The following is a 144,179-nucleotide window of genomic DNA, read 5'->3' on the forward strand; positions in this document are numbered from 1 at the left end:
CCTCCTGGAGGAGGTGGCAGCACGGAGAGATATTCTTGTCCCCAGGGATGGGAGGAGGAGGCCCCCCACCTCACCAAAAAGCCTGGGAGGAGGTGGCATCCAGAATGAGCCCCCATGATGTGGTGAGGCGCATATGGGTGTGGTGCCGTAAGCGATTCAATGATCTCCTATCGGGAAGGGTGAGTACCATGTTGGCATAGGTCACTTAGCACAACAGTTAGGAGCGCCCCACCCCTGACGTCAGAGTTCTTAGAGTGTGAGTGGCAAATGTCAATGAGGTAGCATCTGGGCATGGGGGTGAGCCCTTGCTGCTTGGAATGAGTGTCTTGTGGCACCAGGGTCGCGAATTGGTTGAGCCCTGTGAGGTATTCCTCAGGTGGGGTTGGCCAGGCTGCAATGACAATGCAGGTACAGGGTGGACTAATTAATACTCCTCTGTCCTTTCAGGAGAAGACATCCCATAAAAATACAGAGAGGTTGCGGACTAGCAGAGGACCGCCCCACCTTCTAATCCTGAATAGAGATGAACAGGAGGCCCTGGAGAGGCACCATGCGCCTAGGTCAACCTGCCGCAGTGAGGTTGAGGTGCCACAGGGATGCAAGAGTGCACTGAGGTCAGAATGTCTGTCATTGCAACCATTCCACTGTTGTCTCTATGTTGATGTGAGCCTTAACCCTGGAATCCCCATTGATAATGGAAAGACAAGGGCACCCTGATCCGGGTGCCAGGTATGCACAGTAGCTGTGTAATGACTTCAATTAATAACATGTACTTGTTTTTCCTTTCAGGCTGACCAGAAGCCCATTGGGATGAGGAGCCTGAAGGTCTGCCGCTGACCCCAGAGGACAGCAACCATTGAAACGCACCCGTATCACACCCTCTCAGCCAGGCAGGCACTACCGCAGATACCAACACCTCGGTGGGCGTTAGATCAGCGGATAGTATCTTGGTGCACATCGGTGAGGGCACTTCACACTTGCTTGAGGCGCCGATGGAGGCAGAGAGTGCCCAGGGCACCGGCGCTCGCAGGACTGTTGGGGACCAGGAACATGCTCAGTCAGTGGCTGATGATGTGCCTCTGGAGTCGTCCCTGAGGCAGCAGATGCTGGAAGTCCAGCAGAGTGTGCGGGAGGATCTGGCGGAGATACATGAGGGAATACGTGCCATGGTCCCCATTGCGCATTGCAATGATCCTCATGGCCGAGCGCAGTGTGTCCTTCACGGAGTGGCAACTCTCATGGAGAGGCTCCTCCAGGAGCTGAATCAGGGGTTCCTGGGGATGTGTTTGGACCTGCAAACCTTCACACCAGCAATGACCTCAGGTGGTCACTGTCAGTGTGGGAGGTGGACTGGGCACCCAGTATCCCAGCTAGGTGCTCATCCATCAATGATGAGTAGGGAGGTCCAAAGTAACCCGACATTGGCATACAAGCTGCTTGTTGCCCCTGCGGGCTTCTCTCAGGGCGCTCCAGATGACAACAGCAGCTCCTCCGTCCCTCTGGCAGTGGCCATGGCAGCCAATGAGGCTGTGGTGGCTGGGGAGATGCCAGCTGTGGCACTGGGCGCTCCCTCCCAGGCGGGGCCAGCACAGGCTCCACAGGCCAGAGGATGCCAAGGTCATCAAGGCCAACAGGACAGCAGAGTGAGCAGGCTCTCTCCAATACCGGTGCCAGTGATGGGGAGCATCTAGACGTAGCACACAAGTAAACACCTAAAGCACCTTAAGCACAACACGGGCTTATCACTGGTGATATTTTCTCCCCCCACTTTTACTTTAATTATTATTAGGTGTGATGGAGAACACATTTAAATTTAATTTGTATTATGTATGCCAGGTACCACACCATTAAACGTGTTTGTGTTCAACAAGCCTCTGAGTGCTTCATTAGTTCTGCAGGTGCAGGGTAACCCATGATGTTATGAGCAACTTGTTTGTTTGTCATTGAACTTTATTGAAATGGCACATAGTACATGTTGTTCACCAAGCAAATGCTCCTGTCAGGTATCAAGTATGGAGCCTGCAGCCCTGGCATGTGGTGCTGGTTCTTTTTTGGTAGGCTAGTTGAAGGAGCGTTGGATCAAAGCCTCCCGGGTGTCCCGCCTCCCTGGAGGTTGCCCAGGTCAGTGTCTATCCCCTCAGCGTTCTCCTGACCGTGCTCATCCTTGGACTCACTACTGGACTCATCGTCTGCTGCCAGAGCAGCTACATCAACATCATCTTCCTCCACTGCGTCCTCCCTTTCCAGCGCCAGATTGTGGAGAGCACAGCATGCAACCACTATCAGTGACACACGATCTGGGGGGGTATTGCAGTGCACCCCCTGAACAGTCCAGGCATCAGAAGCGCATCTTGAGAAGACCGATGACTCTCTCTACCACAGCCTTTGTGGAGGCATGGCTATTGTACCGCTGCTCAGCTTCTGTTCTTGGATGGCGGAGAGGCGTCATGAGCCACCTTTTGAGGGGATAGCCCTTGTTGCCCAACAGCCATCCAGCTGGGCTGGAGCACTGAAGAGCCTCGGCACCTGGGAGTGTCTCAGAATGTAAGCGTCATGGGAGCTGCCTGGGTACCTTGCAGAATTTGCATCCTATGGTCACACACTATCTGCACGTTCATGGAGTGGAAGACCTTCCTGGTGACGAAGGCATCTGGCTCACCCACTGGTGCCTTGATGGCCACGTGTGCAGTCGATTGCACCCTGGGTGCAGGGAAACCCAGCAATCGCTGCAAAGCCTCTGGCTTGCTCAGCCTGGCTGGCCTCGTCTGTGCGGTAGTGAATGTAAGTCAATGCACGTCTGAACAGTGTGTCTGTCACCAGCTTGACACAACTGTGGACAGCTGATTGGGACACTCCACAAAGATCATCCACTGACCCCTGGAAAGAGCCGGAGGTATAGAAGTTGAGGGCCCCTATGACCTTCAGCGCCACCGGCATGGGGTGTCCACCCACACAGTTGGAGCTGATCTCAGGGCTGATCATCTGACAGATGGAGATCACTGTCTCCCTTGAGGCAGAGCCTCCTTCGGTATTACACCTCAGACATATTGAGGTAGCTGCATCGCCATCTGTAAACCCTGGCAGCAGGATAGTGGCATCTTCTGAGGCCCTTTCTGCCTTGCATTTCATGTTGGCCCTGCACCCCTTGTGCCTGCGCCTGTCCTCCCGCAGATAGCTCCCCTGGAGGCTGAAAAGGGACACCTGGTCTCCTCCCCCTTCTGGCCCTCTCTTTCTCCTCAGAGGAGGTAAATCCAGCGGAGACCACAACCCCCATTCCCAGGGGAAGGGAAGGCTGTCTGATACCTGGAAGGCCCAAATGGCATGACTCCTCCAGCGTCCTGAACTGAAGCCTCATTTCTGTCAAAGCAGCTCTGAAGCGAAATGACGTTGTCCTGTTCACGCAAGCAAGCAGCATAAAGTTATAAGCTAAAGTACAAACACTCGCATTCACGAGCCCACTCACCCCTCTTATCCCACCCGTGGATGAGGTTTTTGAAAATGTGGCCTACCCACCTGCCTACTGCACCCATGCGACGCCTAAAAATCACAAAGGCTGCAAAATAATCACAATCGGTGCCTCAAGGACTTTAACTGGCCCATTAATTAATGACAGCCGTGCCTCCGTCCTCATCGCATGCCCACCTAGCAAAACATCACGATGGTGCGTGGTGACGTCGGAACGAGCGCCTAACGTCACCGCTCGTTATTTTACGTTCTGGTGTCAGGAACACGCCCGCACGCCGAATGTAAAATTCTGGCCATGGGTTCCTGGGCACAGCGGGCAGAGCATTAAGTAAAGAGAAGGATGCCATGGAGGCAGCTAAATTATTGTTCTTTTTCATTCATTCATTCATAGGATGTGGACATTGCTGCCAGCATTTTTTGCAAATTTCTAGTTGTATTGAGAAAGTAGTGGCAGCAAGTCACCTTTTTGAATCACTGGTGTGTTGAAGGTACTCCTACAGTCCTGATAGGGACAGCGATATATTTCACAAACAGGATGGAGTATGACTTGGAGCTGGTTGTGTGCAGCTCCCCTCGTCCTTCTAGGAAGTAGGGGTCAAAAGTTGGGAGGTGCTGTCAAAGGAGCCATAGCAATTTGCTGCAGTCTCCATCTTAATGACAAAGGTCCCTGGAGTAGAAGGGTGGGGGTTTAAAGAGAAATAGTTGGTAGTGGAAAATGCAAACTGGGTACAAGAACATCATCAGAAATAGGAAGAGTAGGCCATTCAGCTCCTTGAGCCTGCTAGGTCATTCAGTAAAATCATGGCTGATCTGATTGTGGCCTTAACTTCATTTTGCTGCCTGCATCACCCTCCCACCACCCCCCATAACCCTACCCTCCCTTGGAGATCAAAAATCTGTCTAATTGAACCTTGAACGTATTCAATAGCCCACTGCTCTCTGTGGTATAGAATTCCAAACAATTAATGACTTTGAGAGAAGTTCCTCAGGTCTGTCTTAAATGGATGACCCCTTATTTTGAAACCGTGAAGCAGGTGTATGGGAACAGCACCACCTGCAAGTTCCTCTCCAAGCCACAGACCTTCCTGATTTTGAACTATATTGCTGTTCTTCACTTGTTGCTAGGTCAAAATCCTTGGACTCCCTCCCTAACAGAACTGTGGGTGTATCTATACCGCATGGATTACAGCAGTTCACGAAGGTGGCTCCCCACCACCTTCAAGGGCTAATTAGGGATGAGCAGCAAATACTGGCCTTGCCAGCGATGTTCACATCCCATGAAATAATTAAAATTCTAGATTCCCCCGAGGGGAACCATCCTCTCAGCATCTACCCTGTCAAGCTCCTTCAGAATCTTGTTTCAATAAGATCACCTCTCATTCTTCCAAACTCCAATGTGTACAAACCCAACCTGCTCATTTCATTCCTCATATGACAACCCCTTCATCCCAGTAATCAATCGAGTGTACTTCTTCTGAACTGATTATCTGAGTTTCGAGGATGATCCTGGAGAGACTGGTTTTGAAAAAGAACAAAGTCCAATAGGATGATCCAGTTGGCTAGTGACTAAACCAGTTACGTACCATATGCACTCAACTTCACACTCTTTGGATGTGATGGGGTAAATAAGTATTTATACTGCGTACAAGGGTATTAAAAAGGTTGAGGAGAGCATGGTTGAGAAGAGCAACAGCTGCAGAAGCATAACGATGGAGGGAGCCAATGATTAGAAAGTGTTTGATAGTGCAATTGCAAGTGATGGGGATAAATATATTTCAGGAGACAGTCACAGAAGGAAGTTGGGGTTAGAGACACAAACTGACATGGGTTGTTTGCAAAGTGTCATTTATGTTCAAGACTTTGGGAATAGAGAGATGAGCATGCAGTATGGCAAGGTCAAAAGCATGGTTTGAATATGGGTAAGCAAACTTACATGGAAGGAGGGGTTAAAAGGAAAGGTGGACAATGAAATCAGAGTAGGGGGGCAAGAAGAGAAGATGGAAAGCACTGGAAGATGATCAGATAGTGTAGAAGCTAAGAATTGTTGAAATGGTGAAATGATGATGGGGAATGGGCAAGATGATGTGAAAATACTTCTATAATAGTGTCAAATAGTATACTTCAGGTGTCTAATCTAAGGAAGTTTATCTGTAATAATTCTTAGTTTGCCAGTTTGTAGTTCAGGACTGGAATGCATAATCTAAGAAGTAATGTAAATGAAGCAATAACATTTAAGACTAGTTTCTAACTCACCAGTTATGGATGTTAAGAGATCCCACAGCACTCTTCAAAACAGGAGGGAGAATTCCTGGCCAATGCTACTTTCTTTAACCACCACCATTTCTCCCCCTCCCCTCTCAACCAAACGGATTAATTTCATTATGGGCTGTAAAATCTTGTTAAATGCCTGCTGTATTTGCATGTACAAGGTACTCATTCGTGGTCCATGAAACATTTGGAAAAGCATTCATATAAAATACAGGTTTTCTTTTCACCTACAGTATTCTACTGCTCCTGGAAGCATTGAGAACAAACAGCAATCTAACACAAACAGGTGAAAAGTGCTTTAAATGCTAGACACATCATGTTTGAGACTTGGTTGTTCTATTTAGAAGAAAGCAACAATTGTTGAAACCAAAGTCTGGCTGTAGTAGCATTGGATGTAAAATCCAAAACCTTCTACAAGATATCAAAGAGTGTAATAAAAGTCAGGCTGTGTGCAATAACTGAAATTATTTCAACACTCAGTAATTCTTTGCTTTTCAATTGGTTAACCTTTTATTAGAGTTTTTCCATTGTTAGGAGAATCGTATTAAATACACTGGAAACAGTATAGTTGTCTACTCAATATATCAAAGCCATAGGGACAAGATTTTTTTTTTAAGAGGAGCTATATCCAGCAGAATTCTGAGGAGTGTTTACTGACCTTCAATATTTCCACAAGACACTCCAGGACCTATGCTACATCAAATGTTAAGCTACACAAGTTATCCCAAAATATTAATAAATTTAACTTTGTTAATGTTAATGCTCATAATCAATAAATGCTGAAAAAAATAAAATTCCATCAATATTGTGCAGTACCATGGCATTAAAAAAATCTGAAGACATATGAAGGGAGTAAATCTTGTTAGAGATATATCTTGAAGGTTTTGAGTAAAGGGGAACGATTTCAAGATACAGATGAATCAATCATTTTGACGTGAGCACATTTTGGAAGCAATGCAGTGTTCTAAAGTTACTATGGTTTTAATTATTAAAAATATTGCAACTGACCTCTTGCAAGCTATACCCCTTTGAATTCTAAACAAATGTGCGTATCTAGAATTTAGACTACAAAATTATGCTGGATCGGTGGGGTCCAACAATAATACAGCTAAACTATTCTATTGTGAAAAGCTATGATTTTTTTTTCCTCCCAAAACATCTGGAGTAACACGATTTCTCCTGGATTCCAATAAATTAGTCCAATGCATGGTGAAAATGGAGATCCAGTGATTCTAAGTAAACAAGCAAAAGATAGGGATTTTGAAAAAAGACAACGAAACATTTGTCAGTATCCTATTCATTAATATGTCCTCCGCATCTAGTAGAGAGTTCTCAATGGAAAACCATTTAGTACTTTGCAAAGAGAATGAAAGCAGTAAAATTAAGTAAACTTCTGGCAGTCACAAGAAGCTAATAAAATTGACGAATTTTGTAAGTCGAAATATTGACCAAATTAAAAAAGATTTTATTGGATAGCTGAAACTACTACCATGCACCTGAGGTGCATACAGTAGTTATTCTCTAATCACTTTAATGCTGAAAAGAGAGGCATGCTACCGAAGTTTTGTCTTGCATTCGAGACAAAATGAAAGAATGCCAAATTTCAAACGGTTGCGACAATTTATATCGCAGGAGAAAGGGATACTGATTGATTGGCAAGTCGACTCTGGGTGAGATGTTGCAATGGAGAAAGCAACAGGAAACTATAGGCTCCCCAAGTTCCCGCATAATTCAAAAAAAGGTGCAAGGTTCGAACATACTTCCTTCTGTTTGCAGAGAACACATTACTGCGTACGAATGCATGTTGCTTCTAGCAAGTGTAAATAAGCCATGTTACGGGCTTGACTGATCATTTTAAATTGGTCGTTAGTGTTGCTATTAGTGCACTCAGGATTGTTTAACAAGCGCTGCCCAATTGCAGAGCCACATCCAACAGTACCAAATTCTCAACTAATCAGCACCCTTTCTTCTTAAAGTATAAATTGTTGCAATAGTTTGAAATTTAGCATTTTTGCGCTCGTCCTCGAGTGCAAAATGAAAAGCTTTGGCAACATGACTTTGTTTTACACCAATATTCAAGTTTAGTACTACCAAGGAGCCTATCATGTGTTAAGCTCCTTAAGGGATGGAAGGAATGTATAATCAGAATGAAGAAAGATTTCACTCTCGTTTTCCAATAGATGCATTGAAAGTTTTTTTGGAGGAATGTGCAAAAAAAGTTAACTCCATTTTCTTATCAAAAGGGATGAAATCAGTAGCGTGAACAGGGCCCTTACCAAATCAGCAGCCCATTTTAAACCTTGTCTAACGGAAAATAATTGTGTGGTGTAAAACAGGTTGCCGACTTGCTATGAACTCCTTTTGCGCTACAGTATGTCCTTGTTTTTGCCTAGCTTAATGTGGTTTCCTTTTTAAAATCCCTTATTCTTTGGAGCCGGTTTTTCCGATTTGTGTTGCCATTTTTGTTTTTACGTTTTTTTTATGCAATGGCAGAGTTGCACTTTAGCATTGTGCGTCTTCCCGTTAACGTCGATCTGACTCGGGTCCCATGACCTTATCAGCACTATTCTGAAGTGAGGTGTTTGTCTGCACTCGAGGGAACTTCAATTTAAAAAAACTGTTGAAGCAAGGTTCTGAAGAAGAAAGAATATCCAAACCAACAGGTTTTTTTTTTTGCAAGGAAGAAATTGAAGTCTGGGCTTCTCATTTCTGTGAAGTAAAGTCTCATTTCTTGACTCTGCAAGCTGATTTCAATTTCAGATTCCCAGGAGTGCCTGCTATGGAGCTTTATATTAGGGGAGGTAGAGGGGCATTTGCTACTGTACACAGGTAAAAAATTGTTTTTCTTGTCTCAGGGCTTGTTTGGGTGAAAAATACAGGGTGCAGTACCCTGTACATTAATTACCCTTCAGGAGGCTGACTCTGCAATTGTCTGATTAAATTTTGAGCCCCAAAAGCTGGCCCTTCAAGTCTGTGGCAGGTGAGACTGAGCAGCTATTTTAAAGTCCTTTCTTTCAGACTTGTGATTTCCCGCTGCAGTCCCTCGGAATCACTCTTAAGCATGAGTCAGAAATGCCCAGTCAGTGGTGGTAGCAAGTCTGCTGCTTAGAAAACAAGAAAAACTCATCAGTCAAGCAGTGAAATTGGATGTTTTAAAATGTCTTGAGGCTGGAGAACGAGCAGGCGATATTGGTAGAGTGCTTGGGATACCCCAACAACAGTGAGAACAATCCATAGTAATGCTGACAAAAATCAGTGTGCAAAATGTTATACCTTTCAAGCATTGGGAATGAGAGTTGGACTAGAAGCAGCAGAATGGAGAATGTGGAAAGACTCTTGGCAGTCTGGATTGAAGCCAAAACCTGCAGCAGCTGCCTCTTAGTTTGATGGTCATCTAAGCAAAAGCGTGTGTGAAGATTTCCAGAATGAGCAAGGTGAGAGTTTCCAAAGTTTCAATGCTATTTGTAGATGTTTCAGGCTTTTCAAGGGGCATTCCTATCTACACGTTACTGACCAGTAGAGCAGCTATTGCTGATACAGAAGTAGCTGATGAATTCCCTGCTTACTTGAAGACAGTTGTTGAAGAACATTAGATACTTGCCAAAACAAGCTTTTAAATGTCAATGAAATAGGGCTTTTTTGAAAGTGTATGCCAAAGAAAATATACATTTCCAAAGAGGAGAAGATGGTGCCAGGATCTGAAACTGCCAAAAGATAGAGACTGTTCCGCTTGGTGGAAATGCTGCAGGAGATTTTATGGTTAAATCCTTAGAGGTGTGCCAGTCCGAGACATCACAGGTATTTTGGCGTTCAAATAAGAAACGCTGGATGACACGGGCATTCTTTCAAAAATGATTCTCTGTATACCATCCCTGCCTGGAGGGCATATTGCACGAGAGAAAATATCGCCTTTTGAGATATTGCTCTTCTTGGATAATTGACCAGGATAACCTGCCAGCCTTGATGAATTGTCTGAAAATGTGAAGGTGATTTTCCTACCACTTAACACTACTTAATTGATACAGCCCATGGATCAGGAAGCAATAGCAACTTCCAAGGCCTACTACTCAAGGCTGTACCTTCTCCCAACTCAAAGCAACAGGATGGTGAGAAGGCACTGGACAGGGAATTTTGGGCTGGCTACAACATCAATGGCACCATCAATAAATCACTGATTCATGGGTTGAAGTTATATCATTGTATCAGAACGGTGTGTGACGGAAATTGTGTCTTGTATGCGTCGTTGACCACAGAGAATCTCACAGCACTGTCCAAGGTTCAGTGTGAAAGCACCATGGTGAGGGGAGCTGGCTTTGATGAAGTGGATGAAGCTGATGCAGTGGAATTGTTTGCATTCCATGGACAGGAACTGTCCAATGAAGACAATGCAGCTAGAGTCAATGAGCTAACGAAGAACATGCTGAAAAACCACATTTCTTCCCCACCCCACTAAAGTTGTCAAGGAAACAGCCGCCAAGAGCTTTCCAACTCATGGGAGACAGTGGAAATCTTCACTGAGGATGATCCAAACAGAACGCAGTGCCAAAGCGAACAGGATAATCAATGATGGCATTAGCTTCTATAGATGTATCTACCAGGAGAAGCAAAAGAAAACCATCCAGCAGTCATTAGATAACATTTTGAGGTTGTTGACAATCCTGGCCCTTCGATCCATTAACTCTACCAGGAGCTGGCTCTGGCACAGTGCCTTCAATTCAAAACCAACTCCCAACTTCAGTTATTGAACTTCTCAGAAGAAGAGCAGGATCTCAAATCCAAGTCCAAGGCCATGGCACCAGGCATCACAAATCCAGTGGCAAGGTAGGCTGTGCAACGGCGATGTCTTCCCCCAAACTAACATGCCTGACATGAAGGTGCGAATCACTCAAAGCCACCACCACTGAAATGCTTTAGGGATGTCCTCAAAGCATCCCTGAAAAGGTCAAACATCTCCAACTCATGGTGACTGACCAAAATGGGAGAAGGCGCATCTGGCAAGGCACCGAAACGACTTGGAGCAGAATCTTATGGTGTGGCTGTGATGGGGGGGCCGGGGCCATAAGATGCAGCAAGCTGTTCAAAACTCAGCTTTGGTGGGACCGTAAAATCCCCCGGCGTAAAATTCCGCCCAAGGTCAGGAACATGCAGATGCTAAGTCAAGGTAGCAGAGAGTGCAAAAACCTCCAAGCAACTCATCTAACTGACCCTCCAAACAACACCTGCCCACACATGGCAGAGTCTGGAGATTGGCTAGCTGGGTTCTGAGATGGCTGGTAAATCCAATGCGCATGTCTTCCCTGACTCCAAGAGACTGCCTAAGAGAGAGGCTGGCAAGTGTTATCCAATTAGAATTTATACAGTACTTCTTCTATATTCAGTGATTTATTTTGCAAGTTATTCCAGCTAGGAATGCTCAGTGCTGCACAAGTACGGTACAGTATTTCAACTTGTACATTGGTTTTTCAGGGCGAGGAATGTCCAAAGGAACCTAACTCCGGCTTTAACATTGATTCCTATAGGAACCCATGATTCACTTAAAGTCATGATTTTCAGGAATGCAGCTACAACTTCAAGTGAGGACTTCTACTAACATATACCCATTTCATCCCTAAAACTCTAATGCTCATGCAACTAAGCATTGCAGCAACTGTACATCTAATCAAAACAGAGGTCAGAAAACATCAGCATTTCCTTCCTTAATAGTTAATTTTAGTATGGTATTTCAGTATCTAGACAAAGATTGGCTATGACAGTAATTAACCCAACCCAGAGATTCAACACTCATGTACAAACCCACCTTTCCTCCATTATTCATTACAGATAGTAAAAGCTTTGTTAGAGTTTTAGATTTGAACTAATGGACTCCACTCCCTTTCTTCCATGTACCATAATTACAGCTGCTAAATTTAAAGGCTTAAAAAGTTTTTTTAAAAAAGAGATCAAGTTATAATACAGCATGTAGATTTTTCTTAGCTTATCCAGCCTGAAGGCATGTACATAGAAGTTACAACATAGATACAGGCTGTTCAGCTCAACCACTCAGTGTCACCACTTACCCTCCATTTGAGAACAATTTACCCAGTGCCTCAGTTACTAACCCTGGAAGTGAATTCCAACTACATAAAGTTTCCCCTGCCCTCAGTTTTAAATCTGTTACATTCAATCATGTATCTATAGATTCTTGTTCTTGATCTCAACTACTGAACAGTTTCTATCTACTCTGTCCCATCCTTTCATAGCTTGTCCTCATATTGTCCACATAATCAGTGTTGTTCCAAAGATAAATAAATTTGTCTGTCAATGCATTTTATTGTAACAAATTTTCAAACTAAAAGTATCCATTATAGCAGCCAAATAGCATGAGTGCCTAACCTATTTCCTTATTGGACTGTACCTTGCCCAAAAACTTGAGCTTCATGAAATCTTACATCATCTTCCACAAAAATGTTATGTAGTTTAGGCAGGATCATAAGTGGGAAGGAAAATAATTCCCCCAACATGGCAACAGAAATGTGGCCAGGAGTCTAATGCAGTTGTATGAAGTTTCTAACACGTTAACTCTGAATACCATCTATAAGCTGGAGAAATCTGCACATTGCTCCTAGTAAGATTTTCAATTTTAAAAGGATTGAGAGAAAAAGAAAAAAAGAGAAAAAAGTCATAAGGGTTTCAATAAGCCCAATAGATCCTTGGCTTAAGAAAAACTTCATGAATTCTTTCAATGCAGTGATCATTTGGAAAATGGCTGTAGTTATTAACTTCAGTGGTAGTGTCTTTTGGGGGACTATATTTGGGTACAAGTTCTCAAAGCTCAAAAAGATGTATTTAAAATGTTGGGAAAGGCACAGTCTAGCTAATATAACCAATAGGTCACCCAACATGTATGGCTGAAATTTATGTTGGAGACTCATTCAAATTCAAATATTGTTTCTGCAATACCAAGCATCATAAACATCGTGCACAGCTTTTGCATTTAATTGGCATTTTAATTAAAAATTCTTTACATTAACTATATTACTTAAAAAAACTTAAAGACTAGTTATTGACCTATGTATAAAGTGATCACAAAGATGTACAGAAGACATTACTTTTAGAACTTCTGATAAACAAATTTAGGTGTTATTCAAATAGATATACAAAGGAGGTAGAAATTTCAGGCTTTAAAAAAAATGGACCACTAATCCACAGAAAATAGGACATTTAAACTAGTTTCAAAAGGCACACCAATGAGAGATTTTCCTAAAAAAAAGTATTCCAATGCTGAACAGGAACACGTTCTGCAATTTTAAACTGTAAGATCCATTTGAAGAAATTTGCAGTTTGAGAGAAAGTAACTGAATATTCCATTGTAGCGGTAATTCTAAAATTTGCAGAAGTACTTGCAGTGGACTGTGGGAGAAGAAGTCAATAATTACAGTGCATTCACTATTTAAAAAGTTATAGTAACAGGAATTTTATAAAGTACTGCACTTATCTACACCTCTAGTTGAATATCACATAAATACAGCTCTAACAGCAAACACAAAATGGCATTGCTGAGTAAAAGTCAAATGTTAAAAACATCATATCTTACTTTGCTCAGTTGGCATTAAAATGTGTGCAAGTCTAACCACTAGAAAAATTATACAAAATGATTGGCATAATACATTTATCTTGTGACTTGTTCAATACACAGGTAAAGTATTAACTGCTTTATCCACGGTGATCATGGACAGCTAAAGCTTCACAGCTATTTGCCAAGAGTGCATCACTCAAACGTAGTCACTGCAAACACTTTCTGAATTGTATGGAGATGTTGACGAGTCAAATGTTGCATGCACTTCTGTGAGGGGTCCCAGCGCTGGATGTAGCAAGCAGTTTTACTTTAGATTTCATTTTTGGCTTCATTGTTGTTCAAAGCCTGTTTTCTCTCAGCAATAAATGGATACATGCACTTATCTGCTCCCAAAAAACGGTACATACAGACGACAGCTTCCCACGGCATAATGCTGAAACAGAAAAAAAAAGTTTTTATGATAGAGAGACAATCTTCAGACTGGGGGGCTATATTTGAATTTGCAGAACTTGGTTGATTTTTAAAAATGTTTTATTTTGAAGCTATTCAGGCATAGAAAACGCAACAGTTGGAATTGAGCTTCTAAAAGACAATGTTTAAGTACCGGAAGAAGATTTTTGATCATCCAGGATGAACATGTACCCAGTGCCAGCTGGGTCAGATTAAAGATGCAAGATCCTAAATGGATTAATGAAGAAAAATCTATAGACAGAAAGGGGATCACTGATGAATGCTGGAACTAGTTGCATTTGCAAGCAGGACAAGAAATTATTTCAGTACTGTAAAGCAGAGAACAGGCAAAGAGATACAAATGGCCCCAAAAGACAGGATATGAATGATTACTTCTTGGTAATATTGGGTAACATTCCCTCTTCAATCAGATAACCAAGGAACATTAACAGTGTAGATATAAAAAGGAGTGGATGTCCTAGACTACAAGGATACAAAATCACCAAATCTCCAAAAACAGATGGTATGTACCCCAAAATGTCAGGGAGATACTAGGCAGAGGTTTGTGACCCATTGGCAATCATTACGAAGGTGTGGATCTTGGAAGCTGGAGACTGGAAAGGTATCAGTGCTTCTGAATTTAGACATGGCGTATATTCAAAATCAACAGACATTGTCCCTCAGTGCAGGTAGTAAACAAACTTAAAATACAGAAGGAAATCACTTGCTTCACCCTCACCTTGGTAGCCATTCCTTTGGAGAATGCAGTTCTGTTACTGCATGACAGAGCGAGACCAATGGGGAGATAAAGGAGCAGCAGCAGTAGAGGCCGCGAGAGTGAAAACCGGGTTAGACGAATAGGGAGGTGTGTAGGTTCAAAGCCCACTAACCGCGTTTCAAAGAAATTTATTGTGATGTCAGGGAGAAGTAGATAAGTGACTGGTTATGAGTATTTTTCTCTTTTCTCTCTCTAAACTAGGGTATTCATTCAATTTAATTGTTTGGAAATTAAAGATATTCAATTAGGGGTAGTATAACAGTAAGTAAATTAGTGAATAAGCACAGAGCAGGTCTAGAGGTAGTCATTAAAATTAATGCCAGTAAAAACAGGGTACCAACTGGGAACAGAGTTTTCGTTTACATCATGTCTGGTCATCTGAGACCATGGCTGGGATTTTCCATGCCCAACAGTGATGGGCGTGTTCAGTGGTGACATCGAAGTATCTTCTGAGAAGGCCCTAGTTGCTTTTCCTGATGACATAAATCCAGGGTGTGATTGTCCACTTCCCCTGTCAATGGCAGGCCGTGTTTCCTGCCGTTGAATGTTGGGAGCTTAATTTTAATAAATTTTCATCTAATTATTGTGGCCACACACTGGAACCACCCTCCACGTCAAATTTAAATCCCATGTCAGTGTGATTTCTGGACGGAATGATTTACAACGATTTAAACAGCGTGAACCTGGCGGCCTCAACTTTGAGGGGAAATTGGAGGTGAGTGCACACAATTTTGCACTGCACTCAATGATCCCTGTGGCTCTGTGGATTCGAGGGTGGGGGAGAGGGGGGCACAGGCAAGTCTCTGCAGTGGCTTCTTCATGGCTGGCTTGTGGTGGCGGGGCAAGGGTGACAGTGCAAAGGGAGAAAGACAATCTCGGGGCAAAGGTGACAGTGCTGGGAGATCATGGCAGCACCAACTGAAGTTTGAGCACAAACATGTGGAGGGGAAGAAAACGGCCAGGCTAACAGCAAAATGCATCAAAGATGAGTACTCCACTGCAGCTGAGAGCGTTTAGCTTGAGATCAATTGACATGCTTGGAGTCAGCCTTATCAAGCAATTGTGCCCACTCAAGCAGCACTAATTCCTCAGTGCCAACGATTGCTTCTCTAATGTTAACCCCTCACACGCACACTTCAAACTTGAATGAGTGCTATGGTGCTGCAGAACCATTGCACGACTGGGCAAGCCTAAGGATCCTGATGGGAAAGGTGGCCATCGAACACTGACGGAGGGGTGTGCTCCTAGTCTCTTGATTTATGTTTCAGTAGACATTGAAAATTACCTCATGGTTCAAACAAACCGAGTCCAGGTTAGGAAAATGCCTGCGCCTAGGATGAGCGTCCAGGATGCAGACAAGTAGCTGAAGCTGCCACCACTCGGTCATGTGGTGCAGGCTGAGCCTTCATGTGCACTAAACACTGGCTATCCATGTGGTGGCCAGGACTCTCTGGCATGTGTTAAAGGACCTCGACAGGCAGCCGCAGATGACGACTTGACCAAGATTGGTCCTTAGGAGACAATTGTTGACCCTTGCGTCTTTGATGCTGCAGTAAGGAGACCATCAGGAACACAGTCTGGTGATCTCGCTGTCTGCCTTGTTGCTTGGAGGCAGGAGAGGAGGAGAAAAATGCGACAGGCGCCTGGATTTGCAAAGGGAGGAGCAGAACCCTGACGACCTGGGGAGGGGGGGTGCGCGCATGGTATTCTCTGCACTCAGAGGATGAACACCACAGAGCCATAATTCGTAGGTGCATCGCTAGACCCAGGGTCTACAGACAGCATATGTGCTACCTGCAGGTGAGCGAGAACCAGTGTCGCTGGCGCCTGCACATGTCAAGAGAACTGGTCACGCATATATACCGCCTTCTGCAGGATTTGGCATCACAGGGACTCAAAGGGCATTTGCTACCAGTAATAAAGTTACCACTGTGCTCAATTTCTATGGCAGTGGCTCCTTCCAGGGCTCCACTGGGGACCTTTGAGATCTCGCAAGCCTCCACCTACGAATGTATCTAGGAGGTGCTGTTTTTACCAAAGCACACAACTTTTGTCAATTTTGACAGGGATCAGGCAAGTGAGGAAGCAAGAACACTGCGATTTGCTCCGATTTATAGATTCCCACAGGTGTATGGTGCCATAGGCTGTGGCTCTTAAATCTCCTTGGCAATAAGCAGTCCAGCATGTGAACCACAAAGGATTCCACTCAATGTTCAGCTCGTCTGTGACCAGAACAAACATTGTGCAGGTGTGTGCAAGATGCCCCAGAATAGTCCACGGCTCGTCCATCCTCAGCAGGTCTCAGATCCCCGACATCTTCCAGGGACCACACAGAATGTAGGGTTGGCTCCTTGGGGACAAGGACTACTCAAAGGACTTGGCTGACGACACCCATTCAGCAGCCTCAGACTCCTGGTCAGAGAAGGTACAATGAGGCTCATGCTACAGCCCAGAGTTTGGTTGAGCGCACTATTGGCATTCTGAAAATGAAATTCTGGTGCCTGGACAGATCTTGTGGAGCACTGCAGTACACTCCCCAGAGGGTGCCGTGCATCATAGTGGCTTGCTGCACACTACAGAACTTGGCGATGCAAAGGGCGGAGGACCTAGATGATTAGGAGATGCAGGGGCTGCATGTCTCCTCCGATGAGGAAGACGACTAAGGGGATGAGGGTGATGAGGTCCTGGAAGGCGAGGGTGCAGGCGATGAGGCCATTGCACTGCCCAGATGAGGCAAGGTGTAGTCATGAGGCCCTCAATGCCGCCAAGATTCCAGGAGGATGATGATGAGGTGCAGTGAGGATACTCCTAATACCTGCACATTGCATCTGGGAACGTCTGATAGCTGTCATGCTGAGGGCAGTGCACATACACTCTGAAGGGTCTTATGTCATCGAGACACTGCTGAGAAACAGCAGCCACATGGACTTTAAGACAGCTTGATTCTTTGGCAGGCTTCATCACCTGTTCCTTTCAGCACAAAATCTTCACCTGTCAGGAATGGTGACGAGGGCAACTCCACTTCAGAGGTACTGAGAGCATCACAGAGAACATCATGGATCGCAGTGACATATGGGTATGAGATTCTTGCAGCAAACCCAGGCCACATGGAGGTGCACGCATGAATAATCGACAGTGACTTTGAAGCCGGCCAATCACTGTGCTCAAAAGGTTACACTCTGCATAGGGGAGGGGCCCTGGATTGTGACAGTAGCCTTCACTTTGTGCAGGAAACAAGGTTTCTCATCTGATTGACACGAACACTGCTCAACATGATAAAGAGCCACAGAAAAGGAGACATTCTTGGGAGTGTATTTACAGTAGTCACCATTAAGTACAAGTGATTAACATCCGTGCCCACGTTGTGCAACTAAATCTTCTTGACCTTTCTAACCCTGCCGCTTCGTCTTGGTGCTCCCCCAACATCCACAGTGGAGGCAGAGGTGGCCTGCTGACTGCTATGCCCAGTCTGTGATGACTTTGGTGGGCATCCTCTGAAAGGCTGAGATTTGGAGGGTCCCGGCCTGCTTCCAGGGTGCAGCTGTGTGGCAGTGGCACCCTCCATGCTTTTGGAGCTGGAGCTGTTGGGTCACAGGAAGAGGGCTTTTGGATGGGCCGGGTGAATCAGAGGCCACTCCGATCAGATGCGAAACCCATGCCTCTGCATTTTTTTCAATAAAGTGCCGCAGGATACGACAAAGAAAGCCGCCAACACCGTCAGCAGGTCAAACACTGCTTTCCCTGCCCGATATCGGACTTGGCCAATGTCTGGGATGATTCTGCCCCAAGTCAGAACTTCAGGACACTTCACATGCCTTGGGTGACCATGTGTGTAGGAAGTGTCTCCAGCTACTCCTCAAGCTCAGAAATCCTGAGGTTGAGCTGAAGTCTCTGTGGAGCATCAGGAAAGATGAGAGTTTCCTGGATTGTGTTTCAGGAGATGGTCACCCCAAAAGGCAGTGAGAGTTCAGGATAGTAGACCATCCAGAAAAGTAGAAAGGCGTAGGTGGTACAGGAGCCTTTGGAGTGTATGCCAATCTCAAACAGATACTCAGTATTAGAAACTGCTGGGAGTAATGATGCCCTGAAGGATTATAGCCCAGACCATGGTACCAGAGGTAAGAGACTGCATAGGAGGGAACAGGAACAGCAAAGTTAAGAAATGCCCTGCAGGGTGCGTTTCCTCCCTAATGCCAGTGCAAAAGGACATCAGAGAGAGGATGCAGAATATTCTGCAGGGGGAAGGGAGTGAGCCAGGAGTTGTGGTGCATTTTGATACCAATGACAGAGAAGACAGGTATCGAGGCCCCAAGGTCAGATTTTAGGGAGTTAAGCAGGAAGTTAAAATGTAGGACCTTAAGGGAAGTAATCTGTGGAATATTCCCAATACCACGCACTAATAGGGAGAGGGGAGATCAATGCATGGCTTGAAGCATGATGCAGGAGGGAGGGCTTCAGATTCTTGCAGCACTAAGACCAGTTCAGTTACAGGGGGAACCTATTCAAAGGGCTGGGTCCTTGAGAGGTCAAGGAAGGGAAGTGTCAGAGATGGACCATCTGAAAATGATGGAGGGGTGGAGATTGGAAGCAAAATTAATAACAGCTATTCCCTCCATGACACCCTGGTCCACTCCTCCATCACCCCCTACTCCTCAACCCCCACCTACGGCACCTCCCCATGCAAACGCAAAATATGCAACACCTGACCCTTCACTTCCTCTCTCCTCACCATCCAAGGGCCCAAACACTCCTTTCAAGTGAAGCAGCATTTCACTTGCATTTCCCCCAACTTAGTCTACTGCATTCGTTGCTCCCAATGCGGTTTCCTCTACATTGGAGACACCAAACGCAGACTGGGTGACCGCTTTGCAGAACATCTTCGGTCTGTCCGCAAGCATGACCCAGACCTCCCTGTCGCTTGCCATTTTAACACTCCACCCTGCTCTCTTACCCACATGTCTGTCCTTGGCTTGCTGCATTGTTCCAGTGAAGCTCAACGCAAACTGGAGGAACAGCACCTCATCTTCCGACTAGGCACTTTACAGCCTTCTGGACTCAATATTGAGTTCAACAACTTTAGATCTTGAACTCCCTCCTCCATCCCCACCCCCTTTCCGTTTCTTCACCCTCCCTTTTGTTTTTTCCAATAATTTATATAAATTTTTCTTTTCCCACCTATTTCCATTATTTTTAAATGTATTCCACCCATGGTTTATTTCACCCCACCCCCACTAGAGCTACCTTGCTTGTCCTGCTCTCCACTCTTAATTAGCACATTCTTTTAGATAATATCACCACCTTCAACACCTCTGTTCTTTTGTCTGTGACATCTTTTGGTTATCTCCTCCTATCACTACTTGCTTGTTCCAACAACCATACCATCCCCCCCCCTTAAACCAGCTTATATTTCACCCCTTTCCTATTTCTACTTAGTTCTGTTGAAGGGTCATGAGGACTTGAAACGTCAGCTTTGCTCTTCTCCACCGATGCTGCCAGACCTGCTGAGTTTTTCCAGGTATTTCTGTTTTTGTTTTGGATTTCCAGCATCCGCAGTTTTTTGTTTTTATCTATAGAAAGGAGGCATTGCTGGAACTGATGCTGAGAAATGAAGTGGGCCAAGTAGGCCAAGGGGAGAATTTTCTCCCCGTCAGGGGGGGGCAGGGGCTGAGCAGGAGGGAGCCAATCGCCACCCATGATCGGCTGCGCACACTGCCATTTTACATGCGTGGGCCAATTAAGGCTCGCCCAGCTAAGCACTCCCTGTGCGGGCAGGGGGAGGCGGCTGAGTCAGGGCCTGCGTTCTTTCACGCATGTGCACAAAAGAGCGCAGAAATCTCCCTGAGGCACAGAGCTGCCTCGGAGTTTTAATTTCATTTTGGAAAAATTTAGAAGAGAAAAAAAAAATCTGACATGTCCCCTCATGTGACTGGCACATGAGCTGGAACATGTCAATGAATTTTAATAAAATTTATTTGATTTATAAATCCTTCATGGAACCTCACCTCACCCGTGGATGAGGTTTCATGATAAATGTGAAGGCCACCTGGGCTTTTTGCCTGCCCGCCACCTTAAGGTTGGATGGGCAGCTCTGTTAATTATTTTAATTAGTTTTTAAATGGCCTTAATAGGCCTTTGACAGCTCAATGGGCATGCAGCCGACTCCTGTGTGCGGCCGCCGAACTGAAGACCGGAATGATGCGCGGTGACATCGGGATGCATGCCCAATGTCACCGCACATCATTTTACATGTCGGTGAGCGGGGCTCACCCCCGCTTGCCAACCAGAAGGTTCAGGCCCAAGTCTGAGGGAATATTTGGGTAAGGATAATCATATCACAAGTTTTAGATTAGTAATGGAGGCAAGCAAGGAACAATCTATTATAGAATTTCTAAAATGGAAGAGGGCTAATTTCAATGTGATGGAACCAAAGACCGATTGAAAAAAACTGTAGCAGGACAATGAGTGGTCTTTAAAGAGATGTTTCAGGTAAAGGCAAGGTACATTCCAACAAAGACAAAAGGTAAGGGCTCCTTAGATGACGAGGGAGAGAGAGATGATAAAACAAAACAGGAGAGTGGATGATGGATGCCAGGTGAATTCTTCAAGTGAGAACCAGGTCAAATACAATAGGTCGAGAGGAGAGGTGAGAAGGAAAATAAGACTAGCAAAGAGAGGATGAGAATAGAAAGGCAGTCAACATAAAAAGGGAACCCAAAAATCTTCTACCAGTATGTAACTAGTAAGCAGACAGTAAGGGATGTGAAGTCAGTGCCTATTAGGGGCAAAGAGGGTGGTATAGACTTAGAGGTGCAGGGCAAGACTTGAATACTTGAGTACACTGTATCAGTATTTACTAAGGAAGAGGAATCTGATAAAATATCAGTAGAAAAACTGATAAGGCTGGCTATGCTTAGGGTAGGTAAATCACCCAGTCTGAATGGATTACATCCCGGATTGCTAAAGGAAGCGGGGATGGAGATAACGGGAGGTTTAATCTTTCAATCTTCCTATAAATGGGGAGGTGACAGAGGATTGGAGAGTGGCAAATGTGACTCTCATATTCAAGAGTGTTAGGACACTTCTAGCAGCTGTAAGCTGGCTATTTTAACTTCAGTGGTGGGTAAGTTTTTGGAATCCATAATCTAGGGGGTGGGAGGCGGTGGCAGAAAGTCAACAGGTAGCTGGAGATATTTGAATTAATTAAGGAAAACCACCAGGGATTTGTACAAGGCAAATGGTGCTCGACTAATCTAGCTGAATTTTTTGATGAAGTAAAAGAGAAGGTTGATGAAGGAAATGCGGTGGATGTTGTCTATGTGGATTTTAAGTGTTTGACAAAGTACCACATAAAAGGCTGGTTAACATAATCGAGGCTTATGGAATAGGAGGGTCAGTATCCAACCGGATAAAAAATTGGCTTAAAATGATCGAAAGCAGATAGATGGTTGTTTCTTTGGACAGGAAGGTGGTAGATAGTGGTGTTCCCCAAGGGTCAGTGTTATAAATGCCTTGGATCTTGGAATATGGAGTAAAATTAAAATTTGCTGATGATACCAAACTTGGAATGGAGTGGCAGACAGTGACAACAATATGAACTGCCTGCAACAGGACATAGATAGGCTAGCAGAATGGGCAGACAAGTGAAATGGACTCTTCCCATTAGCTGATGGTAAATATATGTTCGGATTTTGGGCAAGAAATGCAGGGGAAACGTGAGGAAGAATTTTTTTACTCAGTGAGCAGTAATGACTTGGCACCCACTGTTCATGAGGGTGATGGAAGCAGAATCAATGATTTCAAAAGGAAATTTGATGGGCATTTGAAGGAAATAAACTTGCAGGGCTATGGGATCAAGCAGGTGAGTGGAACTGACTGGATTGCTCTGTGGGGAGCTGGCATGGACTCAATGAGCAGAATGGCCTCCTGTGCCATAAATGGCTAACATCCCTCACATTGTTAACTATTAATGCCCTGGAATCAGCTGTGCTTTATACACATCTGGACAGATCTGTTCACTCAGCCTTACAGTGACCATATCAAAAACCCTTACATGGAGTCAAACTATTTCATGTACAAAGTGTGGCACAGATGGCAGCTCAAAGAACAGAGTCATTAGCATGCATAGCACATTGGAGGACATCCAATTGTATTACAGTCCTGACAGCTCTAGGATTCTGCAGAGACTCCAGTGATCCATGGGCTATTTTTGGTAGCAGGCTAAGCATCCTTGCAGAATGCAGAAAGACTTCTGGTACAATTTGGGAGGGGGTGGTGGTGGTTGAGGGGTCAATTTTGAGAACTTTCATGATCAATTACAGGCAAGTATCAGTACTTGATTATTGGGGCCACTTCTCCACAATTCAGCAGTTATGCAGTGCCAGTACAGGTGCCACACCAGGAAAGTACAAGTGGTTAGTGCTAATTCAGAATTGCAGTTGAGCCCTCCTGACAAATTCCTCCAATGCCAACATGTGAGACAAGAACAGACTGGCAATGCAACAGGACAATCCAGGACATTATCAGGTGGCAATCATCTCAACAGTCTTTTGACATAATAGCCAGCTATCCCACCTTGCTCAGGTATGATGTAGGAGAAACAAACAGCTCAAACATCACACTGGCACAAGTGTGGCAATAAGCTGGTATGCATATAGAAGAGGTTGTAAATAATGCACCTGCCTGCTGCCACCAACTGCGAGAAACGATAATCAAGTCAAGCAGGCGCTATTTCTGTACCAAAGCTGCACAGAAGATGGCAGGAAATCTAGGGTTAGGGCTTCCATTTTGTATAAGGAACTTTTACAATAATAACCATTAGTATTCTAAAATCAATTTGTCATGGCATCACCTCTATGCCAAGTATGCAATTGCTCAAGAATGAGAATCAGTTATGTTTGCCACAACTTTACTCCTAAAAAGGGAAGGAAGGGAATTAAACCTTGAATGAAGTAATGCTACCTGCCTCCAAAGGCATGTACGTTACCTCACCAAGCACTGCCTCCAGGGCCACAATAAAAATTGGTACAAAGTGGAATATTTATTTGAAAAGTGTATAATATTTATATTCCAAGTCTTTAACATCTGCTCTCTGGCAGATAAATAATACTTTTTCTCCTTATCCTACTTACCTTTTCATGAATGTTACAGTATACATTAGCCGAGGTGTACAAATCATTGGTTGGTCTGTGAGGATGGCTCTCATAGCTTCTTTCACACAGTACTCTGGTTTCAAAGGTGGAAGGAAGGGCTCAAATTCTTTCCTGCAAGAGAAGTTTTAGAACAGTCCTTTTGATTTTTATATAAAGATTCTCAAAATTAATTTCTGCCAATAGTTGCACAAGTTTTGTAAAGCACAAAGTATTACTAAACTAGTACAAATTTTGCATGAGGTGGTAGGTGCTCTATAAAATTCAATTAAATAGTTTATACTAATAGGACACCTAGTATCTTTGGAGATGGGGAAAGAAGCCACTTACATATATATTACGATATACACTTTATATATAAATACACGCACATAATTGCTTGCACTGTCAGCAATGTGTGACAACACACAAGTGAACGAACAAGTGCAGAGGTACTGAGCCTGAGAGGAAACCATGCAAGAAATCAACAGGTAAAGGCAGTGACAGAGTCAGCAAAAGCGAAGATGAACCAGGGGTCTTTCATAGGTTAGTTTCTAAGAAAGAATTGCAGAGCCCAGAGGCAAGGGAAATGTGGACCAGAGAATGTTTTGCAGCAGAGCAGCAGGAGAGTTTAAGAAATCCCTGAAAGTTGGCCTCAAAATCAGAGATTCTGGAGGAAAGAAGCCTGAGTAACATTGGGAGAGGTAAGAAAAACACCTGAATTTATGCCAGCTGAAGGGAAGGAGCTGACTGACAAGTAGCCTGTGAGTGTTTTTTCCAGATCAAATCAGGGACAAGTCTTAAGTTTATTTCTGGCAAGTTTAGATAGTAGTCTAACAAAGAGTCATCTATTTCTTTAGGTAACACTGAAAAGGGAAAACTAAAAGATGAAGTGATTAAACCAGGAGAGAGAAATAAGAAACATGCAAGTATAATATTTGAACAGATGAACAATAAGATGCATGGTACAATTAAGTGTTTTTTTTTTATACAAATGCACAGAAACTAGAAGGAACAAGAGACTGGTTAGCTCATGTGTGGTTCAGAACAAAATAGTGTAGGATTCAATCATCATTGTGGCTGAGGTGGACTTGGAGCCTGCCTCCCCGCCTCTGCCCCATAGTAAAATCACAGCATAAGCTGTGGTTTGGTGATTCTTGAACAATCGAGAATGTTACCTGGGAGAAGGAGCAAATGGAATGAATGGACGGTGATAGATGATAGCCATTGCTGAGACATAGGAGGGAACAAAATGTACCAGGTTAGGTCTATGGGAAGGAAAAGGGAAAATGATAGAGAGAAACACTTCAACGATGAAGGGATATAATAAGATGTAAGCAGTCAGTGGAGACTTCATGGTCAGAATTAAGAAAGAGAACAGGTTTCAAGACTGTAGTGGAAACTGCATAGAGCCCCCAGTTGCAGCTGCAAAGTGGTCGGCAGTAAAAATTCAGAGACTAGACAAGCACAGCAGTTTTAATTGGGGATTTTAACTTCCCATATCAGAATAGTAGTGAATTGAGTTTAAGGTTGCTTTCTGCAGCAATATATCTTAGAACCAACAAAGAGACAAATCACAGAATCACAGACTGGTTGCAGCACAGGAGGCCACCATTCAGCTCTCCAAAGGAATGATTTACCTAATGTCACTTCATAACCTTCTCCCCGTAGCCCTGAACATTCTTTTTTTAGATAAAAACGTAATTCTCTCTTAAATGTCTCGATTAAGCCTACTTCCAACACATTCTCAGGCAGTGTATTCCAGATCCCAGCCATTTGCTGCCTGAAAAAGATTTTCCTCATGTCTCCATTGCTTCTTTTGCCAAACTATCTACATAGCTGAAGTTCCTTATCACTGGAACTATTCTCATGAATCTTTCCTGCACACACGCTAATGCCTTCACATCTTTCCTAAAGTGTACTCTATGTCACTTATAATAATGCCTAGGATGCTGTGTGCTTTATTAACTGTGCTCTCAGTCTGTTCTGCTGCCTTCAATGACATGCACATATACACCCAAGTCCCTTTGCTCCGGTACCCTTTTAGAATTATACCCTTTGTTTGTATTGTCTCTCCATGTTCTTCCTACCAAAATGAATCATTTCACACTTATCTGCATTAAATTTCACCTGCCACTGGTTTGCCCATTCCACCAACCTGTATATGTCCTTTTGAAGTTCTACACTATCTGCCTCAAAGTTCACAATACTTCCAAGTATCACATGGCCACCAATGGTGGAGCAATTAAAATTGCAGATGCTCAAAAAGGCCAGAATTTGATGAGCACAGATGAGGGTTGTGGGGTTGGAGAAGATTAGAGATACGGAGGTGGCAAGGCCATGGAAGGATTTGAAAATAAAAATGAAAATTTTGAAAATCAATGTGTTGGTTGGTTGCTCACCGACTTATAGTGGCTTCCAAAGGGATGATGGGTGAACAGGATTTGTGGAAGGACACAGCCAGCGAAGTTTTAGATGACCTCAAGTTTACAGAGGGTAGAATGCAGGAAACCAGCCAGGAGTGTGTTGGAATAGTCAAGTCTAGAGGTAGCAAAAGGCATGAACGAGGACTTCTGTAGCAGCTGAGCTGAGGCAGTGGTGAGTCAGGCAAAGTTAGAGTTGGTAATAGGTGGTCTTATTGATAGATATGTAGTCAAATGAGTCCAAGGTTATGGTCTAGTTCAGCCTCAGGTGGTTTCCAGGATGAGGGATGGAGTTGGTGGCTAGGGAATGCAGTTTTTTGTGGCAGGGACCAATGACTATGACTTTGGTCTTCCAAATATTTAAATGAGGAAATTTCTGTTCATTCAGTATTGATTTTAGTGGGCCAGATGGTTTTTTAAAGACAATCGACAATAGTTGTCATGGTCACCATCACCGAGACTAAGTTTCAATTCCAAATTTATTAATTGAATTTAAATTCCACTAGCTACCGTGGTGGGGTTTGAACCTGTGACCCAGAGCATTAGCCTAGGCCTCTGGATTATTAGTCCAGTGACATTACCACTGTCTCCCCATTGATTTCTGGGAAAGATGGGCACAGATTTGGGAAAACAAGGAATTATAGACCTGTTACCCTAACATTTGTTGGGAAATTGCTAGCCTATAATTAAGGATATGGTGACTGAATACCTTGAAAACTCAGGTGATCAGAGAGAGCCAGCATGGATGTGTAATGGGAAGATCATTTCATGGTCAATCCGATTGAATTTTTTGAAGGGGTCGAATAGGAGAGTGTTTAGTGATGTTATTTGTACATATTTCCAGAAGACTTTAAATGGATTTCCAGAAGGATTTTAAGGAAGCCTCCCATAAGAGACTGTTCGCTAAGTTTAAAGCCCATGGAAATGAAAGCAAATTATTGACCTGGTTAGGAAATCGGCTTAGCAGCGAGCGTGAGAGAGCAAGCATAAATAGTTAGGTCTGTAATTAGTAGAATGTGACCAGTGGCGTCCTGGAAGAATCTGTATTGGGACCTTAACTAGTCACTGTACTCATTAACTACTTAGAGGACGGGGTAGAAAGCCACATGCCTAAATTTGATGAGTTGAAACAGTGTAGATGGAAGCATAGCCTATCACATCTTTGTAATTTAAGTGAATGGGCAAAAAACTATGGCAAATAGAGATTTTAATGTAGGCAAATGTGAGGTCATCCACTGTGGATCTTAAAAAAAAATAGAACATGGTACTTTATAAATAGTGAAATGCTAAAAAATTGAAGGTCCAAAGCAACTTAGCAGTCCAGGTACACAGATCATTAAAATGTCATGAACAGATACAGAAAATAATGAAAAAAGCTACAGGAATGCTTGCCTTTATACCTAGAGGACAAGAATAGATGGGGGTCAAATTCATGCTTCAGCTATACAAAGCTCCAGTTAGATCACACCTCGATTATGGTGAACAATTCTCAGCACTACACCGAAGAAAGATATATTGGCCTTGGAGACAGTACAGTGTAGATTTACCAGAATGATACCTGTATGTAGGGGTCAAACCACAAGAGGGAATCACACAAACTAGGACTGCATTCCCTGGAATTTGGAAGATTAAGGAGTGATGTGATTGAAGGTTAAGATATAAAGGGGAATGGAGAGCGTAGCGGGAATGGAGAGCGTAGCGGGAATGGAGAGCGTAGCGGGAATGGAGAGCGTAGCGGGAATGGAGAGCGTAGCGGGAATGGAGAGCGTAGCGAGAGAGAAATAGAGAGATAGACAGTGTAGATAGATAGAGAGAAGAGAGAGAGAGAAGAGAGAGAGAGGTGTAGATAGATAGAGAGAGAGAAACTATTTCTGTTGGTTGGGGAGTTTAGAACTAGAGAAAATAAACTAAAAATTAGTAATGGTAGTATTTAGAATTTGTTTCCAGAAATGGCAATTGATGTTAGATAATTGTTAATTTTAGCTCCATGATTGATCATATCTTTCTGTTAACAAAAGCCTAAGGGATATGGGGAAAATATTAAGTTGTAAGAGTAATATTAAGAGTTAAGTTGCAGCTTAGAGGGAACATTGCCAGCAGGTGAGCAAAAGATTTAAAAACTTTCTACAAGCACCAACATTTTTATTGTCTTCAACCCATTCTCTACCACGCTCTGTTGGAAGTGAACTAATTTAGCAACTAGCCTACAGGTTTAATAAACCTTTAATTTCAGGAGTGCCCAGAGCTAGTTTTACTTGAACATTATCACCTGCTTGTTCTAATCTGAATCAGGCATCTAGCTGTAGAAGTGAAAAACAATTAGTTGTATTTCAAATAATTCAAACCATTACTACTGAAGGAGCAGAATATACTATGTGTAAACCATAGAAAGTCTGGGAGATCAAAAATACATTTACATTCATATGTGCTGAACAGAGGCTTCCCTGTAGGGAGAATGAAATCAGTGCCGATAAAAACAGCAATATCAGAAGAGACTTCTTGATTTGCAAAAATCTAACTTTGGCTTGGAAGAATGGCTTTTTCTTTGTACAAAGAATGTTTTTAATATTCATCGTCCCACGTCACTTATTTTTTCCTGTTATTCTGAAAGCCTTGGATAGCTAAATTGGTACAAACTTGTATAAAGAGTAGACAATAGTTAGATCAGATGTCAAAAAAGGTTTATGAAATCAAAGGCAAAACATATTTGGAGAAAAATTTCTGTAACAGAATTAATTGATAATCAAATCTGTCCAAAGCAAATATGCAAAAAACCCAGAAAAGATGGTTTTATTTTAATGAAAATGGGGCTAATGCATTTTAAGGTCCTTTTGAACAATTCCCTAGTTTACCAGTAAAAGTCCCTCCTGAAAATCCAATGCAAGCGTAATGCAGTTTTTGTACTTTCAAATGAAACCAAGCCATCACTCAGGTGAACAAAATGGAAGTACTTGGTTACCAGTGCTGTAAATTCCATAAGGTCTTACGACACTATTGTTGCAAGTCCAGTTTATTTATTCTTTTGGATTTAAGTAAATTAGCCAAGAAGAACAGAAGCACTAGGTCTGAAGCTGGTGCACACCTGCACTATAGTACAGTACTCATCTCACTTGAAATTTTTAGTGGTTGCCCCACTACATTTTTGTGGCTTGAAATAACAAATAAATTATTTCATATCGTGAAATGCTGCAGGTGCAGCAAACTTGGGGTTTTATAAAGAGAGAACAACACAAATGCCTTTCAGCTATAAATAATGACACAATTATCAAAACATACATCATGGAAAATTAAACAGTTTTCAGCTACACCTTTATTCAAGAGGCTTACATTCATTAAATATCAATGTGTCAATTTGGTTTGGTTGGTAACACTCACCTCTAAATCAGAAGGTTGCGAGTTCAAGACCTACTTTGGCACCCAAAGATATGAACAATGTAGCATTGAAAGATGCTGTGATGTTTTGTAACAGAGGAATGGTAGGATGGGAAGTGTTAAGCTGAATTATGTCTCAGATGAACCATTAAGCCAATGCCCTATTTGCTTATTTTCAGTGGATGCTTATTCAAAAAGGAATTTTTCTAATTTCTCTGGCAACATTTCCCCCTCAATTATTACTATATAGGTTAGCTGGACATTCATCTTAATGCTGTTTTGTGGGGCCTCACTGTGTAAAAGGGTCTACATTTGTGTCTACATAATAATGACAGCATTTCAAGTAACTTGTTCCATGTGAAATGCTTTGAAATCTGAAGAACTTCAAGCAAGATGCTCAAACTCAAAAGACCACTAAATCTTGTAAAGCAAGTCTTACTACCTTGCTATCAAGTTCTTACATGCAAGTAAATTCTCATAATTGACAGTGCACAATATTTCAGATTCAATAATTGTCACAACTATCCTCAAATGGTCAATACCTATTATCTAGCTTATTCTGCACTCTAGTCCATAGATGGTTTTAATAGAATGCATTAGTCATGAACAAAAATACACGATCTGATGCATAATTGAGAAATACAAGCAAAATCTCCTTGTACAGTGAGTGGCCATGATAATCCTAATGAGAAGGCAACGCTGCATTTATTCGGAGTTCAAAACACCCATAAAAGACTAACGTGCCAAACATTTTAAAACTCAGTTAAGGTAATCAGAAATATATAAATATAGAAAAATTGTTTGCAATGTGATACTTCCAAAAAAAGAGTTAGGCATTTTTATTTCTTTTCAAATTACTGTTTCCCTCCATTTGCCAAACAATTTTGGATGGGAATAAAAGAAATGTGCTCTGCAACATGTTCTAAACAGCTGCATCATGGCTGGATACACATTGGAAACTAGCTCAGTGTCCACTAGCCCAAAGTGATATGGAGAGTGCTATGCTAGGTCATATTTCCTCTGTAGGATGTAAGGATATAATGTTGGAACTGTATAAAACACTGGTGAGGCCACAACTGGAGTATTGTGTGCAGTTCTGGTCACCACATTACAGGAAGGACATAACAGCTTTGGAGAGAGAGTGCAGAGGAGGGTTACAAGAATTTTGCCAGGGTTAGAAAAGTGTAGCTACGAGAAGAGATTGGATAGGGTGGGGTTATTTTCCTTAGAACAAAGAAGGCTGAGAGGTGACTTGATTGAGGTGTACAAAATTATGAGGGGAATAGATAGAGTGGACAGGATAAAATTGTTTCCCTTGGTGGAGAATTCTAGAACCAGGGGACATAGATTCAAGATAAGTGGCAGAAGGTGTAGGGGGGGACATGAGGAAGAACTTTGTTTATGCAGAGGGTAATGGGTGTCTGGAATTTGCTGCCCAAGTTGGTGGTAGAGGCAGAAACTCTAAACTCTTTTTAAAAAGTACCTGGATCTGCACCTTAAGTGCTGTAAGCAGCAGGGCTATGGGCCGGTTGCAGGAAGGTGGGATTAGAAAGGGCACCTGGGTGTCCTCGGGCTGGCATGGACAAGATGGGCCGAATGTCCGCCTTCTGTGCTGTGACTTTTCTATGGTTCTAAGTTAACCCCTTATCATTCCTCTCTGAAGACAAATCATTTTTGACCAGACAATAACATGTGAAATAGGAGGAGTAGGCCATTTGGCCCCTCAAGCCTGCCCCACCATTCAATAAGATCATGGCTGATCTGCCCCAGGCCTCAACTCCTCTTTTGTGCCAGCTCCTCATAGCCCTCAACTCCCCGATATTTCAAAAATCTACCTCCCTCCTCTTTAAATACTTTGTGATCTAGCCTCCAAAACTCTGGAGTAGAGAATTCCAGACATTCACTAACCTCAGAAGAAATTCCTTCGCATCTCAGTTACAGAAGAAGGGGAAACACACTTAAAACTATGTCCCCTAGTTCAAGATTCCCCCACTAGTAGAAACATCTTCTCACCATCTACCTTGTCAAGCCTCCTCAGAAATTTGTACGTTTCAATAAGATCACCCTAGTTCTTCTAAACTCTAATGAATAAAGGTCTAACCTGTTTAGCTGTTCTTGATAAGTCAACCCCTTCATGCCAGGAATCAGCCTAGTGAATCTCTTTTGAACTGCCTCCAATGCCAGTATATCCTTTGTTTAATACGGGGACCAAAACTGTACACAGAGCTCCAGGTGCAGCCTCACCAACATCCTGTACAGTTGTTACAAGACTTCCCTACATTTAAACTCCAACCCCGTAGCAATACAGGCCAAAATTCCATTTGCCTTCTTATTTACTTGCTGCACCTGCATGCTAACTTTGTGTTTCATGGACAAGAACATCCAGATCCCTCTGTGTTGCACTTTTTTGGAGTCTCTCTCCATTTAAATAATAGTTTGCCTTTTGATTTTTCCTCCCAAAGTGCATGACCTCACGCTTTCCTACATTAAACTCCATCTGCCAACTTTTTCCAATCACTCAACCTGTCTGTATCCCCTTGCAGATTGCTTATGGAGGGGGGGGGGGGGGGGGGAGGAGTTGGCACAGGTGTGTGCGCGCAGCTGATCACCACCCATGATTGACTGGACCAATTAGGGCCTGCCCAGCGTGATACGCACCCAGAAGTTCTGAGCGCTTTCTGTGCAGGCGGGCTGGGCGGGGGGGGGCACAGAAATCGCCGAGGCACAGAGCTGCCTTGGAGATTAGTTTAAGTTCCAAAACTTTTCATCAAAAAAAATTTAAGACATGTCCCCTCATGTGACAGTGTCACATGAGCTAGGACATGTCAATGAACTTTAATAAAAAAATGTATTTAATTTATAAACCCTTCATGAAACCTCATCCCGCCCGTGGATGGTTTCATGATAAATGCGAAGGCTGCCTGGGCTCTTGGCCTGCCCGCCGACCTTAAGGTTAGATGGGCAGCTCAATTAATTACTTTGATTAGTTTTTAAATGGTCTTAATAGGCCTTTGACAGTTCGACAGGTGCGCAGCTGACTCCACTGCGTGCCCGCCAAACTGAGGATCAGAATGATGTGTAATGACATCAGGATGCACACCCAACATCACCGTGCGTCATTTTATGCATCGGTGAGTGGGGCCCGCTCCTGCTCGCTGACCCGTAGATTCTGCCCTATGTCCCCATCACAACATGCCCTCCCGCCTATTTTTGTATCATCAGCAAATTTGGATACATTACACTCTGCCCCCTCCTTCAAGTCCTTAATATAGATTGTAAATAATTGAGGCTCTAGGACTGATCCTTGTGGAACTCCACCGGTTACGTCTTTCCAACCTGAAAAAGACCTATTAATCCCAGCTGTCTTGTGTGTTAACCATTCCTCAATCCATGCTAATACATCACCCCCTATACCGTGAGCTCCTATCTTGTGCAATAACCTTTTATGTGGTACCTTATCGAATGCCTTCTGGAAATCCAAATACACTACATCTACCGGTTCCCCTTTATCAACTCTGCTCGGTATATCCTCAAAGAACGCTAGCAAATTTGTCAAACATGATTTCCCTTTCACAAAACCATGTTGACTATTTGATTGCGTTAAGCTTTTCTAAATGTCCTGCTATTTCTTCCTTAATAACGGACTCTAGCATTTTCCCAACAACAGATGTTGGACTGACTAGCCTATAGCTTCCGGCTTTTTGTGTCTCTCCCTTCTTAAACACATTAGCGGTTTTCCAAACCACTTGGACACTCCCAGAATCCAGTGAGTTCTGGAATATTTCGACTAATGCCTCCACTATCTCTGCAGCCACTTCCTTTAAAACCCTTGGATGCAGGCCATCAGGTCCTGAAGACTTGTCTGCTTTTCGTCCCGTTTGTCGAATACTTTGTCCCTCACGATAGAGACTGTTACAAGATCTTTCCTCCCATTAACTTCTTGCTTATCTGATATCTTTGGAATGTTTATAGTGTCGACCACTGTGAAGACCAAAGCAAAACGTTGGTTTAATTTATCTGCCATTTCCTTTTTTCCCCATTATCAATTCTCCAGTCGCACCCTCCAACGGTCCCACGCTCACTTTAGCTACTCTTTCTTTTTATATACCTGTAGAAGCTCTTGCTGTTTGTTTTTATATTTCTTGCCAATTTACTTTCATAATCAATTTTCTACCACTTTTAGCTTTTTAGTCATCCGCTGCTGGTTCCTAAAAATTTCCCAATCCTCTGGCCTACCACTAGTTTGCCGCTTTGTATGCCTTAGTTTTTGATTGGATTTGATTTCCTTGTCTGCTTTTGTTAACCATGCTGGATCATCCTTCTCAGAGTCCTTCTTTTGACCGGGATAAATTTTTGCTGAGCGTTGTGAAATATCTGCCACTGCTCATCCACTGATCTTCCCCTTTGTCTATTTCCCCAGCCTGCTTTAGACAGCTTTCTTCATACCTCTGTAATTGCCCTTATTTAAGTTGCGGACACTGGTTTGGGATCCGAGTTGCTCGCCCTCAAACTAAATTTGAAATTCTACCATGTTGTGATCATTACCCCCTAGTGGATCCTTATCTATGAGATCTTTTATTAATCCTACCTCATTATACATTACTAGATCTAAAATAGCCTGTTTCTGGATAGGTTCTGCAATGTATTACTCTAAGAAACAATCCCTGATGCACTCTACAAATTCGTCTTCCATGTTGGCCCCTGCCAATCTGATTTGTCCAGTCAATATGCAGATTAAAATCACCCATGACAATTGTAGCGCCCTACCTCCATTATTTCCTGATTTATACTTTGTCCTACAGTGAGGCAACTCATCGGGGGCCTATAGACGACTCCCACTGTTGACTTGTTTCTTATTTCCACCCAAACTGATTCCACATCACAATTTACACCTACTCACCTCTGCATTGATACCTTCCTTTATTAACAAAGCAAACCCACCTCCTTTTCCTTTTTGCCTATTTTTGTAGAATGTAAAATACCCTTGAATATTGAGTTCACAGTCTTGATCACCCTGCAACAGCTATCACGTCATATCCATTTATTTCTATTTGTGCCGTCAACTCATCTATCTTGTTAGAAAAGCTGCGAGCATTCAGTTAAAGAGCTTTAAGGTTTGACTTTTTACCATTATTACTCATTCTAGTTCTAATTTCTGCTGCACTCTTCTCATTCACTCTTCACTCTTATATTGTCTGCCTCTTCCTGTCACTTTGATTATCGTTCACCTCTTCACTACTATGCACCTCTGCTCTCATTTATTTGTGATTTTCTAAACTTCCCTTCAATTGAACCCTTCCCCCTACTAATTAGTTTAAAGCCCTATTGACAACCCTGGTTATACGATTCACCAGGACATTGGTCCCAGCATGGTTCAAATGAAGCCCGTCTCAATGGAACAACTCTCTCCTTCCCCAGTACTGGTGCCAGTGCCCCATGAATCGGATCCCATTTCTCCCACACCAATCATTGAGCCAGACATTTACCTCTCTAATCCTATTTACCATATGCCAATTTGCACATGGCTCAGGTAGTAATCTGGAGATTATTACCTTTGTGGTTCTGCTTTTTAATTTAGCCCTGAGCTGCTCATAGTCCCTCAGCAGAGCCTCTTTCTAGACACACTTTAGTTCAGTGATTAAATAGACAATTTAAACATTATGCACTAAATTCCTCATCATCCATCTCACCTTATTCTGCAGCCACGAAACATGCCTGTGTCCACTAAATATGGACAGACAAGTGTCATCTTGATCCCATCTTTGTCAGATGCCTTCAGCTCATGGCTTAAGGATTCATGAAATCCTATTGCTCCAAATTTGCTTGCACAGTAATCCTAAATGACAATAAATTGATAGTTCAGAACATTTTCTACTTCAATTAAGGTGCTCAAAAACATTGATGCAAGTTTGATTCATGGACAACATCTTTGCCAGTAATACATGAACAGTAGTGGTCTTCTGCAGCTAAGACAGTTAATGCACCTATTGGTAATTTATGTAAAAAAAGAAATCTGGTATATTTGCCACTTACCAGATTGGAGAGAAAAACAAGGAGAAATGTACTAATAGAAAAGTAGCTGTTGGAATATGAAGAGTTTGAGCTTGTCACATTTGGAAGCGCCGAGGCAAATCAATTTGACAAATGTCAGTATTTTGGGCTCTTAAGCATTTTCCTCTACATTGGTCACTAGTAGTGAATGGAATTTAGTGAATCCAATTAAAGTATTTTATCAGTATAACTGAATGGGTATTTCTATGTGCTCAACTATTAGAAATCAATATGGACACTAAAGCAAGAAATAAAAAAGACATCTCTACGTATACAAGAAGGATGAGTGTAGCTAAAGCAAGCATTGGTCCCTAGAGGATAAAACTGGGGAATTAATGGTAAACAAGGAAATGGCAGAGACAACTATTTTGGATCTGTCTTCACAGTAGAAAACACAAAGAAGCATCCCAAGAATATTAGAAAACCAAGAAGCAAAAAGGATAGAGGAATGTAAAATAATCACTGTTACTAGAGAAATAAAATGGGCCTGAGCTTCCTCGGAGTGGCAATCAGAGTCGGTTTGCCATTCTGCTCAGTTTTTTTGACCTCAGCTTTTCCCCCCACCGCCCCCCCTCGATCCTATCTCACCCAACCCTCCAACTCAGGCTAGGCGAGATCCGGGCAGTGTATCGCATTCCCGGGGCCTAGTGTCAAGGGAAGCTCTGCTGGATGCAAGGAGGCCACGCTTTCTTTTTTCAATGGCACTAGCGGCCATAAACCAGATAAGTTAACGGTCCAGCCAAGTTTAAAGGTCCTTGACAGGCTAGGGAGAAAGTAAGTGAATGAGGCAAGAGGGTAGGATTTTGGTGGTTGGCTGGGGCGGGGGCAGGCCCAGTTTGGGTCAGGCCTTGGGTGGGGGCATGGTGAGTCAGGCCTGGCTGGGGTCAAGGGGTTCCCCAGCACATCTTTGGGGTAACCCCCCCAATACGATGCCCTGGAGGTCAGAAGTGTTGACTCAATATTGGAGAAACTAATGGGGCTAAAGATTGACAAGTCCTCTGAATCTTATGGCCTGCATCCTAGGGTCTTAAAAGAAGTGGCTGCAGAAATAGCGGATGCATTGGATGTAATCTTCCAAAATCTTCCTAACGGATTGGAAAACCGCAAATATAACACCTCTATTCAAGAATGGAGAGAGACTGAAAGCAGGTAATGTTTGACAAATTTATTATAGTTCTTTGAGGATGTAACAAGCAGGCTGGATGAAGGGGAACACGTAGATGTAGTGTCGTTGGATTTCCAAAAGGCATTGAATAAGGTGTAACAAAAAAGATTACTGTTGTAAGGTTGTTTGGTGTCTCATTAAAGGAGGTCTGGAGGCTTGTGTGATTGAACATTAACAGTTTGTTAACGCACAACTATATACATATCTTTAAAGTATAGCCCTAACTAGCTACTATCATCATGCTGACTTCTCTCAGACAGACACTCTATACACAGCCTATCATGTGACTTTTGACATCATATTGTGGGCAGTACTGTTTCCCCAGTCCCACATTAACCCTTACTAACCTGGCATCCTGATACTACACACAGCCCCCCCAACCAAGTCCTTACCCAGATATATTTACAATAATTTTTCAATTCTCCCCCAAAGTCTCTGACTTTACAAATTCAGACTGTCTGGAGGCTTTGGCTCTTCCAGATCTCGTTCTCTCATTTTGGAGGAGTGGTGATCTCAATTGCTTCGGTGTTGAAACTGTAGTACTTGGTGTTTCAAATACTTGCGTTTCGACATCTGGGTTCACTTCTTGCGCTCTTTAGCGTTATATGATGTTTTTCTTTGTTGATCTTCTGCCTTCTTTGATTGGATGCCATGGGCTTATCCCATTCCTTCCAGAGGGAATGTTCACTGTTCAGTTATAGGGTGGACTTAGGTGTTTTTCCATAGAGTCCGCCATGTTCTTCCTGGAAATTGACGTTTCAAAAAAAAAACAAGGAGCCTTCATTTCCACTTGTTTCTCAATTCTAGCCAAATATTTGTTTACTCTCATTTTCCAGTTCTTTTTCAAGCTGATTAATCTTTTCATTCAGCTCAGCAACTACTCTGGTAAGTTCAATTTTCTTTGTTAGAGTTATCTGCAGAAGCTTTATGCAAGGGAAACAACTTCACCTGGATGTTCAGTTCCTTTCAGAGTCTTTCTTCCATGGTCACTAACTGCTCCTTAGACTTTTCCAGTCGCCTCATAGATCCTCAGTTTTTCATAATTTTCCTTTTCTGCTTTATAGTAGGATTTGCCCTCCCATACTGTGCATCTCATCTTTCATGTTCTTCAGATTGGATCGAAGTTCAAGGATTAATTGCTCTTTTCACTATGAAGTTCCACCACTCAGTTTTGGTTGTTAATTCTGCATTCAATCAACTGTTCTGATTCATCAGTAATTCCTTTTCCTGTTCTTGGAGACTTGTGATACTTGAAGTTCATCAAGTTCTAATTTTTTATTAGGAAACTCATACATGAAAGTTGGCTACACTGAACAGTTTTCCCTTGGCAAAGCCTAATTCCTCTATTGTTCAAGCTCACATTCTGTAATTTTACTTCTGCTAGCTGTTGGAAATTCATGCTCATTTTTGGAGAACTTCTACATTCTCTTGGAACTGTTTTCTTGACATTCTAGGTTTTTGATTTTCATTCTAGTCATGTTAATTTTCAGCAACTCAAAAATGGTTCTCGAAGTTTGAGGCATCTAGTGCTTTTCTTTCTAGTTCTTTGATCTTCAGTGTCGGATTTACATTTCTCGATCTAATTTGTCTTTTCATTCTCCATCTGCAGCAGAGCTGTGTCCTTCATTTTGGTTTCACTGTTGGCCAGGTCAGGCTACAGAGGAGTCTTAACTTGTTTCAGTTCTGTAATCACGCTACTCATGGCTTCAGTATCCGCTCGCAGCTTGGAAAGCTCTACAGCTTTAGCTTTCAATGCCTCTTCTCCATTCAACTGGTTCTTCAGCCTAACAATATCACATTCATCTTCTCTTTCAATTAGGTATGCTGCAAAAGTGGTAGAGAACTCTGACTGTCAAATTGGAGCTTTCTACTTCAAAACGTTTTCAACTTTTTGTTGCTCCTGTACACAAGAATTCTTCATCTTTTCCTCCTACAGTCTTTCATTTTGCATTTGGGCCTCTGCATACTTCATCACTTTTCTGGACTCTTGTACCTCTTAGCTTCCTCCAGAAATACTAAACCATTGCTGAATCTTCTGAGCGAACTGAAGAACCTTTGGCAGAGTGGCATTAAATTCATTTTAATTCTCTTTGTAATTTTCCAGCGCAACAAACCGTGACCTGAAGGATCCTTGGAGCATGTGAAAGGTCCTTCAACAGGTTTTCCTTTTCTTTGCGAGGCTTAATTGCTTCGTCTTGAGCTTTCTTGGAATTCAACAGAGTCTTCAACTTTTTTCTGCTGTTCCTCCATTCCACTGTTCAGGGAAGTCTTCATTAATTCATTCTGCTAAAAGGTTGTGTACCCCTTTAGCATTTGATCTTGAAGCACAGTTAGCTGTTCTTTCAACTGTTTTTCTTCTTGACAACTCATGTTGCGCTTCAGTGCATTGCTTTGTTGTTGCTGATAGTTCCAATGCAGTTTTTCCTGAAGTAGTATTCAACATCTTTTAAGCCCTCATGTTTTTCCAGGGCCACATATTGAGCCATTCAGGGCAGAGACTTTGAGTGCTTTTTCTGCTTGCTGTTGTGCCTGGCTGCATTTCTGGTTGAGCTCCAATCAGTTTTGATATGAACATTTTCCTGTGGAGTAGCTTCATTTTCTTTTTGCAGGTTCTGTTGCTTTTGGTTACATCAGATAACTTTCCTTCATTCACAGCCATCTGCTTGTTCTGCACTGCCACCTGCTGTTACAGTTTTGAGTACAGCATTTTCAAAAAGTTCTGTTCAAGTCTTTCTACTGTTCCTCAGCCTCTTCTTTTCTCTGCACTAAACTCTTTGGCTCGTGCACTTCATTGCGCTGACGTGGTCTGTGACCATCTTGTGCTTTGCTCAAGTATTGTCCCCCTCGCCCTGGGGTCTCTTTGCACTTTTGATGCTTTATTGGGGACATATCAGACTTTTTTTTTTATTAAAGTACTTGCCCTCAAGTTGGAGTTTAAAATACTTGTCAAAGGCTTTTAATACCTCACCAAATGTGGTTGAGGATTCATCTATACTTTGTCTTATGTTTACTTTGTCGACAATTTCACTAAAATGTTAGTTTGCACTTCCTCCAAATTTCCCACATAATCTTGGTGCACTGCTGTAATCTAAACATTTTCTTTTCCGTGGCGCCCAATTTTGCATCTGGTTTAGCCTTTGCACAAGCTCAAACAGATCTGGTAGTTTTAATTTACGATCCACAGATGTTTTTCCAGAACAGGGGTATACAGGTTATTAGATGGCTCCGCAGTAACCTTTTTTTCTTTTCCCACGCTTATACCCCAGTTACAATCTCGGAAGCGTCTCTAAAACTTTGCAATTCTGCAGGAAACCTTTTTAACGAAAAAGTTTTGGCCAGTGATTTGTTTCTTTGAGGTTGGGAAATTGATTTGAAAGCAATTTTTTTGCTCTGCCTTCTGTTTTAAAACGTGGTTTCCATTCATTCGAGCTCGGCCATCTCGTGGTATGGCGCTGACTCCGGACCCGGCTACAGCATTTTTCCAGCTCTCTGCTTAAACAATCGACATGCTCTGACTGATTGGTGCCCTGATTATTTTTTTTTTTTAAAAAAGGTTAGTTCAGCCTTTTAGTGAATTTTGCTCACCATTTTTGTGATCTGGCTAGGTCCTTTGACTCCAAGTGTTCGATTAGATTTGACAATGACCTACTCTGGTGAAATCCTTTTCAGCGGTACAGTGGATTTTTCTTCTGCCCTTCAGCCTCCTCACCTATAATGGCACTTTTTTAAGGCAATCTCCAGCTGTGTGTCTTCAATTTAGGCACACTTTACTCAGGTCAGGCTGTAGCTTCTTTACTTTTTCATTATCTGGGATTTCAGGGTCCTTCATTTGCTGCCGCCATGTTGTAAGGCTGTTGTCTCACTAAGAGGTCTGGAGGCTTTTGTGGTAAACTGTGTATTGTTAACATAACTATATACTTATCTCCAACTTATAGCCCTATGTACTTTCTCAATGCAGACTTCTCGCAGACTCTCTCTACACAGTCTATCATGTGACTCTCTACATCATGTGGACAGTACTGTTTCCCCAGTCCCACTAATTCTTACTAACCCAAACACCCTTATATTAACCAAACATCCTTATATTACAGTTACTACACAAGATGGTGTTGGGGTAATATGTTAGCATGGATAGATTGGCTAACTAACAGGAAACAGAATAAATGGGTCCCTTTAAGGTTGACAGCTGTAAATAGTGGAGTGCCACAAGGATCAGTGCTAGGGCCTGAACCATTTATAATCTAAAAGTTGGATCTAAAACGTGGAGGAAGACAAATTTACGGTTACACCATGTAAAGTATGCTCTGAATAAAGTTGCTACCTTAAGAATTCCTTGTAAGAACTGATAAGACTACATTTCAGACAATATATTATGCTCATCATCTGCAGGAATGACTGGAACAGATGAAAGATAGTCATATAGTGGAGGATGGGCATATGGGTGGGATCTTACATGCTAGTATGTTTATAATAGGTCAATTCGTGTTAACATTCTTACTGCTGATTGGTTGATTGTGTACAATGGAAGTGGTGTGTTTCTTGAGAAAGGTGTAGCCAAATGTCATTGATGAGAAGGCCACTGTCTTGGGGTTCAGTGTAATGTTATTATGTATCCATAGCCTCCCTGACACATCTTGTAAGCCAGTGTGTGATGGAGAAGTTTGGAATTGGACCATTGGGATGTGGCGGTTATTAAATTGAGCATGTTTGAGAACAGCTGACTCAGCCCATTCACGGTGTGTGAAGGAGGTGTGATATTACTTGAGTCTAGTAGGTAGGGTCTGTTTCCCCAATGTAGACAAGGTCACACTCATATGGTATGCTGTAAATTCCTGGTTTATTGCAAAAATGGTTACTGGTCATTGTGGATATGACAAATACGCTCTTTTCAAAGCAATATTTTGCATAGTAGAACCATAAATTTAGCTTCCTCAATATTATTTATGATCTATATTAAAGACTTGGGTGAAGGGACATAGTATATTCTGGCCAAATTTGCTGCTGATACAAAGATAGGTAGGAAAGCAAATTGTGAGGATGCAGAGTCTGCAAAGAGATATAGGTAGGTTAAGCATGGGGGCAAAAATTTGGAACATGGAGTATAGTGTGGGAAAACATGAGGTTGTCCACTTTGGCAGGGAGAATAGAAAAGCAGAATACTATTTAAGTGGAGAGAGACTGCAGAATGCTGCAGTACAGAGGAACCTGGGTGTCCTTGTACATAAATCAAAGTTAGCAGACACATACAGCAGGTAGTTAGGAAGGTTAGCCTCTATTGCAAGAAGGATGGAGTATAAAAATAAGGAAGGCTTGCTACAACTGCACTGGGCACTGGTGAGACCACACCTAGAGTACTGTGTACAACTTCTGTCTCCTTACTCAAGGAGGGATATACCTGCATTGGAAGTAGTTCAGAGGTCACTAGGTTGATTTGAGATGGAGAATGTCTTATGAGCAAGGTGGGTTGGAGTCATTGGAGTTTAGAAAAATAACAAGTGACATTATTGAAAAGTACAAGATTGGAGAGGGCTTGACAGGGTCGATGCGGAGAGGATGTTTCCCCTCATGGGGAAAAATCTAGAATTACGGGGCAAAGTTTAAATGTAATGTGGTTATATTTCCATAGCCTCCCTGATGCGTCCTGTGTCAGTGTGTGATGGATAAATTGGTGGCACAATGTGGAGCAACAGAATTAAACAGCTAAAATATCAAGATGAGTTAATCGCACAATTATACATGTACAATATACTTTGACAAGAAAATCAAGTAGATATGCTAAGATACCAAGACATTATGCATTTCACTCCAAAATATAATTTTGAATAATGGAGTTATTCCTTAGAATTTAGATACTTAAAAGGCATCTCCCATTTAAGACAGATGAGGAGGAATTTCTTGTCTGAGGGTTGTTAGTCTGTGGCACTCTCTACACAGACAGCAGTGGAGGCTGAGTCATTGAATATATTCAAGGTTGAGCTTGGACAAATTTTTGATGTGCAAGGAAGTCAAGAGCTATAGGTGATCTAGCAAGGAAGTGGACTTAAAAATCAGAATCAGACCAGTCATGATCTTATTAAATGGCAGAGTAGGCTTGAGGGGCCGAATGGCCTGCTCTTGTTTCTTATGATCTTACAAGATTTAGGTTGGATAACATTTATGCAATGCTCTAGTGTCATGGCAGTTTAAAAAACTATACAAGACAAAAATAATAGCAAAAAAACAATCTTACCCAAAACACCTTTTCTAGTAGGTAGTATGAAAAGTCCATATGCATTTTATGTGCTATAGATTTTTTAAAAAATTCATTAATGGGATGTGGGCAATCCTGGTTAGGCCAGCACTTATTGCCCATCCCTAATTGCAACTGAGAAGGTGGTGGTGAACTGCCTTCTTGAACCGCTGCAGTCCTTATGGTGTTGATACACCCACGGTGCTGTTAGGGAGAGAGTTCCAGGATTCTGACCCAGCAACAGTAAAGGAACAGCAATATATTTCCAAATCAGGATGGTGAGTGGCTTGGAGGGGGAACTTCCAGGTGGTGGTGTTCCTAAATGTTTGCTGCCCTTGTCCTTCTAGATGGTAGTGGTTGTGGGTTTGGAAGGTGCTGCGTAAGGAGGATTGGTGAGTTCCTGTAGTGCATCTTGTAGATGGTACACACTGCTGCTACTGTGTGGCAGTGGAGGAGGGAGTGAATGGGGTGCCAATCAAGTGGGCTGCTTTGTCCTGGATGGTGTCAAGCTTGAGTGTTGTTGGAGCTGCACTCATCCAGGCAAGTGGAGAGTATTCCATCACACTCCTGACTTGTGCCTTGTAGATGGTGGACCGGCTTTGGGAGTCAGTTGGTTGAGCTACTTGCCGCAGGATTCAGAGCCTCTGACTTGTTCTTCTAGCCATGTAAATACTGTGGCTACACCAGTTCTATATGCACTATAGAAGTTAACTAAATAGATAGATAAAATGCGCGTTGTAAAGGGAAGAAATAAAAATTCCCTTTAATCAGAAGCCTCTATCTTAACTAGGCCAGTCTCTTGAATTCCTTTGCTTTGTCTATGGTGTACTAAAATTCAATTTAAGGAGCTGCATTATTACATACAAAGATACTGTTGAAATGGCAGTGAAACACACGAGATAGATACACGTTTGAGTAAAGCGACTCTTATTGACAGTAACTTCAAAATCCATCACCAAAGGTTTGAATCATAATCACTTCAAGGTATCAGATGAACTATAACTGGCTTTAGTTCAAGAGGAATCCAGGAGTAGCTTTTAAATTCTTTGCCCCCATCAACTGCAAAAGTCTGAAGTGTCCCATGAGAATAAGGGAAAAGGAGAGAGAGCGAGAGAGAATGAGCTCAAGACAGAGTGTGCATGCAAAAGAGCTTGCTGTCCTTGCATTCTATGGCCACTGTCAATTTTTCTTTTGCTTGGCTGAGCAAATTTGTCTTAATTGGAGCACGGTGGCACCAACATTGTAAATGGACTTAGAGCAGAGTACATGTAAACAAGAGAACAGCTGACCAGCTGTAAAAAGGGGCCCAATCCTAGGGAATCAAAAAAGTAAAATCAGATTATGACAATGCAGGAGATGTTAGGGGCATTAAATATAGTGGACAGTGTTATCAGTTCAGTAATTATAATTTGTAAGTTAAGGAAATATTGCTTGCCAAACCAGTTTCAAAAAAAAACTCAGTAGGAAACAGGGTGGGGGAGGAAAGAAACAGGCATGAATCAAGGTGCACTGTTTTGGTATTGAACACTTTGTAACTTAGGAATGTTCAACCTTTTGAGTGGGTGGGGTTAATGCAAGTTTCAAAGCTAATAACTGAGTTGCATACGATTACAAAAGGACTCAAAAGGTGAGTTCATGCAAAATGCTTCAAATTTTCCATTCCCGTTCACTGCTGCCATCATTTCTTTAAGATCTTTTGGTCCCTTAAACCCACCCAGAAGCTGAAAACATGTATACTTACTTTCTGTTGCACAATGTGGAGCAACAATATTTTAGCTGTTTAAATTCTAAGGTTAGCTATTTGCATAATTAAAGCAATGTAGAATATACTTTGACTAGAAAATACAGTTGATATACTGAGACACAAAGACATAATGCATTTCACTCCAAAACATAAATCTGATTAATGGGATGATTTCTTAGAATTTAGACATTTCAAGAGCTTGCTTTTTTTTTAAAAATGGGAAAATATAAAACTAAAGGAACACTTTTCCAGGACAAGTTTAAAGGTACTAACCTCAATACCAGCAGTGCTGAACAACCCTAGGGAACTTGCCACTGTCACGATATGTCCATGGTTCATTTCCAGCATCTTGGGAAGAAATGCCTTGGCAGTCTAATGAAGGAAAAGCCAAAATCATTTTGTTTCAAGGCATACTCCACAAAATCAGGAACACTAATTTGTAAACTACATTTGTGTTCCCACCAAAAAAAAAATTCAACCCAAAAGAGCCCCTCTAACGCTTGGAATACATGACAGTAAATACAAGAATAATAATTCAAATGACGATTATTGTCTGACAATAGAAGAAAATAACTGCTCAGATCTTGATGGAATAATTATTTGAATTAGATGAGAACAAAGATGTAGTAAATAGTTCAGGTGCACAATGCGAGTTATGTATCATGACCAATTGCTCTGAAGTATGCATGTTCTGAAGTTTTTCCAAATAATGATTTAATATGTTTACTAAACAAAAACTTGAGAAATATCTTCCTTCTCTGGTCAACGTAATAATCACAAATTTTACTGAGTACTCATTTAACCTAGAAATACAGAATCACTGAAATATCAAGCATAGGAAATCAAATGTCAAATATTAGCACATATAGCATTTCCCTCCCTTTCTCCCAGCCAGGCTTTAAGTTGAAGTTCATTATGTAAATGAAAGTTGCATTAAAGAGATAGTTACTTTTACACTGACTTATTTATCTTGGGTGCTGTCTTCACCCTCCCAATGCAAAGCTGGCACCCATCAGAAAAGGGAGCCAATTCCAAACAGTTTACCATATGAATGAATAAACCATTTATTCTAATTAAATTAATGTTCCTTTTAAAAAAAATCAGTAGGTGACAGTTAAGAGGAGTTACCAAGCCCAGTCAGAGGAAATCGCAACTAAAGGCTGCTATTAAACAAAATGCTTCAGCTGTTCAGTTTGCTGCAGCTCCCAAGCCTTTCAAGCTCAACACTCCAAATCAGTTTTAAGTTTCAATACCATCTGCATTCAGAAGGAGACAAAGTTAGAGTTTGATTAGGGAAAAAAATTGGTTGTGTTACCCCTCCTTTAAAAAGGTAGGGAAAATTATTAGTGAAGGGAGCACTCCAGAACTAAGCTTGGTGATTTCACTCTATTTGCACTGTTGGTAGAAAAACTGCAGCTAGCAACATTTCTGGAACTGGATTTCAGATTAAAAGCACTAACTGATGGGAGACAGGGAGGACCAATGCGTGACTTGAGGTGCGGTGGAAGGAAGACTTCAGATTCTTGGCACACTAGGACCAGTTCTGGGGCAGAAGGCACCTATATTCAACAGGGATGGGACCAATACCCTTGCAGGGCGGTTCACAAGTGTGGCTGGGGAGGACTTAAACTAAATTGACTGGGGATGAGCATCAGCATATTAGAAGCAGAAAGGAGGAAAAAGGTGTCTAAAAGGAGTGAGTGTTGGATAGTGCCAGAGAAGAAAGGAATACCATTTCTGTTAGGAGCAGACCAAGAAGGGCTACAAGGAATACATGCAATGCACATATGCAAAACAGTATGGTGAATCCGGTCAGTGAGCTACAAGCACAAGTAACCATAAAGGGGAGATGATGCGAAGGCAATAACAGACATGTATCCTGACCATTTTTAAGCCACAAATGTTCAGAGAAGATAGGGAAAGGGAAAAAAGGGAGGTGGGCTGGTAGAACTCATCAGGGAAGACACTGTACTGTTGGAAAGAGAGGTGTCCATATGCCTCAAAGACAAGATGCATTTGGTTAGAGTTGAGAAACAAAGAGGGTCCAATCACACTATTAGGGCATAAAGGGCCCATTGAATATCCCTATCTTATCTATGACTGGTTCTGTACAATATGAATTGGCCAAATGGTTGGGCGAATTGTTACAACCAGCTTTGAGCAAGCTTTCCACAGTGAAGTATTTGTGAAGGCCATACAGGACATGTATATTAATAGCCCTGGTTCCCCTCTAGGCCCAGCTCTCTCAAACATCTTGGTTGGGTTCCATGAGAAATGTCATTGATGGAATGACATAACCACCTACCCCTTGCATGTTTCTGATATGTGGATGATATGTTTGCTATATTTAAATCTGCAGCCACATGTAGTAATTTCCTTACATGTCTTAATGGGCTCCATCCTGTGCTCAAATTCACCTTTGAAATGGAGTCAGTCAAAAGAAATTCCTTTCCTTGACATACTAGTTGAGAAATCTTCCAGGGGGTTCTCTACCACAGTCTACTGCAAGCCTACTTTCACTGGTCAATATACACATAGGGATTCTTACAGTTCCATCCGCTATAAGATTGGCCTTATCGGCAACCTTGTAAATAGGGCCCAAGCCGTTTGCTCACCATACAACCTTGATGCAGAAATAGGGTGCTTCAAGGAAATGCTGTGGGATAATAGCTACCCTGATCAGATCATTTCATGCTGTATATTGCGCACACTCATGAACAAGCTTAGCTAAGTCTGTCACTTTTGGTCCTAAGAAGTGCCCAGTCTACCTCAGGTTACCCTAGAAGGGCAAAGTATCTCAAATTTGAGCAAGAGGTTTATGCTACTACTATGCAGTAACAACACGAGTAGTATTCGCCACTAACAAGATGCTGCTGTCAAGCCAAAAAGATATCCTGCCTATCACACTAATGAGTAATGTGGCATATGAATTTCAATGCTAGTGTGATGCTAGGTATGTAGGCTGTGCATCCCAAAGACTTGCAGATCATATCAAACAGCATGTCTCTTCTGCTGTTCACAATGGGCAAGGTACAGACTGTACCCAACCAGCCCATGCTTGCAAAACTCAAAACAAAGTGTCCAACATTAGATGCAATTCCATAATTGTACAACATTTGCAGAATAATCCTCAGTGTGCCAAGAATTGCTGACAACCAATTTAAGATGATCAGTCAGGTTCACAGTATGGTGCATTTGAATGTACTGGAAGCTACATATATTGATACACAGGGTCCTATTCTTTGCAGACAGAAAGACCATGTACACACATTGCGCCTGTTTCAGCTAAACAAAATAAGTGGCTGGTTCATTCCTCAGGGCAATGCCTTGACCAGAGTCAAGCTGCCTGGTTTAAATTTCAGGCACCAGTCACCATCAACTAGTGCATTCTCCATGGCAACATCTCTACCAGAGTTCACTTGTCCCAATCAGCACTCGCTTCTCATACAGTATAAACTGTTGCTCCCTTTACATTTGGTATTCTTGTGAACTGTCCTGATTGAGTGCAAGACTGAAAGCTTCAACAAAAGAAAAAACTTTTCTTTCAAACAATGGAAGAGGAGGTGGGGAGGTGGGGGGGGGGGGGTGCTGCGGGGTGATGGGAGAGACATTTCCCAAATGTGTTCAGCAGAACTTCAAACAGCATTTCCTCAATCCAACTAGGAAGGAGGCATTGCTGGTTCTGGTGCTGGGGAATAAGTTGGGCCAAGTGTCTGTTGGAGAACAACTGGGTAAGAGTGATCATTGTTTCAAAGATTTAGATTAGTAATGGAAACAAGGGAAAAAATCTAATATTGAACTTCTCAACTGGAAGAGGGGGTAAGAGGGCCAGCTTCACTAGGATGAGAGGGGATCTAGCCAGGGTAAAATGGAATCAAAGTTTGACAGGAAGAACTGTAAAGGAACAATGGGTGATCTTTAAGGAAGATGCTTTCAGGAACAGTCTAGGTATATTGCAACAAGTACAAAAGGCAAGGAAACAAAAGCCAGGACTGATTGGTTGACAAGGGAGGTGTAGGAGTGAATGTTTCCCCTTGTGGGGCATTCTAGAATGAGAGGCCACAGTTTTAGGCTAAGGGGTGGTAGATTTAAATCAGAGACGAGGAGGAATTATGTTTCTCAAAGGGTTGTGAATCTGTGGAAGTGCAGTGGATGCCGGGACGCCGAATAAATTTGAGGAGATAGACAGATTTTTAATTAGTAATGGGTTGAAAGGTTATGGGGAGAGGGCGAGAAATTGGAGTTGAGGCCGAAATGAGATCAGTCATGATCGTATTGAATGGCGTATCAAGGGGCTGAATTGCCTAGTCCTGCTCCTAGTTCTTATGTATGATGAAATACACCCTTTCTCTTTATGATACATGTCAGGTGAATTCTTCAAGGAAAAACTAAGCCAAACCTAATAAGTTGAAAGGGGAAGTGAAGAGGAAAATAACACTGGCAAAGAGATAATGAAAATAGAATGGCAGTTAACAAAAAAGAAATTCCAACAACCTTCTACAGCATATAAATAGTAAGCAACTACAAAAGGCAGGGTGGATCCTATTGGGGCAAAGATGATGATTATATTGTTACAGACAGGGATGAGACAGAACTGAAATTCCTGTCCTCTCCCTTTATTGCTTAATCCTCTGTTGTTTTGTGAAAAGGTATGTGTGTTTCTTAGAATGTATGGTCAATTTAAATAACCAGCAGCAAGTTTTCATGGGTTTAAGTAAAGGTTATTTATTCTCATGGTCACCATGAAAATCTAATGCTATGACACACAAACTGTATTTTTCCATGTGTGTATAAGAGGGTAGTGCATTCTTACAAGTAACAAAGGAATAGTTTGCAGGTCACAGTCATCTTGTTGCAAGCCTGGTGAAGAGGAGGTTCTTTTCCACTCAAAGTGTAGCTAGGTGAATTCAATAAATCAGTCAGTCATATATCAATGTTGTTGCAGAATTCCCTCAAAAAAGTAGATTTTCCAGTGGGTTACGACTTGGTTGCTTATTATTAGGTCATCAGTTTTCTGGCTTGGAAACCTTACGTTGCAGTGCCCAGTTAAAGCATAGATGTTGCTGCCTTTGCTGCTGCTGCTGTTTCTTGCTGTGCCGTTTGCAGACTACCTGGCTTCTTCCTGGTTCTTGGAGAAGACAAACTGGTTGTCTTGGTCAGTGTTATCAGGTGAATACCTGATCAATATTTCTATCGTCTACCCAGAATGATTTGAAATTAGAAGCCTTTGCTACACAATGGGGGAAACAGGTCATTCACATCTACTCATGATGAGCAGGCTTTTCTACAGCTAAGAGGCAGCGCAAATCTGGGACAATTCCACCCTCTAAGTGCGGTAGCAGGCAGGAAAAAGAACATTTACCTGCTGGCCACAAATGGCAGCTTTTCGTGCCCTATCATCCCAATCCCAGCTCATTAATCATACATTCCTGGGAAACATGCCATTTCGCTAGTGGGTGGCCCCAGTTTCACACACCACAACGTCACCTCACAGCTTCCTCATGCTGGGCACCATATTTAAAGTGCAGCCGCATGCACGCCTGCTTCCGGCCCAGGACTGCTGCACTGAAGACATGCCCTGAAAAGGCAAGAAGACTGAAGTCCCCTAATTTAGTGATGCATCCCTGGGAAGCCTCCTGGACACTATTGGAGCCCGCCGTGATGTCCTCTACTCCCACTCTGGCCGCATAAGACCCAGTGTCACCACTCTGGCTTGGGAGGTGGTGGCAGAGGTGGTCAGCATCAATGCTGCACAGAAGAGGTTTGCCATCCAGTGCAGAAAGAGGATGAATGTTCTCATCCATGCTACCAGGGTAAGGCAACCATCTCATCACTCTAAACTCACACATAAGCCCATCACACATTCACTGGCATCCCACTCACTGCCAGCTCAAGGGGCACCACCACTGTCTCTCTCTCACACCCTCAGATCTCCATCTGGACTCATCTTTTCTGGAAAGATCCTCAGCCCCCCCACTCTCGAGGCCACTTGCACAGATCAACATGTGTCCTCATATACACCCTGGGATACCCCCCCCTTCCCCAATAATGCCCTAGCCCTGCAGCCTCTTTCTTTGCCCGAGGCCCCTTCTCCCCCTTCCCCAAGCAAGCCACAGCCCTGCAGACTTTGAAAAGCCACCCCCTCCTTATGGCTGGTCTCGTAAGTAGAGACCTGCCCGTAAGCCCCCTAAAAGTGATGTTGTACTGCCTGCAAGGCCTGGCGCTGAAAACTGCAAGTGCTGCCCTGAGCAAGGTAGGCAAACAAGACTCAGTCCCCAGCAAAGTGCAGCTCGCCAGGTAAATGTCGCTTATGCTCAGTTATGAAATATGTCAGTATGATTGCGGATGATCATGCGGGGTGGGGGGGGGGTGGGGGGTTGATTCCAGTGATTTGGGCTTATAAATGAAATGCAGGTGTAGTTTCCAACAATGAAGTTTGGGAAATGCGGCCTGCCAGATGGGTGCAGTGGATGATTGTAAACTGGTGTCCACTCATACCCACCACCAGCGGGCATTGAAAATTCCACCTGGAGCATTTAAGAGTCTTTAGATTTTAATTTTTGGGTAAGTTCACAAACAATAGGTGTGAATTCCACAAAGAGTTGTGTTTTGGTATGTCCATTCAAGGCAGCACCCCATCCATGGTCATTCAATTAGGTACTTCCCAGAGACTTGAGGTAGTTGAGTTAATGCAAAAATTACAAAAGTTACCTGACCCTTGGCAACCACGTTAGCAGCATTTTAATGTTCATTTTTAAAAGAGAAAGGCAGTTCCAGAAAATGTTGTACTGAATACACGCCCTGTTTAAAGTTATGCATATGACATGCCTTTACTGGACATGACAAAATGCTTGAATATTCTGCATAGGTGTTTACAAAGGATGGGGATGCTGACAAATTATCGTTCGAAACTGAGATGATTGAGGTAATAGGTGAAAATTGATAGGCAGGATGTACTAGAAAGGCTGGTTATGCTTAGAGTGGGTAAGTCGCCTGGTCCAGGTGGCTTTCACTCCAGGTTACTAAAGTGGGGGTGGAGATAGCAGAAAGGCTAGTCATATTCCTCCAATCTTCCCTAGATATGGGGGAGGTGCCAAAGGACTGGACAGTGACTAACATGACATCCTTACTCAAGGTCATAAAAACATTGAAACTGACTGTCTTAGTTACTATGTGGGTAAGGCTTTAGAAACAACAAAATCGGTGGGGGGGTGCTGACCAACAGGCACTTGGGTAGGTTTCAGTTAACTAGGGAGATCCATCAAGCAGATGTGAGCATTGCTCACATGGCCAACATTTATTGCTCATCCTCAATTTCCCTAGACATGGTGGTGAGCAGCCTTCTTGAACCACTGCAATCTATGTGGTGTAGTTCCACCCACAGCACTGTTGGGGGGAGAGTTTCAAGTTTTTGACCCAGTGACAGTCAAGGAACAGCAATATGGTTTCAAGTCAGGATAGCGTATGACTTGGAGGAGAACTTGCATATGCTGGTGTTCCCATGCATCTGCTAGGTGGTACAGGTCATGGGTTTGGAAGGTGCTGTTGAAATAGCTATGGCAAGTTGCTGCAGTGCATCTTGCAGATGGTACACACTGTTGCCATCAGGCATCAGTGGTGGAGGGTGTGAAAGTTTAAGGTGGCAGATGGGAGCCTGATCAAGCAGGCTGCTTTATCTTGGATGGTTTTGAGCTTGTGTTCTTGGAGCAGCACTTATCCAGGCAAGTGGAGAGTATTCTGTCACTCCTGACTTGTGCTTTATAGATGGACAGGGTTTGGGGTGTCAGGTGGTGAGTTTCTCACCACACAATTCCAAGCCTCTGACCTGCTCTTTTAGCCACAGTATTTCTGTGGCTGGTCCAGTTTCTGGTCAATGGTAACCCCCAGGATTTGGGGAATTCAGTGATGTGATGCCATTGAATATCAAGTAGAGTTGGCTAGATTCTGTTGTTCTGGATGGTCACTGCCTGGCATGTCACTTGACATTTATCAACCAAAGCCAAAATGTTGTCTAGGTCTGCTGCAGGCAGGTTTGACTGCTTCAGCATCTGAGGAGTTGTGAATGGAACTGACAGAACACTTTGCAATCATCAATTCAGTGTGAAAGTCAATTGGATGTAGAAGGAAATGGTGATTTCAAACAGTTTGGCTTAGAAGTGACAGTTCATTTTTCTTCTATTATCTTTAATTTAATTGACTATTCAAGATAAGATTTTTTTAAAAAAAAAATGTGGGCATCACTGGCAAGGCCAGCATTTGTTGCTCATCTAATTGCCCTTGACTGAGTGGCTTGGTAGGCCATTTAAGAGTCAATCACATTGCTGAGAGTCTAGAATGACATGTAGGCCAGGCAAGGATGGCAGATTTTCTTCCCCAAAGGAATTTTTTTTTAAACAATGATTGACAATAGTTAAGGTCACCATTAAAGATTAGTTTTCAGTGCCACCAGCTACTGTGGTGGGATTTGAACCCTTGTCCCTGGAGCATTGGGCTAGGCCTCTAGATTACTGATTGAGTGACATTACCACTATGTCACCATCTCCCAGAGATGGTTCTGTGAATTTTGTGTAGTAGAATTCTTTATTTTGAATGAAGCCACAAGGTTCACAAATTAAAAAAAATTTTAAAAAAATTAAATACCTCTGCTTTCAGATTCAAAACAAAAATGTTAATGATCCCCAAATGGTTCAGAACACTGGTACTGTGACTAGCAAGCTCCCCTTAAATCTTTAATGAACCAGGTTTGGTCCCCCTGGCTTGATGGTAATGGTAGAGTGAGGGATATGCCAGGTCATGTGGTCACATGTGGCTGAATACAATTCTGCTGCTGATGGCACATAGTACCTCATTGTTGCACAGTTTTGATCTGCTATATCTGTTCTAACAATTTAACACTAATAGTGCCACACAACATTGAAACCCTAGCTTCACACTGGATATTCATCACCACAAGGACTGTGATGTAGTCACTGCAGCTAGTAATGTAATAGACATTTGCATCCACAAGTAGTTGGCAAGGACAATATCAAGGAGGCTTTCCCTCATGTTGGTTCTTAGCACCTTTGGCAGGGCCCATCTGACCGACATGTTCTTCAAGACTCAGCCAGCACCATCAGTAGTGGTGCTACCAAAGCCATTGGATATTGACATTCCCCACCTACCAGTACATTCAGGGCCCTTACTACCCGCATTGATTTTTTCAAGTGGTGTATTGGTTGAAGGAGTATGGCAAAGTTTCCTTGCCTATGCTTGACCCAATTAGCACTGTGATGTAACCTGAGCAAGCTAAAGAAAAATCGGATCAGAATTTATAAAAAGACAGATCATGCTTTAATCTAATTGAATTTTTGGATAAAAGTAACAGGAAAGACTGAAGGAAATGTTGCCTATGTGGATTTTATGAAAATGAAAGCACCACACAAAAAGCCAGTTAACAAATTGAGGTTTATGGCATAGGAGGGTAGTATCAGGTTGGAAAAAAAAAATTGTCTTAATGACAGAAAACTGAGTTCTAGCAAATAGTTTTTTCAAACTGGAGAATGGTAAATGGTGATGTTCCAGTTGTTTTTGATTATTGTAAATGACTAATATTTATGAAATTTCAAAATTTAATGATACCAAACTTGGAACTGTGGCAAACAGTAATGATACCAACTGACTGCAACAGGGCAAAAGCTAGCAGAATGAGCAAGATAAATAGTAAATGAAATTTAATAGAGGTGATGCATTTTGGCAGAGATAGGGAGGGAGAGGCAACAGGCTTAACTATCAGTTCCAAAGAGCATGCAAGGGTTCATGCGCATGGATCTTTGAAGGTAAAAGGATGTATTGAGAGGAGAGTAATTCAAAGCATTTGGTATCCTGGAGATTCAAACAAAAGCAGGGAAGGAGGGAAGTTATGCTGAGTCTTTATAAAGCTGCGTTTAGGCCAGAGTGCTACATCCACTTCCAGTAATGACACAAGGGTCCTTGAGAGGGTGCAGAGATTTTCCAGAATGGTCCCAGGGATGAAGGAATTTAGCTAAAAGATTAGGTTGCAAAAGCTGGGGTTGTTTTCCTTGGAGCAAAGAAGGTTGAAGGAAGGTCTGATAGTGTACAGGTTTGAATAAGGTAGACAAAAGAAAATCTGTTTCCATTAGCTGATGGTACAAGGACTAGGGGGCTCAGATTTAAGGTTTAAATCAAGTGACAGAGGATGCAAGTGAGATTTTTCTTTTCAAAAGCTTAGGTTCCAGGACCTACCATGCACTATGTTCACGAGGATAGTGGAAACAGAGGATCAAACTATCAAAAAAAGGAAATAAACTTGCAAGGCCATGGTGACAGAATGGGGGAAGGATTGCTTTGCAGAGCTGGGATGAACTGGAGGAGCCAAATGACCCCTTTCCACACTATAATGACTATGGAATCATCCTAAATCCTATGCTTAAAGTGACACCATCTCCAATGTATGCTTTAAACTAACAGAGATTGAAGCAAGTGGACATGTTGGAGTAACTTCCATTAGATGGGCAAGTGGATATTTGGTTCTGAACATTTGTACAATATCATGTTGGTGCCATAATAATGAGGCACTACAGCATTATGTTCCCCCCCAAAACGATGTATTTTGATTGTTTACTTAGATTAAATTAGTCACTTGTCCATTTAGTAAACTATGCCTAGTGATGAATACACCTGTCAATGGTTAAACTTACAAGCATCCCCAATGATGGGAGCTGAAATATCAATATTAGGCATATGTTTGATATGGACTTGGATGAACAGGCCAAAGGTATGGCTGCTAAATTTGCTGATAACAGATAGGTAGGAAAAGTTAGTTTCGAAGGAGGACATGTCCCTTCATAGCCTCCTTAAATGGTCTATGATGTGGGTAAATGTGAAATCCTCCATTTTGGCAGGAAGAATAAAAAGCATATTATTTAAATGGTGAGAGATTGCAGAGCTCTGGGATTCAGGAGGGAGCTGGGTGGCCTAGTGAATGAATCACAAAAAGGCTAATAAGCAGGTATAGCAAGTAATTAGGAAAGCTAATAGTAACATTCTATTGCAGGGGGAATTGAATACAAAAGTAGAGAGGTTATGCTTCAGTTGTACAGGACACTGGTGAGGCCACATCTAGACTGCCATGTACAGTATTGGCCTCCTTATTTAAATGATGTAAATGTGTCAACAGTTCAGAGAAAATTTACTGGACTAACACCTGGCATGGGTGGGTTGTCTTATGAGGAAAGGTAGGACAGGCTTGTATCTACTGAAGTTAAGACTAAGAGGCGACTTGATTGAAACATAAGATCCTGAAGGGTCTTGACAGGGTGGATGTTGAAAAGGATGTTTCCTCTTGTGGGAGAATCTAGAACTAGGGGGTCACAATTTAAGAATAAGGGGTCACCCATTTAAGATAAAATACGAGGAGAAATTTTCTGAGGGTCATGAGTCTTTAGAACTCTTCCTCAAAAAGACAGTGGAAGCAGTTTTCGGGCAGAGGTAGAAAGATTCTTGATAAGCAAGGGGTTGAAAGGTTCAAAGTAGGCAGGAGGTTACAATCAGATCAGCCAAGATCTTATTGAATGGCAGTGCAGGCTCAGGGGCCTACTCATCCTAATTTGAATGTTTGTATGTACATTAAATTCAGAAATTAATGTTAGAGCCAACCACACATTGAAAGGAAATAACGTTGCCTTATATTGGTTGGAAATATTGAACAAAAATAAAAGGCCACATGCCTGCAAAGCTCATTTGCTTTTGAGCTCCAACTCACTCTTAAAATCCAATTACATTTCAAATGATGCAAGTACCAGTCTCAATTATACTACTTGGCAAATTACTCCAATCGGAGGGGACAGTAAACATACCCAAATTACCATCCTTGTTAGCATACAAATAGATCTCTGAAATCCCTCCAAAAGCAGCAGTTGACTTATATTCAGAGTTCAAAAAAGTGCAACACTTGCATGGGTCTGGATGGTCACCATTTTCAAATGTTATCAACTTCTGATGCAAGACCTTTGCAACACAGCCCATATTGCCTACTTAAAAAGATGATTAAAACATGCATTTGTGAGTAGAAAAATTGAGGATGACTACTTTGGTGAGTATAGCAACAAGGGGGGTCAACTTATATACTGAGTATGTGCAAAAGCATGATTTTTGGGGACAGAAAAATGGGATCATCTTATACACTGCATTTATGGTAGTTGTACAAGTATTGTAATGTAGCTAAACATTTTAAAAGTTAGGCAAGGACCAATGAATGGCACTTTAGTTATGTACATCGCAAGGGATTTAAATGTTCCTCAAAAAGGAAATTAGGTTAAGTGATATCATTAGTTTGAGGAACTCCTGATAGCAAGGCCAAGGAAAAATGTATTAAATGAATGCAAGTACATTTTTAGCAACAACTGATTTTAAAGCACTGCATTAAATTGGACTCTGGTAGTGTTGTTAGCATTAAGTGCTACAATGAAAATACTGCTGGTATTCTTGTTCATTAGTCTAAAAGCATGGCAACAGTACAAAAATTGTGAAAAAGCCAATAATTAAAATGAACTGCCTGAGCCAAGAAAAATAGCCGACATTCCAGTTTTCCAGCATAAGTACAAGAGATGGGTGGGTGCAGGTAGGAGGAAGTAATGATTAGACAAAAATCAGAAATCCCATAAAATAAAAACAACAATCCCAGATATTTACACATGGCTAGTCAAACTTATTCAGGTTCTGTTGTAGTACTTCATTTAGTACATCTACAGGCATTAAACAGCATCTGTGATTTAAAGGGGTGGCTGTGCTTCAAGTACACCAACTAGTTTGTTAAATAGCGGCATAAAAAAAGGATGTCATATATACATTGCTGTATAGTTAGTTATTAGAGCACATATATACCAATTCTGCAAGATGTCACACAGTCTGAAATTTAAAAAAAAAAATCAATTTTTATATCTGCATTTGCACCCACAATGGAAAAATACCAAAGGTGATTGGGGGAAAGAGGGGTGACACAGCATTCACATTTCTTGCTTTAATAGACTGAGTAGTTCTAAAGGCAGGGAACAGCCTCAACCCCATAGCTTGCTAGCAAACAGAAGGCAGATAAAAAGAGCTGGTCATAAATCTCAGCTGGGTAGGACAGAGACTAAAGTGAGGGGAATCAGCCATACCCACTCCTCTTCACAATTTTTACATACCTGTATTTCCTGGTAGAAGGCACTGGATAGCAAATCATGAATGAATGATAATTCCTCAAGTTTAAACACAGGAATGAGCAGCACTTTCAGCAGGTACAGAAATAGAAGTAGATAAAGGGTATAAAGACTGATCAGCACTCAAACAGGAACTTTCTCCTCCTCCCACCCCCCACCCCACCCCCCCATGAACCTGGTGACAAAAGGTCAGGCACATCCACCACCAAACAGCCAAGACTCCAGTTTGATTTGATTTGATTTCACATTTGATTTGCCATTATTCAGAATTACAAAAAAAAATGTAGAAGCACAACTGTGGATGTTCAAATAATTTAAATGGGTAAATGAGCAGACAATAGTTCCTGGCCATTTTTCAATGATTCTATCGGGATAGTGCACAAGCGAGCACAGTTTCAGATCAGAACACGTCTAGACTTAGTTGGCTGTTCAGCTGTACTGATATCACATTGCACAAGGAATGCCTGCTATAAAATACTGGAAGGCTGTGGAAATATATTAACATAACAGCACAAAAACATAACAAATGGTACTGGATGCATCATTTAGTCAGACAGTAAATTCAGGGGAAGGTTGATAAGGTGTATGGGAAAAAAAACTGGTCAGATTCTATCTTACAGCTGCACTGAAACAAAAGAAATATTATCCAGTGTTGGAGATCTTAACAAATAAATGTGACACTTTGGGTAAGATACCCAAATGCTCACAATGTCAAAGAGCCTGAAGGATTAATTAAGACGACTGATGTACTGCTAACGAGGGCTTTGTTTTTCCACACTTCTGACAAATGGCAACAGTGGATCACACTGACAAGGGAATTATTAATCCATGAAAGGGACTAATCCACAGTTCTGACCAAAAAAAGATCAGCATCAATTATAGAGCTGTTTAAACTTCAACCATTCATATCCAAGGGACGGTTTCAGAAAACAGAATTTGCGTCAAGTGTGCACACATTTTAAACAGAGGCCCAGATTTCCACTCCCAGTTGGGTGTGCAGAGATGGGAGAATTCCCAGCTTCATGAACCCAACCTCTAAATGCATCTATATGGACTTGTGATTTTTAGTCTGGGGCAGGCTACCTTGGAACTATCAAGTGGTCAGAGGATGGTTTGGCACAGCTCAGGAACATAAAAGCTATTCAAGAGGTAAGCCAATCAATAGCAAAGTCCCTGTCCTTTGCAGATGTCATTTCATTGTCAGGTGAAGGTAAAGAACATAGCTGCTAGGCTGGGTCTGTGGCAGGTGGTAAGGGAACAAGAGGGAAAAACATATTTGACCTTATCCTCAACCTGCCTGCCTCAGATGCATCTGTCCATGACTGTGCAGTGGTAACTCCTACTGATACAGTCTGAGTTGAAAGCCCATCTTCAAATTGAGAATACCCATCATGTGTGACACTACCACCATGCCAAATGAGATACACTTTTGAACAGATCTAGCAACTCAAGGCTGGGCAACCATGAGGCGCTGTGGGCCATCAGCAGCAGAATTGTACTCCAGCACAATCTGTAACCTCATGGCCCAGCATATCTCCCACTCTACCATTACCAAGCCAGGCAATCAACCCTGGTTCAAAGAAGAGCAGGAGGACATGCCAGAAGCAGCACCAGGCAGCACCAGGCATACCAAAAATGTGGCATCAACCTGGTGAAGCTACAACACAGGACTACTTGCATGCCAAACAGTAAAAGCAGCAAGCATGATGGACAGAGCCAAGCGATTCCGAAACCAACAGATCAGATCCAAGCTCTGCAGCCCTTCCACATCCAATTGTGAATGGTGGAGAACAATTAAGCAACTCACTGGAGGCAGCAGCTCCACAAATATCCCCATCTTCAATGATCGGGGAGCCTAGCACATCAGTGCATCAGATGAGTGAAGCATTTGCAACAATCTTCAGCCAGAAGTGCTGAGTGGATGATCTGTCGCCTCCAGAGGTCCCCACCATCACAGATGCCAATCTTCAGCCAATTCAACTCACTCCACCTAAGAGAAACAGCTGAAAGCATTGGGTACTGCAAAGGCTATGGGCCCTGACAACATTCCAGCAATAGTACTGAAGACTTGTGCTCCAAAACTTGCTGAGTCCCAAGCCAAGCTGCTCCAGAAGAGTTACAACACTGGCACCAACCTGGCAATAAGAAAAATCACCCGGATATGTGTGCTGCACACAAAGCAGGAAAAATACATGGAAGCTAATTACCACCCCATCAGTAAAGTGATGGAAGGAGTGAAGCACTTGCTTAGCAACTTGTTCAGCAACGCTCAGTTTGGGTTCTGCCAGGGCCACACAGCTCCTGGCCTCATTACAGCCTTGGTTCAAACATGGACAAAAAAGAGCTGAACACCCAAAAAAATGAGCAGAGTGACTGCCCTTGACATCAAGGCAGCATTCAATCAAAACTGGCATCAAGGCACCCCAGCAAAACTGGAGTCAATGGGAATCAGGGGGAAAACACTCTCCACTGGTTGGAGTCATACCTGGGACAAGATGATGATTGACCTCAAACAACCATCTCAGTTCCAGGACATCACTGTAGGGGATCCTCGGGACAGTGGCCTAGGCCCAACCATCTTCAACTGCTTTAATGCCCTTCCTTCCATCATAAAAAGGTCAGAAGTTAGGATGTTCATTGATGACAGCACAATGTTCAGCACTGTTCATGACTCCTTAGAAACTGAAGCAGTCTGATGTCCAAATGCAGAAAGACTTGAACAAACTCCAGGCTTGGGTTGACAAGTGGCAAGTAACATTCATGCCATACAAGTGCCATTCAATGACATCTCCAACAAGAGAATAACCATTGCCCCATGACATTTGATGGCACTACCATTGCTGAATCCCCCATCATCCTGGGGGGGGGGTTACCATTGACCAGAAACTGAACTGGACTAGCCATATAAATACTGCGGCTACAAGAGCAGGTCAGAGACTAGGAATCCTGGGGTGAGTAACTCACCTCCTGACTCCCCAAAAGCCTGTCTATCATCTCCAAGGCACAAGTCAAGAGTGTGATGGAATACTCTCCATTTGGCTGGATAGGTGCAGCTCCAACACAAGAAGCTTAACACCATCCAGGACAAAGCAGTCCACCTGATTGGTAATCCATCCACAAGCATCCACTCCCTCCACCACCACCACCCCCCTGTGGCAGCAGTGTATACCATTTACAAGGTGCACTGCAGAACCCAAAGCTTATATAGGCAGCACCTTCTAAACTCACAACCACTGCCATCCAGAAGGACAAGGACAACAGACACATGGGAACACCAACTGCTAGAAGTTCACCTCCAAACCACACCACACTGACTTGGAAATATATCGCATTTCATTGGTTTAAAGTCCTGGAACTCCTTAACAGCACTGTGGGTGTACCTACACCACATGGACTGCAGCAGTTCAAAGTGGCAGCTCACTACCACCTTTGGGGGCAGTTAGGGATGGACAATAAATGCTGGTCTTGCCAGTAACATCCACATTCCATGAATGAATTAAAAAGGAAGTCCAAACTGTAAATGTTATCCAATGGTCAGCTGATCCTAAAACTCTTGGCCCATCATGGCTTTCCCTGTGGGGAAAAATATCATTGTTGCTGCCTAGCCATAGTGCCCTTCACTGAACTGTTCAGCAGCTGGACCCATCCCTTCCACTATGATTCTGAGAGACATCTTATGAAGAAAAATAAGAAAGAGTAGAGTAGTGAGCTAGATTACAATGCTCATTTACTTTTGTGCACTTACATGTACTATTTTCACCACATGATTACTGGTGAGGTTTGGTGGGCAAAATGGCTCTACGCAAATGCTTGGTACAGCCATGTAGATGGCATCATCTTGCCATCATTACCTTGTGCAGGTGTCACAGTCATGTAGTTAGCTGCCAAGGCACTCTGGGTGGATAAATGATGATTCACTGCCATGCTCATCATCACATCCATTTGTCCTCTTGCCACCCACCAGCATGCATCCATACTGTTGGCCCTTGACCAGGTCCCTCAGCACCACTGTCACAGCATAACGGTGTGACTAAAAGGAAACCAATGGGGCTGTCAGGGGTCATGGAGTCACAGCTGCAAAATACAGGGGCCAAGTATTTGTGCAGAGCCATTTTCTCCACCAAACCTTACCAGTAAATGATCGATATGGTGAAAATAAGATGAGAGCTTGGTAATCTGAATGGCTTCATGACTCTTCTCACCTTACATTTTTATTCATGTCACAGAAGAGACGCGGGGAAGGGCTGGGTCCAGCTGCCCCATGATTTTCTGACCAGGATCTTTACATTTTGGAGAGAGGTTCAGAAAAAGGAGACCAATCTTCTACCCAGTTGGCCACCATAACGGTCCTACAGCAACCAAGGAGGCCTGGATGCAGATAACGGCTGCAGTAAAAGGAGAGCAGTGCTCATGGATTCAGTGAAGGAAAAGTTCAATGAACGACTACATTCTGGCAAGGTAAGCAGCTTGGCTCATCCACACAGTGCTCCAAAGGAAAGATCATATCTGCACACTGCAGTTAAGGTGCAAGACATGGCACATACCTCTGCTTCAGTATCGAGGGTTGTATATGTAGGTGCACACAGAACATGCATTGATGCAGTGAGGAGCAATATCTCTCTATGCACTACATATTAGACTAACATTCATATCATTGCAGTCTAAAAAGTGAAGAATGCCATGGAGATGGCCCAGACTGGGGGTGTCAGTTTGGCTGAGACATGCCTGCCATGTGGGAAAGGTGGCTATAGGGATTGCCAGGGTACCTGAACAGCTGTCTGTTGGAAATGGTGAAACTGTTAGCAGACAACAGCAGTGGGCACAATGTGGTAATGGTGGAGGTCACACCATCACTTCGGTTAGCACAAGTGTGGCAAAGATGGGGTTATTTCATAAGGGCAGTGTGAGCAAGATTAAGGCAATGGCTACAGGGTGCTTTCACAATGAGGGCTATACCCAAATAATGCTTGTGTTGCAGAGGTCCCAGTTCTGCTCCCTCACACCCCCCATATCACTCTTCAGGCATCAAGGAGGAAGAGATGCCCAAGGCAGCAGCATCACATCATCCTAGCCCACATACTACCAATTGGGATACAAGCACATCCAAGTGATGTAATGAAAGGTTTACAGTCAGTGACACAGGGTGAAAGTCACCACAGAGTGCAAGAGGGGTCAAAAATCTGCAGAGTCCCCCTCAGGAGTGGAATGCCACAACTATGCTCCAGTGTGGAGGAAAGGAAATGTGGGGCCTCAAGGGTCATCTTTTGGAACATAGCATTTGGATAAATTGGCAGATGCGTGGACATCTGGCGAAGTTCCAAGGCAGTGGGAGTTCTTGAACTGTGAACGGAGGAGTTCATTGCCATCATCCATTGTCCCTGGGACTCAACTGCATCAGCTCAGACCATGAGAGATTAGCCAATCTGGTGAAGAAACATATGCAGCAGCACTCATTGTCTCAGCCAGGAAATGGTGCAAGCTTCCCACAGTAGCCTGGAAAAGCCTGCTTGGAGTAGGAGCACTGACATCCACGGAGGAGCTGCCTAACCTTAATGGAATGGTTGCACTGTTGGCAGAGAGTTTGCTGGAATGGATGACTACTGCACACCTGTGGTCAACCCCAATTGTGGAGTTGGGAATATGTCACAAGAGACTGGCTGTTGGCAATGGCAATGCAGGAAGACCTTATGAGATTCCATTTTGCATAAGGATCCATCTGGTGCAATCCCCTCATGCAAAAATCAGCCTAGGCAATATTCCCCCCCCCCCCCCACCAAAATTAAGAATAATGTCTGCTCTCCAAATTAGGTGGGGTTGAGATCCTGTTTGTTTAATGATCTCAATAATGATTCCTCATTTGTAGGATAAAAACAAAAAACTACTGCGGATGCTGGAAATCCAAAACAAAAACAGAATTACCTGGAAAAACGCAGGTCTGGCAGCATCGGCGGAGAAGAAAAGAGTTGACGTTTCGAGTCCTCATGACCCTTCAGCAGAACTCAAAGTTCTGAGTTCTGCTGAAGGGTCACGAGGACTCGAAACGTCAAATCTTTTCTTCTCCGCCGATGCTGCCAGACCTGCTGATTTTTTCCAGGTAATTCTGTTTTTGTTTTCCTCATTTGTAGGAGTTTGAAACTGTAGTGACATATATGGTTTTAAAATGTTTAATGCTTAGCCTGTGTTTTGCATGCAAAAAGACAAAAGCCACCCAGAGTTGGATACTAAATAAATTTTGTATTTGTGTAATGTGTCCTTGTGCCCAAAACATGCAGGCCAAAACCGAAGCAGTATTGCCCTCGAGAATTTTATAATGGTCAAGTTTCTGAATTTTCAGTAACTTATGACCCAGCCCTAAAACTTACATTACAATCTGGCTCAAGGAGCCACTAACTTTGTTTAAAGTAGACAAAGCTTGAGAAACCAGGTATTTGCTAAGTGAAAGAAGTCACAAGATTCTACAGGTTTTGAACAAAATAAACTTTACGCTAAAGTCATAAGTAAAAATTTACAATATACAGGCAAAGTGTGGTCAACACATTATACTGCGCCATAAATAACAAACGCAACCAAGACAGATCCCAGATTTCTTAGCAACCCACCCAGACGTCAGTGTTCACCGAGTTACACAATCTCGTTAAAACTCTCCCTTGAGGGATTGCAAGTCTTCATTCTTCCCTTAAGATTAAGCTTTACAGCTCCCTCCAACAGTTGCTGACTCAAACTGTCTCAACAACTGCTAACCTCAGGTTTTCAATCTCCTGAGACTACATTCCCCTGGATTCAAGTCTGCACTCCAGCACCAAGTCAGACAATTCCAACTCTTCAGTTATCCTGCTCCAAAAGAGTTACCTTTGCCTTAATGATCCACAGCAGAGGCACTGACCTTCCACTGCCTTCTCCAAGCCCTCACTAACTGGAGCCAGCCAACCTAGTTCCTTGTCTTGCCTTTTTAAAAAAAAAACCAAGCATGCGCATATGCTGTCATCATTGTAGCTGAGCTAACGTTATTGACATTTTCCCCCAACATGAACACATCTGCAGTGTGTCAAGACAGGCTCTCTGACCCTCAGCCCCCAGGTCAGGTGACCCTGTATATAGTACAGTAGTACCGTATATATAGTGTGTAATACTGGGGTCCACAACCAGGTTTCGAAAACCATCACATGCACGCACACAGGTTTTGTCTTACTATCTCTAACCGTTCAGAACATCCAGTGGAAGAATGGTGAAAAAAATCCAGCTCTGTCACTATCTTGGATAGTTTTCAGGACTGGCTATCTGCTGCTTCACTGGTGTATTCTGGTTTTTGAACTTCAGCTATTCCCTGGTCCAGAGCAGGGTTGCATTTCATTTATTTTCTGTAAGAATTTCTGGTTTCTCCTGTACTGTTGGCCATTGAGTCTGCACTAAGACAAACTTTGGTTCTCTTGCAGGATTCCAGATCCCTGCATGCTGAATCCTCAGGTCTCTTCCATGTTCAGGTCAAGCATCTCGATCTGCTTCTGCTGTCTCAGAGCAGGTCCTGCACACTATAGCTCACTGGCTGTGGAAATAACAGTAGGGGTGTGGTTGGAAGCTTCGTTTGTAGTCTTCTCCCCATTAGGTGGAGCTGTGCTGGAGATTATCGAATGCCCTCTAATGGAGTGTTCCCAAAAATCCAGTAGAGTCAGGTAGGGGTCTCTTCGGTTTGCCTTCAACAGGTGTTAAGGTCTGCACGGTATGTTCCTCCATTTCTGCTGGATTGTGGATATTTGGGGCTTGTAGTGTGGCAAAACTCAGTCTTTTGCAAATTTGCACAGCTCAGTGCCTGAGAATTGTGGACTGTTATCTGAAATGAGCACTTCAGGTACGCTGTGGTGAGCAAAAATTGATTTTAAATGATTAGTGATGCTCTTATTTCTCAGCAGCAAGACTCAAAAATACTTGAGTAATAATCTAATGCTAGTAGGTACTCATTGTTGTCAAAGGTGAACAAGTCCATTCCAATTTTCTGCCAGGACCTCTCTGGAACAGTGTGGTTGAGGTGGTTCTTTGTGGTGACTTACTGTACTTTTGGTACACTGCACATGCATTCACCACTTCCAATTTGTGTTCCCATTCCAGGCCAATACATTACATAGAGCTCTTCTCCTGCATATTGATTGCCAAGGTGACTTTCATGTATGTGCTGCAGCATTTAATTCCTGCAACACTGAGGAAAGATGATCTTTTCTCCCTTGAAAAGCATTCCTTCTGCAACATGCAGTTCCTCATGAAAGTTCCAGTACTCTTGTACAGCAGAAGGGGCTCCATTCCAATGTGCAAACTAGCTGACCCACGCAATCTGCTGCAGTCTTCAGGGTGATAACATTCTTAGTCACTCCCCTGGTCTCACCTGTGGCTGTAACCAAACTGGATAAGTTCTTTGTCAGCATGTGAACCTGTGCTTCCGTTTCTTTATCCTCTTCCTCCATGGGTAGGTATGGGCACGTACCAGTGTCTGAGATATACATTTCCTTGCCTGGTTTGTATTTAACTCTGACTTGGTACTTCTGCAGATGCATTTGGATTCTTGGTGGTGTACAGTTCAGTATAGCTTCCAAAGGCTTAAGCAATATCTCAGATAAGTGATTCTTCAAGCTCTCCAAATTCACACGATTTAGCTCATTTTCTCAGCTCACAGTTACATAGTGACTAATGTTTTACCTTGCATGCACATGAAAAAATCTGTATCTTTCATATGTGATGTTTTTTAGGGCTGCAATAGGCTTCAATAATTCCATTATTTCTTTCAAGCCATTTAATTTCTCACCACTTTCAAACGTGATCTGTTGTAGACTTCTAGGGCTTCTTCCATCTTTCTTCATGTAGCAGGGGAAGACTGGACCCAAGGGTCCCTTTTTAAAATCGCTGCCCATCAGAGGTACAGCTCATATCATTGCCGGAACCTCCTTCAGTTTTCAGCAAGATTGCCCTCAAACTGAGCTGGTCAGTGGTTTCAGAACCTCCATTGTTGTGTTTAGTTTACTTCTGACATGAAGTCTTGTTTTTTTTTAAAAAAATGACGCACACAGGCTGTCGACATTGTAGCTGAGCTAACTTTAACATTTTCCTAACATGAAAACATATCTGCGGTATTTGTACTCTTATCAAGACAGGCTCCAACATGTGCTATGACCTTCAACCTCCAGGTCAGGTCACCCCATATGTAGTAGAGTACCAGATAGAACCTAATACTGAAGCCCACAACCACACAATAAGCTATTATCATGACACTCAACTAATAGCAGCCCTTTAGCTGCATGGAGCTGCTTTTCTTGCTCCTGACTCTGGCCAAAACAGGCTGACCCTTGAGTTTATCTAGGAGGCCAAACACCCCCAAGTGGGTCCCACCCTTGTTCCATTTGCTCCTGTGCCCTGAATGTTACAATCTTCACAGGGTGCAAGCTTAAAAAGCACACAGGGTAAAAACAATTTCATGGGGACCCTACAAATTTATAATGAAAATGAGTAGTCCCTACCTCTGCATCAATAAAATTGAACGGAGGGGGGCCAAGAGTGCAAATGGCAACAAGATTATGACAGACTGAATTTAGCATTCAAAGTAGAAGGAATACACCAACTTAGTTGCTTTAATTTGTAAATATTAAAGGCCTAAGTGCCAAAGCCAGTTGGCCTAACATCTGTCATTGGGAAAATGCTGGAATCTAAAATTAAAGGAAGTTATATCAGGAGATTTGGAAAATCATAACAAAAGCCCTGTTGACTCTGCCCAATTGTATGAAAGGGAAATTGTGTTTGCCATTTTCTGGAGTTCAGGGCGGGTGGGGGGGGGCGGAGTGTGGAGAATGTATAAAAAGAGGAACCAGTAGATGGTGTATTTGGATTTCGAAATGGCATTCAGTAAGCTGGCACATAAAAAGGTTACTGCACAAGGTAAGGGCTCATGGGTGTTTAGGGTAATATATCAGCATGGTTAATTGAGAAAAGAGCTAGAATAAATGGGTCATTTTTAAAAGGTTGGCAAACTGTAAACAGGATGCCACAGTTCAAAGCCAAGGTCTCAAGCATTTACAATTTATGTTAATGGTTTGGATGAAGGGTCCAAATGTACTCTAGCTAAATTTGTCAGTGAGACAAAAATAGGTAGGAAAGCAAGTTGAGTAGAGCACATTGGGATATAGCTAGGCTAAGGGAGTGGGCAAAAGTTTGGCAGGTGGCGTATAAAAGTGGAAAAATGAGGTAGCCATTTTGGTAAGAGGAATAGGAATGTAAAATATTTAAATTGAGGGAGACTACAGGATACTGCAGTAGAGGAATCCAGGTGTCTTTGTACATGAATCACAAAAAGTTACCGCAAGAAATTAAGAAGGCAAATGGAATGTTGGCCTTTATTACAAAGGGGTTGAAGTGTAAAAGTAAGGAACTCTTACTACAACTATATAGGGTATTGGTGATTCCACACCTAGAATACGGTGCAAAGTTTTGGTCTCCTGAGGGATATACTTGCACTAGAGGCAGCTCAGGGAAAGTTCACTGTTCATGGCTGCCTTTCCTCATTCTACCAAAATCCTAACCATTTTAAAAACTTCCTCCATTAAATCTCTTGGCCTTCTCTGCTCCTGTGGAAGCAATCTCATTCAAAAACAAAAAATGCTGGAAAAACTCAACATGTCTGACAGCATCTGTGGAGAGAAAGACAGTTAACATGGAGTTTGCATGGCTCGTCTTCAGAACTAAAGTAATATGGTGAAATGTATATTGTGCCGGAGTGGGGCCGGGGCAGGGGTTGGGGGGGGTGGGGGGGGTGGGGAGAAAGAGACAGGTCAGGTGAAGCTGGATAGAAGGCCAGCAGTAGGTGGAGGCAAAAGGAGAGATTGCAAAATATGTCAAACAAAAAAAGGTTGAAGGGGTGTTGACAGTGATACTGGCTAAAAGGGAGGTGCTAATGGTGACATTAAGAGAGTAGAAAGAATGAGTGAGTGACAGGTGGCCCTAGTGGGTGTGGGACAGGGAGGGGATGGTGGGGGAGAATGGTATCACCATGAACACCCCTTCGACCTTTTGTTTGACATCTTTTGCCTCCACCTATCGCTGGCCTTCTATCCAGCTTCACCTGTCCCACCCCCACTTAAACAGTATATATTTCACCACATTTCTACCTCTAGTTCTGACTCGAAAATGTTAACCATCTCTCTCCACAGATGTCGTCAGACCTGTGGAGTTTTTCCAGCATTGTTTTTGTTTGATTTCCAGCATCTGCAGTATTTTGCCTTCATCTTAGAAGCAATCTCAATACCTCACCATTGTATATTCTGAAAACCCATGAACTGAAAATATCTAGCTTTAAAAATCAGATTTCAATGCCTCTTACCAAAACTTCCAAATATATTTGCTGACTATATCTAATAGTCAAGTGGGTATTGTATCAATCCTGGGGTAAATTATCCAATATTCTCCAATTTTTTCCTTTAATCCCATTGATATTTTCTACGCGTTCTGTTATCACATCCTTTATAATAGACTCTAGCATTTTCCCTACTGTTAGGCTAACCAGCCTGTAATTCACTCTTCTCCCTCCTTTTATAAAAAAGGTGGTTACATTTGCCATCCTCCACTCTGCCAGGACTGTTCCAGAATCTTGGAAGATAACAAACAACGCATCCACTATTTCCATGACCACCTCCTTTAGTGGGATATAAATTCAGGCCTTAGGGATTTACTGGCTTGCAGTCCATTAACTTCTCCAGCACTATTGTTTTAGCAATAGTGATTTCCTTCAATTCCTCCTCACTAGGCCCTTGGTTCTTGGTATTTCTGGGAAGTTTTGTTTCACCCTCCGTGAAGGCAGGAAAGTAGTTGTTTAATTGCTCTGCCATTGCCTTTTCTCTATTATAAATTCCTGTTTGACTGTCAGGAGCCTACACTTGTCTTCACTAATTTTTCTTTATATACTTAGAAGCCTTTACAGTCCACTTTTATGTTCCTTGCAAGTTTACTAATCAATCTCTTGGTCCTCCTTTGCTGAATTCCAAACTGCTCCCAATCCTCAGGCTCACTACTTTTTCTAGCAACTTTATAGGACTCCTGGTGGAGGAGATCAGCTATAAATGCACACTGAATTATTGTTGGTCTGCCTAAACTCAGATAGATTTGAACAAAAATCTTTAATATTGCCACACCTAGTCTCTTCCCCCAATCCCTCATCTCAATTACTGCTAAATTAAGTGAATAGTGCACCATAGGACATGGTGCTTAAATGCAGGTTTGCTAAAAAAGTGTTTGATGCACACTAGATTCCCCAAATTGTTTTTTCAAATTATTTTATACCTGACAGCAGTCCTGTCTTCCCACTTTATCTTGCTTTGCAGGCTCATCTTCAGAAGTTGGATTTTTAGTGCAGAAAAGCAATTTCAGCAGTAACAGAAATGTATGATTTGAGCAACTAGCAGGAATGTATGAACTGAAGCCAATTTACTGGGTCTGTGGGGCCCTCCAAAACACCAAATGTGTTAAACCAAACAAGGCTCTGCATCCTAATTTGACACTTGGATACACCAACCATTGTTAGTCACAAAGCAGCCTTCAGTTTCTGCTTATGGCAGATTAATTCACAAAAGTGGAGAGATTTTATTTTGCTCACTTGCACCTAGTAATTAAATTTTCCTGTTGCCTTTTTAACAGGAAGAATAGAGATGGATTTTAGGAAACCAAGCCGATCACAGCTGTAGTGTCATCCCACATTAGTGCAATGAGGCAGCTGAAACAACGTTTAAACAAACCTCATTTTCAAAAAGCCACCTGGATTTCATTAGTTTAAATTCTTATTCGCGTACTCCCAGAAACACCACAAAGCCAGTCATATTAGGTTTATCAGAGGAAGTTCTCGTAATAGTTCTGATTACTTGCATTTCTGTGCTGGTAAAACAAAGGAGTCCATTTGCCAACACAGGCAGCAATAAATATACTTTCAATGCGATGAGTTTGAGGTACAGCCCACAACCAGTGTGCTAGTATATTGTAAGACCAGCAACTAATGTTGCAATATCGTAGTTCCACATACTGTTTTTAGGCAGGAGAACCCTTCAGCTTATAAGCAGGAGAACCATAACTTCAGTTTGGTTGCACACCAAGTAGTGTAGGGCTGAACAGGAGAATGTGCGTTCCTAGCTAAGTTTCAGTATCCTTTTTGGGTGGAGCAGCAAGAAATATTGTACATTGTTTCAAAATGTTTCAGATCAGTGAGCACTTATAAATTTGCACAGGATTATTTTTCTTGTTTGTTATTTCGTGTGTTGATCCATGCTGCTGAGTTAAAACATTTTGCAATACCTGGATTTCTAACCAAAAATATTATGTACCTACATATCGAGACCAAAGCAGGTCACCTAAAGAAAATCAGCAATAGGTTTGCTGCTTTCACTGATGTGGTAGGGATGGGCATTGGTTCAGTCTCGAGGGCAAATAGGGATGGACAATAAAGCTAGCCTAGCCAACAATGTCCACATCCCATAGAAATGAATCAAAAACGTGCTGTGTAGCCATTTGGTCCTTTCTTCCCCCAAAGAGCTGTTAATTATGAAGGGGTTTGGCAGATTATGTTTATTTTTGACTTTGTTTTACGAAAGCAAGATTTGTGTGCCTCCTGAAGATGGCTGAAGTTTCAGCACAAGTTCACTGCATGAAGATAAAAGCAAAAAAACTGCTGATGCTGGAAATCCAAAGCAAAAACAAAAATACCTGGAAAAACTCAGGTCTGGCAGCATCTGCAGAGAGGAGCACAGTTAACGTTGAGTCCGAATGACCCTTCAACAGAACTAAGTAAAGATAGAAAAGGTGAAATATAAGCTGGTTTTGGGGGGGGGGGGAGGTGTAGAGCTGGATAGAGGGCCAGTGATAGGTGGAGATAACCAAAAGATGTCACAGACAAAAGATGAAGGGTCATGAGGACTCGAAACGTCAACTCTTTTCTTCTCCACCGATGCTGCCAGACCTGAGTTTTTCCAGGTAATTCTGTTTTTGTTTTGGATTTCCAGCATCCGCAGTAGTTTTTTGTTTTTAGGACAAAGAGGTGTTGAAGGTGGCGATATTATCTGAGGAATGTGCTAATTAAGGGTAGAAAGCAGGACAAGCAAGATACAGATAGCCCTAGTGGGGGTGGGGTGGGGTGAAGGAATCGAAAAAGGCTAAAAAGGTAGAGATAAAACAATGGATGGAAATACATTTAAAAATAATGGAAATAGGTGGGAAAAGAAAAATCTATATAAATTATTGGAAAAAAAGGGGGGAATCGGAAAGGGGGTGGGGATGGAGGAGAGAGTTCATGATCTAAAATTGTTGAACTCAATATTCAGTCCAGAAGGCTGTAAAGTGCCTAGTCGGAAGATGAGGTGCTGTTCCTCCAGTTTGCGTTGAGCTTCACTGGAACAATGCAGCAAGCCAAGGACGGACATGTGGGCATGAGCATGAACCCTTGGCAAATAAATTGTAGAACTTGAACACAGTCCAGCACAGATTTGAGTATTTGAAAATTGCATTAGTTTGTATTAACATGAAGTTCTGCATTTCAGCACCAAATCAGATTAGTTTGTCTCATACAACAGCAACTTCCTAAATGGAACAGTTAAATTCCTCCATTTATATTTTAAAAAGGTGACACATTTGCCATTGAGTTTTTCAGTTCCACCAATAGTGAAAGCATTCATCCCAAGTTATGACCTCAATGCCATCGTGTTTTATGTCCTACAAGCTACCGTTGTGTTGGTTGATTCTCATTCACTTCGAGAACCCAACCTATGAATTAGTCTAATAGTTGCAAGGATTTTGGTAGTCAACCCCAAGTAAAGTATGTTACTTTACATAGGCCATAGCAGGAAAGAAGTTTGCTAAAGGCCTCTATCTTCAGCATGACTTCTTTCCAAACAATAAGCAATGCCCAATATTGCACATCATTAACAATTCTGTTCAAAAGGTTTGAAGTATTACATGCCATGGTATTATACCTTGTAAATCTAGAGCACAAAGCTTCATTAAAAGCATTGCTTAGATTATCACCAGAACATATTACTTACTGCAATCCAAGTTTTAAAGACACTGTAAAGAACATATCTATAGGCACACAGATCACAAAATGCTTTTTACATGTGCCATACATTAACAGCTAAATCCCTCTGCCTGGCAAGCTTGATTACCCTCAGGGATAGTGAGAATTTTGTGCCATCAATATGGCATTTGCTCCCTGTCATTTGGCATCTTGTCAAACTGCTCCCCAAAACAAGTAACCAATTGTAAAATAACTGGGTCAGCTCAGCTCAGCCCACCTCCAGAAATTACTACTTCATCCACTGGCTTTCATTTTTAAAAAAAAAAGTAGAGCCAAGAGCCAAATGTCCAAGTTGTTCATTCACAAACTGGCCAATTATACTTTCTAGTATATCATAGAGCACATGTTTAAGAAAGCACCACAAACCTTAGTTTGATTTGTATCTAGTGTTAGATCAGATCAATATCAACTGAAGTACAACTCAAACTGCAATTTACCCAGACACTGACATTCACAAAAAGGCAGAGAAGATGAGCGTCTAAGAATAGAAGGTTGTCAGGTTTCAGGATATTCCAGTTTTATTCAGAGATGTTAACATTGCAGCTTGATTTACATAGGTCATATTTGCTGGAGTCTGATATCTTCAATCCTCTCCTCCCTGATGTCTAGTGCTAGTCACAGATACTTATTACAATTTGCAAGCTTAGCTTTCACAATTCAAGTACAGCAGTGCTTTGCAAGCTATTTTTTCCCCTGAAAAAACTTCCTCCCTCTTCCATAAGAAAAGGGTGTTGTACTTTCATTTCTCCATTGTTTGATTTATACTTTGCGCAGAGGAGTGGTAAGTAGCAAAGGCAATGCTATTTTTCCCACATTCCCTCACCAACCCCAAAAGGATGTTACCAAAACATATTTTGGCTCCAGTTATAGATATGGCCTTTGTTCTGTCAATGTAGTTAAATCTTTTTCAATAACTTAATAGCAAGGTCAAGAACACTGTTCATCTAACCCTGCACTGTTTTTACAGTACCTTTTCACTAAAGTGTGGACTAAGAAAGGCAAAGAAAATGTTCTCATAATGCATGCAAGTACATATGCACCTTTTAGTACAAGTGGAGACACTTAATTTCTTGTTCCCCCACTGCCTACCACACTCCAAACTAAATAGCTTGCCAATACATAATGGGCCATTTAGTCTGAGTCCATTCCACCATTTAAATGAAATCGTAGCTGATGGGTGACTCAGTTCTGTATACTAGCCTTCACTGTTTCACTGAAAAAATCTTAAGAGCTTCCACCTCAGAGGCAGTTTCAAGCCAACCCCATCCAATAATCTGCTCACATTATGATAGACGAGACAATGCACAAGATTCTAAAAACTCGCTAACTTCATTTAAAAGATTCCAGGATCTGGATCCACAAAAATTAGTCAGTTCTTTCTTGGGCCACATCATCTGTGTACCAAGTTTTGTTAAAATCCAACAATTAGTTTGAGATATATTGTTTACAAACAGAATAGGGGGTAAAAACATTACCTCTGCCATTAACTTCCCATTATCCCTATCTCCTGCCACTCAGCCAATTCCCTACACAGGCAAATCATGTTTTCAATATTAGCCAATAATTTTAGGGCAGTCTGTAGACTTTATTTAAATGGACTTCTAGAAGGTACTTGACATTCCCCTGTCCACCACTTTAGTTCTCTTTTAAAAAAAAAACACATCAGGCTCATCCAGCATGGCACACCCTATACAAATCCACTCAGCTGACAGATGAATGGCATCTTACCACAAATGACTAGATTGACGTCAATGAAAAGCCTCATTACTGGCTTGTCCAGGCAAGATGAGCCTGACAGCTTGCTGACAAAGATGACAGCCTCAAAACAAGAAAGGATTGGAGATAAGTTTCCATGAACAAAAAACAGTAAGTCACTGGACCATTTGTGCTTGCTTCACCATACCGATAGGCCTGAAAGTTCTTTCTGATGGCCTATTCTTTTCATGTTAGCCACTACTTTTAAATATGCTTAAGCATCAATTAATTCTAAAAATTGGTGGTTTTTTGGGCAGTGCATTCTACATTCCCAAAACCTAATGGTTGTTTATTTCCTCTGAGTTTACTTTGCCAGTTTAGTTTAGTTCAAATGTTAACATTTTTTCAATTCTCCCACACATCCCTATAGTAGGAAACAATCATTCTCCAGCTCATTCATCATCATGTTAACATTTCAAGTAATTCTCAATCTTGGCTTGATGTCTTGAAAGGCAGCAAATGAAAAGGGATCATAAGAAGTATATCAAAACAGTGCAAAAAACCCCTAATTCAGTTTTTTTAAAAAAAAACTGAATTGATTTTCTGATTCCACAGATAAAGCTAAAGCATATTTTACATGACCAAATTAGAAACTTTGTTTACTCACTGGCTTCATTAAATGTTCATTTTTTAAAAAAACAAAAATGCAAAGTAGACCAATTTCTTCAATGGCAAAAGCAGCAACAAATCTGAGCAATTCACTAACAAGGTTCAAGATAATGGTCAGCATCAAGACTGCATTTGGCAGTACCTATTCATTATTTAGTTTCACTTCATTAAGTTACATGCACAGGAAAATAGATTGTTCAGTATTACACAATTGCAAAATAGCCAGTTTGTTGAAAATTGCTCTCAAATTAATTGACTAAAAAAGTTGCTGGTTTTATAATTTAAGATTTAAAATAAGGGCAATAAATACTCTGACTCTAATACTATTTGATCACCAAAGAAAAAATTGCTCAGAATAAAAAAACCAACAATGTGGAAATTCTCAGGTCAGGCAGCATCTGTCGAGGGGAAGAAAAAGCCAAGCCAACCAATTACTAACCCAGTTTATTTTTGATCAAAGTGACAGAAGGGGTCATTGACAGTGCTATCAAATGACACTTACTCAGCAATAACCTGCTCACTGATGTTCAGTTTAGGTTCTGCCAGGATCACTCAGTTCCTCACATCATTACACTCTTGGTCCAAACATGCAGAGGTGAGATGAATGACTGCGCTTGACATCAAGGCAGCATTTGACCAAGTGTGGCAAAGAGTCCTAGCAAAATTGAAGTCAATAAGAAGAATCAGGGTGGGAACTCTCCACTGGTTGAAGTCATACCTAATATAAAAAAGGGAGATGATTGTGGTTGCTGGAGCTCAATCTCAGTCCCAGGACATTGCTGCAAGAGTTCATCAGGGTGGTGTCCTAGGCCTAACCATATTTAGCTGGTTCAGTGATGTTGCCCCACATCATGTCAGAAGAGGAATGTTTACACAATGTTCAGCCCATTTGCAACTCTTCAGATACTAAAATAGTCTGTGTCCATATGCTTTATGCAACATTGAGGTTTGGACTGTAAGTGGCAAGTAACATTTGCACCACACAAGCATCAGGTAATGACCATCTCCAACAAGAGAGAATCTAATCATCACCCCATGACAGTCAATGGCATTAACATCATTGAATCCCCCACTAACATCCTGGGGGTTACCACTGACCAGAAACCAAACTGGACCAGCCATATAAACACTGGCTACAAGAGCAGGGTCAGAGGCTAGGAATCCTGCAGTGAGTAACTTGCCTCTCGACTCCTCAAAGCCTGTCCACCATATACAAGGCACAAGTCAGGAGTGATGGAATACCCTCCACTTGCCTGGATGAGTGCAGCACCAACACAGGCAGCTCATACTCTCTAGGACAAAGCAGCCTGCTTGACTGGCACCCCTTCCACCACCTTCAACATTCACTCCCTCCATCACTTAAGTGGCAGCAGCGTGCCATCTGTAAAGGTGCATTGCAGCAATTCACCAACGATCCTTACATACAAACCTGAATTAGGAGTAGGACACTCAGCCCCTCAAGCCTACTCTACCATTGAATAAGATCATGGCTGATCTGATTGCAACCTCAACTCCACATTCCCACCTACCTTCCATAAATCTTTAATCCCCTTGCTCATCAAGAATCTACTTCTGCCTTAAAAAATATTCAAAGACTCTCTTCCTCAAAAAGGTGGTGGAAGCAGAGTTCCAAAGACTCACGAGCCTCAAAATTTCTCATCTGTCTTAAATAGGTGGCCCATTTCCAGATTCTCCCACAAAAAAGAAACCGCCCCCTTCCACATCCACCCTGTCAAGACCCCTCATCAGGATCTTGCGTTTCAATCAAGTTGCCTCTTACTCTAAGAATCAGTGGATACAAGCCTAGCCTCTCCCTTTTCTCATAAGGCAACCTACCCATTCCAGGTATTAGTCTAGTAACCTTCTCTGAACTGTTTCCAATGCATTTACATCCTTCCTTAAATAAAAAATGATCAATACTGTACACAGTACTCCAGATCCTTCAACAGCATCTTCCAAACTCATGGCCTCAGCCACCTAGGAGGATGACAAGGTTGCCAGATGCCTGGGAGCACCATGACTTGTCAGCTACATACCATGCTGACTTGGAACTATTACTCCTTTACTGTAGCTGGGTCAAAATCTTGGAGTTCCCTTCCTAATAGGATGGTGGGTGTACCCACACACAGAATACAGTGGTTTAAGAAAGTAGTTCATTATTACCTTCAAGGGCAATTAGGAATGGGAAATAAATGCTAGCCTAGGTAGTGACACCCACAGCCTGTTGTTGGAATCATCTCCAGACTGAATTTCTCTTTTACAAAATGGAAGAATTGTGTATTCTTTACATTTGGATGCTGACTTTTTTTTTTAAAAAAGTTCATAAGTTGACCTTGGCACTGTCAACAAGCAGGCTTCTTCCAAGAAATCACCTGACCTTTACAGTATTGGAGTAAGATCTGGTTGTTTGAGCTGCAAATCACTAATTGATGGGGAAAACTTGAAGAAAAGCAAAGGCTAGTAACTTGTAGGAAATCATATGGCACAGAAAAACGAACATAAGTTGTGAGCCTGCTGGTTTTGAAGGCAGTCTTGTTGGGGGAAACAAGCAGAGGAAGGAAGGCTACCTTAACTGGCTCTCTCTAACTTACTTAAAATTGTGGCGCTATCAACATGTAGCCGGAGAACCCTCAGAGCATAACTGGTCTGCATTTGGACTTGCAAAGCTGAGACCAGTTGATGAGAACTTCCCTCATGTGATGTCTTGGTGGATGTCTGGAACTCCAGATTGACAGCATTAAGATCCTGTGAACTTTATCCTTTATTTTATAATGCCCATACTCTAAAGCCCATCTCTGCAGAGACTGTTTGTCCTTTACCATTGTGTTAACTATCTTTTTCCTAAAGAATTCCCCAGCACACAGACAAAGCAGGAAGTATAACCAGTACTTGCAACTTGTTAAAAAGTTTTGTTTTATAATAAAAACCACTGAGTTTATTGAAAGGAGCCTGGTTGAAGATTCTTATTCTGGGCACAAGTAGGGGGAAATATGCAAGTGGCTATTTGAGAGAAAATTAAGCTGAAGTTAATTGCAGAGCCTGCAGAGCAGTGGGGTTGCATCATACACATACTCATTCCATCCCAGTCATAACACCATGACCAAAAATTCATTGTTTCTCTCCACAGATGCTGCTTCACCTGCTCAATATTTCCAGCATCTGCAATATTTTGGTTCATATGAATTCAAGCTCTGAATGGCAGTTATCTAAAGTTCTCAATTTGCTAGGGGGAAAAAGATTTGATACCAGCCTCAGCCACATGCTTGGGACAATACCCAAAGCAGCATCAATTAACTGACCGGCAGCAGCAGCAGGTTTCCCCCTCCCAGTGTACACGTGCATGGTTTTTCTTACATTTTAGGAGCAGTACCGCATTTGCCAAAGTGGCTGTAGATTTACAACAAAATGTGGAAGACATCAATATGAACATATTTCTGGTGACAGCATTTCTCTCAGATGAAGTCAGTGCCAACAAATTTACACTCCAATGGGAACACAATTAACATCCAATTAAACATGGGAGTTAAATAAATAGCACAACTTTAAGAACGAGCTTTAGATAAGACCTTAAAAAGGACAAAGAACAATTCAGAATAAGAATAATTAACCAGGGAAAATCAACTTCAATGGAGTGAGAATGATTCCAATTTATCTGGCCCAGATCCAAAGACTGCCAGGGGAAAGCCTGAACAATGGGCTGTCTTTAAAGAGGAGATCATTCAGGCACAGTCAAGATATATTCCTGCAAAAGGGGAAAGGTAGGGTAAACAAACCTGGAACGCTCCAGAGATTATGAAGTGTGCACATGACATATCAGGTGGATAATATAACCAAGAATCAGTCAGAATGTAGAAAGTTCAGAGGGGAAATGGAGTATGAAAAGAGACTAGCAGCTAACAAAAAGGAATCCTAAAGTCTTCCAGGGGCATGTAAAAAGGGTGGTAAAGAGGAGTGGGCTGATTCAGGATGAAAAAGGGGATTTATGCATGCCTGAAGGTAGGGGGCATAGCATAGGTCTTAAATGACTACTTTGCATTTGCCTTTATTAAGGAAGATGCTGCTGCCCAGGCATAAATGACAACAGAGCAGACAGGTTTCAACAAAAAAAAACTTTTGAGCATGTAGCACCTGAAGAGAGTGTTCAAGACTCTCGTCAGGAAGCCCCACCCACTGGATAGCCCATGCTTAGGGATCTTTGGTCAGAGCCTCCCAGAATATCACATGACCCCTGACAGACAGCAGGAGGGGCTATATCCTCAGTTACTGCACCATGTCATGAAGAAGGTAACTCAGACACTTGACAGTTTTAAAACTGATGGAGGTGGTATTGAATAGGCTGTCTGTACTTTAGTGAATAAGGCACCAGGACCAGATGATACACATCTAAGGACACAGTAGGACATGAAGAATCATATGGACTCAAAATGTTGATGGTCTTCCTCTCCACAGATGCTGTCAGACTTGCTGAGTTTTTCCAGCAATTTTTGTTTTTCAGGTTTCCAGCATCTGCAATATTTTGCTTTTATCTTACAGTAGGACACGAGTGGAAATTGCAAAGGCACTGACCATAATTTTCCAGTCTTCCTTAGACTCAAGGGTGGTGCCAGAGGACTAGAAATTTGCAAATGTTACATTCTTGTTCAAAAAAGGTGCAACATAAACCAGCCAGTTTAATCTTAAGTAGTGGGGAAATTTCTAGAAACAATCTGGGACAAAATTGATAGTCACATTGATAAATGCAGGTTAATTAAGGAAAGCCAGTAAGGATTTCTTAAGGGAGAGAAAAAAAGTGTTTGATGAGGTAACAGAGGGTTGATTAGGGCATGACTGTTGTGTGTACATGAACTTCAGAGACGTTTGATAAAGTGCCACAGACTTGAGCAGAGTTATAGCTTGTGGAATAAATGGAACAATAGCAACATGGATATGAAATTGGCTGAGCAATAGGGAGTAGTGGTTAAATGGATGTTTTGCATGCTGGAAGAAGGTTTGTAATGGAATTGCCCAGGGGAAGTGTTGCAGCCCTTTCTTCTGGACATATTAAATAACCTAGACCTTGGTGTACAGGGCACAACCTCACTGTGCAGATAACACTAAACTTGGAAGCATGGTAAACTGAACTGAGGAGAGGACAAGTCAGAACTTCAAAAAAAAAGGGCAGATGAAATGTGAAGTGATTCATTTTGATAACAAAATGGAGACAATATAAAGGATACGACTCTAAAGGGGGGTGCAGGAGCAGAGAGACCTAGGTGTATAGGTGCATAAATCATTAAAGGTGGTAGGACAAATTAAGAGCAATTAAAAGCATAGTGTCCTAGGTTTTGTTAATAGGGGCATAAAGTACAAGAGCAAGGTTATGTTAAAATGTTATAAGACACTAGTTTAGTTTGGCCTCTGCTTGAGTATTGCATCCAGTTCTGGACACCACACTTAGTGCAGAAAAGATTCACAAGAATGGTTCCAGGGATGAGGAACTTCAGTTTTAGAGACAGAAGTTGGAATGGCTTTCCTTGGACGACAGGGGTTGAGGAGATTTGATAGTGGTATTCAAAATCATCAGGAGTCTGGACAGAGCAGATGGGGACAAACTGATCCCACTGGTGGGAGGATAGAGAATGAGGGGGCACAAATTTAAAAGGCAATTGACAAAAGAAGCAATAGACGAGAAACTTTTCTCACGCAGCCTGTGGTTAAGACCTGGAATGCCCAAGTGTCAAGGAGGCAGTTCAATCAAGACATTCAAGAGGGAATTGGAGTGTCATTTGAAAAAGAAAAAAAAATGTACAGGGTTACAGGGAGAAGGCAGGGAATGGCACCAGGTGCCTTGATCATTCAGACAGCTGGCACAGGCATAATGGCCTCATGTGGTATAACAACTCTGAATATCTTATTGATGAATGTTCTGCAGACAACTATACAGTTAAACCATCAACCTAGATTATAAACAAGTTTGGGAGTGAGGTTGGAACCCATGAGCCTCTGGCTCAGGAAAATGAGCCAAACTGACATGCAGGAATTGGTGTCAATTATGGCAACCAGAGACTTCCGATCAAGTTCTACAATATGGAAGTTGTGGTCATTAGTATCATAACTGCAAAAATTCTATAGATAAATTCTGCAATGATTACAGCACATTGAATCATTAACTGAGAAACTGATATGGTACAAATTATCGAGTTAATCTCATTCCTTGCCATCCACCTCAAGTTAAAAGCACATGTACACTTATTACAAGAAATACAAGCAAACTTTAAAACTAAAGTGGTTATATATCTATGCTTTTCCAAAAAAAATGGAAAGAATGTAAAACTCCAGAAATCATTTTTGCGATTCAGAATATTTCCTAACAATACAATGGTGTTGTTGATACCACAAGGATTTGGCAAAATTAGTGGGAGAAGTCTTCTACTGCCCTACATATGATTTACTGGGAAAGAAAGTGTCAAATTTCCTATCCTTTCAATAGGCATTAAGTAGTGATGAGTGATCAGACAAGCATTAGATTTTTCTGAACAACAAGGCAGAAAGATCAATAATACTGATGGTAAATGACACTTCAGTATTTCATTCCTGATGACAGCTATTTGCAGGACATGTCATATTCCTTCCCATTTAATAATGCATCATAGGGGTGCAAGTTTCAGAATTCCCCTAATCCATCTACAAAACATTAGTCAATTTATTTTTAAAAAAGGTGGGGATCTCTAAATATCCCAAACTAGTTTACAGAAGGAAATGGTTGTTCCTTCCTAGATAAGGAATCACAGGAATTTGATTTGGGAATCCCCCACTCCATTTACAAAAATTAGTTCAGTATTTTTAGATATGAGGAAGAATCTCTACCTAAAAACTCCCACGTAAAAGTTCACACAAGGAACTAGGAAATGGTTGTTAAAAACCTCTTCTTTAAACAAGTAACAATGTTACTCCAACAGTTGGAGCAAATGTTCAGTGCTGCAGAGTGGAAGGTCAAATTTTTGATTTCTTAATCAAAGTGGAGGCTGCAACATTGGTCGACAGGCAGAAGGGGAAGTCCATTCCAGGTAGCAATCCATGCTTCTTCATACTGATGGGAGGGACAACAGGAATTTAGCAGCAGACCACACAGTTCTCTCATTACCAGGGCACATAAATCCCATCAGACTGAAGAATAAAGAACTACCTACCCTAATCAGAAATAGCTCAAGTATTACCTAAAAATTTAAGAGGCTATTATAAAAAACCTTGTAGAATACAGCAGTATATAAAAGCTAAACAGCAAGATTGGAACTGCATTATCCAGCAGTTTAGAAGTTTAAACAGGTAGAATAATCTTTACCTGTACTTTAGAAGCACCAAAGTCTAAACAGTTGGTTATAAAATTCCTGTGATTCCTGTATGTACACTGTTCTATAAGTCACATCAACAATTTTGTCACTTTTTCATAAAAAAAACTTAGCTTACACAAGATAGATTTTGCTCAGGGCTAATTAGTCAAGGCAAAATTTTTCAATACAGTAGCATCTATGGATTCCAGCTGTGCTGTTAATGTTGCATCTTTCCTTAGAGCAGAAACAGTTAGATCTTAGTCAACCTTGTTTTGCCATATTGCAAGTTACTTTGTAGCATAGCCGAAGGAGGAGCTGCATTAAATTATTGACAGCTTCAATTAAATGATCTAGACAGTTTATACAGGGAGCTAGAAATTATCTAAGCTCCTGATTGATAATGACAAAAAAAGTGCTCCATTTTCTTTTATCAAAGCCCTCCACACTAAAAAAAATATTTAAATCAAATCCATTGGGAGTACAGAAGGCAATAATACTATTTTGTTTTGTCCTCAAGTCTCTTATGCCACCCCCTCCCACATTTTTCCTATTATGTACAGTGTTGCAAAGTACAGGTTACTTTTGGAGCAAACAAAATCCATTGGTATAATTACTTCCCATTGAATTTTGTGAAGTTAGTGACGGCTTAATAAATTCCACCCCATCTCCCAAATGTCTAATATCTGTTTGCCAATATACTTTGAACTAGGTTGTGAAGCTTCATTTTTAAATGCTAAGCATGTATGTCCAAAAAAAAACTGCTGTATTTGAGACAATGGAGTGCCAAACAGGATACCATTTGAATACTGACAGTTAATGCCCACTGTGGTGGTGAATTCCAACACAAGGTATTTTACTAAATTCTGCAGCAAGACTACCTGTTTTTTCTTGGAGCTGGATGTTGGAAGAATCTTGCCTTAAAATCCTGTGCTAGTTGAGCACAAAGGAAAAAAGTTAAATTTTCACTTAAGATTTTTGATTTCCAAATCCAGTTACATACAAGAGCTGGTAAAATGCTAGAAATTTGTCGACTAAAGCAACTTTCTCCAGCTTTTCCACATTTGAGCGAGAAACTGCAACAGATATTTTAAAAATTAACGTTAGAAAACTCAAGGTTCATAATAGATCCTTGTTCAACTTCACATTCTTGCATACCAAAGATAAATACTCCACAAATTGGATTTAACAGTTTACACATCTACATTTCAGAAGCAAAATAGAAAGTTACTCAAGACAAATTTCCCCAAATTCATACAAAGTGCATAAACAAGATTTTAAATCATATTAGTTAACAAGATCCTTTGATTCCTTTCTTTTTGAGATGGTACAGTGATCAAGGGAACTGCAACATTGGATAATCCTCTTAATCTTCTATAATAAGAGTCTGTTTGAAATTCTGGCTGTAGATCGCAGAGTCTGTTTATTGTAACATCCTTCAAAAGGGAAGGGATTATTGCACAGATCTGCACATTTACCATTAAAGCATGGAATTCCAAACAGATTTTTCTAGAGCATTCCAACAAAATTTCCCCTTTCTGGTTGTTTGTCTATTTTGGCAAATAATTAGTATTAAACAGCAGACAGACGATTCACATCCCCAATCTCACCACAGTGGATACAAATGGCCCAAGGAGAAAGCTCCTTTCAAATGTGCATTTTTAATGATTAAATTGTTCCCAAAACAGATGTAACTATAAAACACATTTCATGTGGCCTAAATTACCAGCATTACATGCCTCAGTACAATGATCATCTTTGAGGTGGTGGCAAGCTATTTAGAGGGCTGAGTGCATTTTGGTCATCGTGGCCACTTTACTCCTCAAGATTCATTTGGTTATGGTCTCAGGCACTGGTACTGGGCTTTATTCTGTGGAAGTCCCAACATTTAATTTGCCAAAATAAAATGTTCATTCTTGGGATGTAGATGCTGCTGGCAAGGATGGTATTGATCGTATCCACTGTTGCCTCAGAAGGAGGAGTTCTTGAACCACTAAGATGTTATGTACACACAAAAGGTTGTAGTTGAGGGCAAATATAAAAGATAAATTGGACTGGTGTCTCATGGGTCAGACTTGGTGAAAATGGCAAGCTTCCTTAAATAAAGAGGCATTAGCAACCCCCCGCCCCGCCACAGGTCATTTAATTACTTAAACCAGGCATTTAATTTTCAGAATTTAAAAACTTAATTTCAAGCTGCAAGATCTGATTACCAGCTCAATATTACCATTGCCCAACATATTCCACTTGTTATTTAGTTAGGTGATGGCAGGGGAAAGGGAGGAAAGGAACCTTGGATTAATATCTTTTAAGCATGTATTCCTTTTCTCTGCAATAGGCAAACTCCCACTACCCCCCAATCAACCTTAGCACTCAAATCTTCTACTAGTAAAGTACTTTCTTCAAGAAATTCAAAAAATCCCATTTCAGGAAAATGACTTGATGCCATGGAATTTGTCCTCAAACTCCATTGAGACAGCATTCAGCTTTATTTTGGGGTAGTGCTACAAACTAAAAATAGATACTTGCCATGATCATTTTTAGCTTAAATGCACCATTTTACCTTCAGATGAAGACTGGCTATGCAACCCTCATTGTACTTCAACATGACTGGTACATGTTTTTCATTATTTCATATTAATCGTAGTTTAAGAGATTTGGATGGTGTACCCCAGTTTACAAAATCAAATATGATTAGGTCCACATTAAAATTGTTGTATTATGCAAAACGATTTGCAAATGCACCCCCTGTAGCAGGCAGTTAAATGCAATTCTCCTTTAGTTATTTAAGTATTCTAAAGCTGGGTATACGAATCAAAAAGTGAAACTTTTCTCCCAAAATACAAATTTCAGTTGTCTAAAACTTGGTTCCTCTCTAGTGATTTCATTTGGCACAGGTTACTATACTAATTTTACGTTTTTTGGGGATGGGGAATAACAAGGGTTGTTCTGACATTCAGAAACCTACCAGCTGGGATCACTGGATAACAACATTAAATGTAGGCATCATCATTTCAGAAAAGAGCCAACTCTGAACATAATGACATTCAAATAAGATATGCACTTGATCGATTGCTAAGTGCAAAATGCTCATGCATACTCAACATGGTGGCAAGGGCCAGAAATAGGAAAGGTAATGCATTAGTTATGCTTTCAACATATGTGGCATTGCTTGCTAGGCTACCATTGTTGCCCATCCCTAATTGCCCTTTCCTTGAGGTGGTGATGGTGAGCTGTCTTGAACTGCTGCAGCTCATGTTGGTTAGGGAGGGAGAAGTTCCAGGAAACCCAGCCAGAGTGAAGGAACAGAAATAGTTCCAAGTAAGGATGGTGTGTGGCTTGGAGAGAAACTTGCAGGCAGTGGTGTTCCCATGCAACTGCTGCCCTAGTCTTATTAGAAGGAAGAGATTGCTGGTTTGGCAAGTACTGTCAAGTGAGACTTGGTGAGTTGCTGCAGCACAATTTGCAGATGGTACACACTGCTGCCACTGTCAAATGGAGGGAGTGAATGTTGAAGGTGGTGGATGGGGTGCCAATCAAGGGGGCTGCTTTGTCCTTGAGTGTCAAGCTTCTAGTGTTGTTGTAGCTGCACTCATCCAGGCAAGTGGGAAGTATTCCATCACACTTGTGCCTTGAAGATGGTGGACAGGATGGCAAGCAAGGTGGTAAGTTACTTACCACAGAATTCTAAGCCTCTGACCATCTGCTCTAGTAGCCACAGTATTTATATGGCTGGTCCAGTTCGGCTTCTGGTTAATGGTAACCCCCAGGATGTTGATAGTGGGGGATTGCCACTTATCAGCTCAAGCCTGAAATGTTGTCCATGTCATACTATTTAAAAAAAAAATAGCTGGAGTCAGCTATTTGGTCTTTTGTACCTGTGCTACAATTCAGCAATATCAGCCATGATCTTGTCGAACACAGACATGTTGAAGCTTCATCTTGCACTATCAGGATAAATGCAACAATGCCAAATTTCAACTGATCACAATTTATACAAAAGGAGAAAAGGATGCCAATTGGTTGACAAGTCAACCGATTCTCCATGGCAACGACTTGGCCAAAGTAACAGGAACTGTGTAGCCTCCAAGCTCTTGGGTAACTAAGGCAAAGTTTGAACATATCCATTTTGTTTGCAGAGAACCGGTCCCTATGAATGGATCTTGCTGCTAGCAAGCACAGATGAGCTTTGTTCCAAGCTCGAGTGACTATTTTAAATTGGTTGTTAATGTAGCTGTTAACACAGGATTATATCCAATTTGAACAACAGGTTAAGTAAGCTGTTTAACACCATTACTATGTAGTGGCTACGTAAATGGTATTTTCCACCAATAGGATGCTGTTGTCAGTCTAAAAGGCTTCTGCCCACCAAAGTGACGTATGAATTACAATGGCAGTATGATTTCAGGAATCAATGTTCCTTCGTTAGTTTGTAATAAGCAGAGTACAGACCATACTCAACCAGCCCATGTTTGCAAAACAAAAATGTCTACCATTAGATGCAATTCAGATTGTTCAGCAAGTGCTACTCAATCCAGCGGGCTAATAGCTACACTGGACCAATTTAAGATGACATTCTTGTGTTTGCCCTGATGAGTGTAAGATGAAAAGCTTTGACAATATTCAAGTTCTATTCTATCAGGGCTGATGTTCTACCTCAACTTCATCCAATATTCTAAATCTTGGTCTTGAATATAATCAAGAACTAAGCATCCACAGCTCTTAGCTATAGAGAATTCCAAAGATTCACAAGTGAACAAATTTCTCACCCCAGTCCTGACTTCTGACCCCTTATCTTGACTGAATATTTACAAACAGGAGTGAAAACAATGTCAGAAACAAACAGATGGATTTCAACAAAACTTGGCAAAAGATATGTACGGCTCCAGGAAGAACAAATTAGTTTTTGGGAAAGATGCAGATCTTGATATTTAAGGATCCATTAGAGTTGGGAGATATGGTGAATTGACTAAGAATGTTGTTGATTGCTTTATTTAGAATGTCTCAGCTGATGTGCTGGAATTTTTCCACTGCTATCAAAATGTGAGTAGAGTTTTCAGGGCAGGTTGTTGGATGTGGATTGCCCTAAGGCCTCCTGAGATGAAAGCTCTTGAAATTTATTTTTTCAGCTTTGTAATCAAGAGCATCAACTAGACAAGGAAAAGCCACAAGGAAATGCTATGTAATAGTAATAATATTGAGTTAACACAGTAGATGGCATACCTCTGCCATGGTGAGTACCCTCCTCACTTGTTCTGAGCCTGTGACCCTGTGTTCTAAATTCTGCAGCCTGTTAAATAAGGTGAAGCCATTTTATTTGCTCAGTGTCATTTATTAGGAAATTAGATTACAATAGTTTGGTGTTAATACAAATTTACAGCTGAACTCATTAGTTGGCACTGGTTTAACTTCAGAACCAAGAATACATTTTGTTATAGTAGATTGACAAAGCTACTTCAGATAAACACATTAATCTCACTTACAGTACTTCAAAATACTCTGAAGGATTTAAACAGGTGTTGTAGTCACTTGGTAGTACAGAATTTGAGTATTGCTAAAAGACATGATCTCTTCTGTATTTTACTCATCTGAACAGACAAAAATACCAAATTCCAAAAAGTGAACAATAATTTATACCACAGAAGAAAGGATACTGTTTGGTTGGTAAGTCAACTCCAAGTGGTCAACACTTTACCATGGGGAATATACCAGGGAACGGTTGTCCCCAGGCTTTTGTTTAACTGAAGACACAATGACTGGACATATTCTTTGTTTGCAGAAGACAGGGTCCTGTGTAAGAATATGTAGCTTCTAGCAAGCTACATTGTGAGCATGATTGATATTACGCTAACAACCAATTTAAGATTCCTAGCTGTCCGAATCACATTTAGTGTTGGACACTTATGTTCTGAGTTTCACAAGTACAGGCTTCAGTATGGTCAGTACCCTGCCTGTTGCAAACAACCAGAAGGAAGTGCTGTTTGACATTCCCATAGTAATGCTTCAGCCAGAATTGACTTGCTTTTGTTTGAATTTAAACAAAAAGCTTGGTGGATAACTGTTCCCTGGTACATTCTCCATGGCAACATCTTGGCTAGTCTACTTTCCAACCAAACACCACCCTTTTCCTCATGCATTTAAATTGTTTCCTTTGAAATTGGTTTTCTTGCATTTTCCCTGATGAGCACAAGTTGAAAAGTTTCAGCAGCATCTTTTATTTCAGCAATACAGGCTTTGAATACAAAAGGAACTTTCCATATACTATTCTATGGGCAGTGTTTTTATTTTTGAGAACTCAATTTGCATTAGTACATCATGACACTAGCATGCCTGTATCCCATCAGGTCTTGGAGGCCAAATTCATGTCTGTCAACACTTCACCAAAACCCAGTAAGTAGCTTCCTTGCCATCCCCCTTTAAGATCAACAGCAACCGTGCAAGGACTCAAAGTATACTATGGCAGATTAGCATTTTTCTAATTATGCAAACTTCATGGGTCAATAGGTTGACTAAATATGCCCTTGGCCTGAAAATTAAAGGAGAGAGATCCATACATACCTCTTTTTAAGAGCACAGGCTTAAACATCAAGATATTTGGAGAAATAGATAATGAAACAATAATGTTAATCATTGTAAAGCTTGCATTACAAGAAGTTACTTCAGCTCTTTCCAAAGATTGCACTCCTCCACCCCCACACATACTTTAAATTTCAATCCAAGCCTTAAATCCTAATCTGGAGGATGAGGACACTCAACCACTACTTGGAAAGAAACACTAGGAAAAAAACGCAATGGGAATCACAAAAAACAAAACTTTAGCATTTAAAAAAAGGTCCTTAATAAGTAGTGCATTATTTGAAGTACTTGAATTTTAGTTATTTTAGACAAAATAACTATCTGCCGAAACTGCTATTCTCCCTACATAAAATATAAAATTTAGTCCCAAAGAGTTTGGGGCACAGGGAGGAGAAGGAAAAAAGTAATAGCGGGCTGGAGGATGTTAGAGAGTGGGACAAAACCATGAGGCAAAAGAACTTTGCATGACATTGTAGGGACCAGCAGCCAGTGGAGGTCAGTGAGGCCAAGGGTGATGAGCTTGTGGGTAGCAAGGTGCTGAATGAGCTCAAGTTTAGAGGATGCATGGGCAAGAAAACCTTTTGTTGGAGATGTTCTAGCTACAACTGGTTTCACTCTTGCCTATTAGTGGCATTGAGCTGGACAGAAAAAGATGTTGGAGAAGGGTGGCATGAACAACCATAAAGAGCTGGAAGATAAATCAAAAAGCAACATTGCAGCATAATGGGTGTCATGTGAATTCAGTTAGGGCTATTTACAAATTGTGCAGTAGGGGCATTTTTTGATTGGAGGGATTGCAGAAAAGACTGGAAACAGATTTGGGAGGTGGAAAACACTCAAAAAGAACTTGAAAGAAATCAGATGTTGAAGATGAGACAGTAGTTTACAAGTACATAGGGATCAAAGATGGTTATTTTGAAGAGGGGAACCATGGTTTTGAAGGGAAGAGAGCAGCACCCGATAAGAAGGAATTATTTACAATGTCAACTATCATGGGGCCAAGGGAAGAGGAGATGGATCATGTCGATAAGATAATAGTCTAACTGAGGGATGGGGGAAGGAGAGCTCATGATGCAGAGGCAGCTAAATAAATGGCTTGATCATGGTGACAAAGTCATCCATGGGCTCATCACACTGGTTAGAGAGGACAAGAGAGAGCAAGGTTGAAAAGGAAACAGCTTTGCACTATGATCCTGGAATAGTGGGAAACTTGCAGGTAAAAGCAAGGTTTGATGGTTCTTGATGTAGTATAGTTAGTACTGGTGATAGAAAGTTAAACTAGTATGCCAGGTGTGCAAGTCTGCATCCCTTAGACTTGGAATAAAGATGGGAACCATGCCAGGAAAAGTAGAGATTTTGCTGGAAACAAGGATTTAAAAAAAAGATAAGCAAGTGACTGGCCAAAACAACAGTGCCAAATATTTTGGTGAATGGAGGGCCTTAGGCTAGGCAGTTTGAGTTTATAAAATGTATGCAGAGTAGTGTCAAGAGTGGATGGGAAAGTCCATTCATCCCCTCAGGCTAGACAGACACTATTTATAGAGGCTGCCAGGAACAACAAGATTAAGGAGTGGCTGGGTAAAAAAAAGTGTTTGCATGGGAGGTCAAGATTTAGGGAAGGACGGGAGGGCAATGAAATAAGAGAGAGGATGAGGGGGAGCCAAGATGATGATTGAAATCACCATGGTTCAGGAATTAGTCAGTGCAGAGGGAAGACATTGCAATCAAAACTGAGGGAGGGGCAATAGACAAAATGTGAACCTCAAGTCAGATTTGAATGCTGGGCATTATATTCATAATAGGATTATGACAAACATAGAATTGCAATATTCTTTCTAATAATCCTTTGAGATATGGGAGGAGTAAAAAGAGGGGTTGTTAATCAGCACTGCAGATACATAAATAACTGAATACATAGAGTACACCAATATCTTAGAGGGTTGTGGCTAGACAGTATCCATATGTTCAAAGCCAAACAGGAAGGCAAATGATACATTTCAGTCCACTGAACAAACAATCAAGTAGAGATAGGATAGAGGGTTTACAGATAATTCTGAAATATGAAAGAATAGGGCAATACTATTGGGTAATATTAGCTATTCCAAGAGTTACTGGAACACATTTTAAGAATGTACAAGGACTTAGATTCATATTCTAGTTTTAGAAAGAAACAACCCTAACTTAGTTCTGTGAAATAAAGGTGGTGCATGTAGATAAGAGTGAAATTAGGAAACAAACAGTGACCATAATGTTCACTAGAAATTAATGACAGTAAAGAGTGCTGGATTATGGTAGGACCAAGGACATCTGGACAGGGGAAAAAAAGGTTAAGTGGAAAATCTTCAAGTAGAAAAATGCAGAAAGTGAGTACATACCTGCAGAAGGAAAAGGGATACAAAACAGATTTCTGTGGATAAGTAGGATTATTAAAATTAAAACATATGCAAGGCACAGAAGTCAAAGCCAACATTAAATGTAATCTAGGAAAAAAGGTAGAAAGAGAGAGAAACAAAAAGGACATATGGAAAAGGCTCAAAAACAAGACTTTTAGACATTCAAGATAAATATAAATATAAAGTGGTGACAGTACCATGCAGGGATGGAGTCTACAAAGTAGAGGACAAAAGCATGACAGAAGTAACAACTACAACCCACTGGTTTATACAAGTGCAGAAGATATAGTTAGGGAGAATTGCTAGAGAAAACTGTAGAAAAAGGAAACTGGTAATGAAGTAATTAGATTGAAGTGAATAAGTCATCAGGCCCTACTGGCATACAACCAAAGCTGTTGAAAGAAGGCAGAGATAGAAGAGATTCTGGATGCAAATTTTCAATCCTCAAAAGCAAATTGTGCCATTAGTCTTAACAACTGTTGACTCAACAAATTTGCTCAAGATGGAGCAGAGCATAGTATTGACTAGTTAGTCTAATGCTAGTTATGGATAAACTAGAGTCATTACAGATACCAGTAAAGAGCAAATTTGTTAAAACCTTGAAGTCCATAAACAATATCTTTCCTTGTCCAATGCCACTAGAATGTGGCCAGTAGTTGTCAAGTGGCTACAAATGTTAGATTACTTACTGTATGTTAGATTTCCTCAGAATGTAGCTCGACTCAGAAATAGGAAGTTGCCATTATCCTGCAAAGAAAAACACTACAACATTGTTCATTTGCAGGTTCCTACAGGCATTCCTTGTATATAAAATGCTGAGAGCTTTATTCTCTATTCTTGATAAACAATGGAAGAGAAATGAAATGAATTTGTATACATATTGCACCAGGTCTGGCAAAACAAAGGGAAGGCATATTTGGGACTTTCAATGAAAGAAATCATTTCAGGTATAGGCTTCCTGCAGGGAACATGCTGCTCAGCCTGCCCAGAGGACTACAACTTAAAAGCTGTGACAGTCTTCACTGCTGCTGTTGTTAATGTCAAGGATGACCATGACTTTGGCATGATAAGGGCCAAAGACAATCTCTACATTTGAGTATAAGCAGTCTTCAGAATACTTGCTTGCTTTATATTCATGCACCATTCTGTTGTATTTATACAAGCCTGGTAAGTGGGGATTCCAAAAACTATAAACCTTTCATGCAGCCAAAGTTCATCACCCTGATCAGAGACACAAAAGCAATAAAAAGGCCACTTTGGGTAACATCCCTCACATCAGGCCAAACAAGGTACTGTCAACTCGCAGACACTTCCTCCTACCTCTCCCTGGACCATGACCCCACCACAGAACATCAAGCCATTGTTTCCAGGACTGTCACTGACCTCATCTCCTCTGGAGATCTTCCTCCCACAGCTTCCAACTTGATAGTCGCCCAACCTCGGACGGCCCACTTCTACCTCCTACCCAAAATCCACAAACAGAACTGTCCTGGCAGACCGATCGCGTCAGCCTGTTCCTGCCCCACGGAACTCATTTCTCGTTATCTTGACTCCCTTCCCTCTCCCCTTGTCCAGTCCCTTCCCACCTACATCCGTGATTCCTCTGACACCTTACGTCACATCAACAATTTCCAGTTCCCTGGCCCCAACCGCTTCCTCTTCCCCATGGATGACCAATCCCTCTACACCTCCATCCCCCACCAGGATGGTCTGAGGGCCCTTAGCTTCTTCCTTGAACAGAGGTCCGAACAATCCCCATCCACCACTACTCTCCTCCGTCTGGCTGAACTTGTTCTCACACTGAACAATTTCTCCTTTAACTCCTCTCACTTCCTCCAAATAAAAGGTGTGGCTATGGGTACCCGCATGGGCCCCAGCTATGCCTGTCTCTTTATGGGGTATGTGGAACATTCTTTGTTCCAGTCCTACTCCGGCCCCCTCCCACAACTCTTTCTCCGGTACATCGATGATTACTTCGGTGCTGCTTCATGCTCTCGTCGGGACCTGGAAAAATTTATTAATTGTGTTTCCAATCTCCACCCCTCCATCATTTTCACATGGTCCATCTCTGACACTTCCCTTCCCTTCCTTGACCTCTGTCTCAATTTCTGATAATAGATTGTCCACCAATATCCATTACAAGCCTACCGACTCCCACAGCTACCTCGACTACAGCTCCTCACACTCCGCTTCCTGTAAGGACTCCATCCCATTCTCTCAGTTCCTTTGCCTCCGTCGCATCTGTTCTGATGACGCTACCTTCAAAAACAGCTCCTCTGACATGTCCTCCTTCTTCCTTAACCGAGGTTTTCCACACACTGTCGTTGACAGGGCCCTCAACCGTGTCCGGCCCATATCCCACGCATCCACCCTCACGCTTTCTCCTCCCTCCCAGAAACATGATAGGGTCCCCCTTGTCCTCACTTATCACCCCACCAGCCTCCGCATTCAAAGGATCATCCTCCGCCAACTCCAGCATGATGCCACCACCAAACACATCTTCCCTTCACCCCCCCCGGCGGCATTCCGTAGGGATCATTCCCTCTGGGACACCCTGGTCCACTCCTCCATCACCCCCTACTCCTCAACCCCCACCTATGGCACCTCCCCATGCCCACGCAGAAGATGCAACACCTGCCCCTTCACTTCCTCTCTCCTCACCGTCCAAGGGCCCAAACACTCCTTTCAAGTGAAGCAGCATTTCACTTGCATTTCCCCTAACTTAGTCTACTGCATTCGTTGCTCCCAATGCGGTCTCCTCTACATTGGAGAGACCAAACGCAAACTGGGTGACCGCTTTGCAGAACACCTGCAGTCTGTCCGCAAGAAAGACCCAAACCTCCCTGTCGCTTGCCATTTTAACACTCCACCCTGTTCTCTTGCCCACATGTCTGTCCTTGGCTTGCTGCATTGTTCCAGTGAAGCCCAACACAAACTGGAGGAACAGTACCTCATCTTCCGACTAGGCACTTTACAGCCTTCCGGGCTGAATATTGAATTCAACAACTTTAGATCTTAAACTCCCCCTCCCCCCACCAACCCCACCCCGTTTCTCCCCCCTCCCTTTTTTTTTCAATGATTTATATAGATTCTTCTTTTCCCACCTATTTCCATTATTTTTAAATCTATACCTGTAATGCCTGTCAGTCTTTCCACCCCACCCCCACTAGAGCTGCACCTTGAGTGTCCTGTCTTCCATTCTTAATTAGCACTTTTCTTAGACAATATCACCACCTTCAACACCTCTTTGATCCTTTTGTCTGTGACATCTTTTGATTATCTGCTCCTATCACTGCTTGCTTATCTCCACAATCACCACACCCTCAACTTCTCTCCCCCCGCTCCCCCCACCTTAAACCAGCTTATATTTCACTTTTCTCCTAACTATGCTTCAGTTCTGCCGAAGGGTCATGAAGACCCGAAACGTTAACTGATTTCTTCTCCACCGATGCTGCCAGACCTGCTGAGTTTTTCCAGGTAATTCTGTTTTTGTTAAGGTACTGTTATGCTTCATTCTGCCCCACTATATCAGAATAGGACACAAATAAACACCCTTGAACTTGAAGATGGTTTATTGCAAATTAAAAAGCTATATTCTATCTGCCAAAATGAACTTATGACTCCATGAAGGATTGTCTAGGTTGGGTTGGTGCAAAACTTGCTTCTATTCATTTGGGAAGCCAATGCTGGAAATTAGTAATCAAGCGAAACTTACAGCAGTCTTATGACAGAGTAATAAGCATTCCAAAATAGGATGGATCCAACACTGCAGAAGCAAATTCTGAGCTTCAGTATTAACAGATTCATAACCCTCAATATCAGTAGGTTCAAGAAAACTACCTTTTTATTAAAAAAAAGGTGTCAACTCTTGCAGTGACAAACTAACAAGGTGGCACCTTTGACAGTGCAGCACTCAGTATGGAGCATCAATCTTGGATGTGTTCAATTTCTGGAGTAGGTCTTGAAACCCAGAATTTGACGGAGGCTACTGCACTACCAACTGAGCTAATGCTGATACAAGGAAGTATTTACTACAGCCATCTTCCTCTTTAGTCTCTAATTCAGGTGACATCTGCAAAGTTTTTGATCAAGTTAAAACAGCCTTTAAGCCAATCAAGAGCTAGAAAATTAAACATTCCACTTTAAACCCGAATGGACTAACTCAGACAACTGTATTGTGGCAGACTAAGAATCAAGTTAAAACATTTTAGGTCCAATTACAGTACATGGCAGGAGGCAGTGACATATTGGTATTAATCAGTGGACTAGTAATCCAGGACCTGGGTGCGAATCCCACCACGGCAGTTGGAGGAATTTGAATTCAAAAATGTAGAATTAAAGTGTAATGATAGCCATGAAACCATTGCTGATTGTCATAAAAACCGATCTGGTTCACTAATGTCCTTTAGGGATGGAAATCTGCCATCATTACCTGGTCTGGCCTACATGTGACTCCAGACCCACAACAATGTGGTTGCCTCCGAAACGGCCCAGCAAACCACTCAGTTGTAATGCACTGCTACTAAGTCTTTAAGGAATGAAACAGACAGACCACTCAGCATCCTCAGTGCTGTCGACCCTGCAAGGTACTTACTGACATCTGGGGGCTGGTGCCAAAATTAAAAGCCATCTTAGACTAGTCAAGCAACAGCCAGACAAGTCATACTCAAAAATCATACCTTATAGACAATGTCCCAGGCATCACCATCCCTGGGTTATGTCTTGTCCCATTGGCAAGACCGATCCTCCAGGAGATGGCAGTGACACACATAAGAGGGAGTTTCCCTGGGAGTCCGCAAAATAGACTCTGGACCCCATGAAGTCTCATGGCATTAGGTCAAACATGGGCAAGGAAGCGACCTGCCGATTACCATGTACTGTTCCCCCACCCTCAGCTGATGAATCAGTACTCCATGTTGACCACCACTTGGAGGAAGCAGAGAGGGTGGCAAGGGCACAGAATGTACTCTGGGTGGAGGACTTCAATGTTCAAGAGTGGCTTGTAGCACGACTGCAGGCCAAGCCCCAAAAGACATAGCTGCTAGTCTGGGTCTGTGGCAGTGGTGAGGGAACCAACAAGAGGGAAAAAACACACTTGACCTCCTCCTCAAATTTGCCTGTTGCAGATGCTTCATTAACTTGCTCAGAACAAGATTGGAATGGAATGCACTGCCAGAGTGTGACTGTGTATATAAAAAAAAAAGTTCCTCATGTTGCCTCTGGTTCTTTTGCCAATCACCTTAAATTGTCCACTGGTTCTTGATCCTGTCTCCTATCTACTCTGCCCAGACCCCTCATGATTTTGAGCACCCCCATCAAATCTCAACTTTTTCTCCAAGGAAAACAGTCCCAGCTTTGCAAATCTATCATGCATCTCAAGTCCCTCATCCTAGAAGCATCCTTGTAAGTCTTTTCTACACTCATTCTAAAGCTTTACATCCTTCTTAAAGTGCAGTGCTCAGAATTGGACATTATAATCCAGTTGAGGCTGAACCAGTGTTTTACAAAAGGAAAGCCATAATTTCCTTGTTTTTATACCCAATGCCTCTTAAAGCTCTGGATTAACTGCTTTCTCAATCTGCTCTGCCACCTTTAACCACTTGTGCACATGGATACCAATTACCCCCAGGTCCCTCTGCTCCTGCACTCATTTTGAATTGTATCCTTTATTTTATATTAATTTTCCTTGCTATATCTTCCAAAATATATCACTTCACACTTCTCTGCATTAAAAATTTCATCTGTCATGTGTCTAACCATTCCACCAGCCTGCATGTCTTTTGAAAATCAATCACTATCCTCAGTTCACAACGCTTTCTTGTGCCAGCTACAAATTTTGAAATAGTGTCCTCTACTCCAGTCTAGGCCATTGATACAGAACATAAAAAAATGCTCTTAATACTGACTCCTGAAAAACATCACTGCCCTCAGTCCAAAAAAATTATCCACACTGCTCTTCCTGTTACTCAGCCAATGTTGAATACATTAGGCAGTCACTTTTATTTCATGGGCTTCAAACTTACCTAAAAAAAAGTTTAGTTAAATGTAACTTACCTTAAACCCATGCTAACTTTCCTTAACTAATCCACATTTGTCCAAGTGACTTTATGTTATTCCAGATTACTTCTAAAAAGCTCCCTGACCCATCTGCCAACAGGTTAAATGGATATCTGAAGTTGCTGGGCTTTTCCTTACACTTTTTGGAAGTTGGGTGTAACATTTGCAATTCTCCAACCCTCCATGCACACCATCCATGTATCCAATGAGGATTAGAAGATTATAGCCTGTGCCTCTGCAATTTTCCACACTTCCCTCAGCATCCTTGGATGTATCCAATCTAATACATTCTCCTTATCAATTTAAGCCCATCAAATCTCTCAATAACCTCTGCTTTCACTGACTTTGGCAGCATCAGTTTCCTTGATAAAGACAGATGCAAAGTAATCACTGGTCACATGAAATAGATGTTTGATTAAGCAAGATATTAAAGTTTGGCTGGAACAGAGTGGGTACAGTTTAAGATCAACCTCAAATACACATTGGAAGAATCAAATGTTTAAAGCAGATTCTGTAAAGAATCAAAAATCAAACTAGTCTCTACAAAGCCATTGCATCACATTAGATTTTCCTTGCTGGATCCACCCACTAGGACCAGTTAAGGCTTAGAACCAAGAATAAAATTTTTCATCTTGCAAGATTTTAGGATTCCTACTGCCCAGATCACAAGCACAAATTTTAGGCAAGAGAGTAAATATGATCCATGTTATCAATTTACAGTGTGTGGTGCACAGTATAGCATTCACTAGCCCTGTAGTGGGCAAAACAAAAACTTGTTGCCTTGAAGGCCCAACTAAATTGTTAAAGTTCAGACCTACTTTACATCATGGGTCAATTCTTCTTTCAGATATTTATGACATTACAAACGATTAAATGAAACGAGCAAGGATGTATGCTTATCAGTCTGAGAATGTTGATTGAGCAATGTTTACCTATTCCTTGGTATTCTAGCTGAATGGTCCATGTTACCATCTTGTAAGGGGTGTACGGTGAGAGACTGAGTAACTAGCGAATTAGGTTCACGTATTAAGTCCTTTTCAGGTTTTAACTATAGATTAAAAAGTAAGACCTGATATAGTACTAACCTTCAAGTTAGGATAGCTTGAAATAGAACTGCCTGGAGTGGCAGTTCTGTCAGTCAATCACCCGAAAGCAGTTGGTTCAAGTGGCGTTAATTACTGTAGCAGGAAGCTAAACTAACTAGTGACTCAGAGGGTCTATAAAAGAGACAGGCTTTTCAAACTGCACCATTAGTAAGGGGCACACAAGGAGGATGGAGACTATGCTGGAGTGAGTAGAGAATTACTAAGATAAAAGCAAAATACTCTGGATGCTGGAAATGTGAAACAAAAACAAAATTTGCTGGAAAAACTCAAGTCTGACAGCATCTGTGGAGAGAAAGACAGAGTTAATGTTTCAAGTCCATTCTGAAGAGTCATACAGACTTGAAACATTAACTTGGTCTTTCTCTCTACAGATGCTGTCAGACCTGCTGAGTTTTTCCAGCAATTTTTGTTTGAGTAGAGAATTACATTCAAATGGAAAGAGATTCTCCATAGTTAGAGAAGTTAGGTACCAAATTAAGCAGAACCTCTGGATTATTATTGGAGCCACATGCAAATTGGTATAGGGCAAATAACTTGAGACAGATGAATGTGTGGTTCAAAAGACGTGTGAGACAAGTGGGTTCCAGTTTGTGGGGCACTGGCACCAGTACTGGGGAAAGCAGGGGCTGTACTGTAGGGACTGTCTACACCCAAACTGTGCTCATCCGTCAATCAAAAAATGGCATAACTCAGGAAGTAGAGGGCAGTTTAAACTAAACGGGGAAGGGGGGGGGGAAAAAAGAGAGAAATAAAGCTTGGGTAGATGTGACAAATCAAGGAGTGGATTCAAGGTAGGACACCATAATAGTAATACGGGACTGACGGACAACCTAAAAATACACCAAGTCAAGACTAGATGTTACAAAGATAACAAAAAAAGGTAAAACTAAAGGCTCTGTATCTGAATGCACATAATATTCATAAACCAAATGAATTGATAGCACACAATGAAGTAAATAAATATGATCTGATAGCCAATACAGAGACATGGCTGCAGAGTGACAAGGATTGGGTCCTGAATATTAAGGGGTACATGCTATTCAAGAAAAATAGGAAGCTGGGTAAAAGGTGGAGAGGTAGCACAGTTGATCAAGGATGGCATTGTTGCAATAGTTAGAATTGACCTTGGTTCATGAGATCGGGATGTAGAATCGGTTTGGGTGGAGATGAGGAATAGGAGAAAGAAGTCACTAGTGGGAATGGTCTACATGCCCCCCCTGCAACAGTACCCACAATGTAGGACAAAGTGTACAAGAAGAAATATTGGGTGCTTGTGCTAAAGGGACAGCAATAAACATGGGTGATTTTAATCTACATAAACTGGAAAAGTCAGATTGGCAGTAGTAGCCTGGATGAGGAGTTCTTAGAATGCTTGAGAGTTTCTTAGAGCAGCATGTTCTGGAACCAACTAAAGAGGTTATATTAGACTTGGTATTGTGTAACGTGGCAAGATTACATCCAGTTTGAAAGGGAGAAGAGTGGGTCTAAGACTAGTTTTTAAAAAAAAAAACTAAACTAAGGGCAACTACGTAGGTATGAAAGCTGAGCTAGTGAATTGGGATACTAGACTGGGGATAAAGAAGCAACAACAGACATTTAAGGGGAAAATTTCAGAATACTCAATTTTTCTTTATAGAAGGAATATACTTAATTCTAAGGGGAGGATCCACCATCCATGGTTAGCTAAAGTTAATGAAGGCATCAGACTTAAGGAAAAAGCATATAACTGCACAAAGATGAGTGGCTATTGTAGAAAGAAAAGTCATGGTGTGGGGGGTAACATATTAGCAAGGATAGAAGATTGACTAAAACAAACAAAAATACCTGGAAAAACTCAGCAGGTCTGGCAGCATCTGCTGAGAGGAACACAGTTAACGTTTCGAGTCCAAATGACCCTTCAACAGAACTAAGTAAAAATAGAAGAGAGGTGAAATATAAACTGGTTTAAGGGTGGGTGAGACAGGTAGAGCTGGATAGAGGGCCAGTGATAGGTGGAGATAACCAAAAGATGTCACAAAAGGACAAAGAGGTGTTGAAGGTGGTGATATTATCTAAGGAATGTGATAATTAAGGGTAGAAAGCAGGACAAGCAAGGTACAGATAGCCCTGGTGGGGTGGGGTGAAGGAATCAAAAAAGGCTAAAAGGTAGAGATAAAACAATGGAAAGGAAATACATCTAAAAATAATGGAAATAGGTGGGAAAAGAAAAATCTATATAAATTACTGGAAAAAAAAAAGAGGGGGATCAGAAAGGGGGTGGGGATGGAGGAGAGAGTTCATGATCTAAAATTGTTGAACTCAATATTCAGTCCAGAAGGCTGTAAAGTGCCTAGTCGGAAGTGGAGGTGCTGTTCCACCAGTTTGCGTTGAGCTTCACTGGAACAATGCAGCAAGCCAAGGACGGACATGTGGGCGTTAGAGCAGGGTGGCGTGTTGAAATGGCAAGCGACAGGGAGGTCTGGGTAATGCTTGCGGACAGACCAAAGGTGTTCTGCAAAGCGGTTGACTGTGAAGATTGACTGTCTGAGAAATCAGTAGGCATAAATCAGTCTGTCAGATTGGCAGGATGTGATGAGTGGAGTCCTGCAAGGTTCTGTGCTTGGGCTCAACTTTTTACCATTTATCAATTACTTGGAGGGGAGTGAAGGCATAATAGCCAATTTGCAGATGACAAAGATAGGTAAGAAAGTAAGTTCTGAAGACAACATGGGGGAGGTTGCAGATAGATATAGATAGGTTGAGCAAGTGGGCAAAAATCTGGTAGATAGAGTATAATGTAGGAAAATGTGAAGTTGTTCACTTTGGCAGGAAAAATAAAAAAAGCAGAGTATAAATGGAGAACAGCTGCAGAATGGAGATGCAAAGAGATCTAGGTATTCTTGTGCAAGAGTCAAAATTAGTATGCAGGTACAGCAAGTAATTAAGTAGTAATAAAGGATAGCATTCCATTAGCCAAGAGGAATTGAACATAAGGATTGAATGCTTCAGCTATACTGGGCATTGGTAAGACCACATTTCCAATAGTGTGCAGAGTTTTGGTCTCATTTAAAAGGAAGGATGTAAACATGTCAGAGGCAGTGCAGAGGAGATTTACTAGAATAATAACTAGAATTAGTGGGTTGTCTTATGAGGAAAGGTTTAGCTCGTTTCCAGTAGAGTTTAGAAGAGTGAGGGATGACTTGATTGAAGTATACAAGATCCTGAATGGTCTTGACAAGGTGGACATGAAAAGGATGATACCTCTTGTGGGAGAGTCCAGAACTAGGGGCACTTAAAATTAGGGGTTGCCCTTTTAGAAAGGAAGAGAAATTTGAGGGTTGTGCAACTTTGGAACTCCAAAGGCATTAGAGGCAGGGTCATTGATTATTTAAGGCAGAGGAAGAGATTCCCTAGGTTAGAGGTAGATGGGAATGGGGAATTCTAGAACAGATCAGCCATGACCTTCTTGAACAGTGGAATAGGCTTGACAGGCTGGCTGATTCTTATTCAATTCACCCCATTGCACTGCTTTTCAAAAAAAGCCCAGCAAATTTCTCCTTTCCAAATGAATACTTCATATGTTCCAAAGAAAATGCTAATTATGCACTAGGAATAGTGAAACTGCAAGGCTCTCCCTATTGAAAAGCAGTTTTGTTGCCATGAAAGAAGGAGAATTAATGTTTATTATTTCCAATGTACACAGTTGCACTACAGCCTGGCCAGGCTACTTACCCGTTTAGCTTAAAGTAGACATCTGCTCAAAAAAGTAGGAACTATTATTGCAGAATTCTCTACAAGCTAAAAACACTTTAAACAAGTTTTTAAAAAAAAAAAATTTCCCTAGATGAAGTATCTTTAAGTTTTGAAAGATCTTCAAATTATCTTGCAACAAGGATTTCTGTGCAGTTCAATTTGAAAGTAGTACATGAATAAAAGCATTGCTCTACAATAATTGTAGAGGTTTGTCCAAAGTTGCAGGATGCTGTAATTTGCAAATAGATTTAGATTTAATCAAGTTAGTACACTGAAGCTCAAATTACTTTGCAGCTACAAACACTTCTGCAAATTACTACAAATACTAGATCAGATGTATGGGCATTATCTGCTTGCTAGTCAAAGCTGTTTTCTTCTGACCCCTTAATTCCTCAGTCCATCTGTAGCTGCCTGTTCTTCCATCTCTCCCAAAAATATAGGGAGAAGACTAGACCATTTAGCTCCTTAAACCCATTCAGATTATAGCTTATTTGTACCTCACTTTTGATCCATAAATGCAGTCATATTGATGGTTTAAAAACAAAAAGGGCACCAAGTTGACTTTTGTTTTCATTAAATCAAAAACATACAAAAAGGATGTTTCAGTAAGAATGAAGATTAGTTTGAGAAAATAAATTTAACAGTTATTGAGTTTGTGTAAGAAAAACTGCAGCAGTGCCACTCAATGGTCAAAGTATGTAGTTGCATGGATATTTAGATACAAGTATATACAATTAATTATTGAGGTATAAATGTTTTTGGGATGCATCTTTGCCCTAATTATCACAGTACCACCTAATTTAATGGGTGCTGCAAAGGGAGCTCTCTCTCTCCACTCCATGTTGGCACCTCTTTTCCTATGCTACAGTTCTTTGGGTTGTGGGTCATATTGCTTCAGTGGCAAGATTGCAACATGGGGTTACATGTATATGCTCTTCAGAATGCAAGGGATGGCAGGCAAGAGGGACAAAGTAGGCTTATACTAATAGTTAAGGAAATTTAGTGTTGTCACACTTTGATCAGTGGGGAATGGCAGAAGAAAACACTATGCATGGTATATACTGTTTATTAGGTCATGCTGTACCTCGAGAGCAATCTACTGGGATTTTCAAAGCTGATTTTGCTCCATTGTGCTTCTCCAGACTTACTTCAGTTTTGTTGTGTCACAAGGGTCTAATAATTCACTAAACTACATTTCCATGTTGGATGGGGAAGTATACATTGTGCAGGATATAGAATTTATGGGGGCATGGGGAGGAGAAATAAGGTTAATAGGGTTCAGTGAAGGTGATTTTATGATTAGAAGTGGGGATGTTTGCACAATGTTCCACACCATTTACGACTCCTCAGATATTAAAGCAGCAAGACCGAGACAGTCAGGCCAAGTTTAGATAACATTCACACCACACAAGTGCCAGGCAATGACTATCTCCCCTTGACATTCAATGACATTACCATTGCTGAATCCTCCACTACCAACATCCTGGAGGGTTACCATTGACCAGAAATGGAACTGGACTAGCCATACAAATACTATGGTAACAAGTGCAGGGATCAGAGGCTTGAAATCCTGCAGCAAATATCTCACCTCCTGACTCCCCAAAGCCTGTCCACCATCTACAGGGCACAAGGAGCGTAATGGAATACTTTCCACTTGGCTGGATGAGTGCAACTCCAACACCACCCAAGCTTGGTACCATCCAGGATAAAGCAGCCCACTTGATTAGCACCCCATCCACAAATAAGCATTCACTCAGTCCACACTGACACACAGTAGCAGCAGTGGGTACCATCTACAAGATGCAACGCAGGAACTCACCAAGGCTCCTTAGACAGCACCCTTCAAGCCCACAAGCTCCCTCCCGAACAGGTTGTACAACACCACATGACTGCAGCGGTTCAAGACAGCAGCTCACCATCGCCTTCTCAAGGTGATGTAGGGATGGGCAATCAATACTCAACTAGCCAACGACTCCCACAACCCATGAACGAATAAAAAAACTGCACTCTTTGGAGCAGAGGTCATCAGCGTTTGGTTGCAAGAAAACCCAATCTCGTTCAAGACTAATTAATGAATGAAGTGTCGAGGGGAACAGGCGGTTTTATAATCGACGTTGAAAATTCGTTTTACCCAAAACTTACCTTGAGCCAAATAAAGGCAAGTTTTTGATTCATGCTCCCCAAAATATACGCAAGCAGAAATACTGTACTTGAAAACGCGGCACAACTCCGTTCCTTTAGGGGGTCCATAATTGTGTCCGTTGTCGAGAACTGCGAAATGTACTAATGCTTTATACAAAAGGAGCCTTCACCACATTTTGGAATAAATCTACAATGAAGTGCGGGTTACTTTACAAAGTGGTTTTCCTTTTAAAAGTTGCGCATATTACAAATACAGGTCATGATGAAAATTACCCACGGATCTCGATTAACAGAGGCTCAGGCTGTATCATCTCAGTAAAGGCTCCAGTAGGAAATCGAACAGTTCGGATGGTTCAAGAATTAAGTGGATGTTGGATTCACGTCAAGAAATCCAAATTTCAACCGTGCTGGAGGAAGATCAAGTTCTTCCCACAACCTATACCATCATTTCCAAATTCTAGCCCCATTAAAAATCGCATATGCTTTGTTAAAAAAGTAGAGTAGAATAAAGTTGATAAGTAGCAAGTGTTGGGTTTCCCAGCATTAACTAGCAATAGGCCTGTTGCTTTAAAGAGAGTATTGATTACCCGCGTTTATAATAGTGGAAATTGACTGTAAAACTTATTTACTTTGTGCAAATATTTCAGTGCTTGGATCGATAAGAAAATTGTTGTGCTAACGTAATATCCGCAGTTATGTATTCATTAACAACTGCGATTTAAATTCAGAATAGTTTTATCCAATTCAACAATCGGGATCTTACAAATAAACCTATAAAACTTTAAGCCTTCTGCGTTTGAACACCGCTTCGTTTGTTCCCCCTTAGCACGGGAGGCTGTTCGGCAAGGAATAAATTATCCAAAGATCATTTCTACGGGGCGAACGCTCTTGTTAAATTTACAGTACCCATATTAGGGGCAGCAGCTCATGACCGGAAACCACTCACTAGAGGAATCATCGAATCTCCAGGAACCGCTATGAATCACGAAGATCAGTATTAAAATAAAGTGTTTTGGTACAGTAAATACAACATGGGTTAGTTAGTAAAACCTGCGCGAGAGCACAGACGTAGCAGAAACAAGGTCACATTAACCATCAATACTGAAGTAATTAATATCCAATTTAAAAAAAACTTAGCATCGGCACTGCGATTTCGAGCGGGATATTGCCGCTATGTAAAGTTGTATTTTGTAGTGTTCTTTCTTATGCCTTTCACTCAATAGCCATGTACTGTGGTGTGTCAACACCGCATCTCAGTAAAACTATGAAACTTATGTCGCGCAACTCAATATACTTGAATCACGAGTAGCTTCAAGTACAATGAAAGTCAGATGATGGCAAATACATTTAAGTGATGCACTTTTTCTGACAGATTTGTGCCAAGTACTCAGCAAACTTTAGTTTACGGGAAAAATAGTATTATGATGGATAAGGTTACCAACAGCAGCCAAGTAATTAACTATAAACTTTCTCAGCTTTTCAAACTCACCCAAAAGTGAGCGTGGCAGTTGACCATCATGGTCCTCTCGATAAGTTCATCCGGACATTCGAGAAGATGATGCCCGGACACCACACCTGCGTTATTGACCAGCACCGTCACATCTCCGATCTCTCTCCTCACCAAGTCGGCCGTCCGGTAAACGCTGTCCCTTTTACTCACGTCGCAAGTGTAAGTGTACACTCGGGCGCCCAGCTGCCGGACCTTCTCAGCAGTCTCTTCGTTACTTTCCTGGTTGATGTCCCACAGCACTAAGCTGGCTTTCCTCTCGGCGAACTCCAGCGCGAAGAGCCTGCCGAGCCCGCTGCCGGCTCCCGTGATCAGGCACACCTGATCGCACACGCTCTTCTCCTTGGGCTTGATCAGCCATCGCGCCGCGGCCAACACGAAAGCCCAAAGCACTTTGAAAGTGACAACGAAAAACTCTGCGACGATATTCATGGCTGGCGTCGGAAGTAAAAGGCCAGCCGTTCAAGCAAGGACCGGGCAGTGAGTGTAGATGATTAAATGCTGCAGCTCCCCTGGTGTCGACTTTATGTCCAGACACTGCCGCCTCCTCCTGACTCTGATCATCTTCAATCCGCGTCACCCTTTAAATAAGGAACCTGCACGGCCCTCCCCGCGGCCAAGGACCCCGCAAACCCGGGCTACTTCTGTGCTGCCACCCCTGACTGCAACGATCGTGTGATATTTTTCCTCATTTGTTTTATAACAGATGTCAATTCAAAAAACCAGACTAATATTATTAAAGACATTGAAAACCCTGTTGTTGTATCGGCTCAGGCAGCAATAGGGACAGAGGCCAAAGGCAGGCTTTAAAGGTCCTCCGCGCATGCGTTGCTCCCTTTTCCTCTCCCAGGCTGTGGTGATAATGGCGGACGCAAAGTGAGTGTCGAGTGAAGCGTATTAATCCGAATCCATCCGTAGTTAAATTTCAGTTGTGAACGCTATTTACCTATGGGATATTCTCGTGTGATGAGCCAGCCGTGTATTATACGCTTTTTAAAGTTTAATGGTTTGGACATGGCGTGATGATGTGCTTGTCCAGTCCCGAACCCTTCTGTGCACTCGGGTTACATTGTGCCCGGTTCAAGCTTTTACTTATTGTTTTATTGTAAAGGCTCTTGATTGATCCGATTAACTAACCAAGATTTTAGATATAGTTTTTTTTCTTTTTTTTTGAAGCATCTTTTGTACTAGTGGGTATATTAGCTACAGATATTTGTTTAGCGTCTTCACGGTTAGGCTGTGGCCTACCAGACATAATAAGAAAACAGCTATTGCTGTATCAGGGTGTGTGCACATTGTTTAACATCTGCATCAAATCAAGGGCGCAGAGATGACAGTATTGAGAGTATTAATTTATGGTAAAATAACCTCACCACCTCCATCTGTTTCCTTTTTAACCAGAGAGAAGAAGGTGCCATCTGTCCCTGAAAGCCTTTTGAAAAAGCGCCAGGCGTTTGCACTCATGAAGGCCAAGCGCATTAAGCGTTTGTTGGTAGAAAAGAAGGTTTGTTGAGACATTTCGACCTATCGGACTATAGCTGTACTTCAATCATGCATGTTTAATAAAATTGTGACGTTATAAGTTATAAGTTACACTAATAATCGTGGAAATATTTATGCCTATGTACTTAACAGTCAAAGACTCTAAGCATTCCTAACCATAAACTTGGTAGTATTTTCTGTGGTCTTTCATAATTTTCATCTTGAATTCACCTGTTTCCCAATGTAGTATATTAGTGAAAAGGGCTGTCTATTCATGATAAATTATACATGGTACAAAAACTAGGGATCCGGGGATTGCATCCTTGTAGAGGGTTAATTTTGACAGCAGTTGTTATGCTTTGTAAACAAGGCAATTGGTGAATTGCTCAATTACAGAATAATTTTAGTGCCTCTAAAGTCATCTATGGCTCATGTTGGTAGCACTATTGCCTCTGATTCAGGAGGTTCTGGGTTCAATTTCCATCTGGATTTCAGCACAGAACTTAAGGCTGATAGAATGCAGCATTAATTGGAGGGTGCCATCCTTTGGATGAGATGTTAAACCGAGGCTCTGTCTACCACCTCAGGTGGACATCAAAAGTCCCTTGACACTACTTTGAAGAACTGGGGAGTTATCCCTAGATTTCTGGCCAATATTGAACCCTCAATCACATCATAAAAACAAATGATCTGGTCTTTATCACATTGTTTGTAGGAGCTTGTGCTCAAATTGGCTGCTGAGTTTCTTACATTAACAATGGTGACTGCATTTCATGTAGGCTGCATTTGAGATGACTGGTTTCCTGGAACGGTGCTATACACATGCGTCTTTTTTCTCTCTTCCTAATCATGAGACTAATGTGACATTGTAAATATTATTTGAATTCTGCTATATGGTAAGTTCATGCTCTGCAAAGAGTTGATCATGTTACTTGTCACAAGTAAATTTAAAGATTGACAAAACTTCAGTTGTGTAGTAAATGATGATGACTGCAATTATGGTGAGATGGTGGTGTGATGATAATGTCACCAGGCTAGTAATCCAGAGGCCCAGGTGAATGCTCTGGAGACACCGGTTCAAATCCCACACTGGCAGCTGTTGGAATTTAAATTCTGTTGATAAAATCTGGAATATATAAAGCTTGTTTCAATGATGGTGACCATGATAACAATCATCGTTGTTGTAAAAGCAAACTAACGTCCTTGAGGAAAGGAAATTGCCGTTCTCACCCAGTCTGGACTACATATGACCCCAGGCCCACAGCTGTGTGGTTGACTCTTAACTGCCCTCTGAAATGGCCAAGCAAGCCACTCACAATACAGTCGATACAGCAAAAGGGTTTTCAATGTCTTTAATATTATTAGTCTGGTTCTTTGAATTGACATCTATTATAAAATTGGGGGCAATTGGGGATGGGCAACAAATGCTGGCCTTGCCAGTGATGCCCTCATCCCACGAAAGAATAGTTAAGATTTTTGGACACTTTGCATGTCTTAGTTTATATGGCTGGAAAATGATGATAATGTGAAGTAGCACTGTTTGTATATGGGTGCCTTCAGTACTTTCAGTCTATTTTTTTTGGAAGGTTACTTCTGGGGGTGGAGGGATGAAGAAAATTTTATATAACGTGATCAATTTGATTATTTTATACTAATATGGAGTACAATGTACGCCATGTATATTTAGAACATTTTGATCAAAAGTATGCTTTTTTTAAAAAAGTTAAGAAGAGTGACGAGAAAACTAATCTACAAGAGGGCTGAGTGTTACCACAAGGAGTACAAGCAAATATACAGACGCGAGATCCGCCTTGCCAGAATGGCACGCAAAGCTAATAATTACTATGTCCCTGCTGAACCCAGGCTAGCTTTTGTGATCCGTATTAGGGGGTAAGTGTTAATGCATACTTATTTGTCAATTTAAAAATAGGTTTATCTAATTTTTTCAAGCCATTACAAATTGATAGCAAATAAACAACTACTTTTAAAATAAAATGTCCCTTTATCTTGCTAATTTCTGTCCTTGGCTTCACAGCATCAATGGTGTAAGCCCTAAAGTCCGTAAAGTGCTTCAGCTCCTACGACTGCGTCAGATCTTCAATGGAGTGTTTGTGAAACTGAACAAAGCTTCGATCAACATGCTCCGTATTGCAGAGCCATACATTGCATGGGGGTATGTGATTAGAAAACAAGCAATTATCAAAAGTGAAACTGTATTCTTTTGGTATAAAGGTGAAATATAATATGCTGTCAGTGTGAAACCAGGTATGATATTTTCTGAATGGATGCAGTTAGTGATTTATTATACCAAACCTCAAGCAGACCTATGCGGCGATTGCAGCCTGCAAATGACAACACTTATCTCCTTTTTTCCCCCCGAAGTTTCTGTTTTTGATCACTTCCATCGGAAAAATTTCTAGTCTTCTATAATGACCAAAATTCACATTCTTTATATGTAAAATGAAATGCTTTCCTGATGGCATTAACAACATTCATGTTCCATGTTATTAGGCACCCCTAGTACTTTGGCAATCTGGCTATCACTAAGCCATGGTGAAATTCAGATGTTAATGGCTTCTAATATCAAACAGAGTCTGATTATTTCACCACCCAACATTTCACAAGTTCCCTTCCAGTGGAGGTTACTGGACAGCACTCGAGAAATAGGGACCCTTGCTGTTTTATTTCCTCTCACCATACCAATGTGCTGAGGCTGTTGGTTTGTGCCATAGGTGTCAGTCTTAGCTCAGCAGTAGCACTCTTGGCTCTGAAGCAGAAGGTTGTGTGTGTGCTCAAGTCCCATTGTGACTCAAACACATAGTCCAGTCTCAGGTTTTTATTCTACACTGAGACTGCTGCATTGTTGGGTGGTCTTTGATCTTTTGATTGAGACATTCTACCTCTAGTGTAGATTCCAAAAATACCGTGGCACTATTTGGCAAACAAGGGATATATTCCCTGTTGTCTTATGCATTATTTTTCAGCCAAAATCACAAAGTTGATACCTACCTGATCTTTGATCTCACTGCTGTTTATATGACCTTCCTCTGTGCAAATTAACTACCTTGTTTTCCCTTAATTACAATACTCATGAAACATCAGAAGTACCTAATTTAACTGTGAAGCAGTTCTGGATGTCCTGAGGTTGTAAAAAGGATAGTAAAGTGTGTGCTCTTACTTGCCTTTTTTCTTTTTCTTGTTTTTACCTTCTCTCTTTTCCTGGCTAAAATCTGTGGCATGCTGAATCACTGGGGGACATCTGGTTGCTTTTTTGTTTAAGTTCTGCTCAGTATGATTCACTTATCAGTACTAAGTGATATCAAGTCAGATATAGAAACACAAATAGCACTGAATTGCTGGGCTTGGGTCAGATTGTTGGCTTGTCAGTTATACGTTGGCGAATACTGTATTAATACGTACTTAGGAATAGGAATCAAGGGGAAAACATTCTGCTGGTTGGAGTCATACCTAGCACCAAAGGAAGATGGTTGTAGTTGTTGGAGGTCAATCATCTCAGTTCCAGGACATCACTGCAGGAATTCTTCAGGGTAGTGTTCTAAGCCCAACCATCTTCAGCTGTTTCATCAATGACCTTCCTTCCATCATAAAGTTAGAAGTGGAGATGTTGGCTGATGATTGCACAATGTTCAGCACTGTTCGCAACTCCTCAGACATTGAAGCAGTCCGTGTCCGAATGCAGCAACACCTGGACAATATCCAGGCTTGGGCTGACAAGTGGCAAGTAAAATTCATGCCACACGAGTGCCAGACAATGACCATCTCCAACAAGGGAGAATCTAACCATCACTTCTTGATATACAGTGGCATTACCATCGCTGAATCCCCCACTGTCAACATCCTGTGGGTTACCATTGACCAGAAACTGAACTGGACTAGCCATATAAATTTTGTGACTACAAGAGCAGGTCAGAGGCTCAGAATCCTGTGGTGAATAACTCGCCTCCTGACTCCTCAAAGCCTTTCCACACTAGGCACAAGTCATATGGAGTGTGATGGGATACTCTCCACTTGCCTGGATGAGTGGAGCTCCAGCAATATTGTTGTTCCTTCACTGTCACTGGGTTAAAATCCTGGAGCTCACTCCCAAACAGCACTGTGGGTATACCTACACCACATGGACTGCAGTGGTTCATGAAGTCAGCTCACCACCTCTTTTGAAGAGAAATTAGGGATGGACAATAAATGTTGGCCAAGCCAGCGACACCCACATCCCTTGAATGAATTTAAAAAGACTTCTTGTGATGAGAATATTTCAGCCTCGCTGGTTAAACATTGCTTTCAAAATAAACAAGGGGTGTTGGTTGATTTGTCATAGCAAGGGTCTAAATATGTCATTTAAGTAGATACAGAACTACATTTATATTGGTTGAAACCATTTGTCCTTTGGAGATTTATTAATATGTGCACTGGGAGTTTAACCAGGAAATGGTATGTCATGGGATGGTGACATTTTTAAACAAACGTTATTCCTTGTATTAATTTCCTAGATATCCAAATCTAAAGTCTGTGCGTGAATTGATCTACAAACGTGGCTTTGGCAAGATCAAACATCAGCGCATTGCTCTCACTGACAATGCATTGATTGAAAAGCAGCTCGGTAAGGTTATTTTTATTTAGTTGGTACTGGAATACTTTGATAAATGTGTATGTTAGAATTTTACAAATTGTGCAATTGTTTTTTTCATTATAGTGCTTCACCTTCTCTGATATTCTTACTACTACACTAACTTATGATTTCCCCAACCAAGTAGGTAGTTAGAGGATTTTTATACACAAGCCTTCAGAAGTGCTATTGGAAGTTTAGATTGGTTCCACTTGGCTATTTCTTGATCCTTTTTATGCCAATGATGTGTTTCAAAGGGACAGAAATGAGTCAATTTACAATACTACTCTGCAAGCTAGTATCCCTAATGTGTTTCTTATCCAGACTACTATGTGGACTGTTGGACTCTTGAGATATTCTTTTCTGACTATTGAGTGAAGGTTTGCATAGAATTTAAAGCACCAAAGCAAGCCATTTTCCAGCAGGTCTGTCAGCCTTGGCTCAGTTGATAGCATCTCTTCTCTGAGTGAGAAGATTGTGGGTTCAAGTCTCACTCCAGCAGTGTGCTGACACTATAGTGCAGTACTGAGGGACTGTTGGAGATGCCTTTTTCAGATGAGATCTTAAACTAAGGTCCTGTCTATTCTCCGAGGTGAATGTTAAAGATCCCATTGCATTGTTTCAAGAAGAGCATGGGAATTATCTTGGTGTTTTGGCCAATCAATCCTCCAATCAACATTACAGAAACAGATTATCTGATCATTATCATATTGCTGTTTGCTGTGTGCAAATTTGCTGCCACATTTACTATGTTACAACAGTGACTACACTTCAAAGTGCTTTAGGATGCCCGATAGCCCTGAAAGACACTAAATAAAGGCAAGTTTTCCTTTATGCTTCCATGTGAACTTCCTCTTGACCTTCATTAAACCCATCAGCATGTACTTTTATTCCTTGGATAAAAGCAAAATACTGCGGATGCTGGAATTCTGAAATAAAAGCAAAATGTTGGAAAAACTCAGGCCTGACATCATCTGTGGAGAGAGAAACAGAGTTAACATTTTGAGTCAGTATGACCCTGAAGAAGGGTTATTATTATCTGTTGGCATTGCTGTTGCATATTTTATTCATCAGTCTCCTAACGTCAATTGATTTAAATATTCTGGGAATTGGGTAATGTTATGCAAACATGAATTGGGAGCCGGAGTAGGCCATTCAGCCCCTCGAGCCCAAAATGGTCCTCTTATTCATTATGAATGAATGCCAGTAAGCAATATTTGATGTAAAGTTGACCTCATGAAACCTTATAATATGTGAGTAGGCCAGACCTTTACCTTTGACTTGATTGTGATAGCCAAACGGTTCGCTATATTTCCACATTAAAGTCATCAGAACATCATAATTACTTTTATATAGTGCTTTAACATAATAACTATAATGTTCTTAGGTGCTTCACAGCCTTGCAAAGCAAAATTAGACATTGAGCCGCATAAGGTGATATGGCTGATGGCCAAAAGCTTGATTGAAGAGTTAGGTTCTAAAGGAGGAAATAAAGGTGCAGAGTCAGAGGTCTAGGAAAGGAATTCGAGCTAGGCAGCTGAATGCATGGCCACTAGTGGTGAAGCAACTAAAATCAGGGATTTTCAAGAGGCCAGAATCAGACGTGCTCCTTTATCTCTGAGAATTATGGGTGTGCTGGAGGAGATTAGAGGCGAGGAGGGGTGAGGCCATGGAAGAGATTTGAAACAAGAATGAGAATTTAAAAATCTATCTTGACCAGGGAGCCATTATAGGACAGCATGCACAGAGGTGATGGATGACCCGGACTTGGAGTAAAGGCCCAGACAGCAAGTGAGAGACTAGCCAGGAGTATGTTGGAATAGTTGAGCCTAGACGTCCAGGAGCAATTTTACTTCCTTTTACAAGTTGCCCTTAGTGGATCTTCTAAAGGAGTATATTAATGAGCTCAATGTAATTGACTGTAAAACCACCTGGTAACATGCTGCATACTTAGTTGTGGCAAAAAGACTATTACTGATTCTTCACATGTATTGCTGACTAAAACTAGCGACCCTGGGAATCAATGTTATCAACATGCTATATAAACTAATTTATGGCTGCATTTGCTGCCAGTGCTGTGCATGTGTGGCCACCATTTTTATAGGGGGCATTGTGGAGCAGGGTGTATGTGAGGTCATCACTGGCCCTGGATTTGCAAATATTGCAATGCTGGCAGCATCATGTTAACACTTTTAAGAATCCCCTCCATCCACACCACTCCCCAAACCTCTCAGAGCTGTAGAGAGCAAGTGGCAAATGGGACCCACTCCATTCACCCCCAATTAAAATGACACATCATGTTGGTGTCTTTTTAGAAATTTATTAAAGATGAAATATCAAAGGAAATGGTGGTGGTGGAGAGAGAGAGCGAGAAAGCAGGAGAGACAGGGCAGGGAAATGGCCTCGCCCTGAGTGCCCACCCTCCGAGGGGCTCAGGAAGTGTGGAAATGTTTGAAATTTCAGACCAGTCGTTTAATTAGTTCGGAGAGATGGTGCACCTGGCTGCATTTTTTTTTGTGGTACAAATTATTTTGGGGATACGTGGGCAATCAATTAAGATACATTATTAAATGTTTGGAGACTGTTGAATAGAAGCTGTCATCGTTTATGAGGGTGGATTTGTGTCTCCTGCAAATGATGCCATTGGATTCTGCACATGTGCTGATAAGTGCACGTGTGCAGATAGGTATTGGTGGCCATCTTGTATTGGCAGGAGATGGTATTAATTTATTGATTATCTCGCCTGAGTTGTCAGGTAGTAAATGAACAGCCCAAGGCAGCAGCAAAGGGACAAAAATCAATGTGGAATGGGATCAGTGAGAATTCATTAATGGTCTTAGAAGTTAAGTAAAGAAGCAGGGCAGCCCACTACAATCGTCGTGTTGAGTGGTAATTGTGTGGGAGAAAGGTTCATTTTCTAACTAGTTTAAGGTAGCAACCTGAAGTCAATTACCATGCCCATGGCTCTTTTATTAGAGGAGGCTGTGGAGAGCGAACCTCCCAGCAGGTTGTCTGCTTCATGTGCTGGTTGGATTTTTGTCTCTGGGAGCGACTCACTCTGGCAGAAGATTGTCATCCTCAATCAACAGGTTGTCAGTTCCTAGGGTAATGGTACAGACAAGTCTTGCCTCAAAGCACCAACTACCTCTGTTACAACACATGCATATTGTAGGAAAAAAAAGAAAAACAGCTCTGTCAACATCTGTTAAAGACAGGCTAACATTTCAGTTGAACATCCATTTCCAGGCATTGAAGTTGCTAAAAAATATTACTTTGTGCAGTTCTTGGACACCAAGTCCACCTTTATTTAAGATTTTCAATAAGACCATGGCTGACCTGATGATGGTTTTAACTCCACTTTCCTGCTTGCCGCCCATGACGCTTGACTCCCTTGTAGATCAAAAATCTGAAAATATTCATTGACCCAGCCTTCACTGCTCTGTTGAAGAGAATTCCAAAGACTCATGACACTGAGAGAAGAAATTCTTCCTCATCTCCGCTTTGAGTGGTACAACCCTTATTTTTAAACCGTGCCTTCTGGTTCTAGATCCCCTCACATGGAGAAGTGTCCTTTCAGCATCTACCCTGTCAAGCCCCTTCAGCACCTTGTATGTTTCAAAAAGATCACCCCTCATTCTTAACTCCAACGAATATAGTCCCAACCTGCTCAACTTTTCCTCATAAGACAATTCCACCATTCCAGGAATCAGCCTAGTGAACTTTCTCTGAACTGCATACAATAAAATTATATCCTTCCTTAAGGAAGGAGACTGAAACTGTACACAGTACTCTAGATGTGGTCTTGCCAACGCGCTGTACAGTTGCAGCAAGACTTGCTTACTTTTGTAATAGGGATGTAATAGGTTTTCAGGAAGTGAAAAAGAACACAAAGGGACGCCTGTGGAAGACAGGAGAGATTACAGGATAAAAAGAGTTGGTGGTGCAGGGCCAAAGTGGGTGGTAATGAGACGAGTAAAGAAACAAAAAATGTGTCTGTAGGAGGTGTGAATGATAGAATGATGAACAGATACAGTGCAAAAGCAAAAACGCAAAAGACAAACTGAAACCTGCAAAGCAGAAGGGCAACAATTAGTGCAGGGATTACAGTTTGGAATTGTTCTCCAGAAGACCGTAGAGTGCCTAATTGAAAGATGAGGAACCTGTTTTTGTTCCTCAAGGTTATCTTGAGTTTCATTGGAATACTGCAGGAGGCCAAGGACATGGAGGTCCATGTGAGAGAAACATGGAGAATTAAAATTATAGGTGACCTGGAAGCTTTGGGTCATGCTTGCAGAGTGAATGGAGGTGTTCCAAAAAGCAATCACCCAATCTGCATTTTTTTTGTTCCACTTTATTTTGAGGGGGTGGGAGGCAGAGATGGATTATTATAATGGATATATTTGATCCTAAAGTGGAGCATAATGTAAACAGAATCACAATTTTAATAAACCATGTGTATTTATTACGTTTTAAGCAAAGAAGTGTTCCTATTTTTTTCTTCCCGCTATTTATCTAAAATAAACAAGAATTGAGGGTTACCATAAGAAGTACAAACAAATGTACAAGTATGCAAAGTTAATGTTGAGCAAACGAGATGATGGGTTTCTCCTCTTCCAGGTTGGAAAGGATATCCTGGTTTTAAACACTTGCTCACTCACTTTTCCAGAATTGCTTTATTCAATCCAGGGTTGCATGGAGTCGGAGCTTATCCCGACAGGCAATGGGCTCTAGGCAGGGTACACCCAGGATGAGACGCCAGTCCATCACATGGCACACACTCATGCACACACACTAAGGGGAAATTTAACTGTAGCCAAACCACCTAACCAGCACGTCTTTGGACGGTGGGAGGAAACTGGACACTGGGAGAACATGCAAGCTCCACGCAGACAGACACCCGAGGTCAGAATCGAACCCGGATCCCTGGAGCTATGAAGCAGCAGTGCGAACCACCCACTAGTTTTATACTGATCTCCTCTGTTATAAGGTTTGCAATCCATTTTCCCCATTCTTGTGGCCAAGAGGCTAGTCAGCCTGCTTCTGCATTATTGCATGACCTGAACCAGTATAGAAGGCAGACAGGAGGGTCCCTCTAGTACAGTTTCCTCTTTTAATGATGCACTTATGAAACATTTCCAGATAACATATGAAAGCAAATTATTGTGAATGATCCATTTATTTATATTTCAGGAAAATATGGCATAATTTGTATTGAAGATCTGATCCATGAGATCTACACTGTTGGCAAGAACTTCAAAATGGCCAACAATTACTTGTGGCCCTTCAAGCTATCCTCGCCACGTGGTGGCATGAACAAAAAGACAACACACTTTGTTGAGGGTGGTGATGCTGGTAACAGAGAAGACCAAATCAACAGAATGATCAGAACTATGAACTAAAGGTAAGCTGCTCATTTATGCTTTTTTTGAGAGGGTCTTTGTGACTGGGAGTAGAAGTGTTGCAATTCATATTGAAACATCTCTTGCACTTAGTGAATTTAATCATGGACATAATAATGCTCACATTATTTTGATCACAGAACTTGATGTGAATAAGTACTAAGTAACTGAGTGCTGGGGAAGCTTTCTGGAATTTCATATACCATTTTTTGAAAGAGTGATTTATCTTTGGTAGCAAATTAAGTGTGTGAATAAAGCAACATGAAATTTCTTATCCTTGTTGCAATTCTCTTTCACGTTGACATCTAATTGCAAATAAAAGATTTTAATAAAATGTAACCAACTAAATATTTGAGTTCTATAAATGTAATTTATTGAAAAGATAAACACCAGGAATTGTGGTATTGCACATGTGCAGATTTTAGATTGTAAATTGAAAGCCTAATCAGTATTTTCTGGAGATGTCTGAACAGCACCTCTGAGCACCTATAGCTATGTCCTAAAAGGTTTGATCATAATGTTCAGGGGCTGAATGAAATATGTTGAAAGCTGAACAAATGTACTATTGAGTTTAAATTTTAAATATTCACAAAACAAATGCTGATTTTGTGATTAGATGAATGGATTGTGAAAGCAAAACTTGCTGGGGCAGGTGGGGTCTAAGTAGTATATTAGATTAGTATATCATATCCAAAGCTCTGGGAATAGCTGTGAGGTTGCTGGGGCAGAGTATGGGAAAGGATTATTCTGCATCTGGCTGCAATTATAACTGACTTGGTTGAGTCTGGTGCTAGTTTATAATGTGTTCTTTTCAGTTAGTTTGGGGACTGGGGAGAAACTCTTATACAAGTGGCCACATAATATTTTCTAAGGTGGGTGGTTATTGATGAGTCTAAAGGGGAATTGAGAGCCCCACCTAATTGAAAGCTACCTTTACAACTGTTCCTCCACTAACAATTTTCAATCCTTGCTTGGCCAGAGATGCTGGTAATGTAAAGCATATTCTGCAATTTCCAAAGCCACACAGTAATAAGTGTGTTCTGGTCCAATTGCATGACAAGAGGCCATCTGGTACAAAAATGTATAACTAACTTGGTTGGCAGCAAAATGTTTTGCGCAGCTGAGGCGTATGGGCTAGTGATTAGAATAATATACTAACATTGTTTTTTTTATAGCTAAACTGAACTGAAGTAACTTTGATTTGGTTGATCAGGAATTTGTGTCCAATTTTATTATTGCTATGCAGTTTTTGTCTGGGTGGAGTTCATCATTTTAAATATAACATCAGTGTCTATACCACTCAAGCTATTAACATTCTGAAGTTTTTTAACACAAGGATTTCATAATACCCAAGAAAACTTAAGCATATATGACAACAAAGAAACACTAGTATTGCATATTAAGGAGTAACACGTTTACAGTTGTAGTAGAGGAGACATTGCAATGTGTTCATACAATTTAGAATGAAGCATGAAACAAACATTTGTTTTATAGGATAGGGGTGGGGAAAATGTTTGAGATTTAATGGCACCCCAAAGGGCAAAGGCAGCTTGTTCTAGTTATCCCTGTCATTGTAAAAGGAAGTTGGGGAGTCTTTGGAGGAAGAGAAGGGAATAAAGAAGAAGCATGGGTGTGTAATTTTTGAACAAATTATTCATGTCACTAATGTTGACTGCTAACTGTTTCTGACAAAAGGGATTTCTAGATCTTTGCCAGATGCAGTGTAGTCCACTTTCTGCCCAAAGCCCAGGAAATACTGTCACTAAGTTTGTAATTTTTTTTCTACTGCTTAAAAGTTTTTTTTCTCTTCTAGGTAAACCACAGATGTGAAATTTCCACCATGTTCTGTTAAATAAAGGAATTATTTACGCAATTTTTTGTCCAGGACTCTTGTTTGCAAGTACAGTAGAATTTTAAATTGAGAGGCATGCCATCTAACTACCAAACTCATGTTCTCATGTTGAAAGTATGGGGAATGAAAGTGGAAAGCCTATGATTTTGGAATTGGCACAGGAAAATTTTGCAAGAATACACTTGTAAATTCATGAGGGAAAATAAGATTTAACCCCCATTTCTAAATTTAAATCAATACTTCACCGGTACTCCTTAATTATACAACTCAATAATTTTATGTTAATATCTTGAAATGAAGAACATTTTTTCTGCTTTTCAGCCTGTTTATTGATTTGAAGTCAACTCAACAATTTTATATTAATATCTTAAAATGCAGAATGCATTTTCAGCCTGTTTATTGGTTTGTAGTAGTTAAAAGGCTAATTTGCATTTGATGTGAGTGGAGACTATGACCATACTTAATAATGTCGTTCCTCAAAATTAATTACTTGTGTCGAAGAATCTTGCTAAAGTGCTTTCCTTGACTTGTTGAGATTTGCCTTGCCTAATTTATACAAAATTGCATTATTCCAACAATGGGTGACCCAGCATTTTATTTGTTGTAAAGTGAGCATTGGATCCCTGTGTTGTGTGTATTGGGGATGTTTGGCAACATATTGGTCCATGTAAAGATGTTTTGGATTTTACTGAACTCTGAAGAGGAAAGTAACAATTACCTCATCAATTATAATTGCCAAACAATTTATTTTGAAATTCTTGATGGGTGACCAAATAGACCTCCCAAATGGACCTGAATTGTTGCTGTAGCAGACGTAAAGCTCTAATGGGATGCTAAAGATGGATTTGACTTAAGTAGAGGACTCTAATACTGTTTCTAAAACACTGAAGGGTTTGCTCAAAGCTAGACATGAACAATGTTTTGTTTTCTCCCCAAAACATCGCAGAGAAAGTTGTGCTAAAGTCACTTTGTGATGGCTATTCTGATTTTTTAAGAATACATTTTCTTGATCTAGTTTTCCTTTGCATGGCTGCACACTTTTTTCCACGATATGAGCCTGGTATTTTTAATGTGACCTCTTTTTAAGAATAAATGAACTTCACATATACTTTTTAATTCAATCCTTAAATTGGATTGGAATGTGAAAACCAAAGCAGACCCGTCACTGGGGCCGGGATCAGAGGTAGGTGGGAGGTCGAAAATAGCCCTTCAGCTGGTGCGCTGGTTCCCTTACTCTATCCTGTCTCTGAGCCATTTTTGCAGAGGCGTGATTGGGGCTGGCAGGGCTACTCAGCCACATGTGGTGGGTATCCAATCAGGCTCATTAAGAGCCTAATTGAGGCCAAAAGGTTCCTCCAGTCAGTAGGGGCCAGTTTAGGTGCCTGGATGCTGGTAGGCATTTGAAACATTGGGTGGCCAGCTCACCAGGCAGGCCTAGAGGCTACCCCTGCTTGTTTGTCTGGGTGGAGGAGCAGCCAAAGGCTGCCCTGCAGATAGGATGCCCCACCCCACAGTGAGCATACAAAGAAGGAAAGCAGAAAAAGAAAGCCTATGATAATCATAGAAAGTGTAATACTGTAGAAAACAGTACAGGGGCAAAGTAAAAAGGAAAGCAAAGAGAGGACAAGAAAAAATATTTAAGGTAAAATCAAGAAAACCCAAAGTTGTTTTACCAGTACATTGAACAGGAGAATAATGAATGAAAAGGTAGAGCCTATCAAAGATGTACATGGTAACTTGTGCTTTGATGCTGAAGATGTGGGAAGGGTTCTTGATGAGGACTTTGTCTCTGTCTTCACTAAGGAGAGGGATGAAGTAGACAATCTAGTTGAGGAGGAGTGTGAAATATTAGATACAATGAGCGTAATGAGAAGTAGTACTGGAATGACTGGTATACTTGAAGGTGGATAAATCACCAGGGCCAGATGGATTGTATCCCAGGTTGTTAAAGGAAGCCAGGAGGAAATAGCAGATGCTCTGAGGTTCATTTTCTAATCCTCACTAGATGCAGGTGAGGTACAGAGGATTGGAGGCCTGTGAACGTCGTACCAATATTTAAAAGTGTGAGGGATATGCCAGAAAATTATAGGATGGTCAGTCTGACTTTGGTAGTGGGCAAATTATTGGAATCCGTTCTGAGACACAGGATAAACTGTCATTTGGAAAGATTTGGATTGACTTGGATAGTCAGCATGGACATAGCTGTAAGAGTGGGTCTGCGGCAGGTGGTGAGGGAACCACAAGAGGTAAAAACATACTTGACCTCATTCTCATCAACTTGCCTGCTGCAGATACATCTGTCCATGACTGAAACAGAAGACACCACTGCACAGTTGTGGGGAGGAAGTCCTGCCTTCACATTGCGGTTACCCTCCATTATGTTGAGTGGCACTGCCACCGTACTAAATGGGATAGATTTCAACCAAATCTAGCAACTTGACTGGGCATCCATGAGGTGCTTTGGGCTATCACCAGCAGAATTGTACTTGAACACAATCTGTAACCTCGTGGCCCAGCATATCTCCACTCTACCATTACCATCAAGCCAGGGGTCATCAACAGTGCTATCAAATGGCACTTGCTTAGCAATAACCTGCTCACTGATGCCCAGTTTGGGTTCCTCCAGGGCCACTCAGCCCCTGACCTCATTACAGCCTTGGTTCAAACATGGACAAAAGAGCTGAACTCCTGAGGTGAGGTGAGAGTAACTGCCCTTGATAAGAAGGCCACATTTGACCAAGTGGCATCAAGAAGCCTTAGCAAAACTGGAGTCAATGGGAATCAGAGGGAAAACTGCACTGGTTGGAGTCATACCTAGCACAAAGGAAGATGGCTGTGGTTGTTGGAGGTCAGTCATCTCAGCTGCATAACGTCACTGCAGGAGTTCCTCGGGGTAGTGTCCTCGGCTGAACCATCTTCAGCTGTTTCGTCAATGACCTTCCTTCCATCATAAGATCAGAAGTGGGAATGTTCACCCATGATTGCATAATGCTCAGCACCATTCACGACTCCTAAGATACTGAAGCAGTCCTTGTCCAAATGCAGCAAGACCTGGTCAATATCCAGGCTTGGGCTGGCAAGTAACATCCATGCCACACAAGTGCCAGGCAGTGGCCATCTTCAACATGAGAAAATCTAACCATCGCACCTTAATGTTCAATGGCATTACCATCATGCAGTCCTCTACTATCAACATCCTGGGGGTTACAATTGACCAGAAACTGAATTGGACTAGCCATGTAAATGCTGTGGCTACAAGAGCAGGTCAGAGTCTAGGAATCTTGCAATGAGTAACTTGCCTCCTGACTCCCAAGCCTGTTCACCATCTACAAGGCACAATTAAGGAATTATGGAATATTCCCCACGTGCCTGGATAAGTGCAGCTCCCACAATACTCAAGAAGCTTGACACCATCCAGGACAAAGCAGCCCGCTTGATTGGCACCACATCCACAAACATTCACTCCCTCCACCAACGTCGCACAGTAGCAGCAGTGAACACCATCCACAAGATGCACTGCAGGAATTCACTAAGGCTCCTTTGACAGCACCTTCCAAACCCATAATCACTACCATCTAGAAGGACAAGGGCCGGAGATAGATGGGAACACCACCACCTGGAAGATCCCCTCCCCGGCCTCCAAGTCGCTCACCAGCCTACTTGGAAACAAATCGTTGTTCCTTCACTGTTGCTGGGTCAAAATCCTGGAACTCCCTAATAGCATTGTGGGTGTACCTACACCACATGGACTGCAGCAGTTCAAGAAGGCAGCTCAGCAGCACCTTCTCAAGGGCAAGTAGAAATGGGGCAATAAATGCTGGCTGAAACCCAAATCCCGTGAATGAATAAAACAAACCTCATTTACAAGGTACCTGGATCTGCACCTGAAGTGTTGTAACCTACAAGGCTACAGATTAGGTGCTGGAAAGTGGGATTAAAAATGTGCAGCTAGTTTTTTTTTAGCCTGCGCAGACACAATGAATGGCCTCTTTTTGCATTGTAACTTTTCTATGATTCTCTGATGGCCTGGGTGCTGAATCTTAATTTTGTAATTAAAGATTTTTAAAAAGTTGGAAAGGAGAGGGTACCTCCATTTTGAAGAACCCCTCTCTTTCTCACTTTCCACTGCAGTCTGCTGCTCCTTTCCACCTGTAAGGCCTCTGATTAGCTCTCTGGCTTTGTGAGCCTGCCCACCATCCTTATTGGAAGCTGCTCCTGCCCTCTGGACATGAATTGTCTACCCCTGGGAAAAGCACAGGTGAGTGACTATTTGCCTGGGGGTTGGTTATTGGACCTGGAAACAGTCCCAACACCTCTTTCCTGTCCCACACGGAAAAATCCAGTCCCTGATGTGGTTAATTGCATGCGTACTCAATCCGATGTAAGTATGCTGTGTCTGAAATCATTTGTTCTTTAATTAACTAAAAGTTTATATTGTTTTTCCAGCTTGTCTCACCTGTGTGACTTGATTTTCTTTTAGTACAGTTATACTTGTGGATCTATAATGCTTGTGGAAGGTTAGGAGATACGTATAAACATCCTTAAAATGTATTCAACTTGTTGCTTTAAGGCCCAGTTAGAATTTACTGCCTGGAATCACTAAACACATTTCATCCATGATTGCTGATCTAGTGTGCTCAACTCTTGGAAGTATTTCAAATTTAAAAAACACAGGCAGGTAAACCATCTGTTGGATCCCTCCCATGGTGATGGCTTGTCGATGAGGCATTGTCTCCCCGAGAATTGTCACAGACTTGTGCCTGAGGGCATTTTGGGTTTCTTGAGGCTGATGATAAACTTCCCTTTTTACTCACTCCCTCAATCATAGGGAAGAATTGACCTGAAATCAGCACCATTCCTTAATGGCACCTATTGTAGACTGGTGCAGGCTACCTGACAGCTAATCTGAAACTTCTGTATATGTTTTGATTGAAAAGAGTCCAGGATTCCTACCTATAGGTACCTTGTATGGATGAGTTTTTGAAGCAAGATACCTTTATGGCTGATGCTCAACAGCACCCTTTTCAAAGTGTGGTATACTGGACCAGTAACTCCGTGAGGTTTTTTCAAAACATCTGGTCCAGTAATATAATTGCTATACTACTGAACCCAGTGGCAGCATCATGTGTAATTTGGGATAATTGGTGTCTTTAGTGCTGCTTGGCTAACTAGAATATGAAAAGTAATTTTATACTTTTTTATGGTACCATCGTGGTTATGTTATTAAACTAGTTAACAGAAGCCTGGATTAATTCAAATCCCCACCATAGGTAATTTTAGAATTTAAATTAAGTTAAAATTAAAAAGGGCAACAAAGAGCTAGGTGTTACTTGGATAATGGGTGTCACGGTTGCAGATGAACTACATGTATGAAGATGGCTCAAGACAGACGAGTGTGAATTCCTTGACAGCAGACCTGGTCGGAGTAGCTACAAGCAGGACAGGAGGACAATTAAAAAGGTGGAATGAAGATCTGGTACCAGTAAAAATGACTGAAGCTGCGGGATTGCTGTGAAAACTCAACTGGTTCACTCATGTCTGCAGTTTTGTTTCCAAATTAAAAACCAAGCCGCTATTGATAGTTGGTTGTCATTTAATGATGTATTCTTCAACCGTCTGATTAAGTTTTCTATTTGTACACAATTCATGAAAATATTAATTGCCATTTTTCTGACATCTAGCAGGCATGCTTTGGTCACAGATTCTATTCCATCCCTGACCACTTGTCTTGGACTGAACCAGAATGTTTGCAATTTTGACTCTTGAGTTGAACTTCCAACCCCTTAACTGCTTCATCGCAAAAAATGGTTACTTCCACCCCACCCACTCAATTTATCTGCTGATGAATAGGCTCATCCATGTTTTTGTTAACTTGCAAACTCAACTGTTCCAATGCTGTCCTGGAGGCCCTCCCATCTACCATCATACATAAGGTTGCTGTCATTCAAAGTCTTGCTGCCCATATCCTAACTTGCGCCAAGTCCTCTTGTTCAGCTGCCCTACAATAGCTGATGGTCCACCAATGCCCTGGTTTTAACATTCTGATTCTTACTTCAAATTCCTCTATGGTCTTGTCCTTGCTGTAGCCTCCTTTAGCACTATAACTATGAGGTAATACTATTTTTATAAGCTTATTTTGTTTTATGATTTTAGTATTGCTGAGAAAAAGACATGTCTGTAAGCTTTTTGTCTTGCACTCATCAGGAAACTTCGCAAGAATACCAAATAAGGGGAAAACAACAATTTATACTATTTGCGAAGAGAGTGCTGATTGGTTGGCAAATGGGGTTGCCATGGAAAATGGTGATAGTGACTGACAGTTAACTGCCAAGCATTGTTTGAAATTTAAACAGGCAGCTTGACCTTGATTGCCTGAGGAATGAGTTAGTGAATGGTTGTCACTTATTTTGTTAAGTTGAAACAGGGACAATGTGTGAACATGTTCTTTCTGTCTGCAAAGAACAGGGCCCTGTGTATTAATATATGTAGCTTCCAGTACATGCAAATGCACCACACTGCGAGCCCCACTGACAATCTTAAATTGGTTGTCAGTGAAATTCTTAGCACGCTGAGGATTATTCAGCAAGCGTTGTCCAATTGCGGAATAGCATCTAATGTTGGACACTTTGTTTTGAGTTTTGCAAGTACGGGCTGGCTGGATATGATCTACCCTGCCCGGTGCGAATAATGGCTGGGACATACTGTTTGATATGATCCGCCAGTCTTCAGAGCATCACACTGGCACTGAAATTCATGTACCACATTACTCATCTGTGTGATAGGCAGGACGTCTTTTTGGCTTGGCAGCAGCATCCTGTTAGTGGTGAATACCGCTTGTGTTATGCTGACGTCCTGATCCGTGATGCTAGGTATATAGGCTGTATGTCCCCAAAACTGGTGGATCATACCAAACAGCATATGTCTTCCACTGTTCGCAATGGGCAGGGTACAGACCATACCCAACCAGCCCGTTCTTGCAAAACTCAGAAGTGTCCAACATTAGATGTGGTTCCACAATTGGACAACATTTGCTAAACATCAGTGTGCTGAGAATTACACTGACAACCAATTTAAGATTGTCAATCGAGTTTGCAGTGTGGTACATTTGCATGTACTGAACGCTACATATCTTAATATACAGAGCCCTCTTTGCAGACAGAAAGAACATGTACACACATTGCGCCTGTTTCAGCTAAATAAAATGTGACTGGCATTTGCTGACTCATTGATCAAAGCATTGCCCTCAGGAATCAGGATCAAGCTGACTGGTTTAAATTTCAACAACACTTGGCAGTTAACTGTCACTGGTACATTCCCCATGGCAATACCACTTGCCAACCAATCAGCACTCTCTTCACACACATATAAGCTATAAGCTGTCGTTTTCCTCTCACTAGTATCCTTGTAAAGTGTTTTTACGATTTTAGTTCTCTATTAATGACACTGGGGAAAACCGATATCTGCTTAGGGTTCTTTTCAGAAAAGCCTCTATTCCTTGCTGGATGGAATAGCTGTCTGCCCGTTGCTAGGAGACTGCGCGGGGCACAATGGCGGTTATAGAAGGTGCACGGGGGAGGGGCGGGGTAACGGCCCGGCTCGCTCACAACAATGGAAGCGCTGAGCCTGAGGGAGTGTGCTCGGTGCCTTTGCTCCCATAATCTGCCTATTGATCTTTTAACATAGATGAGGACGCTAAATGTCGTGGTTGGATGCGGACGACGATGATGAAGAGGATGAGGACTACCAGCTCTTGGAAGAGGTTTCTGCGGATTGGCGACGCGGACCGACAGCTCCATCCCGACGTGTGTTTAAAGTTGGCGGCCTGGCGCCGGCCCTCTCACCTTTGCAGCTTGGCCTGGGCTCAGACATGAGTCCTGAAGCTGGGCTTCAGTCTCCCATTAGACACAAAGCTAGGTCATTGCGGGACAGCGACAAGAGTACACCAGAACGAGAGGATATGTACGAAGTGGAAGAGTTGCGCGAGTAAGTGCGGAGCAATTGCCAATCCTCAATGCTTTAAAAGGTGTGGGATGAAACATTCCTCCCATTGTGCACCGGCAGATCGCTTCTGCCGGACTATTGCGCCCCCAGAGGTCAAGGGATATACTTGTCTAGCGGAATAGTGGTTCCCCAAATACTGATTTTCCTTCCAAATGGTCGTTCTTTTTGTATGGATCCTAGTAGTGTGTTGACATATTATTTGATGTGGTGCTTGATCCTGTCCTCTACTGATATCCAATTACATAAAATCAAAAACAGAGAAACAGATCAGTCCGCACATCTGGCTTGTGCTGGGGTTTGTACTCCACACAAGCCTCCTCTCTCTAATTACCTCTTCTCGCTCTGACAGCTACCCCTCTATTCCCTCATCAACGTGTGAAACTTTAGGTGTTGGTCACAGTATAGCTATCAGAAATAGAAACTCTTGAGAACTTTCCTCTTTCCCAAGCTAGGAAAGCAGCCTTGTCTGCTTACCCAGCACAGAGTGTATTGAAGTTGGAAACTTCCAAATCTATATGTTGTTTATCACATCATGCGGTGTATTTATGGTCTGAGAAAACAGGCCAGCTTTCTTTTTAACTAAAGAATGTGAAGGCAACAACTACTACTTTTGCAAATTATAATATTGAAGCAGTAGGAAGTTGGGATCCATCAGAATGACCCAATTTTTACCCATTGAATAGTTTTTAGAAATTTGTTCATGGGATGTGGGCGTCGCTGGCTAGGCCACCATTTATTGCACATTCCTAACTGCCCTTGAGTTATAGCGTAGAAGGAGGCCATTCAGCCCATTGTGTCTGCATCGGCTTAAAAAAAACTAGCTGCTTATTTTTAATCCCACTTCCCAGCACCGAACCTGTAGCCTTGTAGGTAACAGCAATTCAGGTGAAGATCCAAGTACCTTGTAAATGAGTTTTTTTTATTCATGCTTTTGAGGTGGTAGTAAGCTGCCTTCTTGAACCGCTGCAGTCCATGTGGTGTAGGTACACCCACAGTGCTGTTAGGAAGGGAGTTTCAGGATTTTGACCCAGTGACAGTGAAGGAATGGCGATATAGTTCCAAGTCAGGAATGGTAAGTGGCTTGGAGGGGAACTTCCAGGTGTTCCCATCTATCTGCTGCCCTTGTCCTTCTAGATGGTAGTGGTTGTGGGTTTGGAAGGTGCTGTGTAAGGAGCCTTAGTGAATTCTTGCAGTGCAACTTGTAGATGGTACACACTGCTGCCACTGTGCATTGGTGGTGGAGGGAGTGAATGTTTGTGGAAAGGGTGCCAATCAAGTGGGCTGCTTTGACCTAGATGATGTTGAGCTTTTTAAGTGTTGTTGGAGCTGCACTCATCCAGGCAAGTATTCCATCCCACTCCTGACTTGTGCCTTGTAGATAGTGAACAGGTTTTGGGAGTCAGGAGGTGAAGTACTCACTGCAGGATTATTAGCCTCTGACCTGCCCTTGTAGCTACAGTATTTATATGGCTAGTCCAGTTCAGTTTCTGGTAAATGGTAGTCCCCATGGTGTTGATATGGGGGATTTCAGTAATGGTAATGCCATTGAATGTCAAGGGACAATGGCTAGATTCTCTCCTGTTGGAGATGGTCATTGCCTGGCACTTGTGTGGCGTGGATGTTACTTGCCACTTGTCAGTCCAAACCTGGATATTGTCTGGGTCTTGCTGCATTTGGACATGGACTGCTTCAGTTTCTGAGGAATTGCGAATTGTGCTGAACATTGTACAATCATCAGCAAACACCCCGACTTCTGACATTATGATGGAAGGAGGTCATTGCTGAAGCAGCTGAAGGTGTTTGGGCCTAGGACACTATCCTCAGGAACTCCTGCAGTGATGTCCTGGAACTGAGATGATTGACTTCCAACAACCATAAATAATCTTCCTCGGTGCTAGGTATAACTCTAACCAGCGGCGGGTTTTCCCCCTGATTCCCATTGATTCCAGTTTTGCTAGGGCTCCTTGATGCCAGACTCAGTCAAATGCTGCCTTGATGTCAAGGGCAGTCACCTTCACCTCACCTCACCTCTGCAGTTCAGCTCTTTTGTCCATGTTTGAACCAAGGCTGTAATGAGGTCAGGAGCTGAGTGGCCCTGGCAGAACCCAAACTGCACATCAGTGAGCAGGTTATTGCTAAGCAAATGCCACTTGATAGCACTGTTGACAACCCCTTCTATCACTTTACTAATGATGGAGAATAGACTGATGAGGTGGTAATTGGCCAGGTTGGACTTGTCGTGCTTTTTGTGTGCAGGATACACCTAGGCAATTTTCCACATAGTCGGGTACTTGAGTTGTAGGGCTCTCTTTAATTGTTTGAGGCACTATTTAGAATGTTATGAGATGTTAATGTGATGAGATCTTGTCCTGCACTAAATTGTATTTGTGGAATACTGAAGAGAATTGGCCAACATTTTAAAGTGCTGGGACAGAAGAACACTTTTGCTTTCTGGTTGGGTCTAGCCATGGTTAGCAACCATCAGACTAAATAATTAACATATCAGTGATTTGGAAAGAATTGACCTTGGTTAGAGATTTTCAGACTTGAAATACTAAAAACATGCTACTTTCAGTCTTTGAAGACCGACATGTATGGTAATATGGTTAGAAAGATGATTTGTATGGATAAGCAGGATAGGAAGAAAGCTAAGATATGTTGAAGCAAGACCTCTGGTCACAGCCACTGAGTGAAGTCCAATTTAAAGTTTAGCTATTCCTAATATAATCTTTTGACCTTGCATGATGTTGGAGGAACTACCAGTGTAATCCATAGATTCTGGATCTGTTGACCTGGTCTAGCAAAATGTTAAAATTGGAATTTTGCCTCCTGTGGAAGCACTATTCTTACATGTTTTTGAGCAAATCTTAGAATTGGGGTCGTACTTGATTCACTTTCTTAATGTATCTATGTTTTTATTGATCTGTATTAAGTGTGGCTTTATTTGTCTGTGAACAATTTGTTGGGCTTGCCTAGAAAGGGAGCCTTGCTGGATCTGGTGCTGGGGAATCAGGTGGACCAAGTGTCTGTGGGGTGGGAGGAACACTTGTGTAAGAGTGATCGTCATATCATAAGCTTTAGATTAGTAATGGAGAAGAGCAAGGAGCAATCTGAAGTAGAATGCCGAAATTGGCAGAGGGCTAATTTCAATGGGATGGTAGGGAGCTAGCTAGCATTAAAACGGAACCACAGACTGACAGGAAAAAATAATAACAAAACAATGAGTGATCTATAAGGAAGAGATGCCTAGGTACAGGCTAGGTATATTCTAAAGAGGGTGAAAGGTAGGGGAACCAAAATCAGGGCTCCTTGGTGATGGGGGAGATAGAGATATGGTGAAACAAAAGAAGAGGGTGTATGATGCATGTCAGGTGAATTCTTCAAGCAAGAACCAGGTCAAATACAATAGGTTGAGTGGGGAAGTGATAAGGAAAATAAGACTGGCAAAGAGAGAATATGAGAATAGAATGGCAGTCAATGTAAAAGAGAACCCAAATATCTCCTACCAGCATATAAATAGTAACAGAGTAGTAAGAGGTGGAATGGCTGCTATTAGGGACATAGAGGGTGATATAGAGGCACAGGGCAAATTTAGGATACTTAATATGCTTTCTAAGGAAGAAGAATCTGACAAAATATCATTAGAAGTGGAGATAGTAGAGATAATGGATGGGATGAAAATTGAGAGGGAGCAGGCACTGGGAAGGCTGGCTATGCTTAAGAGTGGACAAATTGCCTTAACCACACGGCTTGCATTCCAGGTTGCTAAGTTAAGTAGGCATGGAGATAGCAGAAGGGCTTATGTTAGGAAATAGAGAGTTTAAGTAAGTTATATTTGTATTTGTGGGTGTTAGGAATGACTCTTAGCTTTAAGGCTGAAGTTTGATTTGTATTTCTGTATTTGTGTTATGAAAGGTCAAATTGAGTTTCAATTAAAGTTTCACTTTAAAATGTGCCTGCATTTCTAATGAGAGTCTTGTGACTCCAAGCTAAGTAAAGCAAACGAGTTTAAAAAAAACCTGGACTGTTGCCTAGCAACAGGGGTACAAAGCAGCAAGTCCTTCCCACAGACACACACGCATACACACACACACAAGAAGCTAGAAACAACAATTTGATTTGGAAGTGGTTTGAGGTCAGTTGGTTTTGAAAGTAGTTGTCGGTAGTCTGGAGCAAAAGGGATAGATAGCCAGTCCCAAGCTAAAGAAACAACCCCAAAATTCAGGGGCGTGGAACAGGAGAAAGTCCCAAGAAGACCTTCTAGTCAAAGGAAAAGGCCCTGCTAAGAGTGAGGGGCAGAGAGAAAGGTTTCAAGCCTCGGATTTAAAGAGACAAAAGCTGCAGAAAGCAAATTTAGAGCAAGAACAGCTTGCAAGAGGCCAGAAGGTTCAAAGAGACAACTGAATCTAACACTTTGCTATGGGTATGTGAAGCAGTGATGTACTTTTAATCGCTGAGTTGGAGAGAGAGAGTGTGTGGAAGACATCTTGAATGCATGTGGTGTATCCAGGGGCGAGGAACATCGGAAGGAAAGTTCAAAAGCCTGGAGGTGAACTCCTTTCGGAAGGCATCTGAGAGAAAGCGTCGGTTTGGGAGAAAAGTTCAAGGCAAGGTCTTGGAGAGTGGAGATTGGAAACCCTCTCGTGAAAGACAGAGTTCAGTGAGACTGGTTGGCTCGTGGTGTAACAAGTATCTGGGGGGAGTTGAGGAGAGATCCATAGCATCTGTCTGGGGTGGCGGCTGTCACTTGGTTTCAGAGTGCGGTGTTTCTGACCACGGGTTGTCAATTGGTGTACGTGGACTGTGTACTTAACCGTGGACATTAGAGTATAAGATAGCTTTTGTAACTTGTGTTATCCTTACAAATCTGTATATATCTGTGAAGGTATAGTTGTGGGTGAAAGGGTATTGTAATATAGTTCATCTTTTCTTGTTAATAATTTTAAAATTCTTTTGTTAAAAGTTCATTAGCTGACTCCGGTGACTCTATTCAGTCGCACTCTCAACATATCTAAACAAACAAAATTAAAAGTTAGGATCTGTCAAGTTGGGTTCGTCTCTGGGATCAGGCTTGTCCAGGGGCAACGTTAGCTGGATCATAATACTTGCCATAATCCTCTAGATACAGGGGAAGTGTCAGAGGATTGGAGAGTGACAAATATAACACTCTTATTCAAGAAAGAGTGTAAGAACAGTCCTAGCAACTACAGGCCAGTTAGTTTAACATCAGTGCTGGGTACGATTTTAGAAACAATAATCAGGGAAAATCAACAAGCACTTGGAGATATTTGAGTTACTTAAGGATAACTAGCTTGGATTTGTAAAAGCAGATCGTGCTTGACTAATCTAATTGATTTTTTTGATGAAGTAACAGTGAAGATTGATGAAGGGAATGCAGTGGATGTTGTCTATATGGATTTTAAGAAAGCGTTTGGCAAAGTACCACGTAAAAGTCTGGTGACCTAAATTGAGCTCATGTAATAGGAGGGTCAGTGTCAGCTTATATAAAAAAAAATAGGCTTAAGGACAGAAAGCAGTGAGTTGAGTTAAATGGTTAGAATCACAGAATCACACAGCGCAGAAGAGGTCCTTCTGCCCATCGGGTCTGCACCGACACGTGACAAACACCTGACCTACCTACCTAATCCCATTTAGCAGCACTTGGCCCATAGCCTTGAATGTTATGACATGCCAAGTGCTCATCCAGGTACTTTTTAAAGGATGTGAGGCAACCCCCCTCCACCACTCTCCCAGGCAAGGCATTCCAGACCATCACAACCCTCTGGGTAAAAAGGTTTTTCCTCACATCCCCCCCTAAACCTCCTGTCCCTCGCCTTGAACTTGTGTCCCCTCGTGACTGACCCTTCAACTAAGGGGAACAGCTGCCCCCTATCCACCCTGTCCATGCCCCTCATAATCTTGTACACCTCGATCAGGTCGCCCCTCAGTCTTCTCTGCTCCAACGAAAACAACCCAAGTCCATCCAACCTCTCCTCATAACTTTAAATGTTTTATCCCTGGCAACATCCTGGTGAATCTCCTCTGCACCCCCTCCAGTGCAATCACATCCTTCCTGTAATGTGGCGACCAAAACTGCACACACTACTCCAGCTGTGGCCTCACCGAGGTTCTATACAACTCCAACATGACCTCCCCACTTTTGTAATCTATGCCTCGATTGATAAAGGCAAGTGTCCCATATGCCTTTTTCACCACCGCACTAACATGCCCCTCCGCCTTCAGAGATCTATGGACACACACGCCAAGGTCCCTTTGTCCCTCAGAACTTCCTAGTGTCATACCGTTCATTGAATACTTTCTTGTCAAGTTACTCCTTCCAAAGTGTATCACCTCACACTTTTCAGGGTTAAATTTTATCTGCCCATTTGACCATCCCATCTATATCTTCCTGTAGCCCAAGACACTCAACCTCACTGTTAACCACTGGGCCAATCTTTGTGTCATCCGCAAACTTACTGATCCTACCCACCACATAGTCATCTATGTCGTTTATATAAATGATGAATAATAGGGGACCCAACACAGACCCCTGTGGTACGCTACTGGACACGGGCTTCTAGTCACTAAAGCAGCCTTCTGTCATCACCCTCTGTCTCCGACAACTAAGCCAATTTTGAATCCACCGTATCAAATTACCCTGTATCCCATGTGCATTTGCCTTCTTTATAAGTCTCCCATGTGGAACCTTGTCAAAGGCTTTGCTGAAATCCACATAAACTACCCTCATCTACACACCCGGTCACTTCCTCAAAAAATTCAATCAAATTTGTTAGGCATGACCTCCTTCTGACAAAGCCATGGTGTCAATCCTTGATCAAACCTTGCCTCTCCAAGTGGAGATAGATTCTCTCCTTCAGAATTTTCTCCAATAGTTTCCTTACCACTGATGTGAGACTCACTGGTCTGTAGTTCCCTGGCTTATCTCTACCACTCTTATTAAATAGCAGAACCACTTTAGCTGTTCTATAGTCCTCTGGCACCTCCCCCGTGGCCAGAGAGGAATTAAAAATTTGGGACAGAGCCCCTGCAATCTCCTCCCTTGTCTCCCTCAGCAGTCTGGGACACATCATCTGGACCTAGAGATTTGTCCACTTTTAAGCCTGCCAACACCTCCAATACCTTGTCACTCCCTATATCAATTTGCTCAAAAACCTCACAGTCTATCTCCCCGAGTTCCATACCTTCATCCTCTTGGGTGAAGATGGATGTGAAGTATTCGTTCAACGCTCTACCGATGTCCTCTGGCTCCACCCATAGATTGCCCCCTCGGTCCCTAATGGGCCGTACTCTTTCCTTGGTTACCCCCTTCCCATTGATATACTTACAGAATACCTTGGGATTTTCCCTACTTTTACTGGCCAGAGCTTTCTCATATCTCCTCTTTGCTCTCCTAGTTGCTTTCTTAGGCTCCACCCTGCACTTTCTGTACTCCACTAATGCCTCTGCTGATTTGCTCCCCTTGTACCTGCTAAAAGCCTCTCTTTTCCTTCTCATCGTTTCCTGAATATCTCTGGTCATCCATGGTTCTCTGGGCTTGTTACTCCTTCCTATCACCCTCCCCATTTCCTTTTTGAACACCCCCCCCACTGCTGTTCTGTAGATTTCCCCACAAGTAGCTGTTCCCAGTCTACCTTGGCCAGATCCTGCCTTATTTTACTAAAATCCGCTCTCCCCCAATCCAAAACATTTTTTTGCAACTTGTCTATTTCTTTGTCCATAACAAGCTTAAACTGTACCATGTTGTGGTGGCTATCACTAAAATGCTCCCCCACCACCATCTCAGCCTTCATTCCCCAGAATTAGGTCCAGCACTGCGCCGCCCCTTCCTCTACATATTGACCTAAAAAGTTCTCCTGAACACATTTCAAGAAATCCACTCCATCCAAGCCTTTAACACTATGTCTATCCCAATTAATGTTGGGAAAGTTGAAATCGCCTAATATTGTTTTTACACACCTGCACAAATTGTGCACATATTTGCTCCTCAATTTCCTGCTGACTATCTGGGGGTCTATAATAAACACCTAACAATGTGGTTTCCCCTTTTTTATTCCTAAGCTCTATCCACTAAGCTTCATTCGATGCCCCCTCCAAGATATCATCTCTCCTTACTGCAGTAACTGACTCCTTAACTAATAATCCATTGCCTCCTCTTTTACCCCCTCCCCTGTCTCGCCTGAAGATTCTATATCCCGGAATATTGAGCTGCCAATCCTGCCCCACTCTCAACCACGCCTCTGTGATGGATACTATATCACAATTCCACGTGTCAATCCTCACCCTTAACTCATCCGTTTTACCTTAATACTCCTGGCATTAAAGTAGAGGTCATCCAGCCTTGCCTTACTCCTTTGAAACTTAATGCAGCTGTACTCCCTCTGACTTGATTGTTTTACTGATTGTTTTACTGTATTATGATGTGTCCCTATTCTGCTAACATTCTGTGTCCCCTCCCCCTGCTGAATTAGTTTAAACTCCTCCCAACAGCACTAGCAAATCCGCCCGCAAGGATGTTAGTCCCGCTCTGGTTCAGATGTAGACCGTCCCGCTTGTACAGGTCCCACCTTCTTCAGAAACGGCCCCAGTGATCCAGGAATCTAAAACCCTCCCTCCTGCACCAACTCTTAAGCCACGTATTCATCTGTGCTATTCCCCTATTTCTGTGCTCGGTAGCATGTGGCGCTGGGAGGAATCCAGATATTACAACCCGAGAGGTCCTGTTTTTAGTCTACTGCCTAACTCCCTGAATTCTTGATGCAAGACCTCATCCCTCTTTCTGCCTATGTCATTGGTACCAATAAGTACCATGACCTCTGCCTTATCACCCTCTCCCTTCAGGATTCCCTGCAGCCGTTCAGTGACATCCCGGACCCTGACACCAGGGAGTCACATTGACGGCCACAGTAGCGCCTATCTGTTCCCCTGACTATAGAATCCCCTATTACTATTGCTCTTCCTCTCTTCCTCCCCTCCTGTACTGACAGGCTGCTTGTGGTGCCAGAAGCTTGGCTCTGTCTGCACTCCCTGGAGGAACCAGCGTCCTCATCAGCCACCAAAATGGAATACCGATTTGCGAGTGGGACCCCAGGGGACTCCTGAACTACCTGCCTGTTTCTCTTGGACTGCCTGGTGGTCACCCATTTCCTTCCTTCAAGTCCCTTCAGCTACGGTGTGACCACCTCTCTAAATGTGCTATCCACGATGCTGTCAGACTCGCGGATGCTCCATGGTGTCCCCAGCCACCGTTCCAGCTCTGAAACCCGAGTTTCCAGGAGCCGCAGCTGGACACACTTCCTGCACACATGCTGGTCCCAGACACTGGAAATGTTCTCGGCTTCCCACATGGAGCACAAGGAGCACACCACGGCTTTAAGCTCTCCTGCCATGACTTATCCCTTTAAAATTAAACCTTTTAAATCAATTACTCAAGGGCCCTTTTTTCCTGATCCTCATTACTACAGAATATACAAACTATAAACCACAAAAAGACCTTAAACTATAAACGATAAAAGTAGTAAATACTTACCCGACCTTACCCACTACTTACCAGTCATTCCTCTCCCTTGTAGCCTCTACTGCTGCAGCAGGGCAAGACCACTCTCTGAAGATTTAAGAAGTTGGATGGCAAAGAAAAAATGCAAAGAGCACCTCTTCCTCTCTGCACCGAATTCCCAATGTGCACCAAATTGCCAATACCCACACTCACTCTGGCTGTCTCTCACTCAGGATGAGGTCTCTCCTGTGCTTGTGTGCAAGCACACTGATAGTCAGGCTGGAGGATGGTAGACAATGATGTTCCCCAAGGGTCTTTGCTAGGACCGCTGTTTTCTTTTTAATATATATTAATGACTTGGATGTGAAATGCAGAGAAACATCAATATTTGCAAATGATACAAAACTTGATGGAGTGGCCAACAGTGAGGATGATACTAATCAAATGCAGCTGGTCATAGGCTAGCATAACAGACAGCCAAGTGGAGATGGAATTTAATACAGAAGTGTGAAGTAATTTATTTTGGCAGAAAGTATAGGGAGAGGCAATATCGACTCATTCACACAGTTCTAAATCTTATGCAAGATCAAAGGGATTTGGGGCAACATATGTATGAGTCTTTAAAGATGACTGGACATATGAGAGATTGGTTAGCAAAGCATATGGGATCTTGGGCTTCATAAATAGAGGCATTGAGTACAATAGCAGGAAAGTTATGCTGAACCTTTATAACACTCTGGTTAGACCACAACTAGATTATTACCACACTTTCGGAAGAATGTGAGGGTCCTTGAGAGAGTGCAGAGAAGATTTATGAGAATCGTTCAAGAATGGGTGATTTTAAATATAATATTAGGCTGGAGAAGCTGGGTTTGACCTTGGAGCAAAGAAGATTTGAGGGGAGATTTTATAAAGGGATACATGATTATGTCAGGTTTGAATAAGGTGGGCAAGGAAAAGCGTTTCCCATTAGCTGATGGCACAAGGACTGGGTGGGGGCACAAGGACTGGGGACACACAAATATAAAGTGTTGGCCAAGGGATGAGTTAGTGGTAATGATCAGGAACTTGCTACTCATGAGGGCAGTGAAAGCAGAGATCAATTATTTCACAAGGAAATTGGATGGGCATATGAAGGAAATAAATTTGCAGGATAGAGAGGGGGAATGGGACTAACTAAATTGCTCCATGATGGGCTGAATAGCCTCCTACTGTGCCATATATTACTCTATGGCCTGCCTTGTCTTCCTGAAACAAATCACATGAAGGGAGTTTCCACTGGACTCATCAGTTAATGGTACTTATACTGTTTCCAGACCCCAAATATATGTGCTATAGTGATGGTAGATCAACCCACTAAAAATGTAACTGCTAATCTTCTAATGAGCTGTATAGTCTGTCCTTACTTTTTTACCTGGTTAGAGGAGTGATATTGGTATATTTGTGACCTGACTGTGAGGCCCTGCAATGGAAAAGTCATATCATCGAACATTACCTACAGGCAGTTTAAGATTCTTGAGGGGTTTTGGTGCTTTAAAAATTCGACTTGAGATTTTTAAAATTGTGACCCCAAAGGTGGCCAAAACAAGTTCCAGGAGGTCACAGTACCATGAGGTACATAGCTGATGTTCCACCAACCTTTTGTACTCTAGTCATATTAAGAAGGAACTCAATTGTTGCAGCTAATTCGTAGCCACAACTTAGATCAGTAACTTGTTCCAAGTGGAGGCAACCTTCTGAAGAAAAACCTTCCAAACTCTAACCTAGGCTTATATTTACATAGTTTAGACTACATGTATGGTATTTCATTTTCCCTAACCTATCAGGCTCACATAATCTGTCCACAGAAACAATTTAGTCCATTCTACATTTTAAACACTTCAATTAAATCTGCTAGAAGTATTTTTTTTGAAAGGGGAAAAAGACTCAAAATCTCCAAGTCTATTGTGATAACTGAGGGCTTTTACACCGGGAAGTCTACATAGAATTACATCGAATATACAACACAAACAGGCACAGTGACCCAAGTAATTTTTATTCTTTCATGGGATGTGGGCATCACTGGCAAGGCCAGCATTTGTTGCACATTCCTAATTTCCCTTGTACTGAGTGGCTTGCTAGGCCATTTCAGATGGCAGTTAAGAGTTAGCTGTGGGCCTGGAGTCACATGTAGGCCAGATCAGGTAAGGATGGCAGATTTCTTTTCCTAAAGGGAATTAGTGATCCAGATGGGTTTTTACGACAATTGAGAATGTTTCGTGGTCACTATTACTGAGACTAGCTTTTAATTCCAGATTTTTTATTAATTGAATTCAAATCCTAGCAGCTTTTGTGGTGGAATTTGAACCCATGCCCCTGAAGATTATCTTGGGACTCTGGATTATTAGTCCAGTGGCATTACCATAGTGGTCTGTAGCTGGTGCTTATACTCCACACCAGTCTTCACCTATTGTGTCTACTGGATTTATCATTTTATACTTTTTTTTTTCTCTGACGTACTCATCTTTTTCTTTGTGAAAGCATCAAAACTACTTACCTCAACCACTTCTGTTGCTAGTGAGTTCCACATTGTCTTTATTCAAAGAGCGATTACATTTCTCTGCATTTCCCTTTTGGATTTATTAGTAACCATCTTCTATTTATGGCCCCTAATTTTGAATTCATCCAGAAGTGAAAATGTCCTCATGACATCTACCACATTCAAGTCACTCATAACTTAAAACATTTCCTTTAAGCCTTTTCTACAGATAAAATGCATAATGTTCCAATTTTCCACATAGTTGTAATCTCAATTCTGGTATCATCCACTTTCCGCTGTGCTTCTATGTCCTCCTTACAGCGCAGAGATCAGAACTTTGCACAGTGCTCTTAACTGTAATATGACCAGAATCATTTCAGTGGTCCTCCTCTGAGCCTTTCCTATGACCATTATATCACCCACCATGTAAGAGGATCACAATACAGAATTTCACATGAGGCTAATTTAAGCTGTTTAGAAGGGCACGGTATATATATTAGTTTTGAACGGAAATGTCCTTGCCATTCATCTTAGTATTCCTTCTCTTTCTCAATAAGCCTGAGGCACTGGCCATGTACCTTCAGAGATTCGTACTAAATTGTTCATATATTTTTCCTGCTCATAGAATTCAATTCTGCACCAAATTTGGCATATATATGCTGCCATTATCCCTAGCCACATGCTTGATGCTGAATTTAACTGTATTAAATGTCAGGCCCATCATTATCTAGGTAAGATTGCATTTTATTTTATCAAGACCCAGCAAGGGTCCTAACACGAACAGATTTTCATGATGTTTGCAAACTTGAAGGCAATGCCCACAGCACCATTGTCTAGATCATTAATGTAGATTGTGAAGCATAGCAATCCCATCACTGATCCCTCTGGGCCTCCACTAATGACCAGTCCTAATGTGGAACCACTTCCATTACTAAAAATGCTCTACCTGCAAGCACCCAGCCAATTTCCTAGCCAGGCCAGGATTTGCGCTCCTACACCACAGGACTCTATCTTATAAAATAACCCATTTGCATAATTCTGCAAATAGTTTTCTGAAGGTCCAAAAGATGATGTAAACAAGGTTACCTTTATTCACCAACCTAGTTACGTCCTCAAAAAATTCAACCAGTTTGGCAAGGCATGACTTTCTTTTCTGGAAACCATGTTGGAAGTCTCAAATAATTCCTATGTTCAGATAATCCATACAGGTTATCTCGAATCCCTTCCAACAACTTTTGAATAGCTAAAGTTAAGCTAATTTATTCCTGGTTCTGACTTGTTGCCCTTTCTAAATATCCATAGGAATAATCCCACTTAACATTTCTTTGTGTATCCTTGGTAACTGCTATCAAGGCCAGGAACCCTAGCCAGATTTGAACACTCAAGTGAAGAGTGTAGTGTTCGTAAGTGTCTTCAGCTAGAAGGCTGAGTGGTTGGCTGCTTGGCTGTTTCCTGCGGTCGTCACAATCATGGCTACCAGCATTCAGGCCAATTTGGTTCATTACTTGACATTAAGAAGCAGATGAGTGCACTAGACGTAGTAGTGGCTGTGGGCATGGTAGCAACTTGACTGTGGTGATGTCAACCTAGGTACCAGAACTACTGCTTGCCTACTTGAGCTGTTCTAGTTTAGTTATGATGTTGATATTGACTTCACAATATGGAAGATTACCCATGTATATCCTAACAAAAAAGATAAATCTAACCCTGTCAATTTCCATCTTGTGTGCCTCCTCGCAGTCATCAGTAAAGTGATGGAACAAGTAATTGCTAATAGCTTGAAGTGACATCTTCTCATCAATAACGTGTTAACTGATGCTCATTTTCAAATCCATCAGAACTACTCCGCCCCAGACCTTAACATTTATTTAAGCTTTGACACATACTGCATACTAGAGGACAGATGAGAGCACCAAAGCAAAATACTGCGGATGCTGGAAATTTGAAATAATAACAGAAAATGTTGAAAATACTCAGCAAATCTCACAGCATCTGGAGAGAACGTTATGAATATCTAGTTCATGGTTCATGTTAATATTTTAGGGGTATTTTTTAGTTCTGGGAAGATTAGAGTTTTAAATATACACTATGGGATAAAGGCAAGGAAAGCAGCTTAGAGTCTATTACATTTAATAAATTGGGGCCATGTTGCTTTTAGAGGTTAACAGCTAGAAAGGTAAGATCATAAAACAGGAGGTGAGCTTACTTAGCTGGAAAACTGGAGACGTGATATTTACACTGCTTGCAAAGAAGCGCAGTCCAGAAAGATGTTTTGTTTTGGGAGTTAGAGCTTAAGAAGGGTCTCTGATTTCAATTTATTTGTATGTTTGCTGGGAGAAGGATTGGTTGCAGTTTGGACCTTGCGTGGTTTGCAGCTCCCAGAGACGTCCTCGGAGCTGTTAGCAGACTTCAGGTAGTTAGGGCTCAATGAAGTCCTGGAGAGCAGAGAAGGTGGCGGAATGTCACTGGTTGTGTGCTGCAGAGGGCTAGGGTTTGGAAGAAGCCCTGGGAGCCATTTGTAGCTCAAATCACCTGGGAGATGGGAACTTGGAGAGACCCTGGAACAGTGCCAGCTTAGTAAAGCTACCAGTTTTCCCAAGATCTAAAATTATGCTGGTAATTAGAGACAAGAATGCAGCTTTGTGAATCCTGTGGAACGCAGTCTCAGGAGAAGAGATCGAACAATCGAGAGGTGAGCAGTCATTGAGGCAGTCCAAGTTGGGGCAGCTTTTGGAGGAATTCAGAGGCTAGATCTTTGAAAATGAGGAGTTGAAATTCTTTGTTAGGAATCCATATCTCCAAGAACAATATGCTTTTTAAAAAATTGACATTGATTTATTTGGACATTCTCTTCTGAGTTTTTTGAAAGGTTGCAAGTTCGCAAGTGAACAAGCTGTTGTTTCCAAGAAATTACATGATTTCAGTTAAATGACCAGCAAGACACCAAAGGAGATGAGAGTTATTTTGTTTGTTTGAGTTCAATTTAAAAAGAAACTGCTATTGCCAGGTTGTGGGCTCCTTCTGATTGGTTAAAAAACACCTGACCTGTGAGAAGTATTGTCTGAACATTTTTTTTTAAACTCAGTGTGTGTGTAATGGGAGAAAACTGTGCAGGAGATTGCTTCTCTCTCTCTTTCCCACTCTCCTTCCCTGTATTACCTACAGTCCAGAGTGGGTGTTCACCTTCAGCCAGAAGATCCTCATCTCAGTATAAGTCATCTATATTTCAAAGCCTATGAAGCTGCAACAAACAAGAGTTAACAAGGACAATGTTTCACCAAAGATCCTTTGGAAAGGACTTCCAGGCAACTACTGTGATCAGTGCTGCATCTTTGCCACGCAGGAACACCAAATCGACAGTGTCAAGACCTTTTCGAACGTTCACCTTTTTCATAGTGTTTCCTTACGCCAACTTCTGCAGAAATCTTGTTGTCTTGTCCTTTTTTTGTGTGTGTGTGTGTATATGTTGGGATTTTAAAAGGATAAATAGTTACACTTCTGGATTACAAATTATATGTTAACCAGTTTTGCAACTTGTCTTAAAAAAGAAGTTTTGTTTCACAATAAATCGGTTATTCTGAGTTTATTGAAAGAAGCCTGGTTAAAGTCACTTTTATTCTGGGTCTAGCAGTAGCGAAGGTAAATAATTGGCCATTTTGGGTGAATGAATTAAAATTTACACTTATGGTGCGATCTGTGGAGTAGTAGAGCTAGAGAAACTGCGCACTCCTCCCATCCTGGTCGTAATATCTTCATGAGAAAGACAAAGTTTTACAGCGATTTTGTGACTCTCAGTGATCACTGATGTCTGGGCAGGTTATTGAGACATCCTTGGGATCTGTCATGGTCACATCTGCCATTTAATGTGCAGTATGATGGGTTCAACCACAGTTTGCCTGTTAATTCATATTTACCTCATGATAATTCTGAATGTTCGAGTATAGGATAGATATTGTGAATTGTTTTACTTTGCTGACTTTGTATAGTAAAGTTTATTATATTTGTTTTAAAACTGTAGAATCTTGTGGCTTTATTCTCTTAGTAAGCACTTGGGATTTCAAACTACATCTACTTTAAACAAAAAGTTACCGGCCCCTAATCGGATTGTAACACGAGAAACAGAGTTAAAATTTCAGGTCAATGACCTTTCATCAGACTACATGAGAGTAGCTCTTGTCAACATTATGGCAGCATTCATTTGACTATGCCACCAGTGGGAGAGGAAATATTAGGGTTTTACCGCTTTTGAAAGTGGATAAATCGTTTCCCAGATGAAATGTATCCCCAGCTGCTAATGGAAGCAGGGGAGGAAATAGTGGAGGCTTTGATCAACATTTTCCAGTGCTCTCTGGCTATAGGTATGGTACTGGAGGACTGCTAATTTTGAACTGTTGCTTAAAATGGGAGGAAGGAATAGACCGAATAATTACAAACTAGTCTTCCCAACCTTGATGGTGATCAAATTATTGGGGAAAAAAATTGAGGGGCAGTATAAATCGTCATTTATAAAGGCTTAATTAATCGCCAATCAGCATGGATTTGTTAAGGGAAGGTTGTGTGTGACTAACTTGATGGAATTTCTTATGGAGGTAACCAGGACAATTAACGAGGGTAGTGTGTTTGACGTGGTCTAGATGGATTTTAGCAAGGCTTTTGACAAGATCCCACATAGCACACTGGTCAGAAAAGTAAGAGACTA

At 41.8% G+C, this 144,179-nt stretch overlaps 2 protein-coding genes across 2 annotated transcripts; one reads left to right on the top strand and one right to left on the bottom strand.

The window, feature by feature from the left end:
* Positions 1-12,692: 12,692 nt before the first annotated feature.
* On the bottom strand, positions 12,693-106,665 carry LOC144679692 (retinol dehydrogenase 10-like). The gene is made up of 5 exons (XM_078540325.1): positions 106,073-106,665; positions 44,899-44,997; positions 35,127-35,272; positions 23,645-23,776; positions 12,693-13,721 (listed from the first exon to the last, which is right to left on the bottom strand). The coding sequence occupies exons 1-5, from the start codon at positions 106,520-106,522 to the stop codon at positions 13,598-13,600; spliced, it is 951 nt and encodes a 316-aa protein (XP_078396451.1). The 5' UTR covers positions 106,523-106,665; the 3' UTR covers positions 12,693-13,597.
* Positions 106,666-106,841: 176 nt separating this feature from the next.
* On the top strand, positions 106,842-119,468 carry rpl7 (ribosomal protein L7). The gene is made up of 7 exons (XM_078540326.1): positions 106,842-106,966; positions 107,492-107,594; positions 109,296-109,462; positions 109,608-109,745; positions 112,081-112,190; positions 117,387-117,597; positions 119,409-119,468. The coding sequence occupies exons 1-6, from the start codon at positions 106,914-106,916 to the stop codon at positions 117,593-117,595; spliced, it is 780 nt and encodes a 259-aa protein (XP_078396452.1). The 5' UTR covers positions 106,842-106,913; the 3' UTR covers positions 117,596-117,597; positions 119,409-119,468.
* Positions 119,469-144,179: the final 24,711 nt, after the last annotated feature.

Source organism: Cetorhinus maximus, chromosome 4 (assembly GCF_964194155.1).
Source record: "Cetorhinus maximus chromosome 4, sCetMax3.hap1.1, whole genome shotgun sequence".
In the NCBI taxonomy this organism is placed as follows: domain Eukaryota; kingdom Metazoa; phylum Chordata; class Chondrichthyes; order Lamniformes; family Cetorhinidae; genus Cetorhinus; species Cetorhinus maximus.

Bases quoted from the DNA above. Each gene is read 5' to 3' on its own strand.
- LOC144679692 (XM_078540325.1), bottom strand. From the start codon at position 106,522: ATGAATATCGTCGCAGAGTTTTTCGTTGTCACTTTCAAAGTGCTTTGG. The intron at 35,273-44,898 runs GTTAGTACCTTT...ATTGTCATTTAG, and splicing joins TCAGCACTGCTGGTATTGAG to GATTACTGTGCAAGCAAATT. The intron at 13,722-23,644 runs GTAAGTAGGATA...TTTCTGTTTCAG, and splicing joins ACTGTAACATTCATGAAAAG to CATTATGCCGTGGGAAGCTG.
- rpl7 (XM_078540326.1), top strand. From the start codon at position 106,914: ATGCGTTGCTCCCTTTTCCTCTCCCAGGCTGTGGTGATAATGGCGGAC. The intron at 109,463-109,607 runs GTAAGTGTTAAT...TTGGCTTCACAG, and splicing joins TTTGTGATCCGTATTAGGGG to CATCAATGGTGTAAGCCCTA. The intron at 109,746-112,080 runs GTATGTGATTAG...TTAATTTCCTAG, and splicing joins GAGCCATACATTGCATGGGG to ATATCCAAATCTAAAGTCTG.